At 39.6% G+C, this 144,179-nt stretch overlaps 4 protein-coding genes, 1 non-coding gene and 1 pseudogene across 10 annotated transcripts in view; 3 read left to right on the top strand and 3 right to left on the bottom strand.

Moving 5' to 3' along the window:
* The first annotated feature begins 894 nt into the window (after positions 1 to 894).
* HSP90B1 (heat shock protein 90 beta family member 1) lies at positions 895 to 18,862 on the top strand. Of its 2 annotated transcripts, none has more exons than XM_004446802.4 (18): positions 895 to 1,255; positions 2,184 to 2,286; positions 2,985 to 3,126; positions 3,604 to 3,720; positions 4,863 to 5,194; positions 9,027 to 9,138; positions 9,361 to 9,480; positions 9,988 to 10,104; positions 12,244 to 12,381; positions 12,459 to 12,536; positions 12,689 to 12,754; positions 14,172 to 14,441; positions 14,716 to 14,961; positions 15,466 to 15,602; positions 17,155 to 17,233; positions 17,525 to 17,680; positions 18,107 to 18,232; positions 18,567 to 18,862. In XM_004446802.4, the coding sequence occupies exons 1-18, from the start codon at positions 910 to 912 to the stop codon at positions 18,594 to 18,596; spliced, it is 2,715 nt and encodes a 904-aa protein (XP_004446859.2). In that variant the 5' UTR covers positions 895 to 909; the 3' UTR covers positions 18,597 to 18,862. The 2 variants fall into 2 exon arrangements, with proteins under 2 accessions (XP_004446859.2, XP_071075133.1); XM_071219032.1 differs by having other exon boundaries at positions 17,525 to 17,682; positions 18,121 to 18,232; positions 18,567 to 18,705.
* Positions 18,863 to 23,508: 4,646 nt separating this feature from the next.
* LOC101437433 (uncharacterized) lies at positions 23,509 to 30,143 on the bottom strand. Its single transcript, XR_009188330.1, has 2 exons — positions 30,005 to 30,143; positions 23,509 to 23,987 (listed from the first exon to the last, which is right to left on the bottom strand). It is a non-coding gene; the product is annotated as an uncharacterized protein (transcript).
* Positions 30,144 to 36,706: 6,563 nt separating this feature from the next.
* TDG (thymine DNA glycosylase) lies at positions 36,707 to 59,135 on the top strand. Of its 4 annotated transcripts, none has more exons than XM_071219033.1 (11): positions 36,758 to 37,004; positions 41,208 to 41,347; positions 47,966 to 48,108; positions 50,864 to 51,105; positions 51,901 to 51,970; positions 53,309 to 53,444; positions 53,645 to 53,727; positions 53,803 to 53,897; positions 56,016 to 56,187; positions 56,628 to 56,753; positions 57,141 to 59,135. In XM_071219033.1, exons 3-11 carry the CDS (start codon positions 48,015 to 48,017, stop codon positions 57,284 to 57,286), a joined length of 1,164 nt encoding a protein of 387 aa, XP_071075134.1. In that variant the 5' UTR covers positions 36,758 to 37,004; positions 41,208 to 41,347; positions 47,966 to 48,014; the 3' UTR covers positions 57,287 to 59,135. The 4 variants fall into 4 exon arrangements, with proteins under 4 accessions (XP_004446852.1, XP_004446853.1, XP_071075134.1 ...); XM_071219034.1 differs by having other exon boundaries at positions 36,797 to 37,004; positions 57,144 to 59,135; XM_004446795.5 differs by lacking the exon at positions 41,208 to 41,347 and having other exon boundaries at positions 36,707 to 37,004.
* Positions 59,133 to 118,947, bottom strand: GLT8D2 (glycosyltransferase 8 domain containing 2). Of its 2 annotated transcripts, XM_058308648.2 has the most exons (11): positions 118,433 to 118,539; positions 108,417 to 108,456; positions 80,080 to 80,126; positions 77,263 to 77,355; positions 71,621 to 71,792; positions 68,286 to 68,403; positions 67,102 to 67,186; positions 66,377 to 66,489; positions 63,572 to 63,738; positions 62,608 to 62,720; positions 59,433 to 59,860 (listed from the first exon to the last, which is right to left on the bottom strand). In XM_058308648.2, exons 3-11 carry the CDS (start codon positions 80,096 to 80,098, stop codon positions 59,688 to 59,690), a joined length of 1,053 nt encoding a protein of 350 aa, XP_058164631.1. In that variant the 5' UTR covers positions 80,099 to 80,126; positions 108,417 to 108,456; positions 118,433 to 118,539; the 3' UTR covers positions 59,433 to 59,687. The 2 variants fall into 2 exon arrangements, with proteins under 2 accessions (XP_058164628.1, XP_058164631.1); XM_058308645.2 differs by lacking the exon at positions 108,417 to 108,456 and having other exon boundaries at positions 59,133 to 59,860; positions 118,433 to 118,947.
* LOC101447577 (peptide chain release factor 1-like, mitochondrial) lies at positions 81,949 to 88,116 on the bottom strand (annotated as a pseudogene).
* Positions 118,948 to 126,979: 8,032 nt separating the features above from the next.
* The window catches only part of HCFC2 (host cell factor C2), a 55,702-nt gene continuing 38,502 nt past the window's right edge, over positions 126,980 to 144,179 (top strand). Inside the window, exons 1-3 of the mRNA XM_058308649.2 lie at positions 126,980 to 127,262; positions 128,785 to 128,933; positions 130,290 to 130,450. Coding sequence (XP_058164632.1) covers positions 127,100 to 127,262; positions 128,785 to 128,933; positions 130,290 to 130,450 — 473 coding nt within the window. The 5' untranslated portion in view covers positions 126,980 to 127,099. The remainder of the gene's footprint in view (positions 127,263 to 128,784; positions 128,934 to 130,289; positions 130,451 to 144,179) is intronic.

Below are 144,179 nucleotides of genomic sequence, written 5' to 3' on the forward strand. Positions count from 1 at the left end.
AGGTTCAAGGATCACTCAGTCCCCGTTATTTGCACTCTTATGAGGGAGTCGAGTATATCAACGTGGCTCACGATTTCCCACGAATGGGGGAGGGGGAAGCCCCCATGATACTCTTCAGTAAACCGAATCAGAAATGCCTCGGGTTTCCGACCCCGGAACACGAGGAAGCATGAAGGCTCAGGCTGCCCAAGTGATGCGGAAAACGCCAGATTCGGAAACGCGAGTTCACCCGCCTGAGGTGCAGCCCAGACTCGGAGAAGGCCCTCCCGGCACCACAGAACGGCTGTGGCCAACGCGTGACTGCTCTCTGGGCCCACTTCTAGGCTGGAGATTCTTGGAAAAGGCAAGGATCTCTTACAACAACCGAACAAGATGTAAATTCTACAACCGGCAGCACAGGATTTCCGCAGAAGTGCTGGGAAAAAAACGCGAAAAGAGAGGTCAGACTACGCAGCTAGCCCAAAGGCCGAAGACTAAGATTCCCAGCATTCACTCCACTGGGTCCCGAAAACGTTGCATGCCGGGAACTGTAGTTTCTCACCACCCCCCCATCCCAAAGCGCTCTTTTTTGGATTTTCAAGCTCTCACGCGTTTGTCTTCTCCGAGAAGCACTGCTAAGTACAAAGCCGACCGCGAAACTTCGCTCTGGAATCGCGTGACCCCATGCGTAAACGGCAAAAGGTGAAGAACGCGTTGCCACGGATACTGTTTCCCTGGTCACGGAACAAACGCGCTCTAGGATCCGGAAGTAGTTCCGCTGCGCCCTCTCAAAAAGGATGGCTGTATCCTGCACTTACGTTCATTGGACGGTTTCCCGCAGAGGCCAAAGCTTCCCAGGCAAAGGGGCGGTCCTGCTTGTGGGTGGCGCCCGGAGCCATTTGATTGGAGAAAGGAGGCTACCAATGACCAATGGGCAGGAGCCACGCTACGGGCATCGGGCACCGCACCTGGACAGCTTCGATTGGTGAACTGCCTTCCCCCCCACAAGTCCCCATTGGGTACAGGGGGTGCGTGGTGCGGCGCGATTGGCGGGTTCGTGTTTCCCGTCCCCCGCCCTCGAGGAGTGGGGGTGAAAAGCAGCCGGCCTGCTTGCGAGGTAGTGGGCGGACTGAGCGGCTCAGGTGTGAGGGCCTGAACCTAGGAGTGGGAGGTGGAGGCGGCTCCTGCGATCAAAAGGAACTAGAGGCCTCTCGCCGGCCGCACGCCATGAGGGCCCTGTGGGTACTGGGCCTCTGCTGCGTCCTGCTGACCTTCGGTGAGTGATTTCGGGGGAGAGGGTGCTCCAGAACGTCCCCCCCCCCTTCAGACGCGGCCCCTTCTCGAAGGTTCTCGAGGCGTTGAACCTGGCTGGGGGGCAACGGGGAGTGCGCTGGGCCAGTTGCCCATCGCCTTTCCTCGAAAGAGGTTTAGGGGATTTCGTTTACTCTTTTCTTCCTCTGGAAAGAAAAAAAAAAAGAGAAGTCACTTAAATCCCCTACAGATCTAGTGGTATCCGGGCCCGGAGGTCTTGCCACTTCGTGCTTTTTCGCTCCCCTCGTGGCTTTTGTAATGGACTTTGTCATGTGCAGCAACCTTTGGCCATCTGAGCTTGAGGACCCTGGTCCCCCAGCCTTAAAACTCCTCGCGAGCTCGCCTTTCTCTTCTTAGACGCTGGTCTCTGGAGCAGGGGCCTTGGGCCCAGGGGGGCAGGAAATGACAGCGTGCTTAAGTTGGTGGAGCTAGGGTCCTAACATCTCTTCCGTTTCTCGGGCCCGTGGGCCCAATTTCAGTTCCCCTCGCTAGAGATTTCACAAACCCTCTATGTATTTTGATGTCTGAAAATGAAAGCCTCAATTTTGTTTGGTCGGTTTGGAGACCTTGTCTCGGCCCGCTGGCAACACGTGTGGATGTGGAAATTGCCTGGTGTCCGTCCGCTGCCCATCGTTATTTGAAGGGATTGGAGGGTAGCAACCTAGAAGTAATGGCTACCTTCATATTTCAGAATGTATTTAGGGGACCCTCAGTGTCTGAACTTAAAGAAGGAATATGCAGGCTTGGGTTTACGTTGGATATTTAAACCAGTTGGATCCCTGCCTCCCGTATTTACCAACTGAATTTTGCAACCCCTACTTTTGCCCTTTTCTATCCTTCTGAGAAGTGCATGAAACAGCAGTATTTAAGAGTTTTCTTGTGTTAACCTTCAGGGTTTGTCCGAGCTGATGATGAAGTCCATGTGGATGGTACAGTAGAAGAGGATCTGGGCAAAAGCAGAGAAGGCTCTAGGACAGACGATGAAGTAGTACAGAGGTTTGTTTTCATTTGAAAGTATACAGAACTGCTTTTCTGATGACTGCACTTTATAGTAGCTTTTTTGTGTGTATCTTTTCTCCAAAAGTATAAAGTGTAATGTCCCAAGGTCCTAGAGCACTTTAGAGGTGGTTGGTATGTGCCTACGTATCTCCCAGCTCCCAGTATATCCATTGGTAATTTGCCTCTAGAAATTACTGTTCAAAAATGAATGGATTCCTTTGAAAACTATTTTGATAATCTCATTGTGGAATACTAGCCGCACAAAATTCTTAAGGCCTTAAAAAAGACTTCCAGTTGGTTTTGTACTCAACTCATTTAGTGTATGCATTTAGTAATGTAAAACAGGATTTCTTTTGTGCACTGTTTTTAAATTTGGCCTCATCAGACTTGACAATTTTTAAACATTACTGTGGAGCATAAATGAGTATGTCTTTGCTCTTTAGTAGAGGTAAGATGGGTTTATTTTTCTGGCAATTTTAAGAACTGAGTATTTCCAATTTGATGTTAAAGGTAACCTACTACTATGGTAAAATAATAATGAAATAGAATATTAATATTTTATAAAGGTTTCTGTTTTACCCTTTTAACCCTAAGACCGTCTTCAGAGGCCACTTGTGCCTTCATCACAGATTCTGTATTTTTGAAGGAAACTAAGTAATGCATACAGTATTTGCTTATCTAACTTATCTCCTTAGAGAGGAAGAAGCTATTCAGTTGGATGGATTAAATGCATCCCAAATAAGAGAACTTAGAGAAAAATCTGAAAAGTTTGCCTTCCAAGCTGAAGTTAACAGAATGATGAAACTAATCATCAATTCATTGTATAAAAACAAAGAGGTAAGCGATAGTTAGTTACAGTGGTAATATTTTCTCCCGTATAGATAGATACATGTTTGCTTTAATAGTAATTCCAGATAAGTAGTTAATCCAGACACAAGAATTGCTAATAGATAGCTACCTATTTTCTGGGGTGTAATAGGGATGAGTAATGTCAAGAGTTTTCCCCTCTTCTCTGTCCTTTCCCCTTTACTTCTCCACCCCTCCCTACATTAAGATCACTGGTAGGAGAATAATATTTTGCCCCTGTTACCTGTTCAGGTATTCCTTGTAGTGGCTACAGCCCTTTTTTATAAGGAGCTACCTCATTTTAACAAGTAACTAAAGCCACCCTTGTTCCGTAAGCAATTTTATCCCTTAAAGAGTACTTTTTCAGAGTACAGAGGAGAAATAAAATTGACATTTAAATCGTTAAATTCAATATCTTGTATATTTTGAGGCTGATCTTAAGAGGTATTAAATCTTACTTCCATTTAGATTTTCCTGAGAGAACTGATTTCAAATGCTTCTGATGCTTTAGATAAGATAAGGCTAATCTCACTGACTGATGAAAATGCTCTTTCTGGAAATGAGGAACTAACAGTCAAAATTAAGGTAAACTTAAAAACAATTTTATTTTCTTTTAAACTAGGTAATCCATACTGTCAAGATAGGCTAGATCATTACTACAGTAACAACCCTCAAATCTCACTGGTTTAAATCAGGGGTCACCAAACTGGCCTGTGGTATAAGTCCGTCCTACTGCTTGTTTTTGTAAATAAAGTTTTATTGGAACACAGCCTTGCCCTTTGGTTTGTTATTATTCATGACTGCTTTTGTGTTCCAGTAGTAGAATTGAGCATTTGCAACAGGGACTGTGTGGTCCACAAAGCCTAAAATATTTACTGTCTGGCTTTTCAGAAAAAAGTTTGCCAGCGCCTGACTTAAGTCAAATCAGAGGCAGCCTGTGGCTTTTGCTTTGCATCATCCTCAGTCCAGGGCACAAACTAGAGTATAGTTGGTTGTCATGGTGCAGAAAGCTCTGGAGGGTCTCCCAACAGTTAAAGGCTACTTACTCCCTAAAAGTAGCAGCCAGGACTCACTGGCCAGAACTAGTCACATGGCCCTACCCAACTTTAAATAGAGGGAATACAGTTCTATGTGCCTTGTTAATGCAGATGGCCAGAAATATTCTGTGAAGAACATTGATTACCACAAAGTCCAAGTATAAGAATTATACAAGTTTTGAATCATTTCATTTTCTATCCAAGAAGTTGGCAAACCATGAAATTGAATTTTCCTTTATAAAATTTTTTTTTCAAAAATAACTTTATTCAATCTTCTTTCTGTATTCTACTGTCTCATAGCAAAGTGCTGAATGTCAAAGGTTTTTTAATCTTTGGACCAGACCAACACAGCTTATATTTCCTAACAAGCTTATATTTCCAATTGCAAATTGAATACAAGATATGCCAATTTCATTTAAGTTTTGGGAAGATTTTTGTCAAGCTACTAAATTAAAAAATACACTGAGCTTAAAAATAATCTCTGTGAAGATACTTGTACTCTAAGATGCTTGCACACTTTCTGGAAAGGCCTTGAAATACTATATAGAAGGAATTGTCTCAGTTTAGTTTTCTGTATAGGAATTGGTGTGACCTGAAGTTGGTAATTTCTCAGTGTGGAGCCCAACATTTATTCAATGTTCCTATGGGTATTAAGGAGGTTTAACTATCTTGGTCTTATCTTGATTTTAGTGTGACAAGGAGAAGAACCTGTTGCACGTTACAGACACTGGTGTAGGAATGACCAGAGAAGAGTTGGTTAAAAATCTTGGTACCATAGCTAAATCTGGGACAAGTGAATTTTTAAACAAAATGACTGAGGCACAAGAAGATGGCCAGTCAACTTCTGAATTGATTGGCCAGTTTGGAGTTGGTTTCTATTCTGCCTTCCTCGTAGCAGATAAGGTTATTGTCACATCTAAACACAACAATGACACCCAACATATCTGGGAATCTGACTCCAATGAGTTTTCTGTCATTGCTGACCCAAGAGGAAACACGCTGGGACGGGGAACCACAATTACGTGAGTATTACTAAGTCCTAATAAGTAATAGGCATAATGAAGATCTTTACCTCTCCAGTTCTGGCTCTGAGGACATGGCTTCTTTTGTGCCTTAATTTCCTTGCTGATAAAATGAGGAAATTGAATTATTCTTATCCCTTCAACTATTAGAAATAGTTGAAGACTTCCTAAAGGCCAGATGCACAAAGTTGTGGTTGCTGCTGTAAATGGAGGGCCTAAAGTAGAGAGTGTTTAGCTCCTATAGAGGCAGAAGGAAATTAGCGGACTCCAAGAGGAAAGATAGCTTGGTTTGAGTATCATGGATGAAGGTATGGAGGTACAACATGTTCATAGGATTGAAAGACTTCCCTCTCAGTGGGTGGCAATTACTGATAGAAAAGTTATTTGATAATGTAGATGGTGGCAGAACTGGATGAGAAAATACTTGGTATGCACTGAATCTGTGATAGTATTGGTAGCAGAGGTAAGGAGCTAAACTATGAATTTGAAATCAGGATTCCTTTTAACCCATAAATATTGTTTGTATAGATGAAACAAATCTGGATATTTCTGACACTGAAACAGGGCAGCTTTTTTGCCTTTTTATTCTTTCTAATTTACTACCTTAGAGATGAAATTCCATTTCAGAGGTAAGGTGACTTGCCCAACCTTGCCAAGTGAGAAAGAGAATGTGTCTATAACCCAAAATTTTTTTCTTAACTCATAGTTTAAATGTTTCCAACACTAAAAGTTTTTTGATCTTTAAGTGGGAAAGGATCTGTACCTCTTATTTTGACCAATTTTCTTCATCTCAGAATAACATTTCCTGTCTTCATTGTCACAGATGTTCCTTTAATGAAGACTAATTAGGTGACTACATTTTAGTACATTCCCTAATCTTCCCAACTTACCTTTCCTTGCCTCTGTTATTAACATTTCCTATCTCCAAGTCTGTTTAGGAGACATTGCTGATAGACATATCCTAGTGCCCTGTGTGGTTAAGACACTGCTGGTGAGAAAAATAGGTAAATCAGATCTCTAACTAGAAGGACATAGAAAATGATATGTCTCAGGAGATGTCTATGCCTTAGGGTGCTAAGAGAAAGGAGAGATTATCTGGCTGTAAGCTCCATAAAAGCAGATGTTTTGTTCACTGCTCCATTCCCAGAACGTTAACACTTGACTGGCAAATACTTACATGAATGAAGAAGGGTAATCAGGACAGTGTCATGCAGGTAGCATGGATGGTTGATCAGTAAATGATACAGGTTCTGCTTTCCCTGGCATTTTTCCCTTCTTAAATCATCTTACCTCGTTCACTCAGTAAATATTCATTTGAATGCCTATTGTGTATTTACAACTGCAATGTAGACTAAAATGTGGTCCCTGCTTTCGCAATGCTTTATCTAGTGAGGGAAGAAGAAGGACATGGAATAATTTCAGAGCGACATGTGCCAGAAAGGAAGCTAAAGGGGATGCTTCCTAGTTTTGGGGGGGAAGGGTATCAGAAAGCTTTTTTAAGGTAGCTTAGAATGAAAAGGGGTGGGGGGTAAAGAGAAGGGAAGCACAGATAATCTAGATAGCAAGAGCAGCACATTTGCCATTGTAGAGGCAAGAGAGCTGAAAGTCCAGAGTGGCCAAATGAGAAAGAAGGTACTGGGGTGCCATGGTCAGGAACCTGTCCCCTGAATGTGACTTCATATTTGATCAATAAAATGAACTTCACACAACTCAATTGCCTGTCTTCTACTTCTCTTCCCATCCCTAAATTAGCTGCTTCTGTTCCCATAGGAGAGATTCTATAAGAAATGCATGCAATTATAAAAAGTGCTTAGTATCCAGTGAATGTTAACTGATACAGTTACTTTTGTCCTACCTCAATGACAGAGATGTTCTTCATTTTTTCCTAAAGCTGCTTCCTCCACTTTGGTCAGAGACTAAGCATAAATTAATCCCTCCCCCAATCTTTCATTGTCAGCTTTTCTCTCCCCTTACTCCCATCATGGTGGAAACAGGCTCAAGTCCATGTGTATTGGTGAGGGCATAGGTGGTGTCATGTCCCTTCTGTCTACTGCACATTGATGTACCTTCATGAAAAAGCATACTTGCTTTGCTGCTACTTCACCTTCTCTTCATGCCTCTGCCCACTGTCTTGGCTTTATCTACTACCTTTCCACTGAAGTAAATCACCGTTATCTTTGTTCCTAAACTCAGTGGGATTTGATTGTTGTTTTGGTTTGGTTTGAGTTTTTTTGTTGTTTTTTAATGGGCATTTTTAAAAAATGGAAAAGCATAGAAAAGAATATAGTAGTTAAACTTCTCTGTACCCAAGAGTGGATCTTTTTTTTTATTTTTTATTTTTTTAAGTTTTTCTCTTGTCTTCTACAGCATTAGCTTTCTACTGCTCACTTTTTGAAACATCCACCCAGCAGTAACTTCTGTGACCCTGCATATCTTTTTCTTCTCCTTGCCTGTGTCTCGGATATTAATGTTTTTTTAATTGTTTCAGACCTACTCTAATTATCCTTGTGTTCCTCAGGCAAATCTTATCCACTGCCATGGTCTCCAATTCCATCTGTTTCTGAGGGTTCTCAGATCCATATACTTAGTCTACATCAGGGGCCAGCAAACTTTATTTACTTATTTATTTTTATTAATATCCAACTACTAAATATTTTAGGCTTCTAGGCCAAATAGTCTCTGTCATATGTCACAACTCTGCTACTATACCTTAGAAGCAGCCACAGACAATATGTAAGCAATGGGTGAGGCCTAGTCCCGATAAAACTTCTTTTATGGGAGCCAGCCAGTTCGGTAATCCCTTGTCTAGATCTCTCTACTGTTCTCTGTACTCATACATCTAACTGCCCTTAAATACCTCTACTAAGTCTAACCTGCAGCTTAAACTTCCATCCAAACTGGAACTCCCCCTTCACCCTAAAATCATTCCAAGACCAGAGACTCAAGTCACCTCACTAGGCTTTGTGATCACATCCTCTCAACTTGTTGGCATTTACTGCTAAGCTATAAGCTTCTTGAGGGCAGGGAGGGACCCATGGATGGACACAGTATATTCCCCACAGTTATAGGGAGCACAGATATAAAAATTGAGCTGCCTGCTGTATTTGTTGAGAGTGTGATTTGTTATTTATGGGGGTGGAGTAAACAGTGCTAGTTTTGGGGACTGAAATTATCTAAACCATTGCTGCCCAGTAGAACTTTCTGTGGTGATGGAAATGTTATATATCTGTGCTGACCAATGTGGCAATCACCAGCCACATGTGACCATTGAGCACTTGAAATATGGCAGCACAACTAAGGAACTGAACATTAAGTCTTATTTAATTTTAATTAATTTAAATGTTGATAGCCACATGTGACTGACTACTGTTTTTAATAGTGCAAATATAAACAGTAACTCATGTTTTCTCGTGTTTTTAATGAACACATTTTTATTAGAATAGCTTTCTAGTGTACCAGAGTAATTAGCATTTTATGCAATTAGCATAAAATCCCAACACTTTTCTCCAGAATGTTTCAGTGCTTTCTTATGTTGAGCTATTTTAAGATTTCAATTCCTTGAATGAAAAAAAAAAAATGTGTTCATAAGGTCAGGAACCTTTTCCCATTCTTAACTCTAGCCAAGGATTTTCTCCACTTGAGGAAATGCAAAGAAGATTCTTCCCTTTTTTGCATACCCATCTTTGGTGTATTCAGCTCACACACCTTATTGGGGGACATCTTGAATTACATAGAACTGCCAGCTATTAGCACTATTGTGGAAGTGTTGAGACAAATTTATAATCCAGTCTCCTAAACCATGGGTATCACTATAAACCTCTTTTCTTTGCAGCCTTGTTTTAAAAGAAGAAGCATCTGATTACCTTGAATTGGATACAGTCAAAAATCTCGTCAAAAAGTATTCACAGTTCATAAACTTCCCTATTTATGTATGGAGCAGCAAGGTAATCTCTATTGATAAAAATTTGTGTATTTGGCATGTAACTTTTTAATACTTAACACTTAATGAAGGTTAAGTGTGATTCAGTTCAGTTACTCATAGTTTTCTTACTAAAGATTATTTTTTCTATCTAATTTTATTATTAAGTCTTAATTCAGTTTATAGATTTAAATCAGAATTATTAAGCAAAGCAGTTCTATTTAAATTCTACTTCCTACTTCAATAGACGGAAACTGTCGAGGAACCCATAGATGAAGAAGAATCCACAAAAGAGGAAAAAGAAGAATCTGATGATGAAGCTGCAGTAGAAGAAGAAGATGAAGAAAAGAAGCCTAAAACTAAAAAAGTAAGTCGGGTTCATCTCTCTACTTTAAAAATATAGTTCAAGATACATTAGAAAACATGACAACCTACATATACACAGATGAATCTGAGCTAATGTCAATTCATCAAAAGTAGAAAAACTGCTTTTTCCAGGTGGGAAGACTATAGGCCTAGCTTTTAAAAACAAGGCCTTAGTTGATTTATATATAATAAGTTTTGAATTTTAAAATCTAAAAAGCTCTCTGCATCTTTTCTTGTCACCTGGGGGATTAACCATGAAAACTGTTCTCTGACTTGCTGAGGTAGTAGAGTATCTTTGATCTATCTTTACATTAAATATCAAAGTCTTAAATGTTAAGAGAACACTTTTTGCTTTTAAAATTTTGGTGCAATTGGCAGGAACCATACTAGATTAGAGGTAACCTTTGGTGCTTTACATAATCTTTTGAAATGTACTGGGCTATGGGTTACTGCTAGTATAACTGTCAATGAGTGATGGAAGAAACTGATCAAAATGCTGTAACTTCAGGTTGAAAAAACTGTCTGGGATTGGGAGCTTATGAATGATATCAAACCAATATGGCAGAGACCATCAAAGGAAGTAGAAGATGATGAATACAAAGCTTTCTACAAATCATTTTCAAAGGTAAATATTTTAGAATATTCTAGCTTTGGGGTTATTAATGAGTAGATAAAATATTAACCTATTAAGTTTCATTTACTATGGCATATGACCATGAGTGAGGTGCTATTAACTTATAATAAGAGTCACATTTACATAAAACAGTATATTTACAAAATTTGTTTTCCTATTTGTGTTATGAAACCATTTTGTTTTAAATTTTACTAGAATGAGTCTTTGACAGTAATGGGTTTCCAGAGCACATTTTATTTTAAGTTTAGTGATTCAGCTCATCAGTACTTCAGAATTATAGTGATAATTAGAGTCAATGCCAGCTCTTACTGTGGTAATGAAATTCATTTCTACATCAAAAATGTTTTTAAAAGTGTTAGAACTATTTCAGTACAATTGCTTCTTTTCAATACCTGTGTGTTTTATTTTACGTGTTTTTTTAAAATTTCACTCTGAGAATTCTGTAGGTTTCATCAGAGAGTGTGTGGATATAAAAAGATCAAGAACAACCTGCAAAGGCAGATGTTTGGGTTCCACCACAAAACCCATAAAACATGAAATCATGTTACTGAATGGTTTTAGCATGAGCTTTAAAGGCTTGCTTGCATCAACATCACACATATTGTGAGGGCTTCCTAGGAGTGATTACTAAATCCATGTTCCCCTGTCTCTTGTTTTTTTCTTTTACTGATCCCTTCTCCTAACTATTAAGAATTCAACATTGGCATTGATTAAGGTTGTTTCAAGTTAATGTTTCCCCAAACAGCATTTTGTACAAAATAGAATAGTTTAATGGACTTAGCTTAACTGTATAAAATGTTACATTCTGTGATTGCACTTGTTCTTTACTTTTATTCCATCTATTGATTTGATTTGTTACTTAACTTTGTTTTTCTTATGTTAACATCTGTTTGTCTGCCAAAGGGGTGCTGATGCAAAGTACCAGAAATCTATTGACTTTTATAAAGGGTATTTATTTGGGATAAAAGCTTACAGTTCAAGGCCTTAAGAGTCCAGTTCAAGGTGCCGTAAGAGGTACTTTCTCACCAAAGTCTGTTGTCATGTGTTGAAGCAACATGGCAGGTGTGATCTCTGCCTGATCCCCTGGGCCTTCCTCCTGTTAAGGCTCCATGGGCCCAGCTTCTTCTGACCTCACCTGTAGGCTGGTGTAGGGCCTTTAGCTGTTTTAGCTTTCTCCTTTCTGTCACACGGAAGGACCGAAATGGCCAAGTTCTCTCTTTGATGTCTGTGGAACTCTCTCTCTTCCTGTGTCTTCTTCTGTGAGTGTCCGTTTATATCAGCCCACCAAGGTCAGGGATTCAACCCTGAGTCATGCCCTACTGACTGGTGGACTAACCAGTGGAATCAAAGCCCTAATCTTTTATCAAGTAAATTTAAAACCTTTAAATTTAATACAACCAAAGGGTATCATACCCAGAGGAACTCACCAGTTTACAAACATAATCCTTCTCTTTTTGGGGGGTTCAAAATAATCTCAAACTGCCACAACATGGAACCATCCTTTATGCTTCACTTAAAACTTTCCTTTGGTTCTGCCTCCACATTTATTACTATGAACTCTGAAGTCCAAGTGTGTTTAAACTTACTTTCATCTAGGACAGGTCAATTAGGAATATGTGTGACTTTTTTTATACTGTCTTCAAAATCCAGTGTGTGTTTTATTCTTATCAGCATATCTCAGTTTAGACAAGCCGTACTTCAAGTGCTCCATAGCCACATGTGGCTAGTGATGGCAGGTGCTCAATAGCCACATGTGGCTAGAGCATTTCTAGCAGATTTCTACCTTTCTATGTAAACTATTTACATATCATTTTATAGTCGCTGTTAACCATATTTCATGAAAGAAATCTATTCCTGAGTATTAAGTAAAAGAAAGCCCAGCTTTCTTTTGTCATTTAGACAAGGTGGTGGTTTCCTATCCTGCTTTCTCATATACATCAAAACAACTTTATCTAGCCACATCCACAACGTTAGTTCTTTCCTCCGTATCCCACTGCCCTTTTTTTTCATAAGGGAACCGTTGTGTTAGTTACGTGCTAAACTGAGTGTGTACCTTATAATAAATTGCCTAGCCTTTGCCCTACCTTTTTCTCATGCCTTTTGAATGACTAAGATACGAACTTTCCATAGGAAAGTGATGACCCCATGGCTTACATCCATTTCACTGCTGAAGGGGAAGTTACCTTCAAATCAATTTTATTTGTACCCACCTCCGCACCCCGTGGTTTATTTGATGAATATGGATCTAAGAAGAGTGATTATATTAAGGTAGGTTTTTAATAGTATATGAGTTTAAAATTTGAAAGTAAAATTTTCAGGAAGTGACCTGTTTTGTCTCTCTTTAGCTATACGTTCGCCGGGTATTCATCACAGATGACTTCCATGATATGATGCCTAAGTACCTTAATTTTGTCAAGGGTGTTGTAAGTATCTGGAAATTTGGCAAAGGGGCCGGGGGGTGGGGGGGTTGGGGAGGAGTGCAGGTATTCTGACAGTGCTGTTTTGTGGTTATTTTTGCTTGTTTTTTTTTTTTCCTGTTGTTGTGGCTCACTGAATTTTCTTTTGCTGTCTATAGGTGGACTCAGATGATCTCCCCTTGAATGTTTCCCGTGAGACTCTTCAGCAGCATAAGCTGCTTAAGGTAAGGGTCTCTGGGAAGGGAATGGCCACCTTGCTTTTGGATGTTCAGAGGACAAGTCTCCCATTAGTGGAGTCACCAGATGATGAGTCTTGTCCTCAGCTCTTCAGGTGAATTTAATTTCTCTCGGGTTCTCAGATACCAAGGAACTATTTCTGTTTTTTGTTTTTTGTTTTTTGTTTTTTAGAAGATTTATTTATTTATTTAATTTACCCCCCCTCCCCTGGTTGTCTGTTCTTGGTGTCTATTTGTTGCGTCTTGTTTCTTTGTCTGCTTTTGTTTCTTTGTCCGCTTCTGTTGTCGTCAGCGGCACAGGAAGTGTGGGCGGCGCCATTCCTGGGCAGGCTGCACTTTCTTTTCACGCTGGGCGGCTTTCCTCACGGCGCACTCCTTGCGCGTGGGGCTCCCCCACGCAGGGGACACCCTTGCGTGGCAGGGCACTCCTTGCGTGCATCAGCACTGCGCATGGCCAGCTCCACACGGGTCAAGGAGGCCCGGGGTTTGAACGGCGGACCTCCCATATGGTAGACGGACGCCCTAACCACTGGGCCAAAGTCTGTTTCCCTATTTCTGTTTTTATAACAAAATTTTCAGACATACATACAAAGTTCTCACAAAAGTTCAAAAGATGAAAGAATTATGTATATAAATACCAGTATATATTCACTACCTAGTCCATGATTAATATTTTGCCTTATAATATATAGGCTTTATCCATCCATTTATCAGTTCTTTCAGTTTTTCATTTATCACTTTTTCAGAACCTCTATAATTAGAAGGCTAATTTTTTTTTAAATTTAAAAGTATGTGAAGGTAACCTATTTATTTGCTTTTTTTGTACCCCTAGAAAGTGATTGTTGTGAGTTCTAAGGTTAGAATGTAAATGTTGGGGAAACAGACTTGGCCCAGTGGTTAGGGCGTCCGTCCCCCACATGGGAGGTCCGCGGTTCAAACCCCGGGCCTCCTTGACCCGGGTGGAGCTGGCCCATGCGCAGTGCTGATGCGCGCAAGGAGTGCCCTGCCACGCAGGGGTGTCCCCCGCGTAGGGGAGCACCCGTAAGGAGAGCCGCCCAGCGCAAAAGAAAGTGCGGCCTGCCCAGGAATGGCACCACCCACACTTCCCGTGCCGCTGACGACAACAGAAGCGGACAAAGAAACAAGACGCAGCAAATAAACAGAGAACAGACAACCGGGGGAGGGGGGGGAATTAAATAAATAAAATCTTTTAAAAAAAAAAGAATGTAAATGTTAACATTTTGGCTCTGTCTGATGTAGGAGTACGCTACCATTTCCTCCCCCTTAACGAAGAGCAGTATCTTTCAGCTGTACTCCTCTAGCACCTTATGTACCGTAGGTTCTCAAGTAAATGTTTGAGGTGAAATTCTCTAATCGCTTAGTCTTTTTTTTTTTTTTTTGAAAGGTGATTAGAAAGAAGCTTGTCCGTAAAACTCTGGACATGATTAAGAAGATTGCTGATGAGAAATACAATGATACTTTTTGGAAGGAATTTGGTACCAACATCAAGCTTGGTGTAATTGAAGACCACTCGAATCGAACACGTCTTGCTAAGCTTCTTAGATTCCAGTCTTCTCATCATTCAACGGACATTACAAGTCTAGATCAGTATGTGGAGAGAATGAAGGAAAAACAGGACAAAATCTACTTCATGGCTGGGTCCAGCAGAAAAGAGGTGAGATGAACTCCAAATATCAAGGATCCTAATGTGTAGCTGGGAATTTTTAGCCAACTTTTGAGGGAAAAAAAGGGAAAACTTTATTATGTAAGTAGAGTAATTAGACTGACCAGAGTGAATGCTGGTCTGTCATTGACAGGAAAGCCACTGATGTTCTTTATACCTCTCGTCTCTAAAAAGGGGTTAATACTATACAAACATAGCTACTGGATCAAATAAATAAGTCAAGACCAGACTTGGAAATCTTTGCTTGTTTAACTTAATTTTGTAGGCTGAATCTTCTCCATTTGTTGAGCGACTGCTGAAAAAAGGCTATGAAGTGATTTATCTCACAGAACCTGTGGATGAGTACTGCATTCAGGCACTCCCTGAATTTGATGGGAAGAGGTTCCAGAATGTTGCCAAGGAAGGAGTAAAGTTTGATGAAAGTGAGAAAACTAAAGAGAGTCGTGAAGCAGTCGAGAAAGAATTTGAACCACTGCTCAACTGGATGAAAGATAAAGCCCTTAAGGACAAGGTATTCTTCTACAAATTACAAATGGTGAAAATTTTAGCACTGGCATTTAAAAAACAAATTTGTTGGCAATAAATTAAACTTTGCGTCTGTGCAGTGGGATAATATGCAACTACTAAGTTGTAAAGAACAACATTTAATAATCTGGATAAATTGGGAAGAGTAGCTTAAAATTTATCAAAAATAATAGCAGTAGTTATTCTATATCTGAGTACTGTTATGTTTTTCTTTGTAACTTAGAAAATATTTCTGTAGTTTTAATAAATTCCTTTTTTAATCACTTAATTTTTAAAAAGCTGGTGTTTAAGTATTTGCATTTCTTGACCAAAAAATTCAGGTTACTAAGTGACAGTGTCTCCTAAGAATTCCTAAACCTGAATGGAAGGCACATTTATGACCTGCCTCTATATTTATGATCTTGAGAGAGAAATTCTTAAAAAATTGAAATGCATTTACTGAGTGACCTTAACGGTAGATGTTTGCTAACTTTTGGTTTCTTTTCCAAAGATTGAAAAGGCCGTGGTATCTCAGCGCCTGACAGAGTCTCCGTGTGCTCTTGTGGCTAGCCAGTATGGCTGGTCTGGAAACATGGAGAGAATTATGAAGGCTCAAGCATACCAAACCGGCAAGGACATCTCCACCAAGTAAGTGTCCTTGGGAAGTCCCTACCATGGTGTTAGCTCTTACCTAGCCTTCCTTTAGGACATAATGTCACCTTCTAAACAAAGATTAGTTTTGTGTTTTAAGTGTCTACCACATAGATATACTACATAAGTAATAGACTAGAAGCTTACAGAGATTCCTGCTACTTTGGACTTGATAAAGAAAAGGTCTTAGGTACATGACTGTCTTAAAGTATTTTATATATGGAAATGGCAATCTGTTTTACATACATGATCTGTACTTTGTATTATATACTTTATATACTATATATATATAGCCTGGTACCTGAACTTCTTTTACAGTTTTTGAGTGTTGTTGGTGACAGATGAGGTTAATGACAATAACATTTCTCAAATGAGTTAAATCCTTTTAAAATTTTCCCTCTGGTAGATTAGATTATAGGTACTCAAGCAGTATGCCCCATAAAGTAAAGGGTCAAGAGACCATCAAGTTAACAATATTTGAGCTCAAGGGCTAACTAAGAACTAGAGGTATCGTAGGTTTTTGATACCCTTTATTTTAATGTTACTGCAGTGACCTTGAAATGACTTCCTGCTTTTATTGTCTCTTCTTCCATCTGGATATTTTCTTTCTTTCTTGTTACCCAGTCGTCATACTTTCTCCCAAGGCCTAGCTTAAGGATTCTTCTTCTTGAAGCCCTTCTCTCAAGTGTAGTTTTTATTGTTGTCATCTTTCCAAATCTTACACCCACACGCATATTTCAAAATGCTAAGATGTTGTTTTTATATGTTCGTTTCTTGTTGTAAACAGGACAAAGAACAGTGCTCTCTTTATTTTACTCCACTGCAGCAGCATAGTAGCCATTCAATAAATGTTCACCTAATTGTATTTTCAATAAATAATTAACAGGAGGTTCTCTTCCATTCAACAAACATTTTAGTACCTACCCTGTCGAATACATAGTAGTCAAAAGTGGGCATGACTGCTCTTTGTGGCATTCAGTCTAAGTCCTCAAATAGCCAGGGACTGCACAGATAACGGGTATACCAAGACAGGGCATTGATCATCCCTGTCCTCAGCCTGGTGCTCCTGGAGAGAGAACAGTCACAACCAAGAGTCAGATGCTAAAGATTAAGGAGATTTGTTCAGAGGGCAGTGGGGGTTGTATTCAATAAAGAAAGCAGTTTTTTTGGAACCTTAGTGATGAAGGCATAATGGAGAGGGTGGTATTTAAGCAGCATTCAGGGGAAATACATAGACTTTGAGAACTCTGCAAGAGACAGAACAGCAATTTAGGCAGAAGAAATAAACTGAGGGGACAAATGAGATGTTAAATTAGTTCAGTCACTCAATGTTATAGACACTTGGAATTAATCAGTACACCCTTCCTTCTACCACCCATGCCATCCCCCTTTAGAAAGGAAAGCATGATGTAGCAATTTAAGTACATCTCAGCTCTTCTCAAAAGTTGTTCCTTGTAATTATGAAAGTTAGTAATAGAATAAGGGAAATGTATGGACCCTAAAAATTGATGATGTATTTTCTTAATGCTCATTTTTATCCTTTTAACAGTTATTATGCCAGTCAGAAAAAAACATTTGAAATTAATCCCAGACATCCGCTGATCAGAGACATGCTTCGACGGGTTAAGGTAATACTATGGCCCTTCTCTTATTTGTCCTTTTTTCTTTTTCTTTTTTAATTTAAGATTTATTTCTCCCCACCCCCCCCCACCCCCCATGGTTTGCACTCTATATCTGTTCATTGTGTGCTCTTTGTGTGTCTGTGTCTTCTTGCCTTCCTGTTTTAGGAGACACCAGAAACTGAACCTGGACCTCCAATGTGGGAGGCGGGTACCCAACTGTTTGAGCCACATCCATTCCCTTTTGTCTTTTAATACTTTTTCAAATATTAATCAAGTGTGTGATTTCTTCCATCTCAGGAAGATGAAGATGACAAAACAGTTTTGGATCTTGCTGTAGTTTTGTTTGAAACAGCAACATTGCGGTCAGGATATGTTTTACCAGACACTAAAGCCTATGGCGATAGAATAGAAAGAATGCTTCGCCTCAGTTTGAACATTGACCCTGATGCAAAGGTTTGTATCCTCCAACTTCCCCCCATAGACTTATTTTTTCTTCAATAATATGATTCCCCTATATTTTTTAATGTAACATTTTGTGTGACCTATATATCTTTTAAAAATATATTTTTAAAAAAAGAATATGGTTCCCATGATAAGGAGTATAGCTTCAAGAAGTTGGACTTATTTTCTATTTTTTAAATCAATTCATTGAATATTTGAATTTCCACAGTGCCAAGCACTGTGCTAGAAATAGAGAGATTCCCTTTTTATATCCTTTTTGCCTGTTTCCCTTTGTTAGTTTGACTGTTAATTCTAATTAGAGGATTTACTATATACTTCTGAATAAACAGGAATGAAACTTAAGGTCTTACACATTTTAAATGAGCAAAGTGAAGATAGATACAAGGTGTTAATGGGCTTATAAATGTTGTTTTCAAGGTTGAAGAAGAACCTGAAGAAGAACCTGAAGAAACAACAGATGACACAACAGAAGACACAGAGCAAGATGAAGAAGAAGAAGAAATGGATGCAGGAACAGATGAAGAAGAACAAGAAACAACAAAGGTATATTTCAGATTAAGAGTGGTACTTGAACTTTAAGGTGTTTTTAAAATAGCTTTTTCTCAGGCCACAATGTTTCTATATTCCTTGTCACTTGTATCTTCTTTACCATGTAGCAACTTTAGGCTCTTTGAAGTTTTTCTTTTCATTTTCAAGAGCCATGATCTTATTGGTGGATTCTAAAGTATTTTGCAAATAAGTAAGGTGACGTTCTGGGCAGCAGCTGAAATATCCAAAAATAAACTGGGCCCATTTGAATTATTTCCTTACATGTACTTTCTATAAGCTACGATTTTTTTCTACTGGCTTTTAATGTGTGGTTTTTCTGTTTTCACAGCAATCTACAGCTGAAAAAGATGAATTGTAAATTGAACATGCATCATTTGGATCCTGTATGAAGAGGGAATGTGAAATTTAAGTCATTTCTTTTAGGAGAGACTTATTTTGGATGCTCCCCCCTACCCCCTTCTCCCCTGCACTGTAAAATGTTGGAATTGTGGGTCACAGGAAGAAGTGGGTTTTTTTAGTTGAATTTTTTTTAACATTCCTCATGAATGTAAATTTGTACTATTTAACTGACTATTCTTGGTGTAAAATCTTGTCATGTGTATAAAAATAAAAAGTTCCCAAATATCCAGTGTTTTGCCTATATTTTCATAATTACAATATACAATAAATTGTATGGAATTACACATTTGTGTGATTTAAACAAACAAGAACATATTTTGGATTTTTTTCTGTCTACTGAAGTATGAAGTAGTTCATGTTACTGAAGAAAAGTTATTTGAAAATCAAGTATCTTTTTTTAAAAACCATTGGGGGGAAGAGACAGTCTTCCTTACAGAAGAATTCCAAATATGATAGATGGTCCCCCTTCCAGGAAGAGAAGCTTAATTCCCTCTCCTTTTTGAGTATAAACAGGACTTAGTGGCTCACTTACAAAGAATAAAGTATGGAAAAGGGAAAATAGTTAACTATGCAGTGGAAGAACCTGGCAAATACCACCTTACCCAAGTGATCAACATCAGATCACCAGTGACATGTTTCCCCAAGAGGATTCAGTAAGGCCCTCTACCTCTGTGGTATTCTTTCCAAAAACCTGTAATCCCACTGTAATGAAAACCTCAGATAAAGGCTAGTTGAAGGACATGCAAAATCCATGACTAGTACTCAAAACTGTCAGGGTGGTTAAAAAAAACAGACTAGGCAAGATGACAACTAAATGCAGTGTAGTACTTTGATTTGGATCTTGGAACTGGAAGACAAATGGAAACAAATGAAAAAAAAAACAGGTGAAATCCAAATAAAGTTTGGAGCACAGTTAATGTATCATTGTTAGTTTCCTGGTTTTGACAAATGCATCATAGTAATGTGAGATAATGTGAACAAAAACAATGGGTGGTGGGTATATAGAAACTATCTTTGTAATTTTTCTTTAAAATTATTTCAAAACAAGTTTATTTTGAAAATACCTCACTGATATCCTACCAGCCAGGGAACTGTAGGCATTAAGTGAAGATTCATCTTGAGCTATCATTTTTATCCTAAAATGGAATTGTGTTTAAGGGAGAATGTTTCTCTAATTTCACTTGTAGCTGTCCCAAATGTAATAGTCTCTCCTTTTTAGTTTCATTTTAAACTGGGGATAGGGAAGGGGTAAGGTATCCTTTTCAACTGATTATTCAAAGATCACCTGTGATTTAGGAAACTGAGTGAAATCTAATTTTATGTCCTAGAAAGTTGTGATAAAACTTCACAGTTTGCCTGATAATCCAAGTAGTGTTTTATGGGCTTCCTTTATTTTTCCAGGGTTCGTTAGCAGTAATCACTTAGAAATTATTAATACCAGCTTCCCTACTTAAATGTATATGTTTAAAAATAAGGGAGAAGATGTGGCTCAAGCAGTTGAGTGCCTGCCTCCCACATGGGAGGTCCAGGGTTTGGTTCCCCGTGTCTCCTAAAGAAGACAGACAAGCAGATGGGGAGCAGACAATAAGCAAAAAGAAAACAATGAGCAAGACAAGGAGCAAAACAAAAACAAGCAGGGAGTGGATGTCGATCAACCAGGACCTCCCCATATGGGAGAGCCTGGGTTCAGTACCCTGTATTTCCTAATGGGAAAAAAAAATAGACAAGAGTGCAAACAATGAGCAAACAGATGAGTGAGCCATGGGGGGATTAATTAAAAATTAAAAATCTGCCATTTCTTTTCTCCTAAGAAAGAACTCTGTTATAAATATGGTATAATTATGGTACACCTTCCTTTCACAATATGTTACATTACCTTTTACTTTTAAAGTTCTCAATTTTTTGGTCAGTAAAATTACCATTTTTAATGAAGATTAAAATACACTCAGCCTATCCCATGGCGTTATAAAGGGGAGGTGAGCTTGGCTCCCAGCCTCAGTGCTGCGTTTTGGGTCCTAGTCTGACTACCCGCAGCAGCAAAAGCAGAAAGGGCACATTAACAGCAGGCAAGATTTTTCAGGCAGCCTTCAACAGTTTTGGAGAGAAGTAAACTTGTAGTAGTTGATTTCTCAGCCATATGGTACAGTCCATCACACCTTTCTTTTATTCCCTCTCTGAAACGTATAACAAGATGGTGTTCCTCCCAAGTAGATGTGGATGACTGTCATGATGCTGCTGCATACTGAAGTCAAATGCATGCCAACATTTCAGTTATAAAAAGGGACAAAGGTGGGTAAATTTTCTGGCACTAGTAAGGAAAAACCTTGAAGCCACATTAATGAATTACACTAATCATGTTTTCTGAATAACCAGCTGTCAGCTGTTTAACACTTGTACATTTTATTTAAAAAAAGATCATGTATGAAGACTACATACCCAACTGCCATCTGATGATAAATGGCGAGAAAATATTAATTCTACCTTTAAACAAACATATCCCATCAGATTACATTAAATTGGTGGCACCTGAAACTTCTGTCTCATTGTTCCTCAATGAAAATTCTAAATTTCCATTGTTTCCAGCAGAAGGAAGAAAAAGCCTTCAGATTTTGGTTAAAACAAGCAGCTATGTTATACATGCCTTGCATAAAAACTTAACTAAAATAATTTAATTACTAAACAGTTTGCAGCAACTGGTCTATCTCAGACTACTTTTTTTTAAGTTTTGTTGAGGTATAATTTTGCACTGCTTTTAATTTTTGGTTTATGTATGTGATAGACTTGGTTATTCAGGAAGCATTCCTAGATGGAGTTTAGTATTCAGGATATGTATTAAGGAGTGCCCTTGTGATCAATGACTGTAGAAGGTAAGGCAGCGGGATTGGGCAGAGGGAGATGAGCTGCTTTGAAGGCCCAAAGATAAGCCTCAGCCAACTGCTGGAGAATTCTGGAGCTAAAAGGTACTCACCTGAAGAAATAGACAGGCCTTTCTGCAACCACCTCATGAGCTATTCAGGAAGTTGTGGGACTTTGAACAAGGCTGCTCTCTGCAGGTAAAGCAATCCCTAGAGAACACACAGACCGACAGCACTCCTAGCACAAGGACAAGTCTTTCTTGAGAGGAAATGTAGGTGACACATTCCACACCAATCAGGATGTATATTTTTCACAATGGGTCAACTTCAAAGTAAGAAAACTTATTTATCTTAGAGAAAGTCACAGAGAGTCATCACTTACTGCAATAAAGATGGAATTTTTACTATAGGTAAAATTTTATTTTGATAGCAGTAAAATGAATTTTTCACCTTCATGAGATCATTGTCCTATTGGAGACTTGGGTTGAAATCCTGCCTCTTTTTCAGTAGCCAAACCAATTGGCATGGGTGCTTCTCAAGTAGGAACCACTGCACTTATCCACAGCAGTGAAGGTCCACCCCGTGTGCTACAAACTGGTCCCAGTGGACAGGTCTTCTGTTTCTGCAAAGAGTAAATAAGCCCCAGCCCTTCTTCTGGAAAGCGATAAGGAGCTTCTCACTGGTATCTACAAAATGGATCATCAAAGCTCACAAATTTGCTATTCATATACTAAATTTAAAGGTAAAATTTGGAAATGTCAGTTTAGGAATGAGAAATAAAACTACCATCTAGCAATTCAAGGATGAAACTAGTTCACAGTTAGAAAACAATAATTTTAACCCATAAAGTATTCATCCTAAAAAATTTAGGAATTCAAATTCTTTGAGGAAGTTACGCATGTAGACTTGAAGTTCTGATTTAGTGTTTAGGAACTCATTTTCTAATTTCTTTAATTAAAAAAAAAATTCATTTAAAAGTTGTCAAACTTCCAGTTCTACATAAAAACCCCTGCAACTAGCAGCCGTGGCAAACTTAATCATTTGGGGACTAAGCAATGTTTTGTTTTGTTTTTTCCAAGAAAAAAGTATTCAATATAATAGTAGCTATAAAATTGGGTCCAGAGAAGATAAATCTCATTATCAAAGTCACAGTAAATAAAGGAGCAGCAAACAGCAAGCACTCTACAGAAAACTCCTTCTACTTCAGAAACCTGGGCCTTTCCTTTCACTACAGTAGGCTACCACTCATCTCTGCCAATGACAGAATCAGAAAGCCTCTTTGTGTGGGAAGCATCTTTGATAAGGCAAATGACATGGCAGATAAGGCAAGATGGCATGGCAACAGAGAACAAAATCAAGAATCATGTATATAAAGCTGGAAATAAGCCATTTCTTTTAGTTTCTTTATACTGCTAAACTGAAAAAGGCACTGATTATGGAGAGTGAAACAAAGGGGTTTTATTGGCATTTAGGGATTTGATATTTAAGGTTTCAACATTGACCCAAAAGAGCCATGTCATGTAGCCAACTGGTTAAGGAATAAGCATAGACATTATCTTGAAGTTTGCAGAATTTGGGAAAGCATCATTTGCAAGAATAGCCCTGAAAAATATCCAACTACTCTATAATTACTTTCGTTCTGTATTTATAGACTCAGTAAAGATGAACTGTCATTTCAGTTTTTCAATTATGTAAAAATATATTTTATCAGAAAAATTATACCAAATTATTCAAATTAATTTGAATAAACGTTTGCACATTTGGAAATTCATTCATGTGCTATTTACTGCCTGCCATGTGCCTGGCACAGGAAACAGGTAATAGAAATTAATTCAAATTTGCTTTCTCAAATTTGGAAGTACAAAACTTATGACAGTCCAAAGGGCTTTATAATTTTGTTACATACATAATTCCAAAAGAACCTCAAACTTGAAATGTTCCAACTTACTATAGTTTAAGTACAAATAGTAAAATACTTTCCGAAAGTTAGAGAAATATTATGTTCACACCTAAACATTCATTGTCAATGTCATTTATTACAGTTAATTTATAATTTCCATTCACCATTACATTCAAAGCTTATTCAGAAAAATAAACCAGAATTATAAAGATAGAAGACTTTGTAAATACTCTATCTCAGATAATAGACAAGACTATCTTCCAAGCCACATTCAGAAGCTGATGATATAAGCTTTGGCAGTTTTCAAGAAATACTGGCCAAAAAATAATTAAATCTCATCGTATCCATTAATATCTACTGAACACTTCCTCTTGCAGTTAACATTGTATTACATACTTAAGGACACGTACTTTGACTTTCAATAAATTTTAAAAAAATACATATTGAAGATTTACAATATTCTTCACAGAATTCTTGGCATAGTTGAATTTTGAGGTTACTACTGCTGAGAAATTTGAGGTTTGTGTTGTCTTTCCGTTAGTCCCAAAAGCTCCGTTTTGAGTTCTCCAGGTTTTGGTGGAATTTCAGGTATTGTCTAAAAAAAAAAAAAAAAAAACTTAGGTGACAGTGCTTTTTCAGACCATAATTAAATGTGACCTGAAAGATTTCAAAGGAAGCAAAGAATAAAAAAAGGGAAAAGTCCCCTGCTACTCAATCATAAATCGTAACTATGAGAACCTGTGCTTGATCTAAGTCCCTTTCCAGCATGGTATTTATATGATTCTACCAGCCTGGCAATGTCCTAAATACTACAGGACTTACAGAGGGATGGTTTGCATCAACAGCAACTGACAGATCCACAAATTTGAATAAACCTTTCCACATTTGGAAATTCATTCATATGCTATTTACTGACTGTCCGCCATGCACCTCAACAGGACACAGGTATTAGGAATTAACTGATTAAAAAATAATTAGATGTCTACTAGGTGAAAGATCTAAAGTAGTGAGCAAAAAAATAAAAAATCACTACCTTCAAGGAAGGTGGTCAGCAAAAGCCTACAAAAGTAAGTTTTCTTTGTAAATAGCTTTACTGAGATGTATTTCACATATCATACAATTCACCCATCTACAGTGTACAATTTAATGACTTTTAGTATTTCCACAGTTGTGTATCCATCACCACAATAAATTTTACAGCATTCTCATCCCCCCATAAAGAAACCCTATACCCATTTAGCAGTCACTCCCTGTTTTCACCCAACCTCACCAGCCCTAGGCAACTACTAATCTACTTTTTGTCCATATAGATTTCCCTATTTCGGACACTTCCTATAAATGGAATGAAATCACACAATATGTGTGGTCCATTTTTTGTGACTGGCTTCTATCACTTGGCATAATGTTTACAAGGTTCATCCATGTTGTCACATGTTATCAGTACTCCATTTCTTTTCATTGCCAAATAATTTTCCATTGTATGGATATGCCATATTTTACTTATCCATTCATCAGTTGACCGCAGCCATGAACATCTGTTACAAATGTTCGTGTAAACATGCATTTTCATATCTCTTTGGTATTCACCTAGAAGTGGAAGTGCTGGGTCATTTGGTAATATATGTTTATTTGAGAACTGCCAGACTATTTCCCAAAGAGACTGCACCATTTTATCAGGAGTATCTGAGGGTTCCAATTTCTTCATATCTTCACCAATATTTGTCATCTGCTGTTTCAACTTTAGCCATTTTAGTGGGTATAAATAAAGTGGTATCTTGTTGTGGTTATGACTTATATTTCTCTGACGGCTAATGATGCTGAGCATCTTTTCATGACCTTATTGGCTGAGCAGGTGACTGCAGAACAAAAACATGAAGGAGGATGAGGGAGCCAGACATGCAGATACCTAGGAGTGTTTTAGGCAGATGGAACCCCAAGTACTAAGGACCGGAAGCAGAAGGGTGCCTTTCTGTTCAAGCAAAGTAAGGTGGTCAGTATAGTGGTACAAAGTGATCAAGGGGAGGTTAGGAGGAGATAGAGTAGAGATTTTAAAAAGGGTGGGAAGAAGCGGAGATAAAGCCTCCAATAGCTTTTATTCTGAAATGAGAAGTAGTGGGGAAATTTTGAGCAGAGAAGTGACATGATCTGACTCAAGCATAAAAAAGATGACTGGTAGCTTTGATGCAACTAGACTATAGGGGATTAAGAGTAGATCCTAAATGACCAGTTAGGAAATTATTACGATAACTAAGGTAAGACATGGCAGTGGCTTGAATTGGATGGCAGCAATGGAGGTGATAAGATTCTGAACGTATTTTTCACATTGAGCCAGTGGGATTTGTTTCTTTTCACATTCTGCCAGTGGGATTTGTGCAATATGAAAGAAAAGTTAACGATGACTCCTAGGCTTTGGAAGAATGGAGTTGCCATTTACTATGGTAGGTTAGACAGCAAGAATAGGTCAGTGGGGGGAAGATCAAGAGCACACCTTTGAGCATGCTCATTGGACATTGAAGTGGAATTATCAAATATGCAGATAATAAGTTTGGAGTTCAAGAGAGACAAGAGGAGATCACCCAGAAAGTGAGAGTATTCCACTGTGTCGCATGCTGCTAATGAATCAAGAGAAAAAGGACTGATAACTGACCCATGGGATTTAACAACATGGAAGTTACTGGGGTCCTGAAGAGGTATTTCAATGAAGTGGTGGGCTGGAAAGTCAGATTAGAGTGTACTGTATTTACATGCGTCCACCTCCAGGCCTTTGGCCATCACTCTGGAATGCTTCCCGAAGCCATTCCCCAAACTACCTCCCATACTGACATTACCAAAGTCTCATGACCCACCTCAATGCCACCTCAATTTAAGCTGAAATGTGTTACTCCACTTCTACCATACCCATCTCTGTTCAGAGTTAACCCATAAGACCCTTTATAATGATTTGTAGGCATATCTATTTTTCATATATCAACTTATACTGTAAACTCCCTAAAGACAGGAATCACGGCTTAATCTCTTCCTTATTTCCCAAAACCCTATGAGAATACCCCACGTTATAAAAGGCATTTAATAAATGTGCTGAATGAAAAAAGCCACAGGCCCTGCTAACGACGCTTAAGACTAGAGATAAATTTGTTGGTCAAATTATTGTACGTAAAACTGCAAGGTTATTCTGACACAACTACAATCAGATCAAAAACCGTCAACAGCTTTCCAATGCCAAAAGTTCAAACACCTTGACCTGGCTCATTTTACCCTTTTATCTCCTAATAACTAATTAATCCGGACAGAGTGTAAACTATAATGCAAACTGTAGTCCATGGTTAGTAGCAATGCTTCAACATGTGTTCATTAATTGTAACAAATGTAGCACACTAATGAGGGATGTTGTTGATGTGGGAAAGTGTGGGAGCGAAGGGAGGGGGCATATGAGAATCCCTTATATTTTTTTATCTAACATTTATATAATCTAAAGCTTCTTTAAAAATAAAAAACAATTAGTAATAGTTTAGGAAGGAGTGTGGGGTTTGGAGCCGGATAATAGGAGAGCTAGGAGCAATGTACTGCATAGCATTGTTCTCATTTTGAGGTGAAAATGATATTCTGAAAATTCAAGTATGGAAACTGGAATAAAAGCCAATTTGTCTGAAAAACCTCCTCTCTTAAAACCTGTCCTAAAAATTTTGAAGTTTCAATCCCTTTACTATAAGCAAAGCAGGCAGACAATAATAGGATACTTCAATTCTCTGTAAAGTATTCACAAACACTTTCTTATACATATATTCAGGCACATATTTGAAATCATTAGACTTTCCAGTACCATATAAAACTAAAATGACAGACTTTTATTATTATGCCTTCATTAAGAAGTAGATTACCATTTTTTTAATTCTTTAAAGGAGGTACCAGGGATTGGTACCAGAGATCTTGTACATTATAAGCAGACACTCAAACCACTGAGCTACACATGCTCCCGGATTACAAATTAAAAAAAAAAAAAAGTAAAACCTAAAACAAACTTTACAATTAATTGTTGGTTGGTCAATAAACTTGGTCACTTCTTATCATAAGCCCTATGACAAGGCTTCTCATCCTGTTCTCTGTCCAGGTTGCTCAGATACTTTAGAGAAGATGCAGAAGGGAAGCTCAACCAAAAAGCATATTTTTTACTCCAGGATATAGCATCTGCCTTGAGTCCTTGTCTCCTTTTCTCTTCTGATGAGCTGAGCTGGACAACTAGAAATAAGCATCCCTAATGCTTCTCCCATAAGGCAGCACTCAGCAGCCATGATGGTCTCCCCTGCTTGGGACTCCAACCAGACCTTCTAACTGCCAAGGCCTGTGGCTGTTACAATAGGAACAGTAATTGCTAGAACAATACCAAAAGATATGGGTAAAGAACATAAGTTCCTTTAACTTTAGGAAAGTGTACATTCTCCTACACAAAGCCAGCCATTCCTGCCCTTCAAGTCCCTACAACAGTACTCCACTGATAATGTCACCTGCCCAATCTGGGTGAAGTGGCCTCAGACCCTTCAGTTTGCCCCTTCTAGAGATTCTGGCTTTGTGCTGCCTCCTTCCAAGGTAGAGGTAGCTGCTGGTAACAATACTAGTAAATTCTCATGTCCTTATAATGAGACGGTAGAATCAAAGGAATTTCTCAAGATCAAATTCCAAGCATTCTTTCCTTTATAAAGCCCGCCTGATGTCTATTCCTTCACAAGATAGAACCAAACCGCATTTTTGTGGAAGCTTCTTATTCCTTTCTGTCTCTGCTAGGTATCCTTGATGCTTCCCTAGAAGTCTTAAAATTAAGACAATCTGGAATGACAAGAAAGAACTAACATAACATTGTTGGTACAAAAACTAGATACCACCTAAAAATCAATAGGGAATTGATTAAATAATTTATGGAATATTCATATTATAAAATACTACAGAAGACTACTGACATAAATAAATGTCTACCTATAGAGATGTTTCCCAAAACAAGCAAGGTGCAGAGAAATGTGTATATGAACTCCTGTTGTGTGGAGGAAAACACTTCATAAACTATGTATGTGTGCATTCAACACTAGTAAAAAATCTGGAAGGATATATACCAACCAATAAATGGTAGTTAGGCATGTGGTAGTTTGAACCTGTATGTACCCCAGAAAAACATGTTCTTAAATATAATTCAGTCCTGTGAGTGTGAAACCATTGTCAGTAGGACCTTTGGCTGAGGTTACCACAGTTAATGTGTGTCACCTCAGTCAGGATGGGTCTTAATCCTATTACTGGAATCATTAATAAGCAAATGAAATTCAGACAGACAGAGAAAGCCACAAAAGCAAGAAGTCAAAATCAACAAAACCCAGAAGAGTAGGGAAAGACCAGCAGAAACCACCACGTGCCTTGCCACTGACAGAGGAGTCAAGGATCACTGCACGTGGTCTTCGGGAAAAAAGCATCATCTTGATGATGCCTTGATTTGGGCATTTTTCAGAACTCAAAAACGTGAGTGAATAAATTCCAATTATTTATCCTGGCCCATTTCAGGAAACTAAAACAGGAGTAGATTGGAGGAAGGAGATTAAAAATGGTAGATTTTCACTTTTAACTCTACAATTTGAATTTTTTACAAAGCATTGCATATTTTAGTAAAAGGAACAACAAGAAGGAACACCAAATAAAAAGCTTGGACTTCAAATCTTGGTTTCTCATAACCTATGTCGCTTTGGAAAATCACTTTCTTCTTCAGTCTCCTCATCTGAAAATAGGGATAAATACCGCCAAAACTGTTGACTCAATTAACTGAAATTAGAAACACAAATTGTTGGAGCTCTGTAAATGTTAGTTGACCAGGGAACAAGGACAGTTTCCTACACTGTGCTCCAAATCACTCTATATGTGCCCACGGAATAATATTTAGCATACTCTTGTGATTATTTGCATGCCCTCCTCACCTCCACCTCCTCAGGACGTTAACTCCTCAAAAGTGCCTTTAATTCCCAGGATCTAATTCAATGAATGCTATTAAAATTAGTTTAAATGTCTCCCCCCTTTGAATGTATATGTTCACTCATTCGTTCAACAAATATTTCTTGAGTATCTACTACTTTCCAATCATTTTTCTAGGTAATTGAGATGGAAGGATGAACCAGTAAGTCACAGTCCCTTCACTGAGTTTACATTCTAGTGGGAGAGAAAATGAGCAAGTAAACAGACAACAGAATAAAATAATCGCACACTGTGACAAATGCTCAGTAGAGACAAAGGGCTAAGAGAGGAATAGCAAAGGAGGAATTCCCTTTTGTAATTGTCCAGAAAAGCCTTGCTGAGGGAGACATTTGAGCAGAAACCTGAAGTTTCGAAGAAGGAAACCAAGCCAAGGGCTAGAAGTACCCCAGGGAGGAGAGAAATGATTGACGGGTTTGAGAAACAGCAAGGAAGCAGACGCAGCTACAACAAAGGCAACGAGGGGGAAATCTTAGAATATGAGGCCAGCGACACCCTGGGGCCAAACTGTGTAAGATTTCCAACGCCACAGATTGTTCTAAATGCGACGGGATGCCACCGCAAAGTTTTAAGCCTAGGGCGGATGTGATCTTAATTCCCTTTTACACTCACTTTTGCTGTTGTAAGACTGGCGTGGTCTAGGGGCGGAGAACAAGGGACCCTCCAGCACTCACCAGGTCGGGCCGGTAGTATCGATGCACCACTTGGGCCCCCGCGCACATCGACAGGAGGCTGGCAGCGAACATTTTCAGGTAGGTGGGCCAGGGCACGCCCGCGGGCATGGTCGAAGGGCTGGATGGGGAGGAAAAGCGGACAGTTACAGAAGATTCCGAGCTCACGACTAAACGTAGCCAGAACTGGGGCGCTCCAGTTAGCCCTCGAGGTGCGGGGTCAGAACACCTGGATTCTCTCCATCCCCGAGCCTCGCTTTCCCCATTTCTAAAACGGGGGCCCTGATATTTTATGACGAAGGCCCCTTCCACGCCAAGATCAGCCTTCAAACGTGTATTCGTGTGGGGGGCTGAGCCCTCTGAATTTAAGGCGCCTCTAGCGGAGCAAGTGGAAGACTGACCGCGGGTGGTTTCCCTGCGCCCCTCCAGCCTTCAGGGAGAGAGGGACCGCGGGCCGCCCTTCCTCGACTCCTAATACGCGTACCGGGAGAGAGTGTAACACGCGACCGGCACCGGCCCTTTGCCGCTGGTTGCGGGGAGGGCGGAAATGCTTTGCGGAGCCGGAGCCGTCAGCGCGCGGGGGTCCGAGAATCCATGGGCTGGGCGTCCCGCCGGACGCAAAAACCCGGACACTACCGCTACGAACACGTGACCCCGGCGGAAGCCAGGGATAGGCTGGAGCCAATGTGTTATGTTTGGCCAGTTCCTGAGACTTTCTTAACCCTGGTCACCCATGCGCTGGAATCCCCTGGCGGACGCGGAAACTTGGGTTGGGCTCTCGGTTATAACATCATTTGCCCTTAACCGCACATACAGGAAGTTGCACGCGTTTACTTCTAAGAGAGAGTGCCTAGGTGAGGTTACACTCAACTGTGCGAGGTACAAGTACTGTCCTTGTGCCTGGCGGCGTCCTTTGAAAATAGAGCAACACCCCAGTCAGCTGTGGCCTTGTGCTATGGTACTCAAGAAAAAGGGAAACCTGAAACTGACATTATGTAACCCATGCGTTTTTAAGTACTGATTTTTATTAAACAAAAAGTTGCTAAGAGAGTGAATTCTGAAAGATCAAGATATGAACATGATTTAAATTTTTAACAATTTTGTGGAGGCATATATGGCACACAATGAACTGCATATATTTAAAGTGCAGTTTGATGAGGTTTGACGTATGTGTTCGTTCACATGTGAAGCCATACCACAATCAAGATCGTGAATATATCACCACCCCCCAAAGTTTCTTTGTGCCTCTTTTTTATGCCTTCCTACTACCACCACCACCCGTTTCTCTACTCATCCAGGAATCATTCTGTCACTATAGATTCGGTTGCACATTCTAGTTTTACATAAATAGAATCACACAGTAGTTTATTGACTTTATTTCACTCAGTACAATTATTTTAAGATCCGTCCACGTTGTTGTATCAATATTCACTCCCTTTTATTGCTGTGTCCATAGTACTTTTATACTTAAATTGGTTTATCTATTTACCTGTTGGTGGACATTTTTAGTTGTTTCCAGTTTGTGAGTATCACAAATACAGCTGCAATGAAAATTCACATCCAAGTCTTGCAAACATACACCTCCATTTTTATTGGGTAAACATCTAGGAGTAGCATGCTGGAGAATATGGCAGGTATATATTGAACTTCTTAAAAAATTGCCTAGCTCTTTTAAAATATAGTATATGAGAGTTCCAGTTTCTCCACATCCTTTCCAACAATTAAGTCTGATCAGTCTTAAATTTTAGCCATTCTAATAGAGGGGTAATGGTATCTCATTTTGGTTTCAGTTTGCATTTCCCTCATAATATACATCCTGTCATCTACTTACATTTTCTTTGGTGAAATGTCTGTTCAGATCTTTTGCCATTTTTTTTAGTTGTGTTTGTTTTCTTGAGTTTTGAGTGTTCTTTCTATACCTGGAGACAAGTACTTTATCAGATATATGACCTCCAAATATTTTCTCTCAAGTCTGTGGCTTGTCTTTTTCTTTTTCTTAATAGTGTCTATTGAAGAACAGATTTTTTTTATTTTGATGAAGCCCAATTTATCGTGGTTTTTTGTTTGTTTGTTTTTTTAATGAATCATGCTTTTGGTGATCTAAGAAATCTTGACCAAACCCAGAGTCACAAAGATTTTCTCATGTGTTTTCTTCTGTTTTGAAATTTTAGATTTTATATTTAAGTCTACATTCTGATTCTTTTTTATGGGGTTGAGTTTGATTTTTGTTTTGTTTTTTTAGGGATATCCATTTGTTCCAGCACCATTTGTTGAAAAGACTATTTCTTCTCCACTGAATTGTCTTTGCTGCTTGGTGGAAAATCAGTTGCCAGGGAGCATGTGTAGCTCAATGGTTGAACACCTGCTTCCCATGTTCCAGGTCCTGGGTTCAAACCTCCATACCTCCTAAAAAAATCAATTGCCCATATAAGTATGAATCTATTTTTGAACTCTGTATAGTTCCATATATGAATGGGTCTCTATCTGGACCCCACTGATAGAATTCTCTGTCTTATTGCCAGTACTACAACGTCTTGATTATTATTGTCTTATAGCGATTCTTAAAATCAAGAAGTATTAACCCTCAAATATTGTTTGCTGTTTTGACTATTCTAGATCTTTTCATTTCCCTATAAATTTTAGAATCAGCTTGTCAAATTCTATAATAATAATAATAAGCCTTCTAGGATTTTGCTGGTGATCACATTGAATCTACAGATCTGGAGGAAATCGACCTCTTAACAATTTTCAGTATTTTGACTCATGGACATAATATATCTTTCCACTTTTTTAGTTCTTAATTTCAGCAATGTTTTGTAGTGTTTAGGATACTGGCTTTACATATCTTTTGCCAGATCTATCCCTAGTTATTTTTTTTTATACTATTGTAAATGGTATTTTTTCAGATTATTTTTGGTTTATAGAAATACAATTGATTTTCCTATATTGATCTTTTATCCTGAACCTTGCTAAACTCACTTATTTGTTCTATTAATAGTAGCTTTTTTATTGATTTCATAGGGTTGTCTACATAAACCATCACATGATCAGCAAAAAAAAGATGTCATTTATTAGATTGAGGAAGTTCCAAAGGAAGTTTCCTTTTATTCCTAACTTGCTGAAAGTTTTAATCAGAAACAGATGTTGAAATTAATGCTTAATCTACCCTACTGAGTTGATTATAGTTTTGTTTTTTTTAAGATTTATTTTCTTTCTTTCTCCTCACCCCCTCATTGCTTGCACTTGCTGTGTCTGTTCGTCTTCCTTGTTTCTTTAGGGGGCACTGGGAACTGAACCCAAGACTTCTGATATGGGAGGAAGGTGCCCAATTGCTTGAGGCACCTCTGTTCCCTGCTTTGTTGTATCTCTCATTATGTTTTTCTTCCTGTGTCTCTTCTTCCCATCAGCTTGCCATGCCTGCCCATCGTGTCAGCTTGCTGTCTTACCCATCTTCTTTAGGAGGCATGATATCTCCACGCCCTGCTTTGTTGTTTCTCTCCTTGCTTTTCTTTTTGTGTCTCTTGTTGCATCAGCTTGCCACACCTGCCTGACACACCAGCTCGTTGTCTTCTATAGGAGGCACTGAAAACTGAACCAGGGACCACGCATGTGGTGAGAGCTCAATTGCTTGAGTCACATCCGCTTCCCAGATGTTGTTTTTTTTTTAACGGTTTTAAATGATCAATTTTTTCCTTACCCTCCCCTTCTCCCACCCTGCTGTTTTTGCTGTCTGTGTCCATTCGCTGTGTGATCTTCTCTCTCTCTCTTTTTGTCTTCTCATCTTTCTCCTCTAGGATTCACTGGGATTCAATCCTGGGGAACTCTGATGTGGAGAGAGTTTCCCTGTCAGTTGTACCACCTCAATTCCTGGTCTCTGCTGCACTTCACCTTGATTCTCCCCTTCGTCTCTCTTTCGTTGCATAATCATCTTGCTGAGTGACTCACTTGCATGGGCACTGGCTCACCACACAAACACTCAGCTCACTGTGCGGGCACTGGCTCACCACACAGGCATGCTTTCTCTTCTTTTTCACCTGGAGGCCCCAGGGATCAAACCTGGGTCCTCCCATATGATAGGAGGAGGCTCTATCACTTGAGCCATGTCCGTTTCCCCCTGATGTTTTTTAATATAATTTTTAAAAAGTTTTATTCATACACCATACAATCCATCCAAAGTATAGCAATCAATGGCTCTCCATACAATCACAGAGTTGTGCATTCATCACTTGTAAATGTGAGGAATAAAAGATTGATTTTCAAATATTAAACCAATCTTGTATTTCTTGGATAAACTCGACTTGGTCATGATGTATCATCCTTTTTATATAGTGCTGAATTTGATTTGCTAAATTTTGTTCAGAATTTTCCATCTATGTTTATGACAGATGTGTCTGTAGTTATCTTTTCTTGTAATGCTTTTGTAACAGGGTAATGTTGGCCTCATAATATGGAAAAGTTTGGCAGAATTGGTTATTCTTTCTACCTTAAATGTCTAGTAAAATTCACAGAAGCCATCTGGGCCTTGAGTTTTCTTTGTGGTCTGGTTTCTAACTGCAAGTTAAATTTTTTTAATAGATGTAGGGGCTATTCAGGTTATCTATTTCCCCTTGAATGAGCTTTGGGAGTTTGTATCTTTCAAGTATTTTGCCCATTTAATTTATTGCATTTATGGAAATATAGTTGTTCACATATATCTTATTATCCTCCCCCCCTTTTTTTTCTTTTAATATCTCTGTAATTATATCATCTCTTTCATTCCCCTACTGTTGTGTCTTCTTTTCTTCCTGGTCAGTCTGTCCAGGGGTTTATCAAGTTTATTGTTCTTTCCAAAGTACAGGTTTTGGTGTCATTCGATATTCTCTATTATTTTTCTGTTTACCCTTTCACTGGGTTTATACTCTATTATTTCCTTTTTCTGCTTACTTTGATTTTAATTTGCTCTTCTTTTTTTTTAGTTTCTTAAGGTGGAAGATGAGGTCACTGATTTGAGATGTTTCTTCTTTTTTAACATAGGTAGTTCTCTAACTGTCCCCTTCAGTAGTACTTTATAGACATCCCACAAATTTTCATGTTGTTTTTATTTTCATTCCGTTCCAAAATACTTCTTAATTTCTCTTTAGGTTCTTCTTTTGGGTCACAGGTTATTTAAAAGTTTAATGTTTGCTTTTCAAATCTTTGGGGATTTTCCAAAGATCTTCCTATTGCACAAGGTATTCACAAAAGTCCTGGAAAGTTCAAATACTGGTTCAAATACTGACTTATACTTTAAACAATTGATATAAATTTGTCTTTCTGTAGCTGTCCATGAAAGCCTTTTCCTGGAACCTAGAATAAAGAGGAGGCATGGTGGGAAGCGGACTTGGCCCAGTGGTTAGGGTGCCTGTCTACCACATGGGAGGTCCACGATTTAAACCCCGGGCCTCCTTGACCTGCATGGAGCTGGCCCATACACAGTGCTGATGCGCACAACGAGTGCCGCCCCACGCAGGGGTGTCCCCCGCGTAGGGGAGCCCCACGCGCAAGGAGTGCGCCCTGTAAGGAGAGCCGCCCAGCACAAAAGAAAGTGCAGCCTACCCAAGAACGGTGCCGCACACACGGACAGCTGACACAAGATGACGCAACAAAAAGAAACAGATTCCCCGGTTGCTGACAACAGAAGCAGACAAAGAAGATGATGTAGCAAATAGACATAGAGAACAGACAACCAGGGCGAGGGGGAGATAAATAAATAAATCTTAAAAAAAAAAAAAAAAAAGAGGAGGCATGGAGCACAGAGCCACAGCCATCTATCTCCCAGCCAACATGTTGCATAAGTGAGAAATAAACCCTTGTAAATCACTATTATTTTGGAGTTATCGGTTACCACAAAAATAAACTAGGGAAAGCTAATATAGCAGCTATCTTTTTTTAACCTTGTAAACTAGGGAGACAGAAAAACCTGTCTCCATTAAGATTCATTTAATGAAGACCTCGTAGAAAAACCAGTGACAGAAATTGAGAACTAACAAAACAAAAACCAGCTGCAAGAGCCATTGAGAAAGAAATCAGGCTAGTTTGGAAGGCTATTAAGAAGGCAGTACTGGAATGGAATCTACCACGGATTTCAAACTTCATAATATCCACGGAAGAGAATTTTAACACTCTGCAGAGTTTTACATTTTACAAAGCAGTTTTACAGATTACGAAACTAAGGCGGAAGATGATACAGTGTGGCAGCCGATGCGGCACAGTGGTTAGGCGCCAGCTTCCAGCATACCAGGTCCCAGGTTCCATCTCCGGCCCCAGTAAAAAATAAATAAATAAGACACAGATGATAGAGTGGCAAAGCCTTGATTCCAAGGTGTTCCTAGTCCAAATTCTTTCTCCTGCATCACATTACCTGATAACTAATTTAAAACATTGTTTTTAACAGGAATATAATCTTGGGTTGAAAAGACTAGACATTCAGGGCCTCAGTAATCCTGATGTGTAGGACACAGCGTCCACAGAAATCACTCATCGGACCTTTCCAACGAACCACGCGCGTACAATCCAAGAGTCACCGCAGAAAAACGCCTACGTCGATAGGCCGCTCCCCCTCCCACTTTTTTCGTCTTCCACCCTTCCCGAAAGCCCAAGCGGCGGAAGCAACGAGGAAGGCGCCAACGTCATTGGGCTATCCAGCATTACGGAACGCCCACAGGGCGTGGGATTTGGCTCTGCGCAGAGGAAGCGCGGCGCGCAAGTTGGGGGGGGGGAGGGTAGTGGTCTTCTTTGAGGGAGGGGGAAGTAGGAGCTTAGGGGAGGAGCTTGAGCACCAGCTACGGTGTCAGTTCTTCCAGCAGTCGGGCCCAAGTCTCTGGTTATTGTCGTACGGCCGCAGCACGCTGTCGTAGTACAGAGACCAATCACTCATTTACCACGCAGCGGCAGCAGGAAATGGAAGCGGAGAACGCGGGCAGGTAAGGCCGGGGCGGAGCACCACCCCTCCCCCCAGCGCCCCTCGCGGCGGGGTCAGCCTGCGCACGCGCGCGCGAGCACACCCAGGGGTCTTTAAACGCGGCGACCCTAACACAAAGGCCGGGTTCGCGCGTGCGCCCCCCCCCCGTCTCGTCGCCTGAGTCAGCGAGGGTCGGAGGTGGCTCTTCCTGTCCCGGATCCTTCCCCGCTATCCCCCTATTCCGATATTTAGTTGGCTTTAGAAATGCGTTAGTAATCTACCAAAGGTTTCCACGTAATTTTTTTTTTTTTAGTTGCTCTTCTTGGCTACAGTTACCCCCACTTTCCATTACCGTGTAGTGAGTTAACTCTAAGGAAAGATGGAGTAGGAACGACATATCGGCCTCCGAGTCTGCCCTCCATGAGTATTTTAAATTTAGTAAATTTTCTGTGGCGTACACCCGGAAGGTTTACTGAAAGGACTGTCAGGAGTCGCAGGGTAGGTAATATTGCAGTGCTGGAGTTCTTGAATTCTGGGCTATGTATACCACTCCCAAGAAGTCAATTTAAAAATGTCTTGAGTTTTCCAGTGGTCTTGGGAGCGATCGTAATCTTTTAAGATTTCCTCTAGGGAGTCTTGGATTCATGAAGAGAAAGTTTTGCACAAGTAGAGATTTAGAGATTTGGACTCCTGGCAGAAACTAAAGGAGAAAACAAGTAATTAGACATTGTGACAGGGTCTTTAAAAAGAAAAATAATTGAAGACTTAGGTGGGATAAAATACTATTAGACCTAATGAAAAATTATTCTGAGTTTCAGTAGCTCATGGGCCTTGGATATATGCAAGGCAGTTAACTTCTCTGGGCTTATTGGTTTCTGTAGGTTGTCATCTCTGGGGTCCTGTTCTGACCTGCTGCGAATCGTTGTTCTCAAGGGACATGCTTATGTAAATAACCAAAATAAGTTCTTAGAGTTTAGGAAAAGAGATCGAGGTACATAAAATGTGGAACAGCCTGACTTTGTAGATCAAATCCTGGAAGAATATAGTCCACTTCTTTACTAGAACTTTACAAATGAGAGCATTCATCGGAATTTGTAGAAATCTCTCTCACCTTTGTGATCTTCGGAGAAAAATTGAAACTTGGGCAAAGCCTATCATCAAATTAATTACACGTTATAGAGCTTTATTTAGTATCTTACAGCAAATTCATAGGACTCTGGTACACTGTTTAGCTCGAAGCTGTGACTTGATTATTTTGTCTTAAACTTATCTGTAGGACTATAGAACATTTTTAAAATTTTTATTTGCAAAACTTTCACTTCAGGATATATGTGGAATGCTGTGTTTTGGTTTTGGGTTTTTTTTTCCCACTTTTAAAAATACATATTTTTAATTTATTTTTAAAAGATACATAGGTCACACAAAATGTTACATTAAGGGCATGTTATGTTTATACTCTAAAATGGAGTTCCAAAATGACTCGGGCTCCAGGTAAACCCTAGAGAGTGGTTCCCTGTCACCCTTAAGCTTGTGCTAATCAAGGAATGAAATGCTGGGTAGAATGCATTTACTTTTTATTTGGGAAGATTAGTTGCAGCAACTTTAAAGAAAAATATTCCATTGATATCGACTTTTTTTTTTTAATATTTAATTTTATTCATTGCTCTCCCCTTTGCCACTACTCACAAACCCCCCACCCCCGTAGTCTGCTCTGTGTCCATTCACTGTGAGTTCCGTGTCGGTTCGCATTTTTTGTCAGGCGGCACTGGGATTCTGTGTCTCTTTTTGTTGAGCCGTCTTGCTGCATCAGCTCTCCATGTATGCAGCGCCACTCCTGGGTGAGCTGCACTTTTCCCCCGGGGTGGCTCTCCTTGCAGACGCACTCCTTTTGCACGTGGGGCTCCCCTATGCGGGGGGCACCGCTGTATGACATGGCAGTCCTTATTCGTGGCAGCACTGCGTGTGGTCCAGCTCACCACTCGGGCCAGGAGGCCCTGGGTTCGAACCCTGGATCTCTCATATGGTAGACAGACGCTCTATCATTGAGCCACATCAGCTTCCCAATATAGACTCTTAAGAAGGGGTAATAGTTCGAGTCACAAAAAACACAGTCTAATAAACACAGGAAAAAAGGAGAAATTATATAAGGACCAATTGTTCCCATTGAGCTCAAGAACAAAAAAGACATTTACCAAAAATGGGAAATAAGATGCTGTGGTAGTTTTAGACTGTATATATGCCAAGAAAATCATGTACTTGAAACTGGTCCCTTCCTATGTGTGTAAACCTATTGTAAGTGGCATCCTTTGAATAGATTATTTCAGTAGGGCGTGACTCAGGTGGATTTTAATCCACTTACTAGAGTCCTTGATGAGATGAATATGGAGAGAGAGAAACCACCAGAGTCTACAAGAGAGGATCGCAGAAATCAGAGATGAGAACAGGCAGAATCCGGGAGAGAGAAAACCAGAGGAACAGAGAGGAAGCTGGAGGAAGCCAGAATCTGAAAGCTGCAAGAGCCAGGAAAAACGAGACAGCAGAGGCTGCCGTTGTGCCCTGCCATATGATAAGAGTCCAAGATCACCTGCAGTCAGTCTTCTGGGACAGAACTTCATCTGATGCCTTGATTTGGATATATTTCTCAGCCTCAGAACGATTAGCTGATAAGTTAATAAATCCCAATTGTAAAAGCCAACCCACGTCTGGTATATTGCCTCGGAAGCCTTTAACAAACTAAGAGAGATGCCAAGTCAATAGTGAGTGTAGGAGTGGCATAGACCACTAAGAATACACATGGGAAAGATTAACCCTCAAATGAGACTAGGTTTTCTAGAATTGCTAAAAGAGACCAAGAAGGACATTTTTAGTTAGGTTTAGACAGGAAAGATTTGGATTTTCTGCCCAACCCAATGGTGTGGTGTTAGATGACAGGCAGAAAACGTAAATATTCCATTTTGATTTTTTTTTTTTAAAGATTTATTTTATTTATTTCTCTCCCATTCCCCCTCCTCTCCCCCGTCTGCTCTCTCTGTCCATTCGCTGAGTGTTCTTCTGTGTCTGCTTGTATTCTTGTCACTGGCACTGGAAACTGCATCTCTTTTTTGTTGCATCATCACCTCTCTGTGTGTGTGGTGCCACTCCTGGGCAGGCTACACTTTTTTCACACGGGGTGGCTCTCCTTACAGGGTGCACTCATTGAGTGTGGGACTCCCCTACACAGGGGACACCCCTGCGTGGCACGGCACTCCTTGTGCGCATCAGCACTGCACATGGGCCAGCTCATCACATGCGTCAGGAGGTCCTGGGTGTGAACCCCAGACCTCCCATGTGGCAGGCGGATGCTCCATCAGTTGAACCGAAGCCAATTCCCAATTTTGATTTTTTATCTATCTTAAAAATGATTGTCAGACTTGAAATAGCAGAATGAATTGATGAGAGCTTTTAGCTGCTCTCATGAAATCCTGTATCTTTGTTTATACAGATTATATCAGTCTTTGAAGATTTCTGTGCAATAAGTATGGGACCTACAGCCTGGAAATAAACAGATGGGTCCCTGTTTCCTCAAAAGCTAAAGTCTTTGTTCTAATTTATTGATATTGTTCTTAAACAAACTGCTTGAATTTTTATATATCAATAATTATTGAGCATTTTTAAAAGGAACTGGTGACTACTAGGCTGCATTATAAGTTCAGAAAAAGCAAGAACTTCCAGAGTAGGTTCATTCCCTACTGGATAATGATACTAGATATTATCTTACTAGACTAGATAGCATCAGAGTAATGCTGAGAGAAGGTACCTAAAATGTTATCTCATAGTATCTTTATTTATTATTAGTTATTGTTATAGCAAGTTTACTATATACCAGGCACTGCTTTGATTGTCTTATGTGTGTTAACTAATTTAATCTTCATACCAATGAGGTAGATGCTGTTCTCATTTTTCAGATGTGAAAGCTGGGGGGCATATGGAGGTTAAGGAACTTTCCCACATAGCTGGTAGGTGGCAGAGCGGAAATTTACATACAGGCAGTCTGGTTCCAAAGTTTGCCTCCCCAGCTAGCAGTCGGGTCTTCCATTTTCTTTGCAGGCGAGATGAATATGAACTGATGGAAATCAGTTAGGTGAAATCAAAACTAGTTTATTACTGAAAGAGTCATGGGTAGTCTGAGGAGAGGTCCATCTTGTGTGCCATTTGGCTCGATACCCAACTCTGTTTTGTTCAACAGTTTAACAACTTCAAGGTGTTAATGGCATGCTGCAATTTGTGAATAACCCAACTCCGGAAGGGATTTATGGAACTCATATATTGAATCAGAATTGAGAAAAATCCTAACTGGCTGGAATGGTGAATCATCTTTTGCACAAGGTGACATAGTCCTTTATTTGGGTGCAAAATTTAATGATACAGGTATGGAATGAGGGAGATGTGATGTAAAGGCAGTTTTCATTGATGGGAGTATGAATCAGCAGTATATTGTGGGTTCCAGTAAAGCTAATATAGTAGATTCTGGAATATGGTCCCCAGAATGAGGAAGTTGATAGCACTGCTGAACGTCAGGCTGTTAAGGCTCTATCTGGGGCATTTCGTTTGATTTTGAGCAACAAATAATGAGGAAACTTGAAGTCATACTCTGGCTTATTCTAAATCGTTGTGTTCATTTTCTAGTAGACTGCTTGTGCACAATAAATACCTAATACCTACACTACATACACTTCCACTTCATATTGAATGCAGTCTTTTAGTTTATTATGATATTCCATAGAGTTTTATAAATAGCCCCTTCTGGTTGAGCATTTGGATTTTGAAGCATCGGTTATTATTTTGTATGTATTCAGTGTTTAATGTGGTTACGTCAGAGGAGATAAAACATATTTAGAAAACAGCAACTTAAAGATTTAATTTTTTGAAACACAGCAAAATCTGAACTAACTGGACTCCTCAGTCAACTGTGTGTGTGTGTTTCGAGAAAGACTGTCAGAAAATACACAATTCATCATTTTCAGAGTGCTGTAAAAACAATCCTGTGAGCACCGTGGTTCAAGAGCAGGAGGGTGCAGATGGAGGCTTGGAGGTAGGAAAGAGTTAGCAACAGGAAAAGGACAGCGGTAGCACAGAACAGTTGTGGGGACAAACAAATGATGAGGGATAAGAAAATGAACAAGGGGAAATGAAAACATCATGCTTATAAGCTTGATGTTCCAGGAGTTAAATTTAAAAGAAAAAATCCCCACAAAACTCTTTGTGGTCTATTTTGAGTCTCGAAAGATTTAACCTTATTTCCTACAGATTCTCTAAATACATAAAATTACAGAAATCACTGAATCTAAGCCCTCATTTTCCTGTGAGAATATGGAGGCCCACAGAGAGTGAATGAATGAGTTGATTACATGAGCTAGTTAGTGGCAACTCAAATCGGGGCTGGTCTTCTTACTCCCAGTTTGGTCTCTTCCACTGCTGTAGTTATCATATAGAGGAAACTAATAATTAGAAACATTGCAGAATTCTGCATTATGCCTTGATAATTGTGTATAAATGTGTAACAGACATATTTAAGAAATTTTTTCACAATAAGTTTGAAACAAATTTATGTTGCTTATTGATTTAACTATTATTAGATAATAGAAAATCACATTATCTAGAACTCTTTAGTTTCCGAGCATTCAGGTTCAAAAAGGTTTTTGCGTATGTTTTCTTCTACAAGTAATTAGAATGTTGTGATCAACCCTTTTTCCCTTTTTGTTCTGGCTGTTAAGAAGCGCAGGCTAATTTTAACATTAAAATAAAGCCTTTTACCTCAGAACCACATGTTCTGTTTTCCATGGCTTTATTTTTCTATTTCTGCCCTAATTTAGCTTATTGTAAACTGCCACAGGTCATTTGTACAAAGATTAAGGAATACAGCAATATTGTAAATTGTTCTGAATTTTTTTTCAAAAATTGATACATATTTCTAATGATGTAAGGCTTCAGATTCTTTTTTTTTTTCCTTATTTTTCTCTTGTTCTTCAGCCAGCTGTGATTTCTGAAATTTTACTTTTCAATTTCTGAACCCCACAATTTCTGAAAATAATTAATGACCTCTAAATGTACTAAGGGAGCCACATTTTGGGAATTTATTTTAAAAGGTTAAGAATTATTTTGTAATGTCAGTGGTGCCTCCCTAATTTATATTTTTTCAGTTCAGATTTTGTGACATGCTCAAAACTGGAACTATATGTGAAACTCAGTGGTAGCAAGAAACATGGTAGAGAAGGATAGATTGTCTTCCTGACATTGTGACAGACAGGAATAGCCTCATGCATCTTAATAGCCACTTACTTATTGCTACTATATCTTTAATTTTATATACTCAAGCTTAAAGGGACTATTTACATCTCTGGAAATGGCCACAGCCACAGTCAGACATTGCAGTTGGTTTTTACTAGAATTTCCAGTGGACAACCACTCAACATTTCTTGATTTTACCCAGCCATAACCAGCTGTCATTCCAGTACACTGGACGATCAGTATTTTAACAACTTATTGAAGAGTTCCTCTGTATTAGTCAGCCAAAGGGGTGCTGATATGAAGTACCAGAAATCTGTTGGCATTTATAAAGGGCATTTATTTGGGGTAAAAGCTTACAGTTACAAGGCCCTAAAGAGTTAAACTCAAAATTGCTTTCTCACCAAAAATGGTTACCCATCTCTGTGAGGGTTCAGCCTCTGTCTTAGCTACAGGCTGGCATAGGGCTCATCTGTCAGCTTCTTCTTCCTCTTGAGGCTCCGTGGGCCCAGCTTCTTCCCAATTTCAGTTACAGGCTATCCGGCCAATGGCTCATCTCTCTTCCTGGGGCTGCAAGACCAAAGTTCTCCTCTGCTGTGTCTGTGGAGCTTTCTCCCTGTGTATCTTATTCTGAGTCTTCTTGAGTGAGTGCCCTTCTATATTAGCCTACAAGGGGGTGGGGACTTAATCTGAGTTATATCCTACTGACATGGTTGAATCAAAGCCCTAATCTTAACATAATTTAATCAAAGACATCTCAGATGAGTCTAATACAATCAAAAGGTATCACACCCAGAGGAATAGACAAGTTTACAAGCATAATCCTTATCTATTTTAGGATTCATACATAATTTCAAACTGCCACAGCTGCTGTTGTAGTTTGCTAAAATCTGCTAGGAACAATATACCAGAAATAGGTTGGCTTTTATAATGGGAATTTATTAAGTTAATAGCCTACAGTGCTGAGGCTGTGAAAATGTCCATATCAAGGCATCATATGGTCTCACCAAGGATTGGCTGCTGGTGATCCTGGACTCCTGCCATGTGGTGAGACAAAGTGGCAGCATCTGCCAGCTTGGGTCTCTGCCTTCTGCTCCAGGCCCACTTTCTTTCAAGCTGTGCTGTGGGCAGTCAAGCATGTAGCAGGGCATAATGCCAGTCTGCTTGTCTGCTTGTTTCTCCCCTTTCTTCTGGGTCTTGTTGCTAGTTCTGCTTTGGGCTACTTTGTGGCCTTTTTCTCTCTGGGGTCTCTCTCTAAGCTCCTGGCTTCCAAATTTTCTCCGTTTCTAGGGCTTTTTCTCTGTTTGAGGCTTTTTATTCCTCCATTTATAAAGGATTCCAGTAAGAGGATTAGGACCCACACTTGGTCCCACAGTCAAATCAGAGGCCCTTAACTGAAGCGATCTAATCAAACCATCCCTTAACTGATTCTAACCAAATGGTCCCACATACAATAGGTTTACATGTACAGGAGTGGATTAGCTTAAGAACATAATTTTCTGGGGTCCACAAAAGACTCAAACTGGTTTAGCTACCAATAGTATCAAGGAGAAGTTTGGAAAAAGAAATTTGTTTCATACCAGACACCATTCTATGGACATCACTTGTCATTTTTGCATTTTAATTTCTAGCCCTTCTCTACCTATTTTTCCTTATATGGTGCCTTTTTTTTTTTTAAAGATTTATTTATTTTATTTATTTAATTCCCCTCCCCTCCCCAGGTTGTCTGTTTTCTGTGTCTTTTTGCTGCATCTTGTTTCTTTGTCCACTTCTGTTGTTGTCAGCGGCACGGGAAGTGTGGGCGGCGCCATTCCTCGGCAGGCTGCACTTTCTTTCGCCCTGGGCGGCTCCCCCTACGGGTGCACTCCTTGCGTGTGGGGCTCCCTTATGCAGGGGACACCCCTGTGTGGCACGGCACTCCCTGCGTGCATCAGCACTGCGCATGGGCCAGCTCCACACGGGTCAGCTCCCATGTGGTAGACGGATGCCCTAACCACTGGGCCAAAGTCCTTTTCCCCTTGTATGCTGCCTTAAAGTACTATTTTGTATTCTCTTCTATTTTAAAATATATATTTTAAACATTTTCTGTTCTTTCACATAATAAAATTAAGTTGATTATGAATTATTAATTAAATTAAAATAAATTTATTTTTAGTAGATGCATAGTATTTTCTCATGTAAATGTACTGTAATTTACTAGATCATTTTATCGTCTTTGTTTTTTTTTACCCAATTTGAGAACTGTATATTTAAGGAAATAAGGCTCTTAAGGCATAGTTTAATACCATTTTCACTAATTCTTTAAAAAATCATGCAGAAGGGAAGTAGAAGTGGCTGAACTGATGAGAGTATCCACCTTCTATATGGAGGGTCCAGGGTTCGATACCCAGGGCCTCCTGACCCATGAGGTGAGCTGGCCCACGCCACAGTGTTGCCATGCACAAGGAGTGTGCCCCGCAAGGAGAGCCACCCTGAGTGAAAAAAGCGCAGCCTCCCCAGGAGTGGCGCCGCACACATAGAGAGCTGACGCAGCAAAATGACGCAACAAAAAAGAGATGCAGTTTCCCAGTGCTGCCTGACACTGCAAGCAGTTGCAGAAGAACGCACAGCGAATGGACACAGAGAGCAGACAACGGGGGGTTGGAGAGAAGTAAATAAAATAAATCTTAAAAAAAAGATCATGCAGAAAATAGTTTCCACATACTTGCCCCCAATATTAACATCTTCACTAATTCATAACCTTTTCTTTGCCAGATTTACCTTAATGATGCCTTGAAGTCAGAACGCCTCTCTGGTGGTTTGTCACTGGGCCTGGGCCCTTGTTTATCTGAGCATCCAGCAATCTAGTTTAGCCACCCACGTTTAGACTGTTAACCCTGTGCCTGCCTAGGCAATTTAAGCTTATTTGGGAGCTGGTCTGCCCCTTCTTTTTTTTTTTTTTTAACAATTTTATTGAGATATGATTTACCTCCCATAAAGTTCACCTAGCAAGAGCTCCACCACATCTGCTTCTCTCTTCTTTATATTTAATGGCATCATTTGGCATTATCTATAATTTGAGTTTCATAAAATATATGTTTATTTCCCTAACTTTGTGCTGATGGCAGGAGCTTGAGAAAGTGGTTTAAGGTAATCAGAAATATTTTTTTGAAATTGTTACACTTACACTGAAGGCCTGTGTTATTCAAATGGAACAAAATACTTTGAACAAAGCTTAAATCATGTTTAGAAGAGAGGTATAGAATGATTTCACAGATTCAACAGATATTTAGGAAATATACATCTATTCCTGATTTAGTGGCAAAAATAAAAAACAGACAGCTGCTAATGAAGCAAATAGGCAAACTGAAAGAGAACTTTAAGTTAGATTGGGGAGAAAGGAATCTTTGTGACAAATAATTAAATATCAAAGATAGGGATGCAGTTTCTATTTGTGGATGTTTTAACCTTCTAGACTAGCAGGACTTTCAAGTCTCTTTATTAAAAAATTACCATGACCTCATTTCAGAGAAAGTCCAGGATGACTTGACATAACTTGTAAATTTTATTGATGACACATCTTGTCGTTAAACTGTGTGGGAGTTAGTTAAATATTTGGTTAGTAGGCACTCGGTATAGGTTGAGTGAATTTGTAAATACAAGTGTGCCATAGGTAACTTAGCATCCCCCAACTCATACTGTCTGTTCCTTAAATTAAACTTCAGACTAGATTCAGCTGGCAAATGCCTGACATTCAGTAAATCTTAAAAGTCAGTAAAACTGTAACTGTCTGACCTTTCCCTCCTTGCTAGCATCTGCTGCTTTGGTCTAATAAAAGCTTTCTGTGGAAGTCACACAAACCCTTATGTGCCTTGATGTACATCTTTAAACTATGTACCTTTAATCTTTTTTTTTTTTTTAAGATTTATTTTATTTCTCTCCCCTTCCTCCCTCCCCCCCCCCAGTTGTCTGTTCTCTGTGTCCATTTGCTGCGCGTTCTTATTTGTCCGCTTCTGTTGTTGTCACCGGCGGGAATCTGTGTTTCTTTTTGTTGCATCATCTTGCTGCATCAGTTCTCCGTGTGTGGGGCGCCAGTCCTGGGCAGGCTGAACTTTGTTTCACGCTGGGAGGCTCTCCTTACGGGGCGCACTCCTTGTGCGTGGGGCTCCCCTATGCGGGGGACATCCCTGCGTGGGATGGCACTCCTTGCATGCATCAGCACTGTGCATGGGCCAGCTCCACACAGGTCAAGGAGGCCCGGGGTTTGAACCGCGGACCTCCCATGTGGTAGACGGATGCCCTAACCACTGGACCAAATCTGCTTCCCATATGTACCTTTAATCTTGAGCAGCCATTATAAAAAGACCAAGTTCTCGGTAGGGGCAGACAGTAAAGCTCGGAAAATGCTTTCTTTCCTCTTGCCACCCAGGACAAGGACCCCACAAAGCACCCTAAATAAATGCTCATTACTCACCAAGCTGGATTTGTCCAAGTCATTCTTTAGTCTGATGTATCCCTCCCAATTCAGCGGGAAGGTGTTGTTTTACACAGCTCCTTGCCATATTCAGGACAACAGGAATAGATCTTCTTTGCTGTCTTCTCCCCAATTATCTACTTTAAATAAATACTCCAATCCGGTTCAAAATACTTGTATCCCGAAGGTTATTAACAGCTGATGGTTTAAGCTTATATTAGATACACTTTATGGTTATTATATATTATACTGCATTGTTCTTTCAGCTATTCTCTTCAGCAAGCTCAAGCTTTTTATACGTTTCCATTTCAACAAATGATGCCTGAAGTTTCTAATATGGAAATCATGGAAGAACAACAAATGCCAGCAGAAGTTCCAGTCCCACCTCCTGCTCAGGAACCTGTACAAGGTAGTTTCCATTATGAGAAAATTAGCTATTGGATTAGTCAACTTATTTAACAAAAGGTTTCAAAGATGTTTAAAAGAAAAAAAAAAAACAACAATCCATTTGTGAGACAAACTTACATCTGGCTGTCTCTCACTAGCTATTTGGTCTTGGGAAAGTTACTCAACATCTCCAAACGTAATTTTCTTCATGCCACTGGGTCCATACCATCATTATTTCTTACCTGAATTATTGCAGTAGCCTCTTAACTCTTCCCCCTCCTTTTACACGGCCCTCAGCCTATTCTCCACACAGCAGCTGGACTGCCCTGTTACTGTGTAAGTCAAATCATGTCACTCCACAACCCCTTAGTAGCCTTCCATGACACCAAGAGAAAAGACAGAGCCCATACCACAACGTAAAAACCCTATACCCCTGATCCTCTGCCCTTTCTCTGATCTCATCTTCTGCCTCTTGCTTCCTGGCTTGTTCTGTTCAGCCACACTGGCCATGTCACTGTTCCTTAAACAAGTCAAATACCCTCTTACTTTAGGGCTCTTGCACTGGCTATCACCTCTCCCAGAAACACTCTTCTCTCTGATGTCTGTGTGGCCCTCAAGCCCTTAGCTCCTTCTAGCCTTTTCTTAAATAATGCCATCTCATGAGGCCTAACTTGACCATCTCGTTTAATATTGCAACAGCTCCCCCACTCCTGCCTCCCACACTCTTAAAATTCCTTTTTAAGAGTATTTTTTTCCAGCATTTGTCACATATTAACATGCTATACAATTTACCTCTTGATTGTGTTTCAGTTTTTCCCAGTTGGTTGTCTTTTCCAACATTGGAGTATAAGTAAGCTTCAACACAGCCTAGCTCATTGCATAGCATAGAGTGGGTTTTAAGTCATGAATGAATAAATGATTGTATAACACATCACAGAATTAGTTAAATAAAAGAATTCATCTAGAGGCTCAGGCTCATAGTAGGCACTTAAGTATTCATTTACTTATCCTATGAATTGAACATGGAAAATTAACTTACTTTTTTAAAAGTTGGATATTGTTTTCTCCTGGAAACAATGTTTAACATGTAACCTGGGAAGCGGACTTAGCCCAATGGATAGGGCGTCCCTGGGCCTCCTTGACCCGTGTGGAGCTGGCCCATGCGCAGTGCTGATGCGCACGGGGAGGGCCGTGCCACGCAGGGTTGTCCCCCGTGTAGGGGAGCCCCACGTGCAAGGAGTGTGCCCCGTAAGGAGAGCCGCCCAGCGCGTAGGAGGGTGCAGTCTGCCCAGGAATGGCGCTGCACACATGGAGAGCTGACACGACAAGATGATGCAACAAAGGAAGAAACACAGATTCCCTGTGCCGCTGATAAAGATAGAAGTGGTCACAGAAGAACACACAGCGAATGGACACAGAGAGCAGACAACTGGGGGGGGGGGGGTGAGGAGAGAGAAATAAATTTAAAAAAATAAAATAATAAAGGATTTGGAATTTCCTTTAAGAACAATTTGAAGGAAAAAAAAACATGTAACCTGTAAAGTCCTTGAAATAAAGAACACTTAATCCACAAAACCTAAGTGTTCCTTTATTTAACAAGCACTTTTTTAGTACTTAGTATGTGCCAGGCACTGTGATAGGTTCTAGGGTATGAAAGAATATTGATCCTGCCCTCGAATATCTCATAATAGCATTGAGGAAGATTATAAATAAACACGTTTCACCTTAGCATGTGCGGTGGCAAAGAGGGGCAGTATAAATGCTGCAAGAGCTCATGGGGATGAGCTAACTTGGATGAGGGCTCTGAGGCAGCTTCCTAGAAAGATCAGTAACCTTGGAGCTCTGAAACACAAGGGCCGAGGAGAGTTTATCCCTGCGAAGAACAGGCCTGGGCAAGATTGTGGACCATGGGAGCAGCATGTGCCAAGGCACAGACGTGAAGAAATGTGGCACAGTTGGGGGAAAAAAGTTCATGATTGGAGTTTGAGGTGTAAGCAGGAAATGGTGAGAGATGAGGCTGGACAGGGGGCATTTTAGGCTTGTATTTTATCTAAAGAATTTATGTTGTATTTTGAGGGTGGTAGGGAGCCATTAAAAGAATATAAGCAGAGTGATGACTTAAATAAATTGGCATTTTAAAAAGATCAGTCTGGAAATTCAGCGGATAGACTGGGTTGTAGAGGGCAAAGCAGAACTTAGAGGGAAGGTGTAGATTAGAGACACTGAATAATCTGGATAAGAAATGAAAAGGACCTGAATTATGGCAGATGAAACAGAAGGACAGAGTTAAGAAATATTCTAACCATTGCCTGGGCGTGGTTAATGTAGTTCATGTGAGGGCGAGGCAAGGGAGAAAGTCTGGAAATGACTCAGTTTTCTAGATAGGCATTTGGTTGAAGGAGGTGCCATTCACTAAGACAGAAGAGCAGATTTTGAGGGTTGGAGATACAAGGTTTACACCAATGTAGCAGTATTTGTATGAGGACTGTGCTGAAAATTTCAGTCTGTGATTCCAGGAACATATCTAACTCCATTGCAATCTAAAATTATCATGGACATTTCTTCCCAAGAGTGAGTAAAAGGGACAGGGGAGAGTGAAGGATGGGGCACATGAACCCATTCTGGGGTGATGGGGACAGTATTGCAGAAGAGAAAATACTAGGAACTAGAAGAGCATATGTTTGGGGAGAGGGGTAAAAAGGTTATCAGTAGGTTGATTTTCTAGGAAAGCTGCCTTAAGTTTCTAAGTTAAGATTTCCTGAATCTTTGTATCTTAGAAGTTCCAAAAAGAAGGAAAAGAAAACCTAGGACAACAGAACCAAAAAAAACAGCGGAACCCAAAAGCCCTGCTGAGCCAAAAAAATCTGGCAAGTCCACAAAGTCAAAAGAAAAACAAGAAAAAATTACAGATACATTTAAAGTGAAAAGAAAAGTAGACCGTTTTAATGGTGTTTCAGAAGCTGAACTTCTGACCAAGACGCTCCCTGATATTTTGACCTTCAATTTGGACATTGTGATTGTAAGTATTATTTTCCTCATTTGATTTTAGAAATAGCATTGTTAGATTAATTTTATTTAACAGTTATCCTTGCAAATAGCATTTTGCTAAAAAAGAACCGTTTCTAAAAACCCTTTTTTTTTGGTGATAAATTGTGTTACCTTCAGGAGGTTGTGTTATATGGGCTACTTAGAAGACGGGCTCTATAGTCGAGCTGTCTAGCTTCAAATCCTGCCAGTTGTTAAGACCTTGGGGTAGCCCAGGTCTACACACGTAAAACTGGGGTGATGATAGTACCTCCCTCAGAGGGTTGCAAAGGTTAAATGAAATCATCCACGGGAGTCACTTAGTGTGTAACACTTGTGCGTACTCAGTACACCAGTATTCATTATGAACTTCGATTTTTGTCAGTGACTCTCAGAAACTTCAGCATGTGAACAACTGTATAGGTTATGCAGAATAAGTTACTTGTTGGGAGTCGAGAACCAGACCTGTGGCTGGACATGGGCTCATATTGATTGCTCCAGACCTCTCCCTTTCCAAACCGAAGGCAGCCCATTAGCATGAGGAGCCCGGGAGCCATGAGGTAGCCAGACTGGTTTTTCTAAACAAGAGCAAGACTTTTAATGTAAAAGAATCTATTCCCTCAAAATAGAATATTTTGTTCTGATCAAGGGTAGGTAATTAAACAATATTGTGTATCATGGTAGATTAAATTTGCATTTTTAATAAATTCAATTTTGTTCATTCCTCTGCTATAAAAACACTAAAGCTGTAAAACTTAAGGCTGAAACGTATAAATATTTTGCTTTGTAGATTGGCATAAACCCAGGGCTGATGGCTGCTTACAAAGGGCATCATTACCCTGGACCTGGAAACCATTTCTGTAAGGGGTTACTTTTTTTCATTACTTTATTTTAAACTAAATTTTTTTTTTTAAACAAATTTGTGTTTTCAAAGAGAGCCTATATGTTTGTAAATATACATACATGTTTTTTTAAATTATCCACAGATACAGTAAGAGTAGTGCTTCGTAGCATTTCAGACAGAACAACTGCCCTTTCCAGATTTCTGCAGATTTTTTTTTTACTTAGAAGAGATAGGAAATGCTGATTGTTGGCAATCAAGTTGTAATAGTTATGAGATGGCTGCAATTACAGACATTCTCTTCTAACACATTTTATCTAGCAAAAAATAATATTAAAAACCTCATGGTATTAGAGTGACCTTTAAAGCCAAGTAAACTACTATAGTATTGTTCTATATGGAAGTCATCTTACATAACAGAGCCTAAAAGAGCAAGGCATGTAGTAGGCCCTCTGGGAAACAAAACAACACTAAAAACACTAGTTGATTAGTGAAGAGTACAATTAAAAACATTTAGGACAACTAATAGTAATGGGTTTTTGTAACTAATAGCTCATTGTCTCCATTATCAAAAAAAGTTTCTAGGGAAGTTTAAACTTTTCATTTTTCCCATCTGTCAAGGTGTTTGAGAGTTCTGTGTTGGTTTATGTTCATCTCTGAGATGTTCAGGAGACAGCTGGTGGTACCACCAATTTTAGAAAGGAGAATTAATAGTTGTGGAGTTTCCTATACTCTTTGAATTCTTAAGCGCTTGTGAAAATCTCTGTTCTCTTAGTAAACAGGAGATAATAGGGAGCAGATGTGGCTCAAGCGATTGAGTGGCTGCTTCCCACATGGGAGGTCCCGGGTTCTTTCCCCAGTGCCTCCTAAAAACAAACAGCAAGCAAACAAATAGAAAAAACCAACTGAGAGGAGCTGATGTGGTTCATGGTTTAGTGCTGGCTTCCACATTTGAGGTTCGGGTTTAGTCCCCCTCCTGATACCTCCAAAAATAAATAAATAACAGTATCTCACAAGAAAGTTGAGATGATTAAATGAGATAATTCATGTCAGGGGCTTAGCATAGTACTGGCACACAGTAATTGCTCAATGTAATTTTTTTTTATTAACATTTTTTTTTAATTAAAGTTAATAGATCACATAGAATGTTACATTAAAAAGACATAAGAGTTCCCGTATAACCCACTCCCCACCCCCCTCAGTGTAGTATTTAGTGTATATTGTCAGTTTAAAATAAAGCAGAATTCTGTTTTGTTTTGTTTTATAAATAGAAATAGACTGCCACACATCAGTTCACTGGGGAGAACACATTTGATCTTCCACAGAAATACACTAAACTCTCCTCTCTTTTTCACAGGGAAATGTCTGTTTATGTCAGGGCTGAGTGAGGTCCAGCTGAATCATATGGATGATCATACTTTACCAGGGAAGTATGGTATTGGATTTACCAACATGGTGGAAAGGACAACCCCAGGCAGTAAGGATCTTTCCAGGTAAACACGTAACATTTATTTTTAAAGGTTGGAACTTTGACCACAGTGGTACTTCCTTACTCTAGGAGCTTTCCTTTGTATCTAGTTCAAGTGAGCTCAACAAATGTGTGGTTTGGTCTTTTATTGAAAGCTGCCTGAATTTAGCATATAATGAATATTGCCCATTTTTATACTTTGACTGCTTTTAAATTTAATTTTAGTAAAGAATTTCGTGAAGGAGGACGTATTCTGGTGCAGAAATTACAGAAATATCAGCCACGAATAGCGGTGTTTAATGGAAAATGTAAGATTTACTTTTAAATTTTATATTTTTTCTTTGCTGACATTATGGGTAATGTAAATTTGTATTTCATTTTAGGTATTTATGAAATTTTTAGTAAAGAAGTTTTTGGAGTAAAGGTTAAGAACTTAGAATTTGGGCTTCAACCCCATAAGATTCCAGACACAGAAACTGTAAGTCGTTAAACTTACATGCATAAATCAGCTAAATAGAATTTTTTCTAATTTCCTATTTTTCTTTATCCTATCCTATATAATTTATGCTAATAAAAAACATTGTATTTTGTTTAGTGCTATATATGTTCCTATTAACTTGCACTAATATTTGCAAATTAATGCAGATTCTACTAGAGTTTTATTAGATAAAAAACCATGTCAGCTATGTCTTGATGGTATGTTATTTGGCTAAAAAATTGAGTGAAGCTGACTCATACTACATTCAGAGCATATATAATGGCATGTACTTGTCAAATTTCAAGTGTTTTAGCCCTTTCTCAGTTGTGAAACAAACAATATAGATGTGATCCCGATTAGTAAAACTGCTAGTTGCCCCCTGTTGATGTATCTTAGCCCAGCTTCATTTTAGAGCCATATAAACAGGATTGCCCAGTTGCAGGCAGACATCCAGCCAACCTGACTGGCATTTGGTACTATTTTTTATAAATAAAGGCAACTTGAAATAACACAGCAGTCTTCAAACTGTCATTTTATGCAGCGCTTCTGTAAACATATAGTTCAAATTTTTCTTCCTGAAGTATAGTTTCAGTTTTGTTTTAAAATATTTAAAAACAGTACACATACATAGACCTTTGTGTTGTGTACAACAGTTGAAATGACAAAATGCTACTGAGAAGAAAAAAATACAAACCACTACTGTGCTGCTGGGTGTCTGTGGAGACCCTCAGATAAAATTTCTGCCACCTACACACATGTGAATGTCTCCTTTTAAAATTTCTTCTGTTTTCAGCTTCTTATAAATATGTGATTAATAAGGTAAGGTAGGTTATAGCCTTGGTCTTTCTTTGAAGGGAGGCCTACCCTTCCCTGCTTGGGTAAAATTGTACAAGTGAGTTTACTACTTAGTGTACTGAGTTGTCCGCTAAGTATCAGACAAAGTTAACATACAACCCTTAGGTATGTGTAATCACAATGCCATCAGTTGACTTGAATCACGTTGTGATAGTTTTTATTTATCTTTTTAAAATTTATTCCTTATTATGGAATATGAATAGTTACATGTTTTTAGTGATTCAGGTGTGAAACAAAAAAACACAAAAATCCTACTTTTTCAGGTTTCTTTGTCACTGTAATTGAAGAATATCTTGAGATTAGAAAATGTGCTGTAACAAAAGCTGGTACCCTTTGCACCTACATGTCTGTAAACCAGGATTTTCTTAACACTACCTAACCAAAACAAAATAATATATTTTTTTCTATAATGTGTGATATTAAAATTGCAGCTAACATCCATAATCCAGTAGCTTCATTTTCATAAACTATATGTTGGTGGAGAAGTGAATGGATACAAACTCTGTAAAGGGCAGTTTATCACTGTCAATCAAAATGGTAAATACCAATGTCTTTCTCCCCAGCCTTTCCATTTCTGGGCATTTATCCAACAAATATACTTACACATACTTGAAATTAAATTTGTACAAGATTATTCACAGCAGCTTATAATGGCAAAAGATTGTGAAACAGTCTGAATGTCCACAGTTGGAATCTGGTTAAATGAACTATAAAAATACTATACAGCTATAAATAAGGAAGTTCTTTATATTCTGATGTAGAATTATCTCTGAGATAAACTTCCTAAAGCAAGGTGCAGCCCAGAGCCTAGGGCATGTTACCATTTGTGGTTTTTAAAAGAGGTAAGGGAAAGAATCTGTATCTAGACACATTAGATTGTACTCATGGGACACCTCTGGAATTGGCAACCTTTATTGCCTTTAGGGAAGAGAACTAGATAGCTAGAGCCAGAATTGAAGGGAAGGTTTTTCATTGTATGCCAGTATACCTGTTTTGTGAATTATGAACTGTGTATATGCTATTTAAAAAAAAACAAAAAGACAAACACTGGGAGGAAACAAACTTCATTGTTTCAGTTTATTGACTTTTATTATAAATAAATATTACAATTTTGAACTTAAACACAACTTCTTTTATTGATTTTACCTATACTGAAATGTAGTATCAAGTTATTAACCTAAGTAAAGATAATTTTCTAATCTCAATGAGTAGATTCAAATAAAATTGTAAGAGATCTGTAACTGTCATATTCTGTGATTCTAGCTCTGCTATGTTATGCCATCATCCAGTGCAAGATGTGCTCAGTTTCCTCGTGCCCAGGACAAAGTTCATTACTACATTAAGCTGAAGGACTTAAGGGATCAGTTGAAAGGCATTGAACGAAACACAGACGTTCAGGAGGTGCAATATACATTTGACCTACAGCTTGCCCAAGGTATACTACCATTGTCACTCCTTTGATTCAATTCACATATATTTACATTACAGAAAGTATGTTGTGGATTTCAAAGCAGGAGAAAAGAATTATATTTGTAGCTAAACTGTTCTGATAATAGCTATTAGTCACTGTTGAGATCTCTTTTACCAAGGTCTTCCTTCGACTCTGGGGATTCCTGCAGATGGCAGGGAGCTAAGAAACACTATAGCCTGCCTAAAATTAAATGTAAAGAAAAAACAAAAAATGTTAACTGCAAAGGTTTTCTGTTTTTTTATAACTCATGAGATAAGTTAGTATATATTGCAAAGAGTATAAAAAATTGTAGCAAAAGATGCATCCCAGTTCATATGAGCATTCAAAAAAATCACAATCTCTGAATAAAGGAATTTTAAAAATTTGCATACAAAATCAAAAACATTCTTTCTTCCTCCTCACAGAGGATGCAAAGAAGATGGCGGTTAAGGAAGAAAAATATGATCCGGGTTATGAAGCAGCATATGGTGGTGCTTATGGCGAAAATCCATGCAATAGTGAACCTTGCAGCTTCTCTTCAAATGGACTAAGTATGTTCCTCTCCATATATTTTTCCCTTTCAAAGCCTTGGTTTGATCAGGTTTGGGAGGGAAATATTTTAATATAGAAAGAGCAAATTATTGAAGAATGGTAATGATAATGTAATAATGAAAATTTCATGGCTATTTGATGTTTAATTACCCAAACTTTTACAGGTCATTTTTCGTTTATATCACTCACACTAAGTCATCCTAGTTGCATTTTCCTCCTTGAATAACAAATGAGGGTTTATAAGAACAGAAACTTCTAATTGCATTGTAAAAACTTGCTTAAAACTATTTTAATAATTTTTTCACTAAGACTGTTAAAATCTCCTAATGTGATCATTTGGAACTTTAACATAATTAAACTAATACTCTTCCCCATGCCTCCCCCAGCAGCTGACAGTGCACAGTTAAGTAGAGAATCAACTTTCAGTGACATTCCAAATGGGCAGTGGATGACCCAGCCGTTTACAGACCAGATTCCAGCCTTTAATAATCATTGTGGGACGCCAGAACAGGAAGAAGGAAGCCATGCTTAAGAATGGTGTTCCCCAACTCTGTTCAATTCTGCAGTTTTAATGCAGTTGTCAAGAAGTGGACCTCAGTTCTCTAACTGAAGAGTTTTATTAATATTTTACTCCAGTGATATAATCATAGTACAGAACAGTTGTGTGGTAGAATCAACTGTGTGAACTTGTAATTTCAAAGAAGAATGTAGGGTTTTTTGTATGTGAGTTTTTATATTTGAATTTACCATCATTCCGGTTTTTTTATCAAGTTTTTTCATTTATGAAAAAAATTTTCTTTTGGGAGCCACTTTTAATCTGTAATTTTTAAATGCAACAATCTGAATATTTATAGTTGATTCTTAACTGTGCATAAATCTAGAGTCACTGTTATTCCATTTATGCTTAAGAAGGGCATGAAAATAAGATTTAACTACTGGTAAAGAGGCAAAAGTGTTGGTTTTCATATATGAAATTAACCCTCAGTGGAGTCTCATTTGATAGATTTTAGAGGTGTTTAATGGGTTCCCTGAGTTGTATTCACACTCAAACCTCTTTGTTTTACCAGTAGTGACATTTGTGAGAGGTGCTTGGTAGTAGAAACATAGAGTCTGGCCTTGCTGCAGGAAAGCTAAACCAGTCTTCCTGACAGGGCATTAAACCCTAGCTTTGGCCTCCTCATCCCTGTGTGTTCATCCTCTAGAATTAACAAGATGTTTCTTATTAGGAGGTTAAGCTCCAGAAAATGCAGTGGACCTTTTAAATTTTGTCACTTCGTCCTGTATTTTACTTGAGAAATATAAATTTGGTAGGGAAGAAACTGGATTTCTAGCTCAGTATCTGTCAACATTCTGATTTTATCCTCCTTGACATTATGGATGTGACATGGGAAATAATAAGAAATGAACTTTCAAGCTGAGCAACAAGATATACTGGAGGTGTTTGATGATCTTATTTAAACTGGTGCTCTATGTACATGAAATGTACAAAAAATAAATAATACAGGATTCTTCTTGCTAAGTAAATCTAATTAGCAGATATTTTTAAAAATTATTTCTCTGTGTCATTGGAATTTGTTACTGTGGACTAAGTGAACTTCATAGAAAGGTTAGTTTGAAGTATGTACCTTTGTGATTTTCTAATGCATTTTCCATGGTGCTGTAAGTAGTCCAGAGCTACTAAGTCTGCTGAGTATTAAAGCTGGGTATTCAGAAATTCCCCTCCCATTCACTCTTAATAAGCCTGAATATTCTGATTTCTTACATACCCAGGGAGCATGCTGTTGTTTTCAATATGAAATATTTATGAGATGGTTTTTTTGTTTTTTGTTTTTTTCAGGAAGTTATATGACCTCTTTTTCTCTTTATAATAAGAGAAGCAAGTTCTTATTGTAAAGCTTAAAATGCTTTTTAGCTGTGGCTCTGATGGAATTCTTTTTTCCTTAAGTCTATGTCAAGCTGTGTGAAAGTCACTCGTATTATTTAAATGATGTACTGTACTGCTGTTTACATGGACTTTTTGTGCAGGTGCTTTGAAGTGCCTTGCATCAGGGATTAGGAGCAACTGAATTATTTTTTCATGGAACTATGTAAAGCATGTAACTACGTATTGCTTTGGTATATAACTATTGTAACTTTACAATAAAATTTTTATTTGAGTGGGGAAAATGCCCTATAAATTAGGATAGACTCTCACTTGAGAATGAGGTTGAAGATTTTCCAAGCATACAATAATGGTATTTTTCATTGAACATGGCAGATGAGTAGTGAATGTTGATTTATCCTGGTTACGACAACCTAACACTTTAATTAAATAATATTGGAAAGGTTTTTAAATTCATTTGAAAGATGGTTTTTACAATAAAAAATATTAAGAATAATCATCCTTAAGTTGTATGCTTTTTCTGTGCAAGGCTTATCAGTGTTCTTTTCCCTTTACACTTGAGAACAGTTTACTTTCTGTTACCTTTAACATGTAGAATAATAGATATAGTGAAAATGATAAGAATTTATGAATATTTGATTTTGTCAGACATGTTTTAAATATAATAGTTCTATGGAAGACAAGATCTTCAATCTGTTTTAAAAATACTTGCATGTGGAAATACATTTAGAAATATTTGATTTAGAAATTTTAAAAACTTGTAAATATAATTGTCCTTCAGCATTAAGCAAATGGATTACTGATAGATGGGTTTATTTCTTTCCAACAGTGTATTTTACTCACATAACCTTCATTTCATAAGTACTACTTCTTATGGAAGTAAATCACTACTTGTCTGGTCTGAAGTACAATTTGCACACAGTAGTTTTTTTGTGTTTTCTATTATGGATCACATGTATCAAAGTACTATTCATAAAAAACAATGTTATGTAGGCTACATATGGACAATCCCACACTCTTATACAGTGAATATTTTAAATGTAGAGTTGTATCAGCTATTGTGGTGACTGAGTTTAAATATTCCTGCAGGGTCAGGAACAAACCAACTTTCCCATAAGTCATTGTGAACACTAGGGAAGTCCCAAGGTTTATGTCTTCCATTCCAGTGTAGTAATTTAGCTTCCTGCAGAAAATGCTCCGAATATCTGGCATCTGGATTCCAGCCTTCAGACATATTTAAAGGAAAATAATAGGCATATTAGAGTATAAATTTTATATTTAAAAAATGAGTATAAGTTCATGGTAAAAATAATTAAATCAAAAGGATATATAATGAAAAAATGTCCACCCACCCCAAATCTTCAAAGCAACCACTGTTAAACAGTTTATCATGAATCCTTTTAGGATTGTCTCCCTTATATATCATGTACATAGAAGAAAAAAACAGCATCATACACAGAATTTCTCCTGCTTTTGCCTTTTTAAATTACTATAGTAGGAAACTTTCCTAAGCACATGTGGATTTACTGAATTATTTTAATGATTCTATATAAAGGATATAAGTAATTCCTTCTTAAGGACATTTAAGATGTTTCCTTCATTAGCATAAACAACACTATAGTGAACAGCCTTCTACGTATGACTTGTGCATGCATACAAATATCTGTAGGATAAAATCTTGTAGGTGGAATTGCTAGATTGAAGAGTGTGTGTTTTTAAAATTTTGATAGAAATTGCCATATTGCCTCCAAAGAAGTTGTATTAGTTTACCTTCTCACCAAGAGTTTATAGGAGTTCTTGTTTGTCTACATTTTACCTCAATATAGTAACCATTTCTTTTAAAGAAAATTTGTTTTTACTATATGCAATATGACCAAGATTTACTTTTTTAACAAACAGCTATTTCTTTGAATATTATTCCCGTCATAAGTAATCACTTTAAGAAAGTCTGCCTTTACCCTAATATTTCCATTCCTTAGAATATTTTTGTACTAATGTTTTCTATGATGGTAAATTTTCCTTCCCTGAAAAAGAATTTGATATGTTTTTTAAGCAACTGAAAGTCTATTAAGTAGGCAGTTAGTCAGGGCTTGACATACAACATGTAAAAGACAAAAACTGGCTTTCATGATTCATAAACTAGAATCATGATTCTAATCATGGCTTTCATGATTCATAAACTAGAAAGCAGCTGTAGGAGGAGGAGCAAGGTGTTTCAAGCTATAGTAGCATAATTGGAATAACAATCAACTTCCTAAGAGTCAACATAAAGAAAATGCTAGTTTGGGAAGATGCACCTTCATGTGTAGTCTCCACTGAAGCATTCTTCATATATCCATTCCATGACTGAAGTACCTCAAAGGTGCTTGCAGTTTTGGTGATTACATTGCTTTTAACTGAATATGTTTCAGAATATTTTTTAAATCTTAAGCCTACCCGTTATAGACCGCCTTAACACCCCTTAGTGTTAAGTCACTTTCTGCTTCCATAACTCTAAAACGTATCGGTTTTCAAATGACTACTTTGCAAAACCATCCCTGATTCCAAAACCTTCAGTACAAATGCCAGCTGTGTTCTACAAAGAAAAAATGACTTGTTTCTTTTAGGACAATTCTGTCCCTTCTTGTCAATAAGTTAGATGTTTCATAAAATGTAATGCTGAGTCTCTGTTCCAAGATCATAACTACTCCAACCCTATCGATCTTAGCTCCACATAGCTGTTCTACACATTTGTTGCAGACATTCAACTTTGAGGGGATTTTCTGTACACTTATTACATGGATATAATGTTATTTGACTTAACCATAAATCCAACTCTCCTAAATAAAGTCAGCAGAACACCTGTGCACATGATCAGTGAAAGGGAGGATTCTGCAGTAGTGGTGCAGAAGTAAGTCAACAGGATAATTAGGGGAGATAGGGACCCAGCTGCCACAGCGAGGACTGCCATTTATTTTAAGAAAAGTAGGGCACATGCTTTTTGCAGGACTTTGAGAATTAGAGATGTTTGCCTTTATCATCAGAACATAGCCCAATCTTTGGTAATGTAGGAGGCACTCAGTAAATAAAAGTCCTTAACTCACTCCATTCTTAATCACAAAAGCTCTGAAAACAAAATGTTTTTAAATAACTTCTTTGGCAGCAAAATCTGGGCTTGAATTAACAAGGTTATTTATGGTTTTTATCATACATACATTTTGCTACAAGTTTAATTAAATATGGGCTAATACCCCAGGCCTCACTGAAAATATTACAGAACATGAAGTAAATGCAAGATACTACTTTTTTTAAAAAAGTCCAAAATATTTCTAAATTTCTACACTGGTCTGACCAAGTGGTTTTAGAGAAAGGTTTGTGGCCTTGTGTTTGAATGACTATGAATGTGTGACTTATGCCAGGCTCTAAGTAATTTATATGTATTTAAATTACTCCTTATTTAAAAAGTAAGCAAATGATTGGGTTCTATTATAAGGAGAAACTAAGGCATAGAGAGATTAACTAGCCCAAGATCCCAGGTCATAGCAGAACTGGGATTCTAATCCATGCCCTAGAGCCTGCACTCCTGTAGTGAATACAGCACTGTTAAGAGATTCACACACAGTAATTAGTCAATGAAGAACTGCTTTAAAAAATTTAATTTTGATGCCAGACAAATTCTTCATAAACCATTATGCTACTTCATTGAGTTCTGTCCCATTGTAAGCTATTGCAAGAGGAAATAAAGGCTGGTGGAAAAGTTTTCACAGTATAAGTTCTATCATAACAATGTTTCTTAAGCACAAACTGTATGCTAATTTCCTAACATGAATTCCCAGAAAGAAATCCCTTAAACAGGCACTATTTATCAACTGCATTTCAAGTGTCTGAGCACTGAGGGATTAAGTAATTGTCCATGGTTACTGGAGGAATTGAACTGAGTGTTCACTGGGTCTATATCATGTATATTTGCAATGTTTTCCTAAAATACTTACCCAGGTGTCTTATGTGCCACAGAGGGTTGATGGTAGAGTATCTGTCATGAAATACAATCAGCATTGGGGAGGTGGCCACCCCTCCACCCAGGGAGCTGCTGTAGAGGTTTTCCCTAAGAAAAGATAGAAAATTGATTGACATTTGGCCTAGAGTCTCCACAGACACAAATCAAGTGAGATGTAAATACTAAAAAAAAAAAAAAAGATATGACATTCTCTCACTATAAGTAAGACTTACGGTATTTTACTTTTTCCCTCAACTTTTTATTTTGAAAAATGTCAAACTTAAAGTTTTAGGAATAATACCATGTAACTCACCTAGATTCACAAAGTGTTAATATTTTAACATCTTAATCTCAGGATTCTTTTTGGCAAACATAGAAAATCAAATTCTGATCCTACATTATTTATACAATGTACATTATACATTATTTAGAATAACATCACTCAAGAATTCAAGGTTATAACGGTATTAAGTTGGTATTAAAAATACCAAGATAAAAGATCAATAGGAAGTACAATGACACAATGATTGTATTGTTTTTAGTTTCTCTACTTTAAAACTTTTCTATAAAGAGAAATTATAAATTTTTTAAAAATTCAAACAAAATAATCCTTAAATCTGTGTAAGAAGGAGTAACTTGACTAAGAGAAAGGAAGATTTTTGGTGGAAAGGTTCACTAGCATTTTGGGAGAGGATTTAAAGTTATATTAGTAAACCCAATTTATTAGGCAAATGCCTGCATAATGAGGAACTCCTCACTCCACAGATTCTCAATTCCTCTGTATCATTTAAGAAGAGATTTTTATCATCTACTTTCTCCTTTCTCAAGAGTGTCACCGTGCAAAAATCTGACCTAAAATGTCTGAAATAATAGTTCTAATCTCTGAAATATGCATAGAAAATTAATTGAATAATTTTGCTCCCAAGCATGGAGAAAGTGGTAGGGAGGCCTACACTTACTCCACATTTTTTTGCATCCATTTCTCCAATTGTTTGGTAATACGCTGGTGCTTCCATTCTGTCATGTTGGCAACAATCACACCAGGGTTGAAAGTGCAGGTGTTGGGGCTAATGCCAAGGTCTTTTATGGTCTTCTTCCGGTAGTCCAGGTAGCCCATGTATGTATTCTATAAAGGAACAGGAAATGCATGCTTTTGAACAATGGATCTTATTAAACACCTGTTTAATAAGCATTTTCTTGAAGGTATCTGCAGTGGCTCCAGGTTTTCCTCCTGTGTCACTCACTGGTCCCTTCTTAGTTTCCTTTGTTGGCTCCCCTCATTTCTCCAACCTCTAAATGCTGAGTGCCCCAAGTCTCAGTCCCGGCACCTGTTTCTTCCTCTAACACCACCTTCCTAGGCAGCCTCACCCAGTCTCATGGTTTTGAATACCATCTGTTCTGCCAGCCCTGAGCTCTCTTCTGGACTTCCAGCTCCCCCTACATCTGCCTACTAGTGTCTCCTGGATACTCAGTAAGGCAGCTCCAACTTATATCTGCAGACTGATCTCAATCCTTTCCCTAAGCCTTCTTCCCTACAATCTGCCCCCTTTCAATTAGTGGCAACTCTATCCTTGGGGAAATATCCAGGGTTATTGGGTCATCCTTAATGACTCTTTCTCTCTTGCTCCTCATCCATATCAGTCAGCAAATCCCGTTGGTACTATTTTCAAAATTTACCCAGAAGCAACCACTTCTCACTGCCTCCACTGTACCTTCCTGTTCCAGGCCATAATTTCCTCTCGCTGAATTTGTACAAGATACCCCGATCAGTGACCCTGTTTTCACCCTCAGCCTCACCCCATCTCTATGTCCTTCTGCTCAAAGCCCTCCAATGGCTTTCCATCTCATTCAGAGTAAAAGCCGGAGTTCCTAGAGTGTCCTCTCATGCTCTGTACCGTCTGGCTCCCCATTACCTCTCCAGCTTTATCTCTTATTCTCCTCTCTTGATCCCTCTGCTACACTGACCTCCTTGTTCCTTTAATATCCCAGACTCATACCCCTGCCTCAGGACCTTCACACTTGCTGTTGCCTCTTCTGGAAATGTTTTTCCCCTAAACATCTGCATAGGTGACTCCTTCAGTTCTTTCAGGTGTAGGTTCAAACGTCACGTTTCCGATGGAGCCTTCCCTGAATACCCTGTTTAACACACAACAACCCACCTCCACCCTGACTCTCTATAATATTTTACTTATTTTGTCTATTATTTGACTCCCTGTTAGGATGTAAGCTATGCAAAGGCAGGAATTTTAGTTTTATTTAGTGTATTTCCAGTACCTAAAACAGAGCCTGGTACATAATAAGCACCCAATAGGTAGGTGTTGAATGAGTGCAGCATGAAGAAGGACATATTGTTTCACGTACATGGACTGTCATAATCTACCTCAATGAGATGCTCAAATACCATATAGAAATAATGGAAATACTTTAGCCCTTTCTATATTCTGGGCACTGTTCTAAGAATTTTACATGTATTACCTCATTGACTGCATGTAACTTTACATGCATTAACTCATGTAATCCTTACAAAATAACTCTACAAGGGAAGTGCTATTATTACCTCTAGTTTGCAAATAATGAAATATGATTGGTTAAGTACATTTCCCAAGATCACAAAGCTAGGAAATGATGGAGCAAGATTTTGACAGTGCGGAGTCTGGCCCCAGAGCCTCGGCCTTAAAGAGTGTCACATCTTAAAAGACACTCATCTAAAATTATTTACTGGAACTTTTGTTGGAGAACAACATTCAATTCTTAATAGCACCTTGTATTTTAAAACTGGACTTTCGGTGGCGGAATTGGCCCAGTGGTTAGGGCGTCCGTCTACCACATGGGAAGTCCGCGGTTCAAACCCTGGGCCTCCTTGACCCGTGTAGAGCTGTCCCATGCACAGTGCTGATACGCATAAGGAGTGCCCTGCCATGCAGGGGTGTCCCAGGCGTAGGGGAGCCCCATGCACAAGGAGTGCACCCCGTAAGGACAGCCGCCCAGCGCGAAAGAAAGTGCAGCCTGCCCAGGAATGGTGCAGCACACACAGAGCGCTGACACAACAAAATGATGCAACAAAAAGAAACACAGATTCCTGTGCCGCTGACAACAGAAGCTGACAAAGAAGATGCAGCAAACAGACACAGAGAACAGACAACCGGGGTGGGGGGAGGGGGAGAAATAAATGAATAAATAAATCTTAAAAAAAAAACAACTAAAGAACTGGACTTTCAATGTTACATATAGATTCGATGTTCCTCATTTCCACCAGGGTAAAAAGATCTCTACCCTTGAACAAAACCAATAGTTTCCCCTACTGAAAAAAATGAAAGAGTGACTGTCAAAATGCTAAAAATAGAAACAGGCTCAGCCATGGTCACTTTTATTGAAAACACCATCCCTGACATAGAGGGTGGTTATGCGTGACTAGATAACTTATTTCTAGGGCATTTACTGCATGCTGGGCACTGACATCACATTATTTCATTACAGCTCATAAAAACGCAACAAAATAGATGTATTTTCACACAAAAAAAAATAGATATTATTGCTGCTATTTTTCAGATAAGGAAAGTGGGACTTAGCTGGGTTACGTAACCGCCCCAAATTCAGGAACGGGTGGAGCTGGGATGTGAGAGGAAGAAAGCCCAGGCACTTAACCCCTGTGCTGTTCTGCCTCCAGCAGTCTAGACTGGCCATCGGAGTTCCCAGAGCAGTGGGGAAGGAGAGTGGTGAGAGCAGTAGGGCAAAGGTAGAACTTCGAGAAATGGTGTCCCCACCTGCAGCCCCACGATTCTGTTAACATCCTGAGCTGAAGGCAAATTGCAGTCATCGGAAAAAGCTGCTGCATGGCCCAGAGCCAAGGTGGTGTCATACAGTTCTTGGATATCACCTGAGTTTAAAAATACCAGTAGTTAAAAGAATGTATAGCATTTGTTTTAAAGTTATTTTTTTTAAATCCAAAAAGAAAATAAAGTTATACAATGAGGGGGAACGTATATGATTTGCTCCATGATTTCAAGTAGCTTGGCAATTTAACTTAATAATAAGAGAGCCTATCAATTTAGAAAGCTACATGGTAAGTTGAGATCAGCATTGATTAAACTTCTGTAATGTAGGTACCACACCAATGCCTACCCTATGTGCATGTTGGAGAGATAGAATGCAACATGTAAACCCCAAAACCTAGCTCACCCCTAAGACTGTCATCAGTGAGACTTTATTTCCCCATGCTTTAGGGATGCAGAGAAAGGGAAAGTTACAGAGCTATTTATTGCAGGCTTTGGCAATCAGAGAGAAGTCCCTCAGAAAACCAGATTGTCCAAGAAAGTACCTATCAAGTCCTGGTTTCAGAATATTCCCAAATTTAAAATGATACTGTACTCACAACTCAAATAAGCAGTCAAAATCACGGGAAAACTAGCTATTGGGAAAATGAGGAGGGACAGTTATTCTACTTATCAGCTGCTCCTTTTCCGAGTGTTCTTGGCAGTCAGCCGTGTACCTTGCACAATTACATCATCGTCCAAATAGATGACTTTCTCATGTTGGTGGATAAGCAGAGGGAGATAAAATCGAACAAAGTTCAGCTGTTAACAAAAGAAACAGTGGTGGGGCCAAGGCGTTATGGAGGGAGAGACAGCTTCACATGGCCTCAGCTCGGCTCCAGGTCTGGGACAGAATAAAACGGGGGCTTCGAGGATGCCTCGCTGAGCTTCCTGGTGCCCAGCCTGACCAGACCAATGTCTCGCCTAGACCCAAACCTGCCTACTGTCACTCAGGTGTCCTAGTCCAGAAAGGGCCTGCCTTCCTCTCCATTCAGTCATTTTGATTATTGTCAACCAAATCAGCCTTAACATGCGCGCACACTCACATACACACGGCTTCATCCTAACACTAAATTCAACCTCTTAGCAAGTTAAATCAGAAAAAGGCCAGAGAAACATGACCTGCGGGTGGGGGCACCAATTTTATTAGTGACAACACTATTAATCGAAAGTCCCAATTCAGGTCCCTCTTTCACTGAAAATATCTAGCATTGGGAAAACATGTCATTAGACAGGGGGCTTAGAACTTAGGGTATTTTCAAAGATTGATTTAGGTAGCAGTGATAAGATTTTCTGGAAATGTACCACTGAAAACACATGGCCTTCTAGAAGAGAGGGCCCCTTTTGATTCCCACTGTTGGGAAAATGATTTAAGATTCCCAAGGTTGGGAAAAATATTTTCTCCTGAAACTATTATCTTATTCAGTACTATGAAGTAGATAATCCATCATGCTATTGTTTCTCTACAGCTGCTGGGATACTCTGAGCTAAGATTAATGTATAATCACATTAAATACAGCAGCCTGTGTGTTTGGAATATTTGTCCCTGGCCTCACCACTTGACCTACCCTCAGGCCCCACAACACAGACATAAATGCATCCTACATTTTTTTAATATACTTTATTTCTTCTTCAATAGTTTCATTATGTTTATATCAACCATGCTAAATCCTTTCTACAGCAGGTGGTTTATAAATTATAAATAAGGAGAATTTAGTGGACATATAACACTTTGAGGCTTCCAGAATATTCCATCTACATCCAAGTGGATGGTACTCCCACTGGTCTTTGAAAAATATTTCTGTATTGAACAAGGGCCTCACCCAGGACTCTTCCCACCTTGTGCATAATTCCTACTCACAGGCTGGAGCAATTCAGGCCTTGAAGAGTCTGGTCTGATCTTCCCTTTGAGTACCATAGGGTTAAATTCCACAATTTTAAAGTTTATTTCTCTCAGTTTGGAATGTTCAATCCATGTTCTAAAAAGATGACAGAAAAACTTGGGTAAGCACCTCAAACTTTTCCTCAGTTCGCTTCTCTTGCCGCAGGGTCAATCTATTGCCTCCACAGAAAGCTCAAGATAAAATATGTGGAACCTTAGTAGAGTTTAGCCCATAAATCTTTCTGATTGTTTCCCCATCTGGTCTGGCTTCAAATTCCACCTTCCCCCTGTTTTTTTTTCATTCATATAACCTCTCAGCAAAGGAAATGAAGCAAAATAGTTATAACCAAATATCTCCCCAGATCATATAATCTCCACAGGAAACTGGAAGAATAAAAATGTTCCTTCTATGGTTGCTGGTCTTGTCTTTGCCATGTAATAACTCCATCATGTCCTGAAGCAGGATATTTTGAACTTTTATTTTGACCAAAGTCATTTTTACTCTGCTGTTTTCACTCCAAGAAGGTTTGAATTTACCTTTGTCTCTTTGTCTCTCTCCATCTCCCTCATTTGTCCTGTTTCCCCTTCTTCTCCCCCTTTCCCATACCCTCCCCCCCTTTTCCTTCTTCTTGTCTGTTTCTCTCTGTTCCAAGCCCCCATTTCCATTTCTTAGTCTTACAGAACTTCTGACAATATTTTATCCAATTTGTAATAAGATTCTTGGTAGAAAAAATCCCCAAATAAAGTTTCTATTGACTAAAAGCCACACATGGTAACATTTATTGAAGACTTAAAAGCAGCAGAAGAATGAAATCTTTTGAACGAAATTCAGATCTACAAAATTTGAGCCATAAAAATGGGCCATATCAATAAGAAAGAGACAACCCAACAGAAAAACCAGCAAGACACTGGAACATGCACATCCAGATGGCCAAGAAATAATGTGAAAAGGTGCTTGGCCTCTTCAGAAAGAAGGGAACTTCAAATTAAAACCACAATAAGGGAAACGGACTTTGGCCCAGTGGTTAGGGCGTCCGTCTACCATATGGGAGGTCCACGGTTCAAACCCCCGGCCTCCTTGACCCGTGTGGAGCTGGCCATGCGCAGTGCTGATGCGCGCAAGGAGTGCCTTGCCACGCAAGGGTGTCCCCCGCGTGGGGGAGCCCCACGCGCAAGGAGTGCGCCTGTGAGGAAAGCCGCCCAGCGTGAAAAGAAAGAGCAGCCTGCCCAGGAATGGCGCCGCCCACACTTCCCGTGCCGCTGACGACAACAGAAGCGGACAAAGAAACAAGACGCAGCAAACAGACACCAAGAACAGACAACCAGGGGAGGGGGGGAAATTAAATAAAATAAATAAATCTTTAAAAAAAAAAAAAAAAAAAAAAAAAAAAAAACCACAATAAGATAGCACTGGACACCCATGAGAATGGCTTTAAAAAGACTGATCATACCAAGTGTTGGTGAGAATGTGGTGGTTCATGGGTGTGTGCACTTTGCAATGATTCACTTGGGATTTATACAACTTCTGTTTGTGTGTTTTAAAGAGTTTAAAAATATTTTTTAAAGGGGTGGTGGTGGGGAGAACAGATGACTGGATAACCAAGAATTGGAGGGACAATGGGGATGGGACAGATGACTGGACAGCCAAGAATTGGGAACAGCTCCTTCCCAAACACCATAAAGTCATTAAAGCTCATGCTTTTATTCATGTTCAAACCCTCACTCATAACATACTTTATATGCCGTCATTGTGGGTTTGGTTATCTGGTTTTCGTAATTAAAGGACTATTAATAATAGGCTAAGCTAATGATCAGCATCAATAAATGATAAGGAAAGTGAAAAATGAGACAGGAAATCTAGAAAGCATTACAAAGCCCTAAAAAAAATATTGTAGCCAGGGGTCATTTAGAGTAGGGACAAATGATTTCCATATCTCAGGATTTCCTTATAGTGTTATAGTGTCATTACAAAAATAAAATGTAATTGTAGAAGCACTACATAGATACATTCACCTTATGAATGATGGAAGTAACACTATATGAATTTTCCTGGATCTTGATTTTTCCACTTACTATGCCTTGGCGACCTGCTGTGTAAATGTAGAAAATCAACTTTCTTTTTTTAATAGATGGATCATATTCCATAGTTCATTTGAACATTCCTCCATTGTTAGATATTTATGCATTTTCCCTTTTTTAAAAACCATTTTGCAATATTGGCATTAACATCATTGTACATATCTTTTGGTAATATGTACTAGGATTTTTGTAGCACAGATCTCTAGAAGTGAAAATGGTAAATCAAATTATATCCACATATAACATTTTAGTAGCTATTGTTATACTTCCTGCTCACAATGCTTTACCAATTTATAAGATACACATTTTGTAAATGAGGAATAAGAATGTCCATTTTTCTGCAACCAAATATATCAATTTTTTTAAGTTTTGCCAATCTGATGTGTAACACATTATATGTCATTGTTATTTTAATTTGCATTTCCCTATTAGTAACACAGAACATCCTTTATTAACCATTGGCTTTTTTTCTTTTATGAGTCATCTTTCTGTATTTCTATGTTCATTTCCTACCAGATGTTTGCATTTTTAAAAACATTTTCAAGAATTAAAAAATATTTTTGGATAATAATCCTTTATCTGTGATACATGTTGAAAATAATTTTTCCTAATATTTTATGTGTCTAATGTCACATCATCTAAAAGTTTTTCATCATCTAAAAGTTTTAAAATATTGTGCAGTCAAATCTATTAATTGACTTCTGGGCTCAGGAAGGCATTCTCCAGCATATGACTATACAATTATTCCACATTTTAATAATATATTTTAAATATTATTTTATGTTTGTCTTCAAAATTCAACTTAGATTTATTTTTTCAGTATTATTGGTGATAGAAAGGAGATCACTTTGCACTTCAAACATGATATTATAATTAATGACTCTGAGCCATACTGCAATGGTTAAATTATGTTAATATTCTCCCAGGATAAAAAAGCAAGGAAAAGAGAAAGTATTAGAAAAGGAAGATTTTTATACAAGCTGCTTAAGGATTTGGATTCTTTACTTAGTTCATTAGACAGTTCTGCAACAAGATGCATTTCCCTACCTGATTAAGGAGGCTTTGCTAAAACTTCCTTTCCTTATTCAGGCCTCACATTGGTCAGGTCATCTAGTAGACCTCAGGCCATCTCCTCACTAATTCTAATGACATTTATCAAACCATTAAAAAAGAAAAAGAGTACCCATTTAAGGAAAGATAAGAAAGATTAAAAGAAATAGAAAACCCCAAATGACCGTATTCGAGACAGCGTGTTCCGGAGGCCAACCACATAGAACAAAATGTTGGCATCAGTGTTGCTGTAGATGCTGTTGATGGCAGCCATGGCAGCACCCATTCTCCCTGCTGCTGCACAGATCACCACGGGGATTTCCTCCTCCATTTCCTCAGGTGTCTCAGAGTCGTCATCTGAAAGTATCAAAAGCAATGTCTTGGAGCATCACTTGGAACATGAGGGACTTTCACAGCAGAGAAAGTCTTCCACACTCATGGGAGAAGGTAGCATGCCGTGGAAGAGACTGTCAGTTGTTCTCTAATATTTGGTGTCTCCATCTGCCTTAGAAACAGACGTTTGGAATTTTAGCTAGCACACTGCACTCACTAAGACTGTATTTCCCAGATGCTCTTGCAGGTATAAGTGATCAAGTTCTGTCCAATGGGATGTTAGTGCAGGAAATGAGTGCAATTACTGGGTCTGCCCTCAGAGAAGAGATTTTCCCTTTCCCAGTTTCCACCCGCTGGAATATGGACATGATGACAGGCATTGCAGCAACTGTCTTGACCATGAGATGGAAGCAACCTGCTGAGGACACTAAAGCAGTAAGACAAAAGGAGTCTCAATCTGGATGACTGTAGAACTGACACATCAGACTTTGAGGGAGGAAATCAAATTCTCTTTTGTTTATATCACTATTATGTTGGAGCTCTCTTACAGAAGCCAATCAGATAGCCTAACACACACATACACTTGAAAAAATATGTGAAGACCTGAAGAGCCTCATTTGATTCAGTTGTCCTAGACTCTTTCCTGACTTAGAATTTTACCTTGCCTACACTGCTATAGAATATACTGCTTGTGATTTCCTTCTCTAGTCAAGTTTCTCAAAAGTTGACAGCTAGAGAAAGGAGGTAAATGAAAGAGCTTGACTAATGCAAAAAATAAATATAAATTGCACAAGCTATGATACACAGAAACTAATGTCATAACATCATATTTTGGTACCACAGTACAATTTTCAAGTATGAAGAATAGTATTTTTTTTTAAGATTTTTATATTTTATTTCTTTCTTTCCCCTTCCCCCCGACCCCAGCCGTCTGCTCTCTGTGTCCACCTGCTGTGTGCTCCTCCGTGATCACTTCCATCCTTATCAGTGGCACTGGGAATCTGTGTCTCCCCTTGTTGCGTCATCTGCTGCATCAGCTCTCCCTGTGTGCGGCGCCATTCTCAGGCAGGCTGCATTTTCTTTTACGCTGGGCAGCTCTCCCCACGAGGCGCACTCCCTGTGCATGGGGCTCCCCTACATGGGGGACACCCCTGCGTAGCACACTACTCCCTGTGCCCATCAGCACTGCCCATGGGCCAGCTCCACACAGGTCAAGGAGGCCCCAGGATTTGAACCGCAGACCTCCCATGTGGTAGGCGGATGCCCTATCCATTGGGCCAAGTCCACTTCCCAAGAATAGTATTTTAATTATCAGTTTGTAGAGTATCCACTATCAAATGCTGACTTAATTTTTACTTAAAGCTGTCTCTCTTTACAGATACCTTTTTTGAAAAATCTCTGATACAGGGTACTTCTAGCTGAAATTTAATTCCAAAAACATTTATTGGAACTAACAACCAGGTACTGTACTTTGTGTGATTTGAGAAACATTGAGGAGTCTCTTTCCACCAAAGCACATCTGCAATTTCTACCACTAAAATAAATACTTTTGTTTCACAGTATGTTCACTGACATAAGAGAATGGTGATAATATAATGTTAAGAAGTAAAAGCATACAAAATTGTCTCTGATATGTCATCCCAATTTGCTCCATATATATATATGCAAATGGATCTATGCCTATTTATGGAATTATGAGTGCTTTTAAATTTCTTATTTGTGTTTCTTATATTTGCCAAATTCTTTAAAGCAATAATTCTTAACCTTTTTTGTTCCACAGACCCCTTTGCCAATCAGGTGAAAACCATGGACCCCTTACTAAGTCCACACTATACTGTGTATTATTTAATAAATATATCACATCCGCACCAACACATCCCCACAAGAATAATGTGTATGTGTTTTTTTTTATTTAAATTCAAGCTTATGGACCCCTTGTTAAGAGCCCTTGCTCTAAAGTGAGCATAGGTTACTTTTATAAGCCGAAAAAAAAAGTTTCTTAGAGGAGTGCTCTTTTGCACTTAGGGAAGGAGTTTTCACTCTGGGAAGGTCCTTCTAATTATGTGATATGTGACCTGCAGGCAGTGAAGTGATCTGCCTAAAATGCAAATTTGATTATGTTTCTTCACTGCTTAAAATTCTTCAGTAGTTCCTATAAGGCTAAGCTCCCTTCCTTTGCCTCGCACCCCAGGGCCCTCCTGAAGGAGCCCCTGCTCACTTGTCTGGTCTAGTCTCCTAGTCCAGCAATTCCAAACTACTGGTGGTCCCCTGACTACTACTGCACAAGCTGTCTCTTCTCTCGAGGCTCTTGCACAAGCTGTTGCAAGTACTTGAAATGCTCTTTCTTCCCTTTCCTACATGGCTAACTACCATATTCATTTTCCAAGTGCATTTCTGGGAAGCCTCGAACAGCTCCCTCCAGAAATGATTGTACCCCTCATCTATGCTAACTCTGCCCCTGGTTGGGAGATGTATCAGCTACATTGCCTTTTATTTGATTACATGTCTTTCTTTTTCTACTATTACACTAGGAGCTCTGGTGAGGGCAGGGGTGGTATCTTGTTCATCTCTATATTCTCTGCATATAGTCCAGGGCCTGGCACATGATAGAGTCTCAGTACATTTTAGATATGTAGATGGATGGAGGGATGGAGGGATGAATGGATGGATGAGCTTATTAGATCTCTATTTGACCACTTACCACATTGTCCTGGAAGAATCTATTTATAGATCTGCTCATCCATTAAACTGAAAGCTCCTTGCATTTAGGGCAGTTTGAAATTATTATGAATCCAAAAAGAGAAATATGTCTGTAAACTAATCCATTCCTCTGGGTGTGATACTCTTTGCATCAAATTCAGTTGAGGGGCTTTTGATTAGCTTACTTGATAAGATCATTTAGGGCTTTTGATTGGCCTAAGTTAGTGAGGTGTAACTCAGTTTGAGTCTCTGCCCCCTTGCTGGGTCTGATATAAACAGAAACACACAGAGAGATTCACTCAGACCTACACAGGAAAGGGAAGCCACCCAGGCCATGTTTGATCCTGCCTCCTAAGAGAGAATCGCTTAAGCATGAGGTCCCCGGAGGCTGGGCCCACGGAGCAGCTCAAGAGGAGCTGGTGCGCAGGAGGGGGAAGGCTGAGACCACAGCAGAGCTCAGCAGCCATCTTGCTTCACTATGTGGCAAGACACCAGGATCAACAGGAGCTGACCTTGGTGAGAAAGCATCTCTGATGGTGCCTCAATTGGGACTTTTCATGGCCTTCGAACTGTAAGCTTTTACCCCCAAAAGACACCCTTTATAGAAGCCAACCCACTTCTGGTACTTTGTATTGGTAGCACGTTGTCAAACTAGAACAGTACTATTCCCACCTGGCCTGGTACCAAGGAAATGCTTAATAGGAGTTCTGGGAAATGAACTAAACTAGATTGATGGGTTGGCCTCAGAGAAGCGAACCCTGGGGCAATGAATCCATGGGCTCTTCCTGGGAATTTCTGGGTGAGGGAAGGCTTGAAAACCTGGGGCAGCGCCTGGCACCAGGCTTAGAATGACGCAAGCCCATGAGGTAGGAGGAAGGTGTCCCCATGAAAGTGGAGACATCACAAGAAAAGGTCAAACACCATGTTTGTAACAGACGTGTCACATTCCTACACTTCTAAAGAGCCTCAGTCACTCAGAAAAGCCTAAGCCAGAAACCCTATTCTCTGCCAAGAAGTCTCCCTGGGACAGAAGGAAGGCATGTTGAAGAGTAAGGAAGGTTTATCAACTGTAAAATCTTCACCAGTGCACCATTCTTACAGCTTCTTGGAGAATTTGGAATAATTGTCCCAAGCTGGTGCCTGAGCCAATCTGTTAACTGGTTTGGCTATAAGAAGCCATTGAATGTCCAGTAAAACTTTCAAAAATGTTATACTAATGGCAGAAATGGACAGGACATGATATCGCCCTAGTCCATTTACCCAAGCAGCATAATTATTATCAAACCATCCCTATTCCTAGAAGAGGTGGTATGTCTGCCCTCAACTCCCAATCTCTGAATTACATTTCAAATAAGGATTGTTTTACCCGAATGTATAAATTAGCCTCACCCGGAGGCAGGAATGAATTGCCAGCAAGCTAATCAAAAGAAATTCTCAGGATATACATAGAATGTCACTCTTGGGAGGTAACACGGAAAGAGAGCCCATGTTTATTCAGCACGTGGCTTCACAGGATCTCTGGACATTACCTTATAACACCAGTTCTTTTAATTCACATTTTAAAAGTAATAAAAATTAGCATGTGCTTCTTGAAAAAATTCCAAGCCAAAAAGAAGAGTACCGGGTAAATTGTGGCTTTTTTTTGCAGACCTCTTCACAACCATTCCAAAGATAAACCTCTGTCACCAGTATGGTGTGTGCCTCTCAAACCCTGCTCCAGATATACCACAGTCATGTCTTATTTTAAATCCAAAATGGAAGCACACTTTTCATACTCTTCTGCAACTTGGCTTTTCCCACTCAACACACCACAGACATCTTTCTATGTCAACTCTGTGTTCTTCTGAATGGCACTTCACAATACGGATTCTTTTATTTTAACACTGAATGTGATAAAAATGTGACACTGGATCCACTGGAATGGTCCAGATGCTTCATTTTTCTGCATATAATGTGCATTTCCTTACAGTCATTTTAACAGCTATTATCAAAGAGTCATTTCTTTCTATGGAGAAGAGTGTTCAGAGGGGTCAGCTGACTGAATATATAGGTTTAGGGGCAAGGAACAAAGTGCGAGAGGAATCTGGCTGTCTGCCAGAAGTTTAGACCACATTTTGAATTTGAATGACTGCCTTTCTTTCGCTCCCTCTCTCTCTCTTTCAAAACAATTTTATTGAGGTGTAATTTAGATATCTTAAATTTTACCAGTTGGAAGTAAACAGTTTGGTGACTTTTAGGAAATGTATAGAGTTGTGCAACTATCTCTGTAATGCAGATTTAGAGCATTTCCATCACCCAAAAAAGTTCTCTTGAGATGGCTGCAATCAATCACTCCCACTCATCTGCTTTCTGACTCCATAGATAACTCTTTTCCAGAAATTTCATATAGATGAACCATCCTTTATGTGGTCTTTTGGGTCTGGCTTTTTTTTCCTTTCATTTGTTCCTTTTCACTGCTGAATAGAACTCCATTGCATGGATACACTACATTTTGTTTGTCCATCCACTATTTGATGTACACTTGGATTGTTTCTGGTTTGGGGCTATTATAAATAATGCTGTGAATGTTTATGTACAGGTCTTTGTGTGGACAACATTCTCTTTCCTGGTGCTCTCAGTGTCCATTTACGCTAGATCATACATTTTAAATTGTTTTCATGAATTTTTTATAAGTTCTTGGTTGCTGGCCAAATCGTTGCTTATCTCTGAACCCAGCTCTTGAAAGGACCCAAGCGAATACACTGAAGCCACGTTCCCAGGTTTCCCACCTCGATGGATTCCAGGGCTTACTTACCTGCTTCATTCTTGAGCACGGTCCCCTTATGAACTTTCTTATACAGAATCACACAGAGGGTCACAATCAGAAGGAACAGCAGCACCTGATTAACTGCAATAAAAACAGAAAAAAGTTTTAAAATGTAGGGGGCAAAGCGGCTGTGGCTCAATCACTTGCGCTCCCGTCTACCATATGGGAGGCCCTGGGTTTGCATCCTGGGCCACCTTGTGAAGGCAGGCTCGCCCACACGCTGCGGAGAGCTGCCGGCCCGCAAGCACCACTGAGTACCACCTGGCCCACCTGGCCCACAGAGAGCCGACTCAGCAAGGTGAAGCAACAAAAAGGGAGACAAGTGAAAAAACACAGAAGAGCGCGCAGTGAATGGACACAGAGAGCAGACAACAAGCAAGCTGCAAGGGGGGGAGGAGGGAAATAAAAATAAATACAAACACACAGAAGAACACGCAGTGAATTGACAGAGGAGGACAGCAAGCAAACCACAAGGGGGAATAAAAAAATATGTAGGGGGGATTGAATCCAGGACCTCCTACATAGGAAACAGGCACTCAACCACCTGAGCTACATCTGCTCCCCAAACACATTAAATTTAACCTATTGAGGGAGCAGGTATAGCCCAGTGGTCGAGCACCTGCTTCCCATGTATGGTTTTAGTTTCAATCCCCAGAAGCACCTAAAAAAAAAATTAACTTTTCGAACTGAAATCTTTTGGATGTCGAATGGTGGTGTGAGCAGATGCCTTACAAGACAAACATAGGCATGGTGGTATCGGACCTTTCTTTAAAAGAGATGGCCTATGAAGTAATTAGTTAACCTGTTCCTCAAGGATCCAGAATCCAGGGCTACCCCCAGGTTGACCAGAGGCAATACAGTAATCATTGCATTCTGCTGCCTTTGGAACCACCTCTTGTACATGAATATTTTGTTTCAAATGACAGTCAACATTTATATAACACTTCTTACAGGCCAGTACTTCTTAGGAGTACATGTGCTCCACCACTGTTACCCAGCTCCTCAATTAATTCAACAATTGGTCAAGGGTGATGTGCAGAAAATTCTTGCCCTGGGTAAAAGGTCAGAAGATTCCAATACTTCTTTCAGTTCTAAGCCACCAGGACCATGTGTTCCAGATCAGTGATACCTGCCCTTGGGATCTACTGAGAAGGAATGTGGGACAGTATCATATTTTCCTCAATTTGGCACACATACCACTGGTTGTGCATAAGATGATTTAGGAGGTTCGAGTTCATAGTGTTATATTACAGAGTGAGAAAGACAATCCTTCTGATTTCATGTACAGGCAGGCCAGTGTGGTTAAACAAAACTAAGATTGTTCTAATCATATATTTTATAGTCACCTTTTTATGTTTTTTCATAAACCATGTTTTATGCTTTTTACTATTTTTTCCATTTAGAGTAATGATATTAACTTTCTTTTATAAATTTTTGAAACAGGTCAATTTGGGGAAAGTATTGTAATGCATGGGACAGAGAGAACACACAGTGGAAAATTGAGAAGGTAGGACATTGCCATATGTGTTATATAAATCCCAGAAGTCTTGGAAACGTTGGTAGAAGAGGAAAGGACTGAGATTTGAAATCAGACTCAAAGCCCATATCTACAACTTCCTAGCTGAGTGACTTTCGATGGGTTACTTAACTTCCTGAATCTCAGTTTCCCCATCTGCTAAATGGGGATTGTAATAACAATGATTACCTTACAAGGTTGCTTGGAGGGTGCAATGAGGCAATGTATGTCCAGTAAAGACTACAGTTTCTGTGTATTATCATTTATTACTATTGTGCATCAAGGTATTTAAATTAATTGTCCTCAGACTGCTCTTTTTTCTGACTCTAAGCCATTGTCTTCTTATGTGTAAAAAGAAAGAGTTGGACAGCCTACAAGAATGCCTTCCAGAGCAATATTCTATGGCTCAATGATTCTATCATGCTGATATCCAGAGCCTCCCCGCCTTTCTGGATTCACAGATTCAGCCGGCGATAGTGAAACACTGGACTCAGTTAAAAACAAAAACAAAAACACCCAAAACATGAAAACAAGACAAACTTCTAGAATTTACCGACAAGTCTGAATCATATTTGCCTACCACAGCCACTTCGAGGAGGCCTCCAATGCCTACTGCCATCAGACCATTTTGACCACAGGTGTTACCACTGAGGTAGTAGGCCTGCGAGAAAAACTATAGTACACTGATAATTTTTGAATTTCACATAAAGAATGCATAAGTTTTTTTTTAGTATCAGGATATCCCATGCAATATTTGGGACACGCTTATACTAAAAATTATTCATTGTTTATCTGAAATTCAAATTTTACTGGGTATCCTGAATTTTTATTTGCTAAATCTGGCAACCCTAGCCTGAGCATAACAGTAATACACTGAGATTGCTACATTTCCTTCCAAATTCACAAAATGCTTGATCTAAAATCAAAGAAAAATCTAAGTTTTGGTGGGTCTAAAGATTCTACAATTTGAGGGGCCTTTTTAAAAATAAAAACACAAAATTACATATACTAAATGAGATATGAACATGAGTGTATATTTGGAATGAGAAAAAAATTATACTTGCAATCTTTACAGAAACATATAACCCTTCCTGTGATAAGCCCACCTCTGGTCAAAATACTCAACTTTCCATGGGAACAATCCTGAAATAATGATGGCAAAAATTGCCTATGGAAAACTGTCCACAAAAATTTTTAAAAAGACTTCAAAAAAAGCCAACGCTCAGCATCAAAACAGTTCTCAAAAATATCCACTTTTTAATCATTATTTTCAAAAGTTATAATCTTACTTTTTCGGAACAGAGCCATCTGTGTTCACGTGGGTAAGAACTGTGACCTGTGGATTAGAGAATAAAATTGTTTTTAAAAGAAAATCAGCTGAAAAGTCGTCAGCAGTTGTTAAGAATTATGTCGTCTTTTAAAGTCTAATAGATGGTGAATTGGGCAATCATTCTTTTCCTTCCCAAATCTACAAGTTTGAAAACAAAGTATTTCTTGACTGTAAAACTCATCTTTTCAAAAGTGATTTTTATGGCTGCGCAAACCTTACAAAGGGCCCCTTTCAGCTAATCTTTTGTCTTCAGGTGTGTTTACCTTCTCCAGAAAGATCCCTATCGACCTTCTGGTTCAACAAACCTGGTGGCGCTTACTGTAAGAAGTGTCATGCAGGAAGTCTCCTTGATCCAAAAAACCAACCCCATGCCTATTTTTCTAATCTCATTCGTTTACTCCTTTGACAAGAAAGCTTTTAAATCTTTAGGAATTCTTTGTGGAAACAGATCCTTAAGAGGGACATTTCTTACACCCATTTGGTAAGTATTGATTGGGTCCCAGCTCAGAGCCCAGCACTGTGCGAGGTAGTGGGGCTACACTGGTGAACCAAACAGTCCCGATCCCTGTCATCTTGGAGCTCTCTGTCCAGCGGGATAAAGACATATTAAGATGGAACAAAATAATTAGATTAGGATAAGTGCTATGAGGAAAACAACCAAGGTGCTGGTACAAAGATGAACAGGGATGTGGAGTGCATTAGGAGAAGGACTCAGGGAAAGTGGGAGAAGGCATTTGCTCAGAAGAGCAGGAGTCAAGTGGAGAGTGTGGAGAAGGAACAGCAAGTGCGAAGTCCCTGTGGCTGGAAAGAGCTCGGATTATTCTAGCAGCTTCAAGGTCAATGTGACTGGAAAACAATAGACCAAAGGAGAGACAAGCCAGAAGAGGCTGGGAAGGTACTAAGGGGTCAGATACTGTAGAGCTTGCAGACCCTGGAAAAGGGTTGGGATTTCATCCTAATTGCATATAACCCCCTCCATTAGTCTTTACCTTCCTAAGAGCATGGGATGTCTTTCAAACATTCTCAGAGAATGAATTCTGACATTAAAGGAGAGTGGACACTCAAAGTCACCCACAATGAGCTCAAAATACCTTCCAAGTTTCTTGTTTTATCTTCAAACTCATATGAACTGTACAAGAATATAGTGGGTGAGAAAATTATAGATCCTTTCATTGTTGGACGAGTTTCCAACTCTGTGGGCAGAAAACTGTTATGGAATCAGGGTCTTCTGTATATTGGTGGGGTGGGCAGGGTGAGAGCCAGAGAAAGCTGAACAGGTCAAGTAAATGATGAACGAGAATCCTGGGACTTGGCCGCAGCCCAAGGAAACCTAATGTGAGGAAGAGAAGGATCCTGTGATAGGGGCCAGGAAATGTTAGAAGGACTTGCCCATGAGAACTTCTTTCCCTGTAACAGACAAGCCCCAGGGACTTTTCAAGAACAAAGTGCCTACTATGCGGTCTACAATTTTCTGCCATGTTTCTGCATCTCCATTCCCCACCCCTCCTCTGCACTGTTGTGCCCCTTCACCTAAAGATGCATGTAATGTGTCTGAGGGAAATCAAGGGAAGGGGGCCGTGTTCCCCATTTTGTATGTGAAAGGCAGGGGAGACATGCAACTGGGATAGAAAGTTTCATGGGTTTTGGAAATGAGCATAAAGCCTCCAGGAATTTGTGAGAATTTGAGGGGAAAGTCGTGGTGTAGGGAAAGGGGAGCCAATTTTATTTGAATCTCCAAATCCATGGCAGATTTGTTTTGTTTTTTTGTTTGTTTTGTTTGTTTGTTTTGTTTGTTTTCGGCTATTAAAGGCTTTAATAACAAATCAACTTAAATATTTTTGGAAATAATTTCTACTATAGATTCATAATCGGCACAATCAGTCAATTGACTGCACAAGATCATCTGTATATACTCTCCTTGCATAAAAGTTTCAAGATCATGCAGGGGCTTGTTTATTCTGTCATCTGTGACCTGGTTTTGTGGAAAATTGTATGTCCTCATTTTCTCTAATCTTCCTTTAGTTCTGTTTTAGTTTGCAAAAGGCTGCCAAGACAATATACCAAAACGGGTTGGCTTTTACAATGGGGATTTATTAATTAAAAGCTTACAGTTCTGAAGCTGTGAAAATGTCCAAATCAAGGCATCAGGCTCTTCCAGGATCGTTGCTTTCACCTTCCTGGTTTCTGCACCTTCCTCTCTCAGCTTCTGGGGACCTCTCTCTGTGCTTCAATCAACACTCTGCCTATTCCAGCATCCAGCCTCTGGGACCCTCTCTCTCAGTCTCTGGGAGTTGCTCTTTGAGTACCTCTGTGTCACTGCAGCCCGTCTCTCTGTATTGATTCCATTTATAAAGGACTCCAGTAAGAGGATTAAATCCCACTCTGGGTCGCACTTTACTGAAGTAATCTAATCAAATGGTCCTACCTCCAATAGGTTCACACCCACAGGAATTGGTCAGTTTCAATTCCATGATTTTCTGGGGTACATACAGTCTCAAACTACCACAATTTCCAATCTGAATCTTTCTGGCATTGTACCTTTGTTTCTTCTTCTACATGCATGCTGTGAAATTTTGCACATACATTTTTCATAGCCATCTCCCTATTGCTCAGTTGGTGTTCAGAGACAACACCTGAACAGGATTATAAGAATCAAAGAGTTTTAATAGAAAAAATCTGTATTTATTATCAAGGAACAGTCCTTTTCTTTCTCATCCTTTTTCTTCTTCCTGTTGGCAGATGAACTATCTGGACTGGTACTCACAGGCTGCCCACCAGCTCCACTGGCTCACTCGGTATTGATTCTCAAGACTTTAGGATGAATCACTAGATTAACTTCAGTAGGTTGGGGTAATATTGCCCAGTTTTGGTGCTGGCATGGATGTGGCCTTGTTTCTCCATCTTCAGCACTCTTTGTTTTGTTACTTTTTAAAATTAATTTATTGAAGTATATCACTCATACATAAACAATAAGTGTATACTAATACTTGTAAACTTAAAAACATATAACATCATACAGGACTCTCATAACTCACCCTAACACCAGTAACTTGCATTGTTGTTAAACCTTTTTAACTAATGATTAAAGAACATTGTCAAAATATTACTACTAACCAAAGTATTTTCCCCCAACCCACCCTATTATTATTATCTTTATATCATTTATATATGAACATACATAAACAATTAAGTGTATAGTAAAAGTTGTGAACTTACAAAGCAAACATACATAACATCATACAGGAGTCCCATATCCTCTACCACCTTGCATTGTTGTGAGACATTTGTTACAAATTATGAAAGAATATTGTCAAAATCTTACCACTAATTATAGTCCTTATTTTACATTTGGTGTGTTTTCCCCCAGCCCACCATTTATTTTTTAAATATATTTTTATGAAAGAAGTTGTAAACTTATAAAACAATCATGCATGTGTGCAGAATTCCCAGACAACACCCTCTATCAACACACCACACTGTGGTGGAACATCTGTTACAGATAAGATAATATCTGATTGTTACTGCATCCATAGTGTACATTTGGCTCACATTACTATACTGTCTCATTATCAACACAGTAAATCTTTGGCATAGTTGCAAGAATATTATATTATTACTGCTAACCACAGCCCAAGGTCTCTCCAGTTATATTTTTCCCATGCTTCTCCACATTCCCAACACCCTGCAATTGTGATATACATTTGCTCTGGCTCACAAAGGACACTCTTGCATCTATACCATCAACCATGATTCTCATCCACCTCTTGGTTTACTGTGCTCTTCAGTTCCTAGATTATTCTCTAGCATTCTGTCAATTGGCATTTGCATTACTCGACTACCATTTTTCAACCACATCCCCATTTATAAACTAGCTGTTACTCACTATTTGTTACCATCCACTCTATACATTTCCACATTTTTACAGTAAAACTAATGAAAACTTCTACATACATTAAACATCAGTAGTCCATCTCAGTTCTCCTCTTATCTCCCTTAAGAATCCACCACCTACCACCAGGTCTTGAAGATATTTTCCTACAATTTCTACTAGAAGTTTTATGGTTCTTACTTTTATTTTTAGGTTTTTTATCCATTTTGAGTTAATTTTTGGATTAGGTGTGAGATAGGGGTCCTCTTTTCTTCTTTCGGCTATGGATATGCAGTTCTTTCAGCACCATTTGTTAAATGGACTGTTCTGCCTGAGCTGTGTGGGTTCAACAAGCTAGTCAAAAATCACTTGACCATATATGTGAGGGTCTGTTTCTGAACTATGAATTTGTTTCCATTGGTCTATGCATCTGTCTATGCCACTACCATGCTGTTTTTACCACTATAGCTAGGTATTATGATTTTTTTTTTTAAAGATTTATTTTATTTCTCTCACCTTCCCCCACGCCTCTCCCCTCTCCCCCTCCATTTTCTGCTCTCTTGTGTCCATTCACTGTGTGTTCTACTGTGTCCGCTTGCATTCTAGGCAGCATCCGGAATCTGTGTCTCTTTTTTGTTGCGTCATCTTGCCGCATCACCTTTCTTTGTGTACAGCACCACTCCTGGGCAGGCTGCACTTTTTTCAGCGGGGCGGCTGTCCTTGAGGGGCGCACTCCTTGTGCGTGGGGCTCCCCTACATGGGGGACACCCCTGCATGGCACGGCACTCCTTGGCGCAGCAGCACTGCACGTGGGTCAGCTCACCACATGGGTCAGGAGGCCCTGGATTTGAACCCTGGACCTCCTATGTGGTAGGCGGATGCTTTATCAGTTAAGCCACATCTGCGCCTGGTATATGATTTAAAGTCTGAAGATGAGGGTTCATTTTTCCTTTTTATGATGTTTCTGGCTATTCAGGACCCCTTATCCTTCCAAATAAACCTGATTATCTTGTTTTCATTTTTTTTTAAATGCTGGTGAAATTTTTATTGAGATTGCATTGAATCTGTATATCGATTTGAGTAGAATTGACATCTTAATGATATTTATTCTTCCAATCCATGAGCATGGAATGTTCTTCCAGCTATTTAGGCCTTTTTTGATGTCTTTTAACAATGAGTTGCAGTTTTCTGAATACAAGTGCTTTATGTCATTGGTTAAGTTTATTCCTGACTATTTGAGTTTTATCTGTCATATGTATTTTCACCAATCTTTTGATACTTTTAGTTACTTCTCTTGACATAATCTTCATTTCTAGACTCTCTTCCAGGCCTCTCTCTCCTGTCTTTTTTTTTCAGACTCTAGCACACCCTTTAGTATTTCCTGAAAATCTCGTCTCTTGCTTAGAAATTCTCTCAGTTTCTGTTTATCTGTAAATATCCTAATCTTGCCCTCATTTTTGAAAGACAGTGTTGCTGGACATAATATTCTTGGCTGGAAGTTTTCCTCTTGTAGTATCTTAAATATATCAGACAACTGACTTCTTGCCTCCATGGTTTCCAGTGAGAAATCAGCACTTAATCTTTTTGGGTATCCCTTATATGTTATGCTTTGCTTTTCTCTTGCTATTCTCAGAATTCTCTCTTTGTCTTTGGCATTTGACATTCTGATTAGTATGTGTCTTGGAGTTGGTCTATTCAGATTTTTTTGGATGGGAATATGTTGTACTTCTTGGACATGAATATCTATGTCCTTCAACAGGGTTGGGAAATTTTTTAGCATTATTTCTTTAAATATTCCTTCTGCCCCCTTTCCTTTCTCTTCTCCTCCTTCTAGGATACCCATGACATGTATATTTGCATGGCTTTTGCTATCATTTAGTTCCCTGAGAACTGGTTCAATTTTTTCCATACTTTTCTTCATCTGATTTTTTGTATGTTCACTTTCAGACACCATTTCTTCAAGCTCACCAATCCTTTCTTCTGCCTCCTCAAATCTGCTATTATATGATTCCAGTGTTTTTTAAATTTCATTAATTGTGCCTTTCATTTCCATAAGATCTGCTATTTTTCTATGTATGCTTTCAAATTCTTCTTTGTGCTTATCTAGTATCTTCTTAATATCCTTAATCTCTTTTGCCATCTCATTGAATTTATTAAGGAGATTTGTTTGAACATCTAAGATTAGTTGTCTCAACTCCTTTATGTCATCTGGAGGCTTATCTTGTTCCTTTAACTGGGCCATATCTTCCTGTTTCTTGGTGTGGATTGTAATTTTTTGTTGGTGTCTTGGCATCTGAATTACTACAGTATTTTTTCTCTTTAGTTTAGGGCTTCCTAACCTTTCCCCCTTGCTGCTTGTGCAGTATGAGCCAAGGATGTAGTTGGTGCTATAAGCTGTGGAGGCTCAAGCTGTCCTCATTGCCCCAGGGACCAATGAAGCTTCTCCCAACTTTCTCCTTTGCCAGGGTTAGGGACAGTCACAGCTGTGTGGAATAATTTAAGTTGTGCAGGCTGAGACTGTAGTTGCAAAGAGAGACTGATGAAGCTTCATGTCCCTTTCTCACCTGCCTGGGGCAGGGATGGAGCTGCAGGTGTGGTCAGCAATCTATGCAGTGTGTGTACAAGATGACCATGGTTGCCCCAATAGACTTCCAATTATTCAGTCTGTGCCAGTCAAATGTACCTGCAGTTACCTGGATAGGCTGGTGCAGGGCCCACCAGCCTCCTCCCTGCCAGAGGCAGGGCTCAAGCCTAGTCTAGGGGTGGAGGCCGATCTGGGTGAAAGAAACTGATTGCTACCATCACTGTGATTTTTGACTTCTCCTCATGCTGGGGGTGGAGTCAAAATGGCAGCCACCAGCATCTTTCTGACTTGGACAGATTCACACCCCAGCTGTTCCCAGGGTTATACCTTAGACAGCGTAGTCTACCAATCAGTAGCCAAAACTGGTAGCCAACCATCTCCTTCTCCTCCTGTTTTGGGGAAATAGTGCTTCCAATTCCAGTCACAAAATAGCTCCTGGGGCAGCTTGCACTGTCAAAGTAGGATAATTACTGCCTCTGCATCTTGGTAGGTAATTTCCCAGAGGGGCTGGTGCAGGTCCCTGTAGCTTCCTTCCTGCTGGAGGTGGCTCTGGGCCCTAGGCTAGAGCTCCAATCTGATCTGGATGGAAAGAAGCTGGTACCTACCAGCACTGTGATTTTCAGTCTGCCCCACTTCCCCTCATGTAGGCCCAGAGTTAAGATGGCAGCCACTGGCCTCTTTCTGACTTGGACAGGCTCAAATTTTAGCTGTTCTTAGGATTATACTTTAACCTGCTGAATATACTCATCAGTAGCTGAAGTTTGTGCCCAACTGTCTCTTCCTCCCTCATTTTGGGGAAGTGGAGCTTTCAATTCCAGCTGCAGAACAGCTCCCAAGGCAGCTTGTGCCTCCAGTGGAGGATGGGCACCAGCCTCTGTCGTGGAGTACTCTACTTACGAGTCTTCTCTGCAGGTGGGCAGTCTCCTCCTTCCATTCCTTCAAGGATGCTCTTCTGGTCTTCTGGAGCCCTCAAACAGGTGCTTCAGCTAGCTCCAGATAGCTCTGGGTGTTTACAAACTGTTCTATAGCAGGAGCTGACTCCAGGAGCTCCTTACTCTGCCACCATCTTGCTGGTTGTCTTTGGCACTCTTTGTACTCTGCATGCACCTTCCTTCAAATTTCATGTATTTATAGCCTTCTGAACCCCCAATTCTGGCAGATGCATGTCTAAGGCATGGATCAAATCATTTTCCTCTATTTCCTCTATTTCTTCTGAAAAAACAAAGAGCAAGGTAATCTGAGATTTCAGTCGAGTTATTTCTTTTAGACCCACTGTTATTTCATTCTGTACAAATTTCCTGAAGGCTTAGTTCTCATTGTGCAGCAAGGGCTAGGTCTCCTACAACTCTGGTCCTTCCTGCTCAGCAGGTTTGCTGCCACCACTGGTTTGGCCCCCTGACCTGCAGCTGGACTTCAGACCCTTCCTGGCACTGGAGGGAGGCCCTAAGGGGTCCATCACCAGCAAACAGGCCCTCCAGAGGAATCCAGAGCAGACATGGGCCATGCCTGTCCAGATCTTTTACAATATACCTTTTACATGTCATAAATCTGGCAGTCTGGTAAAGCCCATGGGGCCTTTCACACAATGTTTTTAGTTAAAAAAACAAACAAACAAAAAACTACATCAGCTTATACAGAAAACCTATTACAAAATTGTAAAGAAAAGAAAGCCATGAGAATATCAGCATAAAGCAAATTTGTGATATAGCAATATATATACTTCTTTATCGATGTATTAAATGACAAGATCTACTAGCAGGTATACTACTATAATTTGAAGTAGTGATGAGTTTATAAATCTTATGAGATATTGTCATGTAATATGAAAGCCTCTCATTTCTGCTGGTGGCATAGTCACAGGTATACTGCAATTGCTACTCTTACTCTTTTGATTTGTTGCTTGCATTCGCAATTGAGGGAAATGCTCAATGACAAGTAAATGTTAGTGAAAATGCAGACCATTTTTTTTTCTAATCCAAGTTCATGAAAACCCCTGGCATTTATCCATGGACCCCTTAGGAATTCTGTGCACCCCCGGTTAAAGGTTAGAGCTTCTGGGCTAGGTTGAGTCAACTAAGTTGAGTCTAAGATGTCACAGAAGAGTAATGTTTAAAATGTTTTGCCATCAAGAAAAATTGCTGCTCTAGGAAGACTCACTGGGTTTGTCCTGTAGGCTTTTCATAGCTCCAGGCTCACAGCATGATACCTCAGGGACACACACTGCATGACAGAAACTGGTCGTGGGCAAATATAGGAGAGGGGCAGGCTGACCCTCAGGGTGATGGCAAGGGATGGGAAACACAAATGGAAAAGAGAGCCCTCAAATGAAGGTTGGAGGAATGCCTGACATAGATCTGGGGTAAAATTTGCCTTTTTCACTTTGGTGTACACTGTTCGAAATAAAGGATCTACCTTTTTGCAACTTCATATAGCCTAATGTTGAAAGGCCCTTATGCCGCTATTAAAGGTCACAGAAAAAAAGAAGGGGAACAGGACACAAAAACAAGGAAGACTTTCAGTTGCTATTCTTACTGGGCTTATAGTGAACGTATTTAAAAACAAATATGGTCCCAGGCACCAATCAATCAAAATGGGCACCAGTTATCAAGAGCTCATACAACCTTCTGCTGTGTTCTGACTTATAAATGTTGAATCATGTGAATGTATTATCTATTCAAACAAAACAGATAAGTAGAGATTATACTCTCTCTCTCATACACACGCACACACATATACACCTAATTCATGAAAGTGACAAAGCCAAAGCCATGAAATTCAGAAAAGCAACCAGAGCTACAACGTTGGCATCATTAACCAATTCTTATCTTCTACCAGGCCAGCGACCTGCATGGAGCAATTCCAAAAGGTCTATCAACTAGATGCATTCCAGGAACAATTTCCCATTTTAACAGAAAAGGCCAACTGCTTCTTCAGAGAGTAAAGAATTGGCCTTAAGAGAGCTATTTTTCTGCCAAGACATTTGATACAGGTAGGCAAGGCAATTTCTTTGTGGTCTCCTGGGTTTCCAAGAATTTCCTATTGCAAACTTCCATAATTAAAAAAGTGATTCACCCATGGAAACACAAATAGTGCTACATAATAAACATTCAGTATAACAGCTTTAAAAAAAAAAATAGGCTTCCTTCCTATGGTACATGTAATTTACTAAAAGGTATATTTGTGATCAGTCAGCTTCAAAATCTGACTTGTTGATTTCTTACATTTAAAAAATTTTACATACAATAAAATTAAATTTTGTTTTACTTTTTTGTTGTATAGTTCCATGAATTTTTTTTTTTTTAAAGATTTATTTATTTTATTTAATTTCCCCCCCTCCCCTGGTTGTCTGTTCTTGGTGTCTGTTTGCTGCGTCTTGTTCCTTTGTCCGCTTCTGTTGTCGTCAGCGGCACCCGCTTCTGTTGTCGTCAGCGGCACGGGAAGTGTGGGCGGCGCCATTCCTGGGCAGGCTGCTCTTTCTTTTCACGCTGGGCGGCTCTCCTCACGGGCGCACTCCTTGCGCGTGGGGCTCCCCCACGCGGGGGACACCCTTGCGTGGCATGGCACTCCTTGCGCACATCAGCACTGCGCATGGCCAGCTCCACACGGGTCAAGGAGGCCCGGGGTTTGAACCGCAGACCTCCCATATGGTAGATGGACGCCCTAACCACTGGGCCAAAGTCCGTTTCCCGTAGTTCCGTGAATTTTAACACATCATCGATTCTTGTAATCACTATAAATGGGATAGAGAACAATTCCAACATCCTCAAAGAATTCCATGTGCTGCCTGCTGGCAACCACTGATCTGTTCTCTGTTCTTATAGTTTACCTTTCCAGATTGTCATATAAATGGGATCATAAAATATATGACCATTCGTGCCTGGCTTCTTTATTTAACAATGTTTTGGAGTTCATCCACGTTGTAGCATGCATCAGTACTTCATTCACTTTTATGGCTGAATAATATTCCACTGTATGGATATTGCACAATTTGTCCACTCCTCCATTAATGGACAACTGAGCTCTTTCCACCTGTGTACAAGTCTTTGTGTGAACGTAAGTGTTCATGTTGCCAGGGTAAATACCTAGAGGTAGGATTTATGGGTCATTTAGTAATGTGTGTTTAAAATTTATAAGAAACTGTCAATCTGTTTTCTTGAGTGGCTGTACCATTTTGCAATCCTATCAGCAATGTATGAGAGCTTCAGTTACTCCACATCCTTGCAAGACTTGGTATTGTCAGTACTTTTTAGTTTAACTGTTCTAACAGGTATATTTCATTAGGGTTTTAGTCTGCACTTCCTCAATTAGTAATGCTATCTTTCTATTTGCTTATTTGTCATCTATACATGGTGAAATATTTGTTGAAATCTTTTGCCTATTTTTAAATTGGGTCATTGTTTATTTTTCCATTTGAAAGTTCTTTACACTATTCTGTTGTTGTCAGCAGCACGGGAATCTGTGTTTCTTTTTGTTGTGTCATCTTGTGTCAGGTCTCCGTGTGTGTGGCACCATTCCTGGGCAGACTGAACTTTCTTTTGCTCTGGGTGGCTCTCCTTACAGGGTGCACTCCTTGCGCGTGGGGCTCCCCTAAGCGGGGACACCCCTGCGTGGCAGGGCACTCCTTGTACGCATCAGCACTGCACATGGGCCAGCTCCACATGGGTCAAGGAGGCCCGGGGTTTGAACCACGGACCTCCCATGTGGTAGTCGGACGCCCTAACCACTGGGCCAAGTCCGCTTCCCTTTACACATTCTGGATACAAAAGTCCTTTGTCGGAAAAGTGATTTACAAATATTGCTCCCAGTCTGTGGCTTATCCTTTCATTCTCTTAGCTATTAATCTTGCGGAGCAAAAGTTTTAAATTTTGATGAAGTTAAACTCATCAATTTTTTTCTTATATGGATCATGCTTTGGGTGTTATTTCTAAGAACTTATGGCCCAACTCAAGGTCATGAAGATTTTTTCCTGTTTTCTTCTAAGAGCTTTATGTATTACAATTGGGCCTATGATCCATTTCGAGTTCACTTTTGCATATGATATGAGGTGTAGTTTGAGGTTCTTTTTTTTTTTCCTTAAGATTTTATTTTTTATTTTTTTCTCTCCCGTTCCGCCCACCCCCACCCCCACCCTGTCTGCTCTCTGTGTCCATGTGCTGTGTGTTCTTCTGCATCTGCTTGCATTATCCTGCGGCACTGGGAAACTGCATCTCTTTTTTGTTGCATCATCTTGCTGCATCAGCTCTCCGTGTGTGTGGTGCCACTCCTGGGTGGGCTGCGTTTTTGTTTTTTTTTCTCGTGGGGCGGCTCTCCTTGCAGGACGCACTCCTTGCACATGGGGCACACTTATATGAGGTACCCCTGCATGGCATGGCACTCGTTGCACATGGCAGCACTGTGTGTGGGTCAGCTTACCACATGGTCAAGAGGCCCTGAGGATCGAACCCTAGACCCTCCATATGATAGACGGACGCTCTATCAGTTGAGCCATATCTACTTCCTGAGGTTCATTTTTTAGCATTTGCATATCCAGTTGTTCCAACACCATTTGTAGAAAATGGTGTCCTTTCCAGTAAATAGATTTTTCCCTTTAATTTTTCATTAATATTCCAGGGTGTCTAGACTGTCAAAGAGTTTGTCTAGAGGATGAAGTGTGTCCCACTGCAGGGAGAGAGAGGTCAACACTGGTTCTAGACACTCTCCTACACCTTTTACAAGAAGGATTACAGATCTGATAGCCATTAGGCTAAGAAGGGAACTATATCACCAAATAAAGATTCAACAGCATTCTCAAAATAGCACCACTGTAAAAGAGCCAAGAAAAGAGCTGTTACAACATGAAAAAGTTTTAACCAAACATTTCCCCAAATTCAAATCCCATCTTTGTGTTATATTCTGGGGTATTTTGTCTGTGCTCTGAAATTTGAGGAAGCTAAAAAGCACTGCTTCCTGTGTTTTCCTCATTCACAATTTTTCTATAGACTTGTTACAATACTTTAGATATGCATGAGGAGAAGCAGTGGGTATTAGGAGAAGCATAGGAAGGAAGGGCTGATTTGGTGAAAAAACAAAATTTAACCATTAGCTAAAACTTTCAGATGATAAAATTTATTCTAGTCTGGAAATATGAAATTAAATTTGGTCCCATTTACATGTACATGCACTTTTTGGTGACATTTTGCCAATCAACCTAGGACCTAGAAACTAAGGGGCTTCCTTTACCTTAACAAAAGTTAATTTGCCATGAATATAATTTGTCTTGAAAACTTGAAGTTTATTTTTAAATTAAGTTGATCCTTTTTAATTATGATCCTTAAAGGAACTTCTGGACCTGACATTTGACTTGAAGTTGCTGACAGCAAACAGGGAATAGTAACCTTTAGAAGCTAGCAACATGACAGAGCCTACGGCAAGCAAAAAAGAAAGGGCGGGCTATCAAAATACCACAGGGTTTCTTCATGAACCAAAGTATTTTGAGAACTTGGCAGTGATCTAGGGAAACTCTTCAACAGATTTGATTCAAGTATTTAATTCACTGAAAATAACCAGACAATATCCCTTTTATTTTCCCAGAATATAAGCTGTCTGTCCAGGAGCTCTGAGCCTGTTTGTAGTGGTCATTCTCCTCTTCGTTTCTTACATCTGAGAAGGAATGAGGTCAAAATAGCAAAACAGGATTCTTCTGAGATAAGATTTCATGTACTTTATTATCAAAACGATTTTAGATGATAAGCATTTGTATAATTTTTTGGAATGATATAAGCCTAGAATGTTCTTTGGCCACATGTTCCCTCCCCCATTCCATGAAGGAAAACCTTCTAGTACCCTGGGGGAGAATGAGGCAAAGCTGAGCTCCAAGTCCTGGAGGCCAACCTCTCCCTCAGCATCTTAGATATTATCTTAGTTTGCTGGGCTGCTATAACAAAATTCCACTGGCTGGTTGGTTTAAACAACAGGAATTTATTAGATCACAGTTTTGAGGCTAGATGTCCAACATCAAGTATCTGCATGCTTGACTTCTTGAAGTCTGTGGCATTCTGATGGTAGCATGCTGACCATCAGTCTCTGCCTCCATCACATGGCCATCTATCTCTTTCTTTCTCTTTCTGTGGCTTGTAATTACATGTTCAAATTCTCTTTGCTTCCAAGGATTCCAATCATACCAGATTAAGGCTTTCCCTGATTAAATTTGGCTTCATTTTAATAAGAGCGTCCAAGATCCTATTTACAAATGAGCTCGCACCTACAAGTCAGGGGTCAGGACTTAAGCATGTCTTTGTGAAGGACATGAGTCAACCTACCACAGTTAGCCAAGCCAATAAATTCCTCATTTGCCCCCCAAGCTGCTTGGAAATGAGATTCAGTTCTTGCAAACAAGAGTCCTTAAATAGACATTTGCTGTGGCCAGATGAGAGATATTTCTGTGGCCAGAAAACAATAATAGCAACTATTTATTTATTTATTTGGGCTTTTATAATGGGAATTTATTAGGTGAAAATCTTACAGTTCTGAACTGTGAAAATGTCCAGAGTAAAGCATCATCAGGGATACTTTCTCCCCACATAGCTATCATTTATTGATTAATTTGCACCTATGCTCATTTAGGTACTTCATCTTTAATTCTTACAACAATGTTCAAAAATAGATGTATTACTGGGAAATGGATTTGGCTCAACGGATAGAGTGTCTGCCTACCACATAGGAGATCCAAGGTTCAAACCAGGGCCTCCTGACTCATGTGATGAGCCGGCCCATGCACAGTGCTGATACAAGCAAGGAGTGCCGTGACACACAGGGGTGTCCCCCGCGTAGGGGAGCCCCACCCTCAAGGAGTGTGCCCAGAGCAGAAAAAGTGCAGCCTGGCCTGGGTGGCACCACACACAGAGCTGATGCAGCAAGATGATACAACGAACAAAGACAGAGATTGCCAGTGTCGCTGACAAGAATACAAGCGGACACAGAAGAACACTCAGCGAATGGACACAGAGAGCAGACAACTGAGGGGGACGGGGAGGAGAGAGAAATAAATAAAAAACAAATCTTTAAAAAAAAATAGATACATTACTATCTCTGTTTTTCAAATGAGAAAACTGTGGTTCAGGGAAGGTCAGTACCTTGCTCAAAAGCACACAGCTAGGGAAACAGATATGGCTCAAGTGGTAGCGCTTCTTCCTAACACTTGGGAGAACCTGGGTTTGATCCCTGGGGCCCCCTGGTGAAAAAGAAAAAGAGAAAGCATTTCTGTGCAGTGAGCCAGTGCCCGGGTGGTGAGCCAAGCCGAGTGCCCACACGATGAGCTAAGAGCCCGTGAGAGTGCCCACACGGTGAGGTGAGTGCCCATGCGGTGAGCCAAGTGCCTGCACATGTGCCCATGTGGTAAGCCAAGTGCCCATGTGGCATGAAAGAAGACAAAAAGAGAAACAGATACAAGAGATCACACAGCGAATGGATACAGACAGCAAAAAACAAAAACAAAACAAAAAACCAGCAGGGAGGGGGAGGAGGAGGAGAGGGTGGAAATAAAATAAATACATCTTTAAAAAAAAAAAAAAAGCACAAAGCTAGGAAGAGGTGGAGCAAGGATTTGAAATGAGGGCTAAATCCAAAGCTATGCTCTGGAAGGGCCATGTTGCCTGCTCCAGGAGACAGATTTCACCATGTGCCGCTGAAGTTTCACAGCTCACAGGCAAGGTTATTCTGCTCTTCCCTGAGTGCTCGGTTACCTCAACTACTGAGACCAGGCCAGAAGCAAAGAGAGGGTAGCCGTGCTGACTCATCTAAGGAAGGGGCTCATCTTTCACCTACCCAGCATGTTAGCAACTGTGAAATCTCTTTACAATCAAACAAGAGGCTTCATAAAACTGATAATGGCACAATTTAATTGCAAGGCATGGCAGTAGTGTGCCAAAAAGGGAAATTCCTGAAGCAGATTCTTATAGGAAACCCTAAACCACTTTAAAAATACAAGGCAGGAACAGAGTCCTTGAGAGTCATGTACTTCCCACAAAACACCTGCTTTTTTATTTTCTTTTTAAATATGAAATTGTATAAGGAGTTGGCATGTCTGATTGACATCGTTCTTTCCCTCTGAACAATTTCATCTCATCTTCAATGGCAGCACTTTCTGGGTTTCAAAAGAAATTCCAAGTAGGAAAGACACAGAAACTTACTCGGGGCACTGGAACCAAGTGGAAAGACTTCTCTACAATTGTCGGTGTAGTGCTTGGTTAGGATGTGGGCCTTCGAGTCGACAAATCTGGGGTCAAATCCTATCTCTGCTTTAGTTTGCCAAGGGGTGCTGATGCAGAGTACCAGAAACGGGTTGGCTTTTTAAAAGGGGATTTATTGGGGGTAAAAGCTTACAGTTCAAAGGTTGTGGGAAAATAGCTTGAATTTGAATGTGGGAACTTGGTTTGAAGTTGAAATGTTTCCATAATGCAGATAAGAAGTGTGGGCTTAGGAACACCGGCCTTGACTAGACGGAACTCTGTCTGGTCAGCACGAAAATTGTTTGCATGTGGAGACGTGTGAACTTTGTTATGGCCTGCTCCCTAGCACTGCAGGGGCTACAGCTTTAATAACAAGCAGCCTTGAAAATAAACAGATAACTACTGCTTTGTAATTTCTAATAAATACGATGTGGAAACTAGGGTTGAGGCTCTCACTTCCAGAAGCTGTTGGTTCCCCTGGTCCCATCTTTATTTTCTCTCTTGTGTCTTTCTTTCTGTCCTTTTATTTCTTCAGTTCTGTGTCACCTTCCCTTTGTGCAAACCTATTGCTGAGCTGGTCGCAGCAACTGGCGCCCGAACAGGGACTCGAGGGGAAGAAGAATCGCTTTGAGCGAAACTAAAGGTGTTGTCACGGCACAGAGCCCCGAGTGGTTTAGAAGGCCTTCCAAGTCCTCGTTGAGTAAGGACACTCTCAGGTATTTTAGCAGGGTTACGATGGGAAACAGAGACAGTTCACCCATATGTCTGTCTCCTAAAACAACTTCTCAAGGCACGGGAGCCAAGACCAGTGAGTCTCATATTTTAGAACTCTTACAGATTATAGGAAAATATTGCTCATAGTTCCCAGCAATAAGAAGTTTAGAATTAGGAGATTAGGAAAGAGTAGGAAAAAGAGTTAAAAAATGACATGTACAAGGTGTTTTGCTCCCTCTTACTATTTGGCCCACTTGGACTATTATTAAATCTGTTTTGATACTAAATCTAAAGTTTTGCCTTCAGCTCCTTCATTAATTGACTTTAAAAAGTCACTTTCCCCTCTGCTGACACCTCCTCCTCTTCCCGTACCCAGAGATCCTCAGCCAAAGTTGTCAGCTTTACAACAGGGCATCTTGCAGGCTAGAATGGAGGGAAATTATGGGAGCCGCTTGTGCAAGGATAAGTTAACTCACAAATACAATGTCCCATCCAGGCAAAAATGCTGAATAAGGCCCTTGTTGGTGAAATCATGCTTGTAAGAAAACTCTCTGTTAAAGTGTTGACTAAGATAAAGAAAATATTCTGGCAGCAACTGTGCAAATTCCCCTTTGCTGCCTACATGATAATGTGGCTGTGGGCTGCTGGGGGCTAGGAGAATTAAGCTGCTGGAAGAGGACTATTCATGAATATTCAGGAATATTCAGTTTTGAATCAATAGCTTACTCCTGAACTTCAAGTCTTAGTGTAGTCTTAAAGAGTAGTAATCCAAAAAATGTGTGTTAACTATCTGTCTAAACTGCTAAATAAGAGCTTAACTGCATTTATGCTGCTCAAGTTATCCTAACTGATTGCTGATTACTAATAAAAGTGTTTCCAAGAACAAGCTTGCATGTTACAGGCAAAATGGATTCCAAAAGAAATCTTAAAAGCAATATAATCTAAGATGTGAAATGATGGAGAACTTAAAAACAGCTATACCAGAAAATTAAGAATTATGAGTCAAATTGTAAACTTTATGTTTCTGTTGGTGTGTTGTAATTATTTTTGTGTTTGTCTGTTGGTTCAATGTTAGTGTATATTTTGATCCTCCAGATGGTAATATAAATTAATAAATAAAAATTTCTTAAAGAGCTCTATTCAAATGGCCAAAAATTAAATAAGCGGTTATATTAATACGTAAGTTTAAATGTTAATAAGATCTCTACAATGATAAAAATTGTAAGTCTTGATTAACAAAATTACTATAAGTCTCTTCATAAAGAATAGTTCTTGCCTAAATTGAAATGAAGTTTATCTTTCTTCATAGGATAAAATGAAGGATGTAAAACTTAAATGAATATTAAAGAAGGTAAAAAGTTTGTGGGAGTGCTGACTGAAATTTAATAAGTTGTTTTAAAAAAGTATATTTTGTCCTAAAATAATATGGCTGGTTTTCATAAAATCAGAATGAACATATGCAGGACAGGACTTGAATGCATATGGCAAGTTGTAGAAGGTATTATGGTAACATTAAGTAAGGGAATGTATTCTGTGAAGGTGAAATTTGTCTTAAAATAATATAATTATAATCTATATGGTTATAAATAACTATAAGAAGTTTACAGAAGCATTGTTTGAATTAAAGTGTTTAAATGACTAATTCCATTAAATCATTTTAAAAGACTGTTTCTAGTATTGCGTGCCCCTAGAAATAAAGAAAAGTTGTATTTGCATATAACCAAACTGAATTATTATTTTAACAAGTTTGTTTAGTGTTGATGGTAACTGTACGTTGTAAGAAGTTTGCTTGGAGACAGTTTCCAAAATCATTTTGGTAACTTGTATGTAGGATGTATAGGATGTGTTTTCATTATTAAAGAAACAGAAAATAATTTTTGTCCTAACATAAAATGATTGGTTATTAAGAAAGAGTAAAATGTGGGACAAAACCTGAATGTATACTGAAAGTGCAGAAGGTTTGTGGAAAAGGAATTTTTATGGTTAAAGTTGAGTAAGATTTGATGGGTTGATCTATAAAGTTTTAAAAGCTTTAGTATCAAATAGTGTATTGATGCAAAGTTAAAATTTTGTTCTTTCTCAAAGTTTTTCAAGTTATTAGTCTGTTTTAGTAAAAGTTTATAAAGAGTTTTTCTCCTGAGTAATCAATATACAAAGAAAGTCTGTTTTATCAAAATAGCTTCTTGTACTTTAACCTTATCATTTCCTTGTTTTTTTAAGAAGAAGCAAATCTCATCACTCTTAAAGGAACATAATATTCAAACCTGCTTTTTCAGAGTCAGATCCTGAAAAGTATCTTTTTATTTGAAACTACTGCAAAAAAAAATTTGTTCTTTTTCCTTGAAAAAATTAAAGTAATAAAATAGTTAAGTTCCTTTAATATGTTATAAATTGAATGGAAAGTGTTTAAAAGTATTATAAAATTAAAAGGATTATTTAACCCTCTGTTAAGTAAAGTTATATGAGTAAAAAGTTCATATGAATACTTAGAGTATATAAAATTCCTGGATATTTACCAATGTTTCAGCATAATATTAGACAAAAATACAATTTTGTTAATCATGGTTGTAATTATTTACTAGTATGTGTCACAGAAACAACGTCTTACCATAAATTAAAGTAACACCATTTTAGTATGCAGCAGACCCAAACATTACCAGTTTGTCGCAAGAAATTAATATCTAATTGTGTCACTACCACTTTGTTTTAAAACTTGCTAAGACTTTCTTAAGTATTTCCTTAGGCAAGTCAAGCCAGCCCGCATTCTACCTGTAGAAAAGTCAACAATGGACTTTTGCAGTGCTTCCCCAAGGCCTAGTGCACAGCCCAACCATCTGCCCTGGCCCGGTGGCAAAGGGTCGGGCTGTGTAGAAGACATCTGTGGCTGTAACCCTACTGATGATATTATGTTAACCAGTAATCCTTTTTTCAGAATGAAAAGAAACATCGGAGACAACAGTATCTTTTTTTAAAAAAGATTTATTTATTTATTTATTTCTCTCCCCTCCCCCCACCCACTCCAGTTGTCTGTTCTCTGTGTCTATTTGCTGCATCTTCTTCCCGCGTCTGTTGTCAGAGGCACGGGAATCTGTGTTTCTTTTTGTTGCGTCATCTTGCTGTGTCAGCTCTCCGTGTGAGCAGCGCTATTCCTGGGCAGGCTGCACTTTCTCTCGCGCTGGGCGGTCTCCTTATGGGTGCACTCCTTGCGCGTAGGGCTCCCCTACACAGGGACACCCCTGCGTGTCAGGGCACTCCTTGCGCGCACCAGCACTGCACATGGACCAGCTCCACACGAGTCAGGGAGGCCTGGGGTATGAACTGCGGACCTCCCATGTGGTAGATGGACACCCTAACCACTGGGCCAAGTCCGCAGCCAGAGACGATAGTATCTTATCTTAAGAGCCTAAAATAGGCAAAAAATTGGGAAAGGCTGCAAGATCCCTGCTGCTCTATCAAATTCTTAAATGTTGTTTGGTTGGGTAAGACAAAACTATAACCTCTGCTGTAATTGATAAAGTACAATGTTTTCTTATGTTAATGGAGTTTGTAATATTGTTGAAATATTTAAAATCTTTCATCCCTCACTTAGCTCAAATATTAAAACCATTCTATGTGTTAATTGGGAAAGGTCCTTCATGGGAGTAGGAGGACCTCCAGCAGGCTGCTTTAAAAAATAAAAAAGGAGGAAGAAGGTGGACATTGACTTAGCCTATGAATTGGATGTGGCCAGCACCAATATTGGCTTTGGGTGGGGTTTGTGGCAAAGGCAGCATTCTAAACAAGTACCCCTTGGGTTCTAGTCACAACTCTGGGAAGGGACCAAAAAGTACAATTAAAAAAAAAAGCAATCGTGTGCAGCATAGGAAGCCCTGCTGAAAGTAAAAGGCTTAACCCAGTAGTGTCTGGTCACTCTGAAGACTGCCATCCCTACCTAGGGGTGGATTGCAAGTACTAAAAACAAAACAGAAACGATGGACTGTTGTAAATCACCCTCTGTGGGGGAGAGATCTGTGGACGAACATCTGGGACGCCTGTCACCAGTGACAGGTAACTGTCTGTCATGTCCCTGCACACTCCTCTAGCATCCTTTTCAGGACTATTGAGGCAGATGCCTTCGTGAAGATCCAGAGCCATACCACTGAGACCTAAGAAGCACTGTGGCTCCACTGGAAAGGCGAACAACATGAGTACAAAACGTTGTGGTGCCTAGCCCAGCAGTTCCGGCTGCCTGATACTTGCCAACAGCTCATGGACTTCACCCATGAGTGTCAGTCATGTTCACTGCAATGACTGTGACATTGGTCCCCTCCTGCTCTTGGGAAGGATTAGGTAGGCTTTCACTGCTGCAGACACTGCATCGGGTCTCTTAGAAAAGATTGCTACTATTTTCCGACTAGAAAACGAATCGTCACAACAATGGACTAAGTTTAAATTCAACACTGAGTTGTAGACCCAGGTCCAGTAAAGATGCTAAACAGTGAAACCAACAAAATCATTGAAATTAATGAGATAAACTTCCAGCTGCCCCACAGCCCAAAATGGGGAAGTACCAATAATCTGTCACTGCCTATGCCTCAAACTATACAAAATGGGGAAAACACGTTATTTTTGATCAAGTACTGCCCTGTATAGCCTTGCTGATTGGGAATCTTAAGCCCATGAAAAATGAAAGTCTGTTCATTAAGTGTCTGCTAGTTGGAAGTCTTATTGTTTGTTGTTGTATAATCTACTGCAGTTATAGATTATGTATAAAATGCAGTTTTAAGCTTGGTAGAAGAATTACAAACTGTAAATATGGCTTATGCCTACAACATGATTGGAATATATCTAGTTTTTGTGTGACCCCCTATGTATACAATTGCAGTGATTTTCCTTGGATATCAGTGAAACGTCATTTGTGTGCTCATAAAAACAATTTAAGCTTAGATATTTCTCAATTACAAGCCCAAATAACAAACATTCAACATGCTCATTTGCAACTGCTTTCTGCCTCGCAAACTATGACAGGAATTGTGGATGGATTAAGATACCTGAACCCTATGATATGGACTAAGAGTTGGGGAAGGGTCTTCTAGGAGGTATATTAATGATCTGTTCCTATCTATTTTGTATGTATTTAGTCCTCAGATGCACGCTACAAACCCTCCGGGGTATGAAGCAGCAAGAAATCTCCAAATCTGCCTTCCCTGCTTTGCAAAAACAAAAAAGAGGGAGATGTGGGAAAATAGCTTGAATTTGAATGTGGGAACCTGGCTTGAAGTTGGAATGTTCCCATAACGCAAGTAAGAAGTGTGGGCTTAGGAACACCAGCCTTGAGTAGACGGAACTCTGTCTGGTCAGCACAAAAATTGTTTGCATGTGGAGACGTTTGAACTTCGTTATGGCCTGCTCCCTAGGACTGCAGGGGCTACAGCTTTAATAACAAGCAGCCTTGAAAATAAACAGATAACTACTGCTTTGTAATTTCTAATAAATACGATGCGGAAACTAGGGTCGAGGCTCTCACTTCCAGAAGCTGTTGATTCCCCTGGTCCCATCTTTATTTTCTCTCTTGTGTCTTTCTTTCTGTCCCTTTATTTCTTCAGTTCTGCGTTGCCTTCCCTTCATGCAAACCTATTGCTGAGCTGGTCTCAGCACAAGGTGATGAAAAGTCCAATCAAGGCACCATAAGAGGTGCTTTCTCACCAAAGTCAGCTGCTATGTGATGAAGCAAGATGGCTGCCGATCTCTGCCAAGGTCTCCACCTTTCTGCACCTGTAGGCAAATCTAGCATAGGGCTTATCTCTTATCAAATGCACTCTCTAATGTAACATTTTTTGTGATTTATGTATCTTCAAAAAACTACAATAAAAAAGAAAGACCGGCAAAACAAAACAAAAAACCAATACCAAAATTAAAACAAAAAACAAACAAAAAAAAAACCCTACTCTCTCAGTCTTGCAGCTCCACTTACTTCCCAAGTTCAGCTGTAAGCCATCAGGAATATGGCTTATTTCTCCCTGGGCTTCAGCTCTCTCAGCCTCTTGGGGGCTTCTCTCCTTGCAGCTCAGCAGTGGGTGAAATTGGAGCCTTTCTCTTACCCTTGCAGGATCAAATATGGTGGCTTCCTTTATCTGTCTGTCTCTCTCTGTGTCTCTGTTTATATCAGACCCAGCCAGAGGGCAGACCCAAGCTGGCTCATGCCTCACTGACGTGGTCCAATCAAAAGTCCTTCGATTTTACCGAGCAATCTAATCAAAGGACCCTCAACTGAATTTAAAGCAATCAAAGCGTATCACACCCACAGGAATGAATTAGTTCAAATACAATCTTTCTCTTTTAAAGATTCATAAAATAATTTCAAACTGCCATAGACCTTTTGGAAAATAATTTCAAACTGCCATAGACCTTTCCTCATTTACAAAATGACTAGAATACCATTTTGCAACCACCATGTTAATAACGAACTCAAGAAAAAACATCAATGAATGCTAAAGCTATTGGGCAACAAGTGTTTGAGGAATAGGAGATTCAGTCTAAAAGTATCACCCATAGATTACTTATTAATTACAAAGGGTATTACTTACTGATAAATAACAGTGGAGAAACCAAGTGATCACACTCAGTGTCACTAATAATGCAACGCACTGAAATTCTGTTCCTTAAGTTGTTATATACTGAGGACACCTCAAAAAAAGTATTCCTGCCAAAGATATTTAATCTGAATCTCATGAGTAAGGCATGAGACAAATCCAAATTTTGGCACATTCTGAAAAATAAATGGCTTGGATCCTTCAAATATATCAATGTCATGAAGAAAAAAAATTAAGTACTGGGAACTCTTCTGGAGACTTGACAACTAAATGAAATGTGTGATTCTTTATTGTATCCTTAGACAAAAAAAAAAAAATGTTTTTTAGGAGGTACTGAAGATTGAACCTGGGACCTCGTACATGGGAAGGAGGGGTTCAACTACTTGAGCTACATCTGCTACCCCTTGGACCAAATTTTTAAAACAGCTTTAAAGTTTATTTTTGGAAAAATTGGGGAAATGTCATTATATCAATATTAAATTTCCCAAGTGGATAAATTGTAGTGTGGGTATATTGGAATATGTACTTGATCTTAGGAGATATATACATGAATTTAGAGATAAAAGGTCAAAAGATTCAGAAATGTGTATGTGTGTGCAGGAAGATACATATATATTTATATAGTGATAAAGAGAAAGAGATTGAGAGAATGCAAATATGGCAAAATGTTAATAATTGGTGGCCCCAGTTATCAAGTGTTCACTGTACTCTTTTTGACATTTTTCTGTAAATTTGAAATTTTTCTAACTAAAAAGTTGGGAAGAGAGAGCTCTGCCATTTTTTGATCCCTGGTTTTTCTGTGACCCCTCTTGTTTCTCATTCCTCACATAAGGACTGACAGCTCTACCTTCACAATATATCCAGATTTCAACCTCTTTTCACTACTTCCATGCCATCATCCTGATCAGGTCATCATCATCCTTCACCTGGATTATTCTGCCCTTGTCTCTTTTCAGTTGATTTTCAACAAAGCAGCCAGAGTGATTCTGTTAAAATGAGTCAGATTATGCCCAACTCATCAACCCCTGCTAAGACCTTCCTGTGTGTTTCAAAGTTAATATCAAAGTTCTTACAATGTCCTACAAAATCTAACATGATCACACCAACCCCGTTGCCAGACTCCTGCCTCAGGACCTTTGCACTTGTTAATTCCTCCACCTGGATTGCTCTTCCCAGATATCCACGACTCACTCCCTCACTTCCCTCAGATCCTTATTCAAAAGCCCCTAGCCCCATGTAGCAGTTTGATATGGTTATGAATTCCAAAAATAGATATTGGATTATGTTTGTAATCTGGTCTGTACCTGGGCATGATTAAGTTATGATTAGTGCTTTGATTGGGCCATGCCTTTAGGGTGTTGAGATCCCTCCCATTGGTGGGTGGGGACTCACAGATAAAAGGCAGGCAAAGGACAGAGTTGAGGGTTTTTGATGTTGGAGTTTGATGCTGAAGCCTTAAGCCGAAGTTCCAGGAAGAGAGGAACCCTGAACCCAGAAAGAAGCAAGACCCTGGAAGGAAGGAACCCAGTGAGCCTGAACCCTCGCAGATGTCAGCAGCCATCTTGCTCCAACATGTGAAAATAGACTTTGGTGAGGGAAATAACTTGGCCTGGTATCTGTTAGCTTCTACCCCAAATAAATACCCTTTATAAAAACCAACCAATTTCTGGTATTTTGCATCAGTACCCCTTTGGCTGACTAACACACCCCAATAATTCATAGATTTTTTTTTTTCTATGCATTACCACCCTCCAACATACTACCTATTGTACTTGCTGGTTTACTGTCTACCCTCCCAGCCAGAAAGATCCACAAAGGCCAGGAATTTTGTCTGTTTCGTTCATTGCCACATATCTAGCACCCAGACAAATACCTGCCAAGATAAGCCCTAAAAAATATTTATGGGCTACAGGGATAAGTATATGACTATCTCCTCCAGGATCTTGCACAAACATTTCAAAGTTCATATGTTCATAACTGAAATAAATCACCACCTCCCCCTACAGAAGCCCTCCTTTGTGTTCTCTGAACAACCTTTTCACCTTTCCCCTTTAATCCTTCATTTAGTCAATCACTGATTCCTACTAATTTTACCTCCCAAGTATCTTTTTTTTTATTTGCTCTTTTTCATTTTCATTACTGTTAAAGACCTAATAGTTTTTCATATGCCTATTGGTTATTTTTAATTCTTTCGATGATCCTATTGAGCACTGCTTCTTTTTTTTGGACTGGTGTGTCCTCCTCTTCATACTGAATGATATAGTTCCAAGGCCATGAAATGTCCAAGTCAAGGCACCATCAGAGATGCTTTCTCACCAAGGTCGCCTGCTGGTAAGTCTGGGAGTCCTACCATGTGGCAAGGCAAGACGGCAGCCATGGTCTGCTGTTCCTGAAGTCCTCACTCTCACATGGCAGAGTCAAAAATGGTGGCAGCTCTCTTTCTCTCTCAGGGTTTCTCTCAGCCTCTCTCAGCTGTTGCTGATCCTGGAGTCCTCTTTCACATGGCAGGGTCAAAATGGCAGCTGTTTTTCTTTGTGTCCCAAGTATCAAAAATCAATCTCCTCTCAACCCCACCTCATCTCATTCTCTCATTCACTCTGCAATAACCTCGCACCTGGCCTTCCTGCCTTCCCCCGTCCATCACTGGCACAACAGCTACAGTGACTTTTGTTGTTGTTGGATAATTAAATTAATTCAAAACAGAAATAATTTGAGGGCCCTTAATGTTTCTGTTCAATTTTTCTTTTCCTCTTTTTACTTGAAACATTTCAAATCTACCAGAGGCTGAAGAATAGTAAAATGAACACCCTTTACATCCTGCCAATGCTATGTTGCCATATTTGCTTTATTGCTTTTTCTCTTTTCTATATATGTATAAACATTTTTTTGAGGTTGTAGATATCACAACACTTTATCCTTCAATACTTCACCATGAACCTCTTAAGAGCAATGACATCTTCCTATATCACCACAATACCCTCATCACACCTAAGAAAAATAACATTAATGAGACCATCCAATAAGCAGCGCTTTCAAATTTCCCCCTTCCTTCCTTCCTTCCTTCCTTCCTTCCTTCCTTCCTTCCTTCCTTCCTTCCTTCCTTCCTTCCTTCCTTCCTTCCTTCCTTCCTTCCTTCCTTCCTTCCTTCCTTCCTTCCTTCCTTCCTTCCTTCCTTCCTTCCTTCCTTCCTTCCTTCCTTCCTTCCTTCCTTCCTTCCTTCCTTCCTTCCTTCTTTCGTGATGGTTTTACATTCCTTTTCATTTTAGCAATCCTGAAAGTCCCTACCAACTGTAACATGAAAGTTTTATTCAAGATCTTCCAGACAAGGGAGCCTTCAGATTGCAAAGGACCCATCCTGCCTTCTCCTGTTCTGGAAAGAGGTATTCTTTCACAAGAATGCTCCAGACCAGAGGTGGGCAAATTTGGGCTCACAAGCCAAACCCAGCCTATCACCTGTTTTTCTAAACCAAGTTTTGTTGGAACAAAATGGTAATAATTCTTTGATGTTTTGTCTATGGCTGTTTTCATAGTACAACAGCAGTAGATGAAACAAAGATCACTGATCTTTTGCCAAAAAAAACACAACCTTTTCTGCTCCCTGCTCTCTACTTTCTGGCATATTATATAGATTGAATGGTGTCCTCCAAAAAGATATGTTGAAGTTCTTATCCCCAGTACCTCAGAATATGACCTTATTTGGAAATAGGGTCATTAAAGATGAAATTGGGCACATTTAAATGATGTCAGACTGGAGTCGGAAGCTAGAAGAGGTATGGAACAAATACTTCCCTATGAACTTCAAAGGAAGTATGGCCCTTCCAACAGTTTGACTTTGAACTTCTAGCCTCCAGTACATAAGACAATAAATTTCTGTCCTTTTAAGCCACCCCATTTGTTTGCCATGGCAGCCTTAGCAAACTAAGCATGCATGATTAATGTGATGTTAACTCATGAAGGAAGGTCAAGGTATTCCTTTGGGTGCCCACCAGGGGATATGTGGAGAAAGAAGTCCATAGGAGAAACCAAAAAGGAAATGGGCATGATCGGAATAGGATACCTAAAGTATGCTCTGAGAAATGTAATCAATGTTATGTGATAAAAGGGTTCAGAGGGCAATTGTTGAGAATCACTGTGTTAAACAACTTTAAACTTATTTCTCTACTGCAGGACTTCTTGGGATCTTTAAAATGTGATTATGGGACTTCTAGGAAAGATAGCAGAATAGGGAGCTCCAGGACTCAGACCTTCCACCAAAACAAGTATTAAACAGACAGGAGCTATCTGAAACAACTCTTTTGAAACTCCAGAAGCCAGAAGAATACCATAGAGCATCCAGGGAAGAGTGGGGGAAGAGGCTGATAAATTTTGGCAAAGAACTAAAAATTGCTCTCTCTCCACAGCAGCTACCAGCACAGAGCACTCTTGTGGCAGCCTGCCATGGGGTCCAGTTTCCAGCTAACTTCTACTGACAGAAAGGGACACAAAAATCCTCTTACCTAAGAACAGGGGTGTGCACAGCCAATAACTGATCACAGATTTTGAGTGGTGAATTCAGATCTCAGGGCAGCCATTGTTTCAACCCTCCCTGGACAGATGTGGGTATGGTGGAGATTTAAAGAGGCAGGGCTCCCTCAGGACTACAGGGGAAAGGTAGCTGAGAGGTTGCATTTGCTAGGCAGGCCAGGAAAGCTCTGCTCTGGGGAACCATTGGAGAAGTTTCTGATGTTCTTCCTGATACTACAGGGCACTTTTACACTGTTCATGGGTCCCTGGTTCTGTTTTGGCTGGGAAAGACTGAATTGGGAAAGTCCTTCCTGGGGTGGACCCTTCTCCCAGAATTTTCATTATAGGCAAAAGCAGAGTGAGACAACAAAAGGTATATAAAAAGATTTTGAGGTGGACAGTCTGGGACAAAAGCCTGCTGGCTTCAAACACCTGGAAGGGGGAGGTTTGTCCCCTGGGAAACATAGGAGACAACCAAACTCCTGTAAACAGGGGACCTTCAAAATAACTATTATAAGAAGCAAAAGTCCAGGACAAGACAGAGGCCCAGCAAGACAGGGAAAATCCCAGCACAGTGCACTTGCCCTGGACAGACCTTCCTGATAGGAGAGCTGAAGCTTAAGAAAATCTGTCTTATCACCAGCTGGTTACAAAACCAGGAAACAGACATCCCAGGAAATAAATCCCAGAGCTAACATTTAAAAATTTAAAATGTACAATGTACAACAAGAGTACAAGACAAAGAAACAGGAAATGATGGCCTATCCAAAGGAAGAGGATAGAAATAAAGAAAACACCAACAAAGAAGTCCCTGGGAAGCAGATGTGGCTCATGCTGTTGGGCACTCACCTCTCATGTGGGAGGTCCTGGGTTTGGTTCCTGGTGCCTCCTGGAGAAGGTGAGCAAACAAAGAGCAGACAGTCAAGAGAAACATTTAGGGGAGGGGGAGATAAACAAAGAAAAAATAAAGTAAATAAATAAATCTTTTTTAAAAAGATCTTAAAAATGCTCAAGAAAATGAAAGTACAGAGAAAGAACTAAAGGTTAGCAGGGAAAAAATGAATGAACAATATGAGAGTCTAAGTAAAGACATAGGCATGTTTAAAAGGAACCAAACAGAACTATGAAGTTGAAGATCACAATAACTGAAATGAAAAATGTAAAGGAAGGTTTCAAGAACAGAATGAAGCTGGCAGAAGGAAGAATCAGCCAAGCTGAAGGTAAGGCACTTGACATGAATCAGGCTAAGTAGCAGAAAGAAAAAAGGAATAGTAAAAGCAAAAGTAGCTTCAGACAGAGGACACTATCAAGCACACCAATATATACATTATGGGAGTACAGAAGGATGAGAAAGAGAGAAAGTGGCAGAAGGAACAGTCAAAGAAATAATAACAGAGAACTGCCTAAACTTAGCAAAAGCTGTGAATATGCATATCCAGGAAGTTCAGAGAACACCAAACAGGATAAACATGAAGAAAAATATACACCTAATGTTGGTTTGTGTGTTTTATGGGGACCCTAGAAAATTATGTTCTTAAATTGAACTTGTTGTGAACCTTCAGATTAGATTAGAATAGTTAAGGGCTTTTGATTACATAGCAGAACCCAGGGTGAGTCTTAATCCTCTTACTGGAATCCTTCACAAATGAAGGAATAAAAGCTGCAGACAGAGAAAAAAAGCCACAGACAGAAAGAGCCTCCAGAAATTGAAATCAACAAACCCAGGTGACAGAAAAGCACAGATAGAACAGCTCAAAGCAGAACTAACAACAAGGCCCAGAGAAGAAGGAAGAGATGAGGCTCCACTGAGCCACCAATGTGCCTTGCCACATGGCAGGAGTCCAGGATCACCAGCAGTGACCTTTGGGAATGCCTCGGCTGATGACTCAATTTGGATATTTTTCTCAGCCTTGGAACTGTAAGGTTTTTTGTTTATTTTTTTGCCTCCCCCCATGGTTCCCTCATCTGTCTGCTCATTGTTTTGCTCTCTGTGTCTGTTTGTCTTCTCCAGGAGACACCAGGAACTGAACCTGGGACCTCCCACATGGGAGGCGAGTGCCCAATGGCCTGAGCCACATCTGCTCCCCACAGGCTGTGGCATCTGCTGGCTTGTGGTATCTAGTTAGTTTGGGCAGATGTGGCATCTAGCTCATTGCAGCAGGTTGCAGCATCTGCTCTTCTTTAGGTGGGGTCCTAAACGCAGGGCCTCCCATGTGATAGGTGGGCCCCCAACTGGTTGAGCCACATCCACTTCCCAGAACTATAAGCTTTTAACAGAATAAACCCCATTATAAAAGCATTGGCAGCCTTTAGAAAACTAAAACACCCCCTCACATATTGATTATACTATCAAATGCAAAAGGTAAGGAAAGAGTTCTGAAAGCTGCAAGAGAAAAGCAATGTGTTACATACAAGGGAATCCAATAAGATTGAATGCCAGTTTCTCATCAGAAACCATGGAGGCAAGAAGGTGAGATGAAATACTTAAAGTGCTGAAGAAAAATAACTGCCAGCCAAAAATTTTGTATACAGTGAGACATTCTTTCAAATATGAGGGAGAGATGAAAATATTCTCAAATAAAAGCTGAGGGAGGATATCACCACTAGACTTGCCCTACCAGCAATGCTAAGGGGAGCTCTTCAGACTGAAACAAAAGGACACTAGACAGCGGTTCAAAGCAGTATAAAAAAATAAAGACCTGTGGAAAAAGTAATCATTTGGGTAATTACAAATGCTATTATGATTGCATTGTATTGTTCAGTACTTCCTACATGTCCTGAAATGCAAGTGCATGAAAAGTAATGATAAATCTAGTTTTGTTTTGTTTTTTGACATACAATATACTAAGATATAAATGGTAACAAGTACAAAAAATGGTGGGGTGTAGGAGGGATATGGGAAAAGTATATGTGCATGCTATTGAAGTTAAGTTGTTATCAACACAAATATAATTCTTACATATTTAGGATATTAAATTTTAACCGTATGGCAACCACAAGGAAAACAGATGAAAAATATCCAGATAGAAATGAGAAGGCATTCAATATGATACAGTGCAAGAAAGCAAATAAATATAAATGTAGGCTTTACCAGAAATGAAGGACAAAAATGATATAAGGCTTACAAAGGCTAAATACAGCAAAATGGCAGAAGAAAGACCTGTATTATCAGTAGCAACTTTAAATTAAATGGATTAAACTCTCTAGTCAAAAGGCAAAACTTGGCAGAATGGATTAAAAAAAAGCATGACCCAACTACACGCTGTCTGCAAGAAACTCACCTTAAAGTCAAAGATACAAGGAAGTAGGGAAGTGGACGTGGCTCAACTGACAGAGCATCCACCTACCACATGGAGGGTCCAGGATTTGATCCCCAGGGCCTCCTGACCCATGTGGTAAGCTGGCCCATGCACAGTGCTGCTGCGTGCACGGAGTTCCCTGCCAGGCAGGGGTGCCCCCATATATGGTTGCCCCATGTGCAAGGAGTGCACCCCGGAAGGAGTGTCAAACAGTGTGAAAAAAGCGCAGCCCACCCAGGAGTGGCACCACACACATGGAGAGCTGACGCAGCAAGAAGATGCAACAAAATAGAGATGCGGTTTCTCAGTGCCGCCTCATAATGCAAGCAGACACAGAAGAACACACAGTGAATGGATATGGAGAATAGACAACAGGGGTGAAGAGGAGAGAAATAAATAAAATAAATCTTTTTTTTAAAAAAAGAAGTAGGTTGATGATGAAAGGATAGAAAAAATATACCATCCAAGTAGTAATCAAAAGAGAACTATACTAATATCAGATAAAGTAGACTTTAACAAAAAAACAGTTATGAGGGACAAAGATGGTCATTACATACAGATAAAGGGGAAAATACAGGAAGATGTAATAATTATAAATATACATAAAACAAATACAGATTTGAAGGGAGAAACTCACAGTTCTACACTAATAGTAGAAGACTTTAGCATACCACTCTCAATAATGGGTAGAACATTTAGTCAAAAGATTAATAAGGAAATACAGAACTTGAATGATAGACTAAACCAACTAGACCCAATATACAAATATAGCACACTGCACCCAATGAAAACAGAATACCCATTCTTCTCAGGTACACATGGATCATTCTCCAGGACAGATCACATATTTTTAATTTAATTTAATTTTTATTTATTTCTCTCCCCTTCTCTGCCCTTCCCCCTCCCCCCCCCCAGGTGTCTGTTCTCTGTGTCCATTTGCTGTGTGTTCTTCTGTGTCTGCTTCTATTCTTTTCAGCAGTACAGGCAATCTGTGTCTCTTTTTGTTGTGTCATCTTGCTGTGTCAGCTCTCCATGTGTGTGGCACCACTTCTGGGCAGGCTGTGCTTTTTTTCAGGCAGGGTGGCTCTCCTTATGGGGTGCACTCCTTGAACGTGGGGCTCCCCTATGCGGGGGACACCCCTGCGTGGCAGGGCACTCCTTGCACGCATCAGCATTGCACATGGGCCAGCTCCACATGGGTCAAGGAGGCCCTGGGTTTGAACTCTGGACCTCCCATGTGGTAGGCAGACACTCTATCCATTGAGCCAAGTCCGCTTCCCCAGATCATATCTTAAGTCACAAAACAAGTATTAATAAAGTTAAAAAAAATATTGAAATCATATAATGTGTATTCTCTGACCACAGTGGAATGAAGCTAGAAATCAAAAGCAGGGGGAGAAATGGAAAATTTACAAGTATGTGGAAATTAAACAACATATTCTTAAACAATAAATGGGTTAAAGAGGGAATCAGAAGCAAAATTATGAAATATCTTGAGGTGAATGAAAACAAAAAGACAATATACCAAAACTTATGGGATGCAGTGAAGGCTTGCTGACAGGGAAATTTACAGCTCTAAATGCCTATATTAAAAAGAAGAAAGACTTCAAATCAGAGACATAGCCTCAAACCTGGAAGAACTATAAAAAGAAGAGCAAACTAAACTAAAAGCAAGCAAAGGAAGGAATAATGAAGATTAGAGTGGAGATAAAAGAAATAGAAAACAAGAGAAAAATAGAGAAAAAAAGATCAACAAAATTAACAAACCTTTAGCTAAACTGACAAAGTAAAAGAGAGGATACAAATAACAAAAATCAGAATTGAAAAGGGGGACATTAATACCGATCCTGCTGAAATAAAAAGGACTATAAGTACATACTATGAACAACTGTATATCAATAAATTAGATTATCTATATGAAATGGACAAATTCTTAGAAACACACAGACTACCTACATTCACTCAAGAAGAATAGAAGATACCAATAAACTAATTACTAGTAAAGAGATTGAATCAGTAATTAAAAACTTCCCAACATTGCTGTAAATATTTTAAAGTACTGGAGGTACCTTTTTACATGTTTATGAGATTTTGAAAAGGTTTAAATTATTTCACGAGCAATCTTTAAAATTGCATTTAACTAAAGGCTGAAAATCCAATAACAGGACAAAAACTTCTTAACAAGGCTGCCATTTAACTTAAAATGTGTCTATTTTGGCTTTCACATATATAAATTTTATTCTTTGAACTGCAACAATAAAACCCTCTGCTCGTAAATGTCTTAAGAGGGTATTCTATATATTCACTGTTGTTTTATTTTCTGTAAATTTTGTGGGTAAATATGTGCATAAAAATAAATACTTAATATATAATTAAAAAAAAAAAAAAACACCTCCCAACCAAGAAAAGCCTAGGACCAGATGGCTTCACAGGGGAATTCTACAAAACATTCCAAAAACACTCAACTCCAATTCTGCTCAAACTGTTCCAAAAAACTGATGAGGAAAGAGCACTCCCTGACTCATTCTACAAGGCCAACATTACCCTCATATCAAAGCTGGATAAAGATACTACAAGAAAGGAAAACTATAGACCAATACCTCTTACAAATGTAGATGCAAAAATCCTCAACAAAACACTAGCAAACTGAATCTAACAGCATATTAAAAGACTTATAGGGAAACGGACTTGTCCCAGTGGTTAGGGCGTAGGTCTACCACATGGGAGGTCCGCTGTTCAAACCCCGGGCCTCCTTGACCCGTGTGGAGCTGGCCCATGTGCAGTGCTGATGCGCGCAAAGAGTGCCCTGCCACACAGGGGTGTCCCCCGCGTAGGGGAGCCCCATGCGCAAGGAGTGCACCCTGTAAGGAGAGCCGCCCTGCGCAAAAGAAAGTGCAGCCTGCCCAGGAATGGCGCCGCCCACACTTCCCGCCGCTGACGACAACAGAAGCAGACAAAGAAACAAGACGCAGCAAATAGACACAGAGAACAGACAACCGGGGGAGGGGGGGTATTAAATAAATAAATAAATCTTAAAAAAAATAAAAAAATAAAAATAAAAGATTTATACACCATGATCAAGTGGGATTTATCCCTGGTTTGCAAGGTTGGTTCACAATAAGAAAATCAATTAATGTAGTACACCAAGAGAGTTAACAGAATGCAGGGTGTGTGTGGAGGGTGGGGGAATAACCCATAATCATCTCAATCAACATAGAAAAGGCATTTGACAAGACCCAGCACCCCTTTTTGATAAAAATACTTAGAAAACTAGAAATAGAAAGAAACTTCCTCAGCATGATAAATGAAAACCTCATAGATAACATCTTACTTAATTGTGAAAGACTGAAAGCTTTCCCTGTGAAATCAGGAACAATGACAAAGATACCCACTGTTACCACTGTTATTCAACATTATACTGGAAATTCTAGACAGAGCAATTAGGCAAGAAAAAGAAATAAAAGGCATCCAAATTGGACAGGAAGAAGTAAAACTCTCCCTGTTTGCAGATGATATGATCCTATATACAGAAACTCCTGAAAAATCTAACAAAGTACCCAGTGCTAATAAATGAATTCAGTAAACTGGCAGGGCACAAGATCAACACCCAAAAAGCAGTAGTGTTTCTATACACAAGCAATGAACAATCAGAACAAGAAATCAAGAAAAAAAATTCCCATTCACAATAGCCACTAAAAAAGCAAATATCTAGGGATGAGTTTAACCAAGAATGTAAAATACTTGCACACAGAAAACTACAAAACATTGCTAAAATAAATTAAAGAAGACCTAAATAAATGGAAGGACATTCTGTATTCATAGGTTGGAAGTCTAAATATGTTAAGATATCAATTTTATCCAAAGTAATTTACAAATTCAATGCAATCCCAATCAAAATTCAAACAAACTTCTTTGCCAAAATGGAAAAGCCAGCCATCCAGTTTATATGGAAAGGTAAGGGCCCCAAATAGCCAAAGCCATCTTGAAAAAGAACAAAGTTGGAGGATGCATACTTAAAACTTATTACAAAGCCACAGTAATCAAAACAGAATGGTGTGGTGAATGCACAACTATGTGATATACCAAATACCACTGACTGTATACTTTGGATCCTTTATTAATATGTGTCAATAAAATTAATTTTTTTTAAAAGAACAGCATGTACTGGCACAGGGAAAGACATATATACCAATGGAATAGAATTGAGAGCTCAGAAATCAACTCTCACATTTATTGCAAGTTGATTTTTGACAAGGTGGCAAAGATTATTTACTCAATTGGGAAAGAATAGTTTCTTATTTGCAAGAGAAAAAAAAAAGGACCCTCCCTTATACCATATACAAAAATCAACTCAAAATGAATCAAAGACCTAAATATAAGAGAAATATCAAACTCCTAGAAGAAAACATAGGGAAGCATCTTCAGGACCTTGTATTAGGCAATATTTCCTTAGACTTTATATCTATAGCACAAGCAATAAAAGAAAAAATAGAAATATGGACCTCATCAAAAGGAAAAGCTGTTTTTCCTCAAAGGGCTTTATCATGAAAGTAAAATGACAACCTACACAATGGGAGAGAATACTTGGAAACCACATATCCAATAAAGGATTAATATCCAGTATATACATAAAGAAATCCTTCAACTTAATTTAAAAAAACACACAACTTAAAAACTGGCAAAAGAGAGGAAGTAGATTTGGCTCAACTGATAGAGCATCAAACCCAGGGCCTCCTGACCCATGTGGTAAGCTGGCCCACACACAGCGCTGAAGCGCTCAAGGGTGTCCCCTGCGTAGGGGAGCCACACGTGCAAGGAGTGCGCCCCGTAAGAGAGTCGCCCAGCGCAAAAGAAAGTGCAGCCTGTCGAAGAATGGCGCCGCACACATGGAGAGCTGACAAAACAAGATGATGCAACAAAAAGAAACACAGATTACTGGTGCCGCTGATAAGGATAGAAGTAGTCACAGAAGAACACACAGAGAATGGACAGAGAGAGCAGACAACTGGGGGGGGTGGTGGAGGAGGAGAGAGAAATAAATAAAAATACATCTTTTTAAAAAATTGGCAAAAGACTTGAACAGGCATCTCTCTTTAAAGAAGATAAACAAATGTTCAGAAAGCACATGAAGAGATGCTGAACATCATTAGCCATCAGGGCAATGCAAATCAAAACCACAATGAGATACCATTTTACACCTGCTAGAATGGCTGCTACTTAAAACATGAAAAACAACATTAGGCCTGGCAATACCACTACTATGCATACACCTAAAGAATGGAAAGCAGAGACATGAAGAGATATTTGCACACTTATGTTCATAGCAGCATTATTCACAATTCCCAAAAGACTGAAGCAACCCACATGTCCATCAACCAGTGAATGGATAAAGAAAATGAAATAAATCCATAATATGAATATTATTCAGCAGTAAAAAGGAATGAAGTCCCGATACATGCAGGAACATGGATGAACCTTGAAGATATCATTTTGAATGAAATAAGCCAGGCACAAAAGGACAAATATTATATGATCTCACTGATTTGAAACAATTAGATTATGCAAATTCATAGTCAGAAGCTAGAATATAAGTTACCAGGGGAGGAGGCAGGGATAGGGAATGGGAAGTTGATGCTTAGTAAGTACAGGGCTCCTATTTGGAATGATAGGAAAGTTTTGGTAATGGATGGTGGTGATGGTAGCACAACATTGTGAATGTAATTAACAGCACTGAAATATATATCTGAATATGATTAAATGGCAAAATGTTACATTGTATACATGATAACAGAATAAAATTTTTAAAAAAATAATCCATGGAACTACACTAGACAAACAATGAACCCTAAATTAAACCATTGACTTTAATTAACAGTACTTTTATAAAAATGTTCACTCATGAATTGTAACAAATGTTCTACACCAATGCAAGTTGTCGGTGGTTGGGGTAGTATATGGAAATCCTGTATTTTATGTGTGATTGTTCTGTAAATCCACAACCTCTTTAACAAAGGGAAAAAATGGGATTATGCCTTGAGATCTCTAAGAGGGCAAGGTAATTCACAGAGCATATTTTCCCATAGGACTATTCAGAACATTCTTCAGAAAATGCTGAAATAAAAGAAGTATTTAGAATCACGCTCCTTGGGAACTGGATATGAAAACCACAAGGGCTATGGCTTAGTAAACATGTTTTTCTCTCAGCAAAGAAAGAAGAAAAAGAAAAAGAGCCAGAATAGAAAAGAAGGAAGAGAGGTGTTTGAAGGGAGGAAGGAAGAGCGCAGGGCCCTGGAGAATTAACACAAGTGTGTGAAGAACACTTGGATGATCAGTCTCTCAGTGTGTCAAAAGCAGGGGCGTTGTCAAATGCAGGATGTGGTCATTTTTCATCATCCCTTTTGCCATCACCAGTATCACAAGAGAAACTAACATTCACTGAGGCCTCACTATTTTGCAGGCCTGTGTTACACACATTATGATGTTTAATTCCCATTTTACAGATGATGAACAGCGGCTTATAAATGGCAGAGCATGGATTCAATCCTGTAAGTCTCACCCCACTGCACTGTACTGCTTCCTTCTCACTGCACGGGATGCAGGGCTGGAGTAGTATTATGTAGTTAAAAAAAAAAGGATATTGTACAGAAATATAATACCAGAACACCTGGGGGAAAAGGAAAATTCAAGAACAAACTAACAAACCGGTATCATTCCAGATACTGGGCTGTATAGCACCAAAGAGAAAACTGATCTTTTTTCCACAGCATATCCAGATGTTTAGATACCATCATGTTTTCTTTCTTCTCTTTTTTTTTTTAACTCTCATGTTAATTATTCCTTCCTAATTTATGTCTTATAGTCAGGCTCATACAAAATATTACACTTGCTCATAAAATGAATATAAAAAGACATCTTTTGAATGTTAAAAACACTTTCAACTTGTTGAGCTGCCTTTTTCTGTTCTTTCATTTTTGCGAATTTGAAATAAGGTCGTTAATAATTTTTAAAAAACTAAAACAAAAACACTTTCAATCCAAGGACCACGACCACTGTAAATACAGATAAGAAGCCTCATTTAGATTTTCATAACTGCCAGTTTTTCTATTAGAGATGGAGGCCCTCAGAACAGCTTCCTAGAAGCAGAAAACATGAATCCCAATTCAAGAAATCATTTGTGGCTCAGAAATGTACCTGCATTAAAAACTAGTATTTATCCACCGCATATCTAACCTCTATTTTCATGCTTAAAATCTGAAGCGAAGAGTAAATCACACGACGGGAGGTGAGGGTGGGGCCGGTGGCGAGTGAGGGGATAACTCCAGGTTTGGAAAGGCAGTCCAGGATGTGAAAAATTTATACAATGAGTACCCTGAATTTGCTGGGATGGCAAAAACTTTCCTTTGGAAGGCTACAAATATCAGCTAAGGGGCTTCTGAAGGTAAAGTTTGTGCTAGACAGGCCAATGCCTCTGATTCACTTTTTTGAGTCTATAGCAAAATGAAGAACAGCTGCAGGCGGGCTAGAGTAAAACGCCAAGGCTGCCACGCGCTCACAAGTTCTGTTTACCTGGTGATCGCCGAGCTCCGGGCGCTGGGCTCCGCGGTCCCGCAGAGCTGCAGGGCAGAGCGTTCACACCGCGGCTGGTCCCAGGCGGCTGCCCTTCATGCTGCTCCGGTCGCTCCGAAAGCTCCCACTGGAAGTCCAAAAAGGCCCGAGAGCCCTGAGGCCGATATTACGTTTCCAATCGAGTGTTCCTCCCCACCCGCACCCCCCTTTGCTTGCGTTGACTCTGGAGCGGCTCGGGTTTCCTCCACCGCCGCGCGGAGCCGCTGCGCGGAGCCGCGGCGAGTCCCGGCATCGCGCTGGCAGATGCGCGGCGCGGGCCGGCTCGCGCCTGCCAGGCTGCTGCTCGCGCCCTCGGCCAGCGGCCTGCGTCCAGATCTTTTCGAAAACAAGGCTGTCTTGGAGGAAAAGATTCAAAGGGGAGGAAAGCAGATGCGTGGAGAGTGAATTAAACTTTGAAAGGGCGGAAGTGAAAAACGTAGTTCATATTGATTTTTGAGACTATCTTCTTGGCTACTAGCTGTTCCTGAAATCTAGTCATTGAAATGCTCTCGTCTCCCAATCACAATTCAGATAACAACTATAGTCTCATTATACCAAGCAATGATAGTGACAAAACTTTCAAGATTGTGTGATTTGTGCCTAAACATGGAGATGATTTAGGCAGGGAGTTGACATCAACCCCTCCCAGCTTTGTGCTGTACGGTGTTTCTGCCAGTGATTCTCAGAAATCCAGGCAGTGGTGCCAACACTTTGCCTGGGATCATGGAATTTATTTTGCAATGGCCTTTCTCCTTAGTTTCTATAAGGAAATAAGGATGTCCCTGCTCACTATCTCCCAATAAAAAGGTGCTGTCCAATAGAAATATAATGCAATCCACATTGTAATATTAAAATTTTCTACCAGCCACATTAAGACAAGTACAAAAGTAACATTGATTTTAATGATATATTTTATTTAACCCAATATATTCAAAACATCATTTCAACATGTAAACAATATAAATATCAAGATATTTTACATGTTTTTTTCTTGTACTGTCGTTGAATTCTAGTGTATATTTTACACTTGCAGAACATCTCCATTCAAACACTAAATTTTTATCAGAAACACTTGATCTGTATTTAGAGTTCATAAAATTTACACTCTAAAATACAGTCACACACATACCCAAGTTGTTTCAAAACATACTCAAAAGTTTCCAATAACTAAATCAATTGTCATTTTTTCCATTTGAAACTATTAAAATTATATAAAATCTAAGATGTGGTTCCTCAGTTGCATGAGCCACATTTTAAAGAAATTACTAACAGATTTTTAAAAATGCAATTTTATATTTTAGGAAAATGGAAAACTATATAGAGACAGTTATGATATCAGTAGTTGCCGGGGCTTCAGGAGAAGGAAGGGCGCTATGACTAGATGAAGCACAGATTTTTAGGGTGGTCAACTCTTCTGGATAAAACTGTAATAGTGGATGCATGTCATACATTTATCAATAATTCACAGAAATGTACAACACAAAAGAGTGAACCTTAATGTAAACTATGAACTATAGTCAATAATAATATATCAGTATATTCATTAATTATCACAAATGCACTACGCTAAAGCAAGATGTTAATAATAGGGGAAAATGTGGGAAATAGGGGAAAAAGTGGGGTCATATGTGGAACTTTAGGTACTATCTGCTCAAATATCTGTAATGTTTTCTCCAAAGACTATGTCTTCTCCTTTGAATCTCTCACTCAGCTACCAGAATGCCTGGGCCTGTGTAACAGCTGTTGAATAAATGGGTTTATAGAGTATGAAAACCAAAGCACCCGAGGAGACTCAAAATTGAAATAATAATTACATTGTTTTTGTGGACTCTGCTTCTAATCATATGTACCTAAATCCCTCTGTCCCTTTTTTTAAAGTACACTTTCTCCTCCCCTGATTCCTATGGTCTCTGGTTCAAGCTTCTTTCTCCTTTATTCCTGCTCTGTTAGGTTCGGAGGATGTAAGAGGCTTATAACCTATGACCTAGACATTATATGCACACATTCTTCCCCAGGAAAGAAAGGAGACCAGAAAGTCACAGGATATGAATGACACTGATAGTGTAGTGGTGACAAGATGGGCTTTGGAAATGGACAGATCTAGGTGTTAGCTCAAGCATAATACTTCCAAGTTGCTGTGGTCTCACCTTTTGTTTTCTCATCTATGAAATGGGGATGCCTCATCGAACTCTTCTGTGGGTTAAAAGACATTGTGCATGTAAAGCACTCAGTAAAGGTTCAATAAGTTGAAGTTACTGTTTTTATTGTGAAGAAGTCCCAAGCTGTGAACCAGGGAAATGAACAGTAAGTTATTTATAATGTTATTTAAAAGTCCAATTACGTTACCTGGTATTGCAAACACTGCTGGTGGCTTACTTAATAACCCTCTCTCCTTCTCCCTTCTAATAGAAATACCATTTTGTTTGGGACAGCAAACAGTGCCTAATTAAAAGTACTCACTTCCTCAGACACCCTGCAAGTGAGAGGAAGTCTGCTGTCTGGGACTTCCTAGAAAGCTCTCTTCCTGACTCTTTGGTACCTTTTGCCCTTTCTGTCAATCTGAAATCCAACCCTGATACCTGGAGGTGGAGCAGCCATTTTGCAGCCCTGAGGATTAAAGGCCCACCTGGGGCAGCTACATATGGCCACATGGGCTGTGCACAGAACCTACCTTATTGAATCAGTCAAGTCCTGGCAGGACACACATGGCTCACTCAAATGGAGTAAAGGTGGGGAAGTTTTAAAAAGCCACTATTTTAAAAAGTGTAGTCAGTTTTAGGGTACGTGGATAAGAGATGGTGCAGTACCTTGGGGTTGGCAATAGCAGGGAGCCATTAACACTTCTAGCCCTGAAGGACAAGGGGAGGGAGTGGCTACCAAGACTAAGAGAGAGTAGTTGGATGGAAAGGGCTGCCAACAGGAGCTGTGACCTGTGATAGAGGCCAGGGAGCTAATTACTCCAACCTCATGTTCCCTTGTTGTTGGTGTCTCCATTGGTTAAGCCCAACTGGAAGCCAGGGGCAAGGGAACTGAAGTGATGCAATGCATGAAGGTCAGTCTCCTAGGGCTCTAAAGGGTAGACAGTAGATATGTATAAGCCAATGGAAAACATCCCAGCACAAATGTGAATAGGGTCCCTTGGAAGTGGGTGATTCAGCAGCCCTACACACGGTAAGGATGGCAGAGCAAGGAGAGAAGGAGTCTAATGGCACTGGGAGCTCCCATAGCAGCCCTGAACTACCTACCTATGGCACATCTTGCTTTGTGAGAGAAATAAACCTTTATATGGATAAGTCCCTGGGGTCAGGTTTCAGTTATACGCAGCTGATTGCAATGCAATGCAACGGGATATATATGTATTTCACATGCATGTTGCATTTGTGGTATCATTAATCAGCCAGTGTATATCTAAGTCATTATTACTCCATGTTTATTCCTTAGTAATTGAAAGCCAAATGTCCCTCTTTTCTTCTTCCCCTGGGCCTGCCTTGGCTGAGTGTGTTACTTTGTATATAGGTCTTGGATAAAATTTATTATCCCTACTCTGTCAGGCTGGCAAGCTTCTATTTATCACCTCAGTTCCCTGTGACTGGGAGCCAAGATCATCCACATGGGGCAGGGACTAGAACTATAGTAATCCTGGTCGAACCCTTTTGCCTGGTGGGGTTCAGTTGTAGGTCACTTCCTGTGGACCTGAACTTAGACGTCTTGGCTCTTTGCCCACTACTTCCGAGGTGCAGCATTTTGCTCTTAAGACTCTATGCCTGGGCTCCCTCTCTGTCACACATTTCTTTGCTTCTTGTGCCCAGTGTCCTGTTCTGGTAACTGGTTGAGGCTCTATCTGGCCTCTTACCAGCTGTCCTCTACATGCCAGGGTCCCAGCTCCAGCCAAGATGCATGGTCAAAGTCCAGCAATCTGTGGACAGACCTCTCAGAAACCATCTGTCTCCCTTTCTCAAAAACAGTGTTTACCCAGGTTTCTCTGCCAATGAGTTCTGTCTTCTGCTGGCACAAGCCACTGCCGCCCCCAAGACCGGTTCTTGGACTTGTGCCAACAACCTTTGGCCTGAGTCTTCTGTTCAGATTCAATATCCCTTGGACATTGCAATTTACACATTTGGCTAGAAACACAGCACTGTCTGACACCTCCCAACACAAGTCCCTCCCTCTAGGGATGGCTCCTTTTTCTAGATTCCTAGGTTGCTGAACACATATACCATAAAATGGGATGGCTTTCACAATGGAGATTTATTAGCCTATGACTTTGAGGCTGAGAAAAATGTCCAAATCAAGGCATCATCAAGATGATGTTCTCTTCCCAAAGACTGGCTGCCGGTTACCCTTGAGTCCTCTGCCACATTACAAGGCACGTGGTGGCATCTGCTGGTCTCTCCCTTCTCTTTTGGGTTTCATTGATTTCAGCTTCTTGCTTCCATGGCTTTCTCTCTCCCTCCTCTCTCTCTCTGTATTCACTCCATTTATAAAGGTCTCTAGTAATAGGATTAAGATCCATTCTGAATGAGGTGGATCACACCTTAACTGAAAGAGCCTCCTCAAAAGGTCCTATTTATAATAGTTTCATACCCACAGGAATGGATTGAACTTAAAAATATGTTTTTCTGGGGTACATACAGTTTCAAACTATCACACTCCTTCTCAGTGGCCAGTAGCTCAGGAAGAGGAGCAGAAACAGTAATAGTCTAGTGCAAATGATGATGATGATGATGACCGAAATAAAATGTCCCATCACTTAATAAATGCCAAACGTTGCATAAATACAGCAGGGTCCTCATTTTGCATGGACACAGCACAAATTTCAGTTACCAGTTTCGTTAAACAGCACCAGTACCCAACATCACAGTTCAAATTTCAGTTACCACAGTATATTAACTGTAAGTAGTCACATAAGTACAAACTTTGCTGCTGGCTTTTCAGCCCACAGAATCACTCAGGTGCAACATGACCAGCAATCAATCATCACATCTTTCAAACTCTGCAAATCTCTTATTCAGTTCATGCAAAGACAGAGACAGTAAACCTTGCTGTTGTGTTACCCGTCTCAAAAATTCATTTACGTGAGAGAAACAAACTCTAAAAGACATTGTTATTTTGGTATTTATGTCATTGCACTACTGTATCTGAATAAGCCAAACTATCTAGTTCTGGCCAATGAAATCTAGTGAAGTTTCCTGAGTCGCTTCTGGACATGATATTTTTCCTTTCTGTAAGAGGAGAGTCCTATTTCCCCATCCTGGCTCTCCTCCTGCTTCCTGCCTTTGGGCATAATTGTGTGAGGACACCAGGTCCAGGTCTGCAACAGCCTTTTCACAACTATAAAAGAAAGTCAAGAGAAATTCAGAGGCACTAACTCAGAGCCCTGACACCAAGGAAGTGCTGAACTAGCCCTGGACCCAACTTCCCCAGATTTCTTCTAGTGTATAATAATTAAGAGCCTTATCATTTAGTCACTATGTTTTGGGTATTCTCCTATTTGTGGCAGAAAACATTTTCAAATGGCATATTCCCTATTGCTCCTTCAGACTTTCAGCTGGATCCTTCCTCTGGGCCCACAGTCATGCTCAAGTCTAATCCATCTGAAATAACAACTTACGCTGCACTCATCTCTCCCCTCCAGCAACTGTTCTTTCTTTCCGTTCATGGCCAAGACTCAGTAAAAATAGACTCTACAGGTTATCTGCACTTCCTTCCTGGTTATTCATTCTGTGATCCACTCTGGCTTCCCTTTACCCCTATTACTCCACTGAAAGTATTTTAATGTAGGCAACTAATAACCTCCTAGTTTGCAAATCTAACTGACACTTCTCAGTCCTTATCTGACTTCTCTATGGCTTTTGGCTTTGATTACCACTTCTGCTTCTATGAAACCCCCTTCTGTGGCTTCTTCAACATCACCCTTACCCAGCTCTTTTTTTTACCTCTCCGGTTGCTCATTCTCCATTTCCTTTGCAAGGACCTCCTCAAGAATAGTCTTCATCTCTTAAATGTTGGTTTCTTCAGGGCACTGCCCTCCTCCATTCTTCTTTGTTCCCTCTATGCTCTCCTCCCAGGTGGTTGCTTCCATTCCCTGATATCAAAGGTCTCAAGCATTGGGGACCTAGACTCCTCACTTAAGTATAAGTGAGTCAAAGTTGCTCTAGTTACTATTTCTTTCCTATTAGATTAAGCACTTCATCCATCTTCCTGCAACTCTATCAAAGCCACCAGTTACAACCTTCATTTAGACTTTCAAATAAATGGGCCAGCTTTTTGTTTTTTTTAAAAATTTGGAGCTCAACATAGAGTTTGCACCTTTTAATTTTGACATTAGTCTTTTGCTATAAAGCCATTAGGAGAAAAAAATTCACTGTACTTATACCATCATTCATAAAAGTAAGGATATTTTAACATCAAGCTCAGAACAAAGTACTGTCCTTTAAATTAAATACTTCTGGTTTTATGAAAACCTCACTGCTTAATGCTAACTTTTCAAGTTTTGCTTCAGATTCATAAAAAATTTATAACAGAAACACTTAATACTCCATGTTATGTATGTGACAAAGAAAAAGATTAATGCATAAATATCCATAGTCTTTTTTTCTCTTTGTTCCCAGCAAAACTTTTCTGTCTTCCCCAATTCTCTTTGGCTTTGAGATTAGAGTAATAACCAGTGAGAGAACGGGAAACGGATGTGGCTCAAACAATTGGGTTCCTGTTCTCCCATATAAGTGGTCCAGGGTTTGATGCCAGGGTCTCCTGGTGAGGGCAAGCTGGCCTGTGTGGTGAGCTGACCCACATGGAGTGCCAGCCCACGTTGGAATGCGGCCCCTACAGGCGTGTCACCCTGCACGGGAATGCCGCCCCATACATGAAAGTGGCCCAGGGCAGGAGTGCTGGCCGAAGTGGAGAGCTGGCGCAGCAAGATGACGCAACAAGAGATACAGAGGAGAGAAAATAAGAAGACATAGTAGAACAGGGAGCTGAGGTGGTGCAAGAGAGTAATCACCTCTTTCCATTCCAGAAGGTCCCAGGATCGGTTCATGGAGCCACCTAATGAGAATACAAGCAGACACAGAAGAATACACAGCGAATGGACACAGAGAGCAGGCAACAGGGAGAAGGGGGGGAGTTGAAATAAATAAAATCTTTTTAAAAAAAGATCAGTGAGAGGGAAGAATTTGAGAAGTTGGACAGAACAGTGAAAATTCCTTTTTAAAAAGGTAGAAAATGACTTCTCAAAAGAAAGCTTAGATGGATGAAAAGGTAGAGGCATGCTTAGGTTTGAGAGAATTGCCAGGGATGAGCTAGGCATTTGCGAGAAATTCAAAATGATGGGAACAGGAGAAAAAGAATTTTAGGAAATTTGTCGTACATTACATGTATTTTCCCTTTGGTACCTTCTTGAAAATCTGAGGTAGGGATTTAAACTGCTTTCAACCCTTTACCCTCCAGTCCTGCTGGACTTTTATCTCTTTGACAGTGATTCATTCTAGGACCAGATCACTAGGCAGCCGAGTCGATACATGTTCTGTAGGACTGTTATCAGAGGTAGTATTGCGTAGTGGTTAAATATAGGGGCTCTGGAATCAACACCCTCCGTTTGAATCCCGTTTCCAACTTTTTTTCTGTTGTGTGCCCGGGGGCGAATTACCTTACTTCTCTATGCCTGGTTTCCCCATCCCTGAAAGGGAAATAAAAATAGTACCCACCTGACAAGGCTGTTGGAAGGATCATGAGTTAATGTGCACAAGGAACTTAGTGCCCAGCAATGGAACGCCATCAAAGGTTATCTAGTAATAAAACAGAAATCTGCACACATCTCTACTCACACAAAACAGTAACACCTTTCATGGCTCGCCGGTCCTAAACTTCTGGCATGGCACCCCCGAAACCCGGCTTCGATCTGCCTTTTCAGGCTTTATTCTGATCCCTCCCTCTGTGAGTTTAGGGTCCTAGCCACCGGCCACTCAGCGCGCCCCGTCGCAGCTGGTTTGTGGTCCAGGCTCCCCGCCTTTGTTGGCTCCTTTCCCTGCACGCAGTGGCCTCCCTACTCCAGGGATCTCCAGCACCCTTCGCTGTGCTCGTCACCTCCTCTGCCAAGACAGACCTCTCCATCTCCTTCCTGCGCTCACAGCACTTCGAGCCTCAACTCGTGCTTTTCTCTCATTGTGTTGTACTGGTTTAAAAGCTCTGACTCTCTCGCTACACTAGGGAAACCACGGATTTTCAGGGTCCCGACGTCCTTCCCTGGGACGAGCCCCGAGCAGCCCGGCACATCATAGATGCTCAGTTAAAACGGCCGTGAAGGTAAACGCCATACTTTCTCCCGAAGGCACACACTAGAGGCTCTGGGAGAGAAGCGGAGACTTGGTGGGTAGGAAAAGTCCTCTCGCCCCAAACCCGGTTGCCAGGGGCGCAGAGGCGCCCGTAGTCTCGGAAGGCAGGGAGAGGGGTTCCCGCTGCCAGGGCCCCGCCCCCTGCCCCGCTGGCCCGCGGCTTCGCCCCGGGCGCCCGACGTCACGTGACGCCCCCGCCGCCGCACAGCTGGAGGCGCGTCCCCGCCCTCCCCCGGGAGCCGCGCCGCTGGAGCGGGCGCGGTGCATTGTGGGCAGAGGGGCGGGGGTTGGGAAGATGGCGGCTCCCAGCCTCCTCAACTGGAGGCGGGTTTCCTCCTTCACGGGGCCGGTCCCCCGCGCCCGACACGGACACCGGGCGGTGGCCATCCGGGAGCTGATGATCATCTTTGGAGGGGGCAATGAGGGCATAGCCGATGAGCTGCACGTCTACAACACCGGTAGGAGCGGCGGCGGCGGCTGCATCCCGGCCCCGCCTGCGGGAGTTGCGGAGGGGGAGGGGAGGCGAGGCGGCGGCCGCGGCCCTGACAGCTGTCACCGCCCGGCCGCCGGGGCCGCCGCGGTCACTGCCTCCTCGGGCCGGCGGCGGGGAGCGCGGTTTGGCCGGGCGGCTCGGGTCCTGCAAGGTTCCGGGCGGGGAGCTCCGTTTCCCCGGGGCCGGTCAGGCGGGACTGACCCCGAGCGGGACGCGCCGGCCCTCAGGCGGGCGGTCCCCGATCCCTCGCCCGTCCCCCGCCCCCGCGGTCCCCTCCGGCCCCAGCCCTACTGGCAGACGTTACCACTCTCCTGGGCCTGTCCCCGAAACCTCGCCCATTCCGAGGCCCCAGAGAGCCCTCTCCTGTCAAAAATCAAAACCAAAGCCCCTCCGAGGTTTCCCGTCGTTGCCTGCCTTCCTTCCCTAGGAAGAAGAGAATCCTGGGGGTGAGGAGGGAAAACGAGAGTCTTCCTGGTATTTTCACCCCAAATGCAGCCCCGTATTTGGCAGGTGGCAGTCAAACTTTACCCTATTGGTAGCCCTCTTAGCTGACGGGGAAGTGGTTCACGGGTGAGACCGGCACTTGCCTCTGCAAAGTTGGGTGTGTATTGCCGAAGCTCAGCTGCGCGGTGCCCTTCTAGACTGTTCCTTGCGAAGAGAACTGTGATAGCCTAAGGACCCTTGCAAATGGCAAGTGCGCTTGGCCTGGGAGACCCTGTCTTTGAGTACCTCTGAAACAGAAAGGAGCTTGGAATTTCATTTTTCCCTTTTGTAATGTCCCAGCTATCACAAGAAAACTGTTTCCTCGTTATAAGGCTTATTACTGAATTTTGGTTCTATTTCACCTTCAGTAACTTTGGCATAACTTAGTCATAGTGGTTACCTAAAGGTTAACAAAACAGTGGAGTAGGGAACATTTTATTTTTCATCTTCTCCCTACCCAGCCCCCAGCACGCCAGCATATAAAGTTTGTTATTTGTCAACTTGGTATAGTGTAAAAATCCTGACTTAGGAAAAAATTAGATCTGCTTTGATTCTTGCTCTGGCAGTTGCCTAGGATCAGAGCTCAAGTTACTAAGCCTTTCTAAGCCTCAGATTTTTCATTTGTAAAATTGAGATGGTGATACTCAGCCACAGAGTTTTTGAAAGAATTAAATTATATTAGTCGAGGTTTCTCAACAGCAGCACTATTAATTTTTTGGACCGATAATTCTTTCTTGTAGGGGCTGTTTGCCCTGTGCTGTGAACGAATTTTAATAAGCATCCTTGGTCTCTACCCACTAGATGCAAGTAGCATCCTCCTTCCCCATCTGCTACAACTGAAAATGTTGCTAAACATTGCTAATTGTCTCCCTTGGGGGGCAAAATCATCCCCAGTTGAGAACCACTGATATAGATAATACATATAAAGTATATACCATATATATATACAGTATGTGGTAACTGTTATTTATTATAATTGGTTTTTATTTTATTTTGACAACTAGTTACAAATCAATGGTTCCTACCAGCAGTTAGAGGAGACATCCCTCCAGGCTGTGCTGCCCATGGATTTGTCTGTGATGGTACCAGAATATTAGTTTTTGGGGGAATGGTTGAATATGGAAGATACAGCAACGAATTATATGAATTACAAGTAAGTGTAGTTCAAATTTATCTCAGTCTGAAGCTTTAATAATGATATTTCTCATAAATCTTCTAAAGATTGCAAAATATTTCATTAACATATTTATAGTAGTGCAAGCTTCCCATATTATAGCTTCAAAGAAAATGTTTCTACTTCACTAAAAAGCCAGAGTTTCAAATTTAATTCTTTTTCCAGTATCCAGCAAAACATTTATAACATTACTATATCTATTACTTAGCATCAATGGTACATGTTATGTTAGGTTTTTGTATCTTAGGTGCGATAGTTCTCAAATATTAACCAGCAACAGAAGCACTAGAGAACTTGTGAACACTTGTGGGCCTTGCCCCCAGAGTTTCTGAGTTAATAAGTCTATGGTAAAACCTAAATATTTGCATTTCTAACAAGTTCCCAGCTGATGCTGCTGACTCTGACCATATTTTGAAAAACATGGCCTATATATTGTAGAAATTGTTACTGCTACACTAATAATCACTTTTTTTTTTTTCTGGCAATACTTAAAAAAGAGATGTAGTGGTCTCATATATCCTTTCTAAATTTGACTTTCTTATTAAATCAAACTTGTAGCCTTCTGCAATAGCCCTAGTTGACTTTTCTTCCTGAACTATGCATGTGTCCCCAGGGCCATGTTCGTGAGAGCATCTGCTGATTGATGGATGTGAGTGGATTATACCTATTTATAAGCAACCCGTTTCAAAAATGAGTCCAGATAAAGAAAACTCCAGTGACCAGAGATTAAGTTTTGGAGTTTGGTTTGTTTAATGAACTTTATGTTTATTTAGAGGTTAAGGGACTGGATGTCGCTCAAGTGGTTGAGCACCTGCTTCCCACACTCCCTCCTAAAAACAGAAAACAGGAAACAAACAAGCAAACAAATGAAAATACCAACTCAGGAACTGATGTGGCTCAGTGGTTGAGTGCTGGCTTCCCACATATGAAGTCTGGGGTTCAATATCCAGCCCCAAATCTAAAAAAAAAAAAAGTTTAAATTATACACCATCCATGGGTTACCTAGTTTCAATAAGAATATATAAATTACATTTAATATTAAAGCTGTATGTAGCATTTAATTTTTCATTTGGAAAATACTTTAGAATTGTTAGTGTTTATTATTAGAAGCTTAGTTGCCATTGTAGAAATCTGTGAATATGGAAGAGTAGGCTGAGTTTCTAGTAGAACATTAATTTTAATTCTGGAAATTAGCTACTTACTTATTTGTCCCAGACTAGCTTATTGGAACCTTCCAATTAGATTTGGATTAGGATTTGTTGGTTTGATGTTTCATTCTTGACAGTATAAGAATGTTTCCTGATTTTGTCTGAATGTATTTATGTTGTTTTTTAGGCAAGTCGTTGGTTATGGAAAAAAGTGAAGCCCCATCCCCCCTCTTCTGGTTTACCTCCTTGTCCTCGTCTTGGACATAGCTTTTCTTTGTATGGTAACAAATGCTATTTGTTTGGTGGCCTGGCAAATGAAAGTGAAGATTCAAACAATAATGTTCCCAGGTATGCTGACTCTTTTTTAGACCAAATACATATTTTATGATTTTGAGTAATGATTTGATTTTGTCCATCTATAATTATCAAAAGGGATGAAGCATAACCTTTTGCATTTAAACCTAATGATCAATAAATCTACATGTCTGTGTTTTGCTTAGTCCCTGAAGCATATCTGCTGCTTTCAGAACCGTGTCCTAGATACCGAAATCACCTTATTAAGTTGATATTAATATAAATGCTTGTATCATTCTATTTGTGTACATTGAGCTATAGTTCATTTTAGCTAGGTCATAAACGATAATGAAAAGTAACAGATGGTTATTTTAAAATTAGATTTTTCTGGCAATTTGGTGACTTTGGTGACAAAAATATGACTATGAAATCAAGGCCATCATTTCCATTTTTTATACAGGAAGCTGTTAGAGTAGCTCAAACTAGTAGGCACTTTAAGAACTAATCCTCTCCTTTTTCCAAACAGAATTAATCACTGCCTCTTTTCTTTTTACCTGGTGTTTTGCTCATATTGTCATTATAGCACTTAAGATTTGGAGATTTAAAGTCCAAAAGGCTTTTCTGATTCTAGCTTCATTGTTTACCATGTGTATACTTCAGATTGAGTAATTCAAGCCTGTTTTCTCTCATTGTGAAATGGGAATGATTAAAATACCCACATTACAGTGTCATTGTGATGGCTAAATAAGATCTTTGGTGTATAACTTTTGAAGTACTTTCAAGCTGTCATGTAGCAGATAGTGCAATGGTTGTTATTACCATTAAAATATGTCTTTTTACCTACATTACATTGACAGTAGGGTCTGTAGCTTTTATTTCCCCAAAGTTTTTCTTTCTTTTTTTTTTTTTTCATGAGGCACCAGGGATTGAACCCAGGACCTCGTACATGGGAAGCAGGCACTCAAGCACTGAGCTACATCTGCTCCCCTCCTCCAAACTTTTAAAAGTAATAAATGTGTTAAAACGTATGGACCTTTTGGAAAAAAAGATAAAAGGAAAATTATCCCACTAAAATAATCCAGATTCTTTTATTTTAGCATATGTCTTTTTTTCATTTAATAGGTTTTTAAAATGTAGTATTGTGAAAAATTCAAGAAATGAGAAGCTATACAGTCTGTTCCTCCTCACAGTATCATGGTCCCACAACATAGACAAGAACACATAACTCAATTTGTTGTATATCTTCTGAGATCTTTTTCATGTAACACATGGTATTAGTCACCTTTCTCTACCTTATGGTATATAACAGGGGAAGCTTCTCAAAGTTATACTGCTTGATGGGGCGTGTAGATAAGTGTGATGCCTTTAAAGCCTGGGATTAAAGCTAGCACATTCATTTTTGTTGACATGCCATTGGTCAAAGCAAGTCATATGGCCAAGCTCAGAGGCAATGGCAAGAGGCTCTATACTCTCCTTACTGTGAGGGAAGAGTTGCGAACATTAATCCAATCTTCCAAATATATGTTTTATTTTATAGAAGTGGTATATCTTGCTCTTTTTTTTTTTTCCTGCAAGTTTTGGGTGTTTTTCCCTCCTTTAACAATATATCTTGGAGATCTTTCCATGGTAGTAGATATGGATTGGCCTTATTGTTTTTAATGGCTGAAAAGTATTCTGTATTATGTAAATTATTTTACTATTGCCCTACTGGTAGGTATTTTTCTGTTATTACAATTTTGTACTTGTGTAAATATTTTTATTGGATAAATAGTTATAATTGGCCAGTCAATGGGTATTTACATTCAAAAGTTTATTAGACCAAACAGCAGATGAACACAGAAAGAGCAGACATTTGGGGGGCGGGGGGAGAGGGGAATAAATAAATAAATCTTTAAAAAAAAAAGTTTATTAGATACTCCCGAATCACCTTTCAAAAAAGTAAAACCAATTTATAGTCTCTATAACAATGTATGAGAGTGCCTACACTCTTGGCAATACCGAATTGTCTCATTTTAATTTTTGCCAAACTAGTAGGTGAAGTAAATCTTATGGATTTATTTATTTTTTCAAACTGGAAATGAGTTTGATTAACTGTATACTGGACATTGGCAATTTTTCTTCTGTGGCTGCCTGTTCATATTCTTTACTCATTTTTCTAGCTTTTTAAGTTGAAGAAAAATACATGCATATATTGTAAAATTTATCCTTTTTATATGTACAACTCAAAGATTTTTAGTAAGTTTACAGTGTTGTGCAAATATCACCACAATCCAGTTTTAAAACGTTTCTATCACTAAAAAAAGAAACCTTGTATAGAAGGTGTATGGGCAGATGGTGGAGTAGGAAGCTCCAAGAATCAGTTCCTCCATCAGAACAACTTGTTGTTTTTAATAATTTTTTAAAAAGATTTATTTATTTATTTCTCTCCCCTCCGCCCCCCCCCCCCCATTGTCTGTTCTCTGTGTCTATTTGCTGCATCTTCTTTGTCTGCTTTTGTTGTTGTCAGTGGCACGGGAATCTGTGTCTCTCTTTGTTGCGTCATCTTGCTGTGTCAGTTCTCCATGTGTGTGGCACCATTCCTGGGCAGGCTGCACTTTTTGCGCTGGGCGGCTCTCCTTATGGGGCACACTCCTTGCGCGTGTGGCTCCCCTACGCGGGGACACCCCTGCGTGGCATGGCACTCCTTGCACGCATCAGCACTACACATGGGCCAGCTCCACATGGGTCAGGGAGACCCAGGGTTTGAAGGGCGGACCTCCCATGTGGTAGATGGATGCCCCAACCACTGGGCCAAGTCCGCCACCCCAGAACAACTGTTAATCAAGCAGGAACTGTTTGAACTAATATATTCTACTCCAGAGTCCAGTAGAACACTCTACAGCACTCAGGGAAGAGCAGGAGGAAGAGGCTGGTAAATTACAGTAAAGGCCAATAAATTCCTCTTTCTACGTAGCAGTTACTAGCATCCATCCCCTCCCCACTCTCAGGCAGCAGTGGGGCCTGGTCCCTGATGTAGCTTGCTGGTTCCAGAAAGGGATGTAAAAAACAACTTCCCCAAGATCTGGAGTGGGCACAGGATGATTGCCGATCATGTCTTTTGACTAGCTACTTTGGATTGCTGGGGGCCTGGCTCTGAGGGCAGCTACCATTGTTCCAACCCACCCTGGACAAAGGTGACAGAGGAGACTTAAAGATGGGTAGAGTTGGCAGGACAGTTAAAGGGCTGTATTTGCTGGTCAGAGCCTGAGTCAAAGCACTGCTTTGGGGAGACATGGAAGAATTTCCTGGTGCCCCTCCTCATCCCCATCTCCAGGGCAGTTTGGAGCTAGCCAGTGTTCCCTTAGTGGATTCCAGGCCTTGTTCTAGCTAGGAAAGACTACTTGGGAAACCCCTGTCCAGTTTGCCCTCCCAAAATATACCCTCTAGGCAAAAACAACTTGAAACAACTGAAAGCAGTGTAGGAATTGGTTGAGATGAATGGCTTGGACCAAAGGTTTGCCTGCTTTAAGTCCTACAGTGGAACACCAGGACAGGGAGCAGGTCTGCCTCCTGGGAAGTAGAGGAGGCTTTCAAATTTCTCTAAGCAGAAGAACTCCTAAGGCCACTAGAAAGCACAAGCCTGGGACAAGATGCAGGCCCTGAAAAGACAGGAACGACCCTGCACTTTTCATTCACTTTGGGCGGACCTTCGTGATAGGAGGGCTGACACTCAAGAAAATCTCTGTCATATCACCAGCTGATTACAAAGTCAAGAAACAGACATCTCAGATAATAAATCCAAGAGTTAACATTTTAAAATATTAAAATGTACAGTATACAACTAAAGATTGCAAGACAGACAAAGAAACATGAAATGATGACTCTCCCAAAGGAAGAAGATAAAACTCCAGAAAGCATCAACAAAGAAGACCAGACTGTGAACATACTGGACCAAGGCTTTTTAAAAAAATGATATTTAATATGTTCAAAGAGATGAAGGGAAATACAGAGAAATAACTAAGGATATCAGGAAAACAATGAAATAAACAATATGACAATCTCAGTAAAGAGGTAGCAGTTTTAAAAAGGAGCCAAACAGGGAAGCGGACTTGGCCCAATGGATAGGGCATCCGCCTACCACATGGGAGAGCCACAGTTTAAACCCCGGGCCTCCTTGGCCTATGTGGAGCTGGCCCATGCACAGTGCTGATGTGCGCAAGGAGTGCCGTGCCACACAGGGGTGTCCCCCACGTAGGGGAGCCCCAAGCGCAAGGAGTGCACCCCTTAAGAAGAGCCGCCCAGTGTGAAAGAAAGTGCAGCCTGCCCAAGAATGGTGCTGTACACATGGAGACCTGACGCAACATGATGATGTAACAAAAAGAAACACAGATTCCTGGTGCCGCTGATAAGGATAGAAGTGGTCACAGAGGAATGCACAGTGAATGGACACAGAGAGCAGACAACTGGGGGGACGGGTAAGGGGGGGAAATAAATAAAAAATAAATCTTAAAAAAAAAAAAGGAGCCAAACAAATACTGGTGGTAAAGGCCATAATAACTGAAGTGAAAATTTCCCAAGGTTTTTACAGCAGATTGGAGCTGGCAGAAGAAAGAATCAATGAACTCAAAGACAAGACAATTAAGATGACTCAGGCTGAGGAGCAGAAAGAAAAAAGAATTATAAAATGTGGAAATAGCCTAAGTGACCTCTGGCACACCATCGAGCATACCAATATACATATTATAGTCATCTCAGAAAGAAAATAGAGACATGGACAGAAGGAATATTCAAAAAAATAATGACAAAAACGTCTCAAACTTAAAAAAGATGTGAGTATGCACATCCAAGAAGCCCAGAGAACACCAAACTCGATTAACCTGAAGAAAAATATGCCCAGTCCCATATTGATCAAACTGTCAAATGCAAAGGATAAGGAGAGAGCTCAGACAGCTGCAAAAGAAAAGTAATGTGTTATGTACAAGGACGTCCCAATTAGATTAAGTGCCACGTTCTCATCAGAAACCATAGAGGCAAAAAGATAGTGGGTTGAAATACTTAAAGTGCTGAAAGTAAACACTTGCCAACCAAGAATTTTATATCTGGTGAGACTTTCTTTCAACAATGAGGAGAAGGTGAGTCATCCTCAAGTAAACAAATTGAGGGAGTTCATCAGCATTAGACCTACCTATAAGCAATGCTAAAGGGAGTTCTTCAGACTAAAAGGAAATGACACTAGACAGAGGTTCAAAGCAGCATAAAGAAATAAAGTCCTGTGGTAAAGGTAATAATATGGTAAAGGGAGATTATACATGCCAGTACTATTATGTTGTATTTTTTGGTATGTAACTCCACTTCTTCCTACAGGTGCTAAAATGTAAATGAATAAAAGTAATGATAAATCTGTGGTTTTGGATATACAATATACAAAGGTGTGATTTATAGCAAGTATAAAAATGGAGGGGAGTGACAGAGTGGTATAGGAATTGTGTATGTGTGTGCTATTAAAGTCAAGTCAAATATGACTGTTATATATTTAGGATGTTAAATTTCATCCCCATGATAACCACAAGGAAAATATATCCAGTTAGAAATGAGAAGGAGTTCAATATGGTACAATACAAAATAACAAATAAACATGAAAGTAAGCATTAACAGAAGAAATAAGGGTCAAAAAAGACATAAGACTTGCAAAGACTAAATAACAAAATGGCAGAAGAGAGTACTATATTATCAGTAGTGACTTTAAGTGTAAATGAACTAAGCTTTCCAGTCAATAGGCAGAGATTGGCTAAATGGATAAAAACACATGGCCCAACTATATGCTTTTTACAAGAGATTCACCTTAAATTCAAAGACATAAGTAGGTTGAAAGTGAAAGGATGGGAAACATGTACTCACCAAAAGAGAGCTGGAGTAGCTATATGAATATCAAATAAAATAGACTTTAAGTCAAAACAGTTACAAGGGACAAGACTGTCACCACATACTAGTAAAGGGGTCAATTCAACAAGAACTCATAACAATTATATATGCATTGACAGCAGAGCCCCAAAATATATGAAGCACATACTGACAGATTTGAAGGGGGAATTTTATGGTTATTCTTTAATAATAGGAGACTTTAATACACAACTTTCAATAGTGGATAGAATGTCTAGATAGAACATCAGTAAGGAAATACAAGGCTTGAATAATAAACTCTAAATGAACTAGAGCTAACAGATAATATATAGCATTTCACCCAACAGCATCAAAATATACATTCCTCTTGAGTCCACCTGGATCCTTCTCCATGCTAGACACCATATCATAAGTTACAAAACAAGTCCAATAAACTGCAGTGTTTCTTCTCCAACCATAGTGCTTCAGTGAAACTAGTAATCAGTAACAGGGAGAAGTGGAAAATTCACAAATATGTAGAACTCAAACAATGTACTTTTAAACAACATATGGGTTAAGGAGGAATCACAAGGGAAATTAGGAAATACCTTGAGGTGAATGAAAATAAAAACACAACATACCAAAACATATGGAATGCAGCAATGACAGTGCTGAGAGGAAAATTTATACTCAAATGCCTGCATTAAAAAAGATCTCAAATCAAAGACCTAATTTCAACACTGTGAGAATTAGAAAAAGCAGAGAAAACTAGAGGAAGGGCAAGATGGTGGCACAAAGGAGCTCCAAGAGTCAGCACAGTTAATAATTACCCAGTGCTATCTAAAGCACCTGTTTGGAGGGCTGAGGAGACCAGAAGAGCATCCCACAACATCCTTGGAAGAATGGACAGAGGAGACTGCCCATCTGCAATGAAGATTCATGGGCAGAGCACTGCACACCAAGGAGTCTGGTGCCCATCCCTTACTGGCAGTGCAAGACACCTTGGGAGTCTTTGGCTGGAATGGAAGCTCCATTTTCTAAAAATGGGGTAGTAAGAGTCAGTTGGTCACCAACTTCAACTACTGATTAGTAAATTCAGCAGTTAATATGTAATTTTAAGATCAGCTAAAAGGAAAAAAAAAAAGCCACTCCAAATTAAGTAAAACCATGTATCAGAGAAGGGCTGTAGTACAAAGTCAATCAGATAGAAAACCCTAGACTAAAGGGAGAAACTGCACCCAGAATAAATATATGTAATAAATCAGATGCCAAGACACTCACAAAAATTATAATCCATACCAAGAAACAGGAAGATATGGCTCAAAGTGGCAAACTGAACTTCCAGATGACATAAAGGAGTTGAGACAATCATACATTTCAGACATATCTCCTTAATAAATTCAATGAGATGGCTAAAGAGATTAAGGATATTAAGACACTGGGTGAGCAGAAAGAAGAACTTGAAAGCATATATAGAAAAATAGCAGATCTTATGGAAATGAAAGGTACAATAAATGAAATTTACACTGCAGGTGTATAATGTATCAGCATATTTGAAGAGGCAGAAGAAAGGATCATTGAGCTTGAAGACACAGCCTTGGAAAGTGAACATACAAAAGAACATATAATGGGAAAAATTATTAGGGAACTAATTGATGGCAGGAGATGTTCAAACATACATGTCATGGGTGTCCCAGAAGGAGAAGAGAAGGGAAGAGGGGCAGAACGAATATTTGAGAAAATAATGGTAGATAATTTCCTGACCCTATTGAAGAACATAGGTATCAGTTTCTAAGAAGCACAAACATATTCCCATCCGAATAAATTCAAATAGACCTGCTCTGAGAGGCAGACTAATTAGAATGTCAAATGCTAGAGATAAAGAGAGAGTACTGAGAGCAGCAGAGGAAAGTGATGCATCACATACAAGGGATGCCCAATAAGATTAAGTACTGATCTCTCATCAGAAACCATGGAGGCAAGAAGGCAGTGGATGATAAGATACTGGAAGGAAAAACTGCCAGCCAAGAATCTTACATAGAGCAAGATTGTCTTTCAAAAAATTAGAGCAAGTTTAGAATATTCACAGATAAAGAGAAACTAAGAGAGTTTTTAACAAAAAGACTGGCTTTGTAGGAAATACAGAGGGAGTGCTACAGCCTGGGGGGAGGAGAGAGAGGCTTGGAAGAGAGTCTCGAAAGGAAGGTTATATCAGTAATAGTAACATGGTGAAAATAAGATAGGACAGATGTATTAGCCAGAAGGGGTGGTGATGGAAAGTACCAGAACTCTGTTGGCTTTTTTAAAGGGTATTTATTTGGGGTAGAATGTACTTTAAAAACCATGAAGCATAAATTGCTTTTCTCACCAAAGTCTCTTGCCACATGTTGATGCAAGACAGCAGGCAATATCTGCAAGGGTTCAGCCTTCCTCCTTCCTCTTAAGGCTCTGTGGTCCCAGGTTCTTCTTATCTTAGCTGTAGGCTGGCTTAAGGCTTGTGTCTTGCCCTGGGGCTTTTTTCTTTCTGGGCTCAGCTGCTGTGTTCTCTTCACAAGGTTGCTGTAGACTAGCAAGCGAATCTCTCTTTTCCTCTGCTGTATTTAATGAGCTGTCTCTCTTTCCCTGTGTTCTTCTCTGTGCATTTATTTCTGTGTGAGTGCCTGTTTTATCCTTAAGAGGCCTGGGACTCAACACTGAGTCACACTCTAATAACATGCTTGGATCAGAGCCCTGATCTTAACATAGTTTAATCAGATGTCTCAGCTGAATCTAATTCAGTCAAAGGGTTATCACACCAGAGGAACCATCCAGTTTACAAACATAATCTATATGTCTTTTTTGGAATTCATAAGTAATATCACACTGCTACAGCAGATAAACCCCAAAGGTCAAAATAGGTGAAATAAGAATTTCCTTTACAGCTATAATGAATGTGAATGTGTTAAACTCCCCAAATCAAAAGACACAAACTGGTGGAATGGATAAGAAAATATGAGCCAGCCATATACTGTCTTCAAGAGACTCACCTTAGACCCAATGATACAAATAGATTGCAAGTAAAAGACCGGAAAAAGATGTTCCACACATGTAGTAACCAAAATAAAACAAAACAAAAAAAGCTAAGTAGCTGTACTTAAATTAGATGAAATAAACTTGAAAAACAAAGCTGTTATTAGAGACAAGGAAGGATATGATATATTAATTAAAGGGGCAATTCACCAGGAAGAAATAATAATCAAAATGTATGTGCACCTAACCAAGATGCCCCAAATTATATGAGGCAAACACCAGCAAAACTGAAGGGAGAAATAGATATCTCTACAACAATAGTTGGAGACTTCAATACAATATTCTCATCATTGGATAGAATATGTGGGCTGAGGATCAATAAAGAGAAAGCAAGCCTGAATAATATAAATGAACTCAACCTAATAGGCATATACAGAACATTGCACCCCAAACAGAAGGCTATACCTTTTTTCAAGTGCTTATGAATCATTCTTAGGATAGACCGTATGTTGGGTCACAAAGTAGATCTCATTTAATGTTAAGATTGAAATTACACAAAGCACTTTCTCTGATCATAATGGAATAAAGTTGGAAATCTACAATAGGCAGAAAAAGGGAAAAGTCACAAATAGATGGAAATGAAACAACACATTCTTAAATAATTTGTGGGCCAAAGAAGAAATTGCAAGAGAAATCAATAGATATATTGAGATGAATGAAAGTGAGAACGCAACATATTGGAACCTATAGGATGCAGAAAAGGCAGTTCTGAGAGGGAAATTTATAGCCCCCAGTGCTTATATTAAAAGAGAAAAAAGAGCTAAAATCAATGATCTAACTACCCAGCTGGAGGAACTAGAAAAATATCAGCAAACTATTCCCCCCCAAAAAGCAGAAGGAATGAAACAACAAAGATCAGAGCAGACATTAATGAACTTGAGAACAAACAAACAAAAAAATAGTAAAGAGAATTAACAAAACCTAAAGTTGGTTCTCTTTGAAGAATAACAACAAACCTTTATCTAGGCTGACAAAGAAAGAAAGAGGGAAGATGCAAATAAATAAAACCAGAAATGAAAGTGGGTATATCACTACTCACCCCACAGAAATAATAGAGATCATGAGGATAATATGAGCAACTGTACACCAACAAACTAGACAATGTAGGTGAAATGGAAAAATTCCTAGGAACATATGAACAATCTATATCGACCCTAGAAGAAATAGAAGACCTCAACAGCCAATCACAAGTAAAGAGATTGAAACAGTCATCAAACAATTCCCCAAAGTGATCAACCCAGCACCAGATGGCTTCACAGGTGAATTCTACCAAGCATTCAAAGAAGATTTACTACCAGTCGTAAACTCTTCCAAAAAACTGAACAAGAAGGAATGCTACCAGACTTATTCTACGGAAGCTAACATCACCTTAATACCAAAGCCAGATAAAGATACCAGAAGGAAAAGTATAAGTGTTGGGGAGAATGTGGGGACATAGGCATGCTTATTCACTGTTGGTGGGAATGTATAATGATACAGCCATCGTTTGGCAGTTCCTAAAGAAGTTGAATATAGATTTGCCACGTGACCCGTAGTACCACTACTGGGTATATACCTAGAGAAACTGAGAGCAGTGACATGAACAGACATCTGCACACTAAAGTACATAGTGACAATATTCATGATTGCCAAAAGTTGGCAACAACCCAGGTGTCCATCAACTGATGAATGGATAAACAAATTATGATGTACATACTGAGGGAATATTATGCAGCTGTAAGAACTGAAGTCGTGAAGCATATAACAACATGGATGAACCTGGAAGCTAGGCACAAAAGAACAAATACTGTGTTTTTGTTATGAACTGAATATATGAATGTAAACTCATAGAGTTCATAATTAGAATATAGGTCACCAGAAAGTAGAATGAGGGTAGAGAATGGAAAGCTGAGGGCTAAACTGTGCAGAATTGTTAAAAAAAAAAAAAAAAAAAAGTTGTTTTTAAATCTTTGGAAATGAATAGAAATGCTGAAAGCACATCATAGTGTTGGTAACCAGCAGAGCTATTATATGGGTATGACAGTGGTTGAAAGTGTAAGTATAAGGTCATGTATATTACCAGAAGGAAAGCTAAAAAATATAACATGAGACTGTATAACATAGTGAAACCACATGTAAAATACCAATATGGTTGATATTGCATATATAAGACTGTTTTTACAAAATTTAAATGCAAATAAACTAGAGAGACAAACAGAGTAGCAGCTATATACAGCAGAGGAGATCAGGGTTGTTTTGTTTTTCATTTATTGTTGCTATTATTATTAGAACAATGAAAATGCTCTAAAAATGATTGAAGTGGTGAATGCACTACTATTTGATTATACCAAATACCATTGATTATACACTTAGGATGGATTTATTCTTTATTAATATGTATCAATAAAATTGATTTGTTAAAAAAATTGGGGAGCAATGGGGCATCATACAGACAACTTACACGAGGTTCATATAAAAATAAGTTCTTTGTACTGTATTTATAACTTTTATGTAAGTTTGACATTATTTTTCAATAAATGTTTTTAAAATTCCAAAAAAGAGATATTGTGGGAAAAAGAAAATTACAGACCTATTTCCCAAATGAATAGGTATGCAAAAAATCCTCAACAAAATACTCACCAGTTGAATCCAAAAACACATTAAAAGAATTATTCATCATGACAGAGTGGGTTTTATATCAGACATGTAAGGATGATTCAACACAAGAAAATCCACAGCATAATACATCATATTAATAAAAAAGAGAAATCCTATTATCATCTCAGTTGACATAGGAAAGGCATTTGACAAAATACAACATCCTTTCTTGGTAAAAATACTCCAAAAGATAGGAATTGAAGGACACTTTCTCAACATGATTAAGGACATACGAAAAATCCACAGCTAGCATATTCAAATGTTGAAAGACAGAAGGGTGTCTCACTGAGATTGGAAACTAGAAAAGGATGTTCACTCTCTCCACTGTTGGTCAGTATAGTGCTAGAGGTTCTAGCTAGAGCAATCAGGCAAGAAAAAGAAAAGACATCCAAATTGGAAAGGAAGAAGTAAAACTTCCACTATTTGCAGATGATATGATCCTATACCTAGAAAGTCCCGAAAAACTTACAACAAAGCTGCTAGAGCTCTTAAACAAGTTCAGAAGAGTGGCAGGATAGAAGATGAAGAAAGCAAAAATCAGTGTTTTATACACTAGTAAGGAGTAATCTGAGGAGGAAGTCGGGGAAAAATCCATATATAAGCAACTAAAAGAATCAAATAGGAATAAATTTAACCAAGGACATAAAGCACCTTTCTCCTGAAAAGTACAATGCATTGCTAAAATAAATCAAAGACCTAAATAAATAAAAGAACACTCCGTGTTCATGTATTGGAAGACTAAATATTGTTAGGATGTCAATTCTACCCAATCTGATATACAGGTTCAGTGCAATCCTGATAAAAATCCCTTTTTTTAAAGAAATCAAAAACCTAATTATCAAATATATTTTGAAGGGTAATGGGCCCTTAATAGCCAGAAATGTCTTAAAAAGGAAGAATGAAGTTGGAGGACTTTCACTTCTGGACTTTAAATCATATTACCAAACTACAGTGGTAAGAAAAACAGTATGGTATTGGCATAAAGATAGTCATATCAACAGTGTTAGGAAACAGACACTCTCACATCTGTGGTCACATGATTTTTGACAAGGTTGTCAAGCCCACCCAGCTGGATCAGAACAGTATATTCAACAAATGGTGCTGGGAGAACTGGATACCCATATCCAAAAGAAAGAAAGAGGACCCTCTCTCATACCTTACACAAAAATTAACTCAAAATGGATCGAAGACTTAAATATATCATCTAGTACCATAAAACTCCCTAGAGGAAAATGTAGGCAAACATCTTTAAGACCAGGGATAGGTGGCAGTTTCTTAAACCTTACACCAAAAGCATAAGCATTGAAAGAAAACATGGATAAATGGGACCTCTTCAAACTTAAACACTTTTGTGATTCAAAGGACTTTGTCAAGAAGGTGAAAAGGCAGCCCACTCAATGGGAGAAAATATTTGGAAACCACATATCTGATAAGGGCTTGATTTCCATCCTATATAAAGAAATCATACAACTCAACAATAAAAGAGCAAGCAATCCAATTGAAAAATGGTCAAATACTTAGACATTTCTCCAGAGAGGAAATGCAAATGGCAAAAAAGCACATGAAAAAATATTCAATATCGCTCAATATTAGAAAAATTCAAATCAAAACTATGATAAGGTATTTCACGTCTCATAGAAAGGACATTATTTAAAAAAAAAAAAAACAAGCAGAAAACAAGTGCTGGAAAGGATGTGGAGAGATGGGAACACTTCTTCACTGTTGGTGGGAATGTAGAATGGTGAAGCTTCTGTGGAATACAGTTTGGGGGGTCTTCAGGAAACTATAGAACTGCAATATGATCTGGCAGTTCCTTTAGTAGGAATATAACTAGTAGAATTGAACTCAGTGATGTGAATGGACATTCGGACACCAATGTACATGGTGGTGTTATTCACAGTTGCTTAAAGAAGAAAATAACCAAAGTGTGCATCAACCAATGAATGGATAAACAAAAGTAGTATATCTGTACAATGGAATATTATGCTGCTATAAGAAGAAATGAAATTGAGACACATATAACATGGATGAACCTTGAGGATATTATGCAGAGTGAAATAAGCCAGACACAAAAGAACAGATATGAACTAAATACAAAGAATAAACACATGGAGTTAAAACTATACAGTATAGGTTACTAGAAGATAGGATGACGGCTGAGAAAGGGTACTGATGCTTAATATATGTAGAATTTTCAATTAGCTTCACCAAATGTGTG

Source organism: Dasypus novemcinctus, chromosome 12 (genome assembly GCF_030445035.2).
Source record: "Dasypus novemcinctus isolate mDasNov1 chromosome 12, mDasNov1.1.hap2, whole genome shotgun sequence".
In the NCBI taxonomy this organism is placed as follows: domain Eukaryota; kingdom Metazoa; phylum Chordata; class Mammalia; order Cingulata; family Dasypodidae; genus Dasypus; species Dasypus novemcinctus.

Bases quoted from the DNA above. Each gene is read 5' to 3' on its own strand.
- GLT8D2 (XM_058308645.2), bottom strand. The intron at 71,793-77,262 runs GTAAGTAAGCCC...TGATACTTTCAG, and splicing joins CGTGCTCAAGAATGAAGCAG to ATGACGACTCTGAGACACCT. The intron at 66,490-67,101 runs GTACACGGCTGA...TTTTAAACTCAG, and splicing joins CGATGATGTAATTGTGCAAG to GTGATATCCAAGAACTGTAT.
- HSP90B1 (XM_004446802.4), top strand. From the start codon at position 910: ATGGGCAGGAGCCACGCTACGGGCATCGGGCACCGCACCTGGACAGCT. The intron at 3,721-4,862 runs GTAAACTTAAAA...TCTTGATTTTAG, and splicing joins AACTAACAGTCAAAATTAAG to TGTGACAAGGAGAAGAACCT. The intron at 18,233-18,566 runs GTATATTTCAGA...CTGTTTTCACAG, and splicing joins AAGAACAAGAAACAACAAAG to CAATCTACAGCTGAAAAAGA.
- TDG (XM_004446795.5), top strand. From the start codon at position 36,982: ATGGAAGCGGAGAACGCGGGCAG. The intron at 37,005-47,965 runs GTAAGGCCGGGG...TTGTTCTTTCAG, and splicing joins GAAGCGGAGAACGCGGGCAG to CTATTCTCTTCAGCAAGCTC. The intron at 56,754-57,140 runs GTATGTTCCTCT...TGCCTCCCCCAG, and splicing joins CTTCTCTTCAAATGGACTAA to CAGCTGACAGTGCACAGTTA.